The sequence below is a fragment of the Mustela erminea genome, chromosome 12 (assembly GCF_009829155.1).
Source record: "Mustela erminea isolate mMusErm1 chromosome 12, mMusErm1.Pri, whole genome shotgun sequence".
Taxonomy (NCBI): domain Eukaryota; kingdom Metazoa; phylum Chordata; class Mammalia; order Carnivora; family Mustelidae; genus Mustela; species Mustela erminea.
In genome coordinates, this window is record NC_045625.1 from 12,983,385 (window position 1) to 13,110,313 (window position 126,929).

The 126,929-nt window shown below is 44.3% G+C and overlaps 3 protein-coding genes and 1 long non-coding RNA gene across 7 annotated transcripts; 3 read left to right on the plus strand and 1 right to left on the minus strand.

Annotated features, from left to right (window-relative positions):
- Positions 1–671: 671 nt before the first annotated feature.
- On the minus strand, positions 672–1,614 carry LOC116571105. Its single transcript, XR_004277709.1, has 2 exons — positions 1,021–1,614; positions 672–873 (listed from the first exon to the last, which is right to left on the minus strand). It is a non-coding gene; the product is annotated as an uncharacterized LOC116571105 (long non-coding RNA).
- A 909-nt stretch (positions 1,615–2,523) lies between these two features.
- Positions 2,524–55,535, plus strand: LOC116571101 (N-acetyllactosaminide alpha-1,3-galactosyltransferase). Of its 4 annotated transcripts, none has more exons than XM_032308856.1 (11): positions 2,843–2,927; positions 3,762–3,928; positions 14,631–14,929; positions 30,932–31,047; positions 37,503–37,591; positions 41,552–41,587; positions 42,883–42,936; positions 43,392–43,457; positions 44,004–44,096; positions 50,482–50,619; positions 54,581–55,535. In XM_032308856.1, the coding sequence occupies exons 2-11, from the start codon at positions 3,795–3,797 to the stop codon at positions 55,272–55,274; spliced, it is 1,719 nt and encodes a 572-aa protein (XP_032164747.1). In that variant the 5' UTR covers positions 2,843–2,927; positions 3,762–3,794; the 3' UTR covers positions 55,275–55,535. The 4 variants fall into 4 exon arrangements, with proteins under 4 accessions (XP_032164745.1, XP_032164747.1, XP_032164748.1 ...); XM_032308855.1 differs by lacking the exon at positions 2,843–2,927 and adding an exon at positions 3,006–3,358; XM_032308854.1 differs by lacking the exon at positions 14,631–14,929 and having other exon boundaries at positions 2,524–2,927.
- A 12,161-nt stretch (positions 55,536–67,696) lies between these two features.
- On the plus strand, positions 67,697–83,790 carry LOC116571102 (N-acetyllactosaminide alpha-1,3-galactosyltransferase-like). The gene is made up of 6 exons (XM_032308858.1): positions 67,697–68,044; positions 68,965–69,050; positions 70,537–70,569; positions 73,125–73,178; positions 76,921–77,055; positions 82,525–83,790. Exons 2-6 carry the CDS (start codon positions 68,971–68,973, stop codon positions 83,216–83,218), a joined length of 996 nt encoding a protein of 331 aa, XP_032164749.1. The 5' UTR covers positions 67,697–68,044; positions 68,965–68,970; the 3' UTR covers positions 83,219–83,790.
- Positions 83,791–95,454: 11,664 nt separating this feature from the next.
- Positions 95,455–111,822, plus strand: LOC116571104 (N-acetyllactosaminide alpha-1,3-galactosyltransferase-like 1). The gene is given in 7 exon segments (XM_032308860.1): positions 95,455–95,570; positions 97,261–97,327; positions 98,933–98,968; positions 102,918–102,965; positions 110,457–110,593; positions 111,011–111,624; positions 111,626–111,822. Coding segments are annotated over 6 exon segments (909 nt in total). The 5' UTR covers positions 95,455–95,570; positions 97,261–97,307; the 3' UTR covers positions 111,680–111,822.
- The last annotated feature ends 15,107 nt before the right edge of the window (positions 111,823–126,929 follow it).

Consider the following 126,929-nt stretch of genomic DNA (forward strand, 5'->3'; position numbering starts at 1 on the left):
GGGCTGCAAGTAGTAAGGACATTTAGTAATTTCTCTTCTGCCTTTTATGTCCCCCATCAATACCTAGAGAGATGGAGAACAAAGTTGCTTGTCTGTGCCTTGGCTTTCTTCCCTGGAAAATGGGGATGTGATGAGGATGAGCTGATTAAGAGGGTGGGGTTCAGGTATGGCTAGAGTGCTTACAGCAAAGCCCACAAGTGGTCAGCGCTAGCCAATTGCCTACCTGACCCACCCCTCCCCTCCATGAATCCAGTCTCACATTCCTGGGACGTGGCAGCACGTTCCAAGGCCACCAACTTTGATTTTACCTCCCCCAAGATCTAGTCATCTTACGCCATTTTGCATATAAGGCAAATGAAACTCCGAAGAGAAGAATGACTAATCTAAAGACTTAAACCTAGAACTTCCCACCCTAAGCCCAGGGAGTAGAGTTTTCAAGGTGTTTTCCAGCTCAGATATTGTCAGTAGAACTGAGGTTAAATTGTGAGAACTACACGGATCCTCTCAAAGCAAAACAAAACTTCCAGACCCACACTGCTGACTTAAGTTATATTTATCTTATGGTTCCAGAAATAGCGATAAAACTAGATTAAGCATGAGTTCCTCAAGCTCACAGCTCTAGAAATCAACCATAAAGCCCAACAAATCTTCTAAGGAAACAGACACCCAACTGTGAAACCAAGAAAATCCAAATTAACAACATTTAATGAATGCAACTGATGAGGTATGGCTGAAATCCAATGGCTGACATTGGGATTTAACAGTAGCAGAGTAATGTTTTTACATGTTTTATGTTTCCGGTGTCATCGTCTTTTGATTTTGATCTTGATGAGCCATCCCTTGAACCACGGTCAGAGTTACCTTCATTGTTTTCTTAAAAACAAAAACAAAAATCCTCATTTATAATCCAGTTTGATGGGCTGAGCAACTTAAACAATGCGTTCCCCAATGCACTAATGAGAAACGGAAATAATGCATTTAGTGTCTTATTACTTATTGTATATTTATGGTGATACTTACTACTGACTACAAGTGTGTTCACCAAAGACAATAATGGCCCAATTTATGCTCTAGCAAAGGACCCATTGTGCTGATTGCCGGAGAGCTCCTCATTCCTGAGCTGCTGTGTGGGGCTGATGATTTCCTTCTCCCACCATCTCACTCCACTGGACTGTTCGTTGTAGCTTTTGGAGGCCTGGTGCTGGTGAGGTCTGGGGTCCACAGCCAAGAAAGAATTCTTGAGACATCTTTGGTGCAAAAAGGTGGTTTTATTAAAGTGTGGGGACAGAAGCCATGGGCAGAAGGAGCTACTGCCCTGGGATTGTAAGGAGCAACAAGATTATATACTGTGGGGCTGGTGGAAGTCAAGATAATGGAAGTTCCAAAAGGATTTTCAGGTGCCAAAGACTCACAGGCTACCAGAGGCCTTGGATTGTCAAGCTAAGGTTGCTTTTCCCTCTAGCAAGTCATTAACATTAAGACAGTAAGGAGCTTCCTGGAGGAAGGTTATATTCTGCCTGTCTCAAGTATTTGTTAATGGGCAATAGGTTATAAGGACATTTAATTTTATCTGCATTTCCTTCTGCCTTTCTTTCCCACATCAGACCCATCAGGAAATCTCATTCTTCCAAGCTGGAAGACAGGCACCTGGCCCACTGACAGCCTCTGTGTGTCCTCCAAGGATCCAACCAGGCTTCTGTTCCCTTCTGGTTAGCATGAAACAATTAAAATTGTACATTACACCCAGGCTTTGTGCCACTTCCCTGGTGTCAAAGTATAGTTCCAATGCATTAAAATATTTAAGAAGCTGATTTCCCAGTCCTTCAAATTGACGTTCAATGGCAAAGGATCCGAGCAAAAGGAAGTTTTGACCGTTCACCCGCAAAAAACCTGGTGGTGGGCCCCAGAGGGGGAGTAGGACGCCTGTTGTCTTCCTCAAAGCGGGCAAGCTAAGGGAGGGCAGCCGGATGTGCCTACACCAACTGACCAGGAGTAGCCGCCCGTCATACCGGGCGCAGAGGTACAAACTCTCCAATAGATGTTGTTGGGGTGGGGGGGGGTGCTCCTTTTTAAATAATTCCAGTGGAGAACCCCAGGGAGTGTGTAGGGCGTTTGAGAAACTTGGGCGGGAGTCTGTCAAGGCGCGTGGGCAGGACCCGCACCAGATACCCAGTGACCAGCCCCCACTTCCGGAGCTCAGGACTTGGGGGGCTCCGGCAAGAGCCGCGAAGGCTGCAGCCCGCCCGCCTGTCGCTGTCGCCCATCTGCGCTCTTCCTTCCCCAGGAAACAAATGGTGGATCAGACCTCCCAGGCTCTCCGCTTCCCCAGGGTTTGGCGGCGCGCCAGGGCCTCCGAGGCCCCTCCCTGCAGTACGGGGTGACAGACCCCACCCCACTCTCCGAAGCTCCGAGTTCCCCCCTTCCCCCCCGCCACCCCCACCACGTGCAGCCCGAGATGGCAAAGAGGCCCAGCCACCGTCACCAGGGATTTTCTTTTCTTTTTTTGCTGGTTGCAGGCTTTTTTCTGCCTGAGTGAAAATGAAACAGACACCCCCGCCTCCCCGCCCGCAGACACTCACACGCACCCGCACTCACGCACTCGCGCCGCCGGCCTCCCGGCCGCCAGTGTCCGGGGCGGGCCCGGCTCTGCACACACGGCCGCGGGCGGCGCCGGGCGGGGAGCGCCAACGCTGTCGAGCGCTCGCCGGCTCCCGCGCGCGCCCCTGCCCTCCGCCCGCCGCCCGCCGCCCGGGGCCAGCGCCCCGCGGCCCGCCCGCCGGAGCGCAGGCTGCACACCCCGCCCCGGCACGCCCCGCGGGGCTCCGGCAGAGGCGGCGCGGCGACTGTGCGGGCGGCCGAGGGCGCCGCCGGGCCGGGGGCCGAGGCTCCGTGCAGCTCCCCCCGTGCGCCCGGGCTCTGCGGATCAGGTGGGTCCCGCGGGGCGCCGCCCGAGCCCCGGGGCAGCCGGAGCTGGACTCCGGCGGCCCAGGGGCTGCGGGCGTGGCGTGGGGGCGGCGGGGACGAGAAGCGGGCCACCGCTCCGGCCCTGCCCTGTTTCTGCCCTGCCTGTGTCCTCGCTTTTGTTCTTGTCGCTATCACTCTGCCCCAGTCCCTGTCCCCATCCTGTCCCTGTCTGCATCCTGTCCCCGTCATTGCCTCTGCCCAGCCTACAGACTCGCCAGAGGGGCTGCGGGTGGGGTTCTCCCCACGCGGTCCGCGGGATGCGGGCGGGAGAGAGGAGGCTTTGGGGGAGGGCACGGCGGTAGGACCCCCGTCCCTGAGGAATCTGGAAAGGAGTGAGGGGTCTGTCCCCTCCTGTCGGGCGGGACAGAAGATGGCTCTGGCCCAGGACCGGACGGTAAGAGGATGCCCCTGGGAAGAGGGAGCCTGGGAAGGTAGAGCGAGGGGCGGGCGAGCCCCTGAAAGCAAGAGCACAGAGGGGGAGTGGTCCGAGAGGGAGGACCGAGCCAAACAGCCGGCGCTGCGCGGGGAAAGTTTCAAACATTTGTAACTTTGGCAGCAAAAGGGCCTGCTGCGCTGGGTTGAAGGGAGGAGACAGGGTCCCTTCGACTTTACAAACTACCCCGTTGCTGCTAGAAAGGGACACCACCCGCCTTTGAAAATGGCAGAAAAACAGCTAAACAGAATGATTGCACAAACTCTTGAAAGGCATCCAATAAAACAGTAAAGTGGAAAAAATTGTCAGCGCTGGAGGAGAGAAAGCAGGACGAACTGAGATTTCCCAATCTTCCCGCTGGCAGGCGGGAAGCAGGAGGAAGGCGAGGAGGGTGTCAATGCGGCTCCTCCCCGCCCCCTCGCCCAGGAAGGAGAGGAGACCCGGCGGCTGCTTCCGTGGCTTTGCTTGTCGTTTGCGCGCCTTCTGGCTCCTGCACAGGCCTCGTTGTCTCCTCCGTTTACCTGGAAATAGGTACGTCTCAGGAGGCAGGAGATGCCCCGGGGAGCCCGGGCCTCACTGCTTCTTAGCTGGGCGACGCTTGCCCAGGGGCAGCCTCAGTTTCTGCAACTATGAAATGGGGATGCTGTTCTGAGTAAGAAAATGCCAGTGCGGAGGGGCCTGTGTGAGCCGTGCTGGGTGGGGACATGGTTATTCTGTTGCCCTTCTGTGCCTTTGTGGATACACTAAGCAAGGACTTTTATCTTGTTCCAAGTTCTTGCTAGGTTTACCTTACCTACAGCACCAGATGGGGGGCAGGTGCAGATCTCGGTTATTGCTGCAAGTGGCAGATTCTCAATGACTGAAGAAAGCAGAGCTTGAAAAAGTCCCTACGGTTTTTACCTTTTTACCTAGTCCGAGAGATTTCGGGCTGTGCCTCTGGGAGTCTTGAGGTCCTGGCTGCCTAGCACAATAGTCAGGGAGGAGGGCCTCCTGGGCAGGGCTCTGACCCCTCCCTGCCTTCTTTCAGACGAACCAAGTTTCCTTCTAGAAGCCTTTATCTCTTCTATATATTGGGAAACCCCAGGGGCTGTTTTTAGTATCACGTTCTTCAGATCCAGTCTGAGTTGGTCGTGTTGAGTGGAGAAACTGATTCACGAGGTGTGCAAAGTGACTAGTGTGACTAGTGTGACTAGTCTGATGGCCAGACCTTGCCAGGAAACCTGTCCCCCGAGTCCTGGGCCGGGAGCCCCTTTCCCTGGCCCTGGGCAGCCATTCGGCCAGCTGTTAGCACCGGCTCGCTTGGACCCTAACTCCAGGGCCTCAGGTCCATCTCCTGCTCCTGGAAGAATCGCATGGTCTGAGGTTTTGTTTTGTTTTTCCTTACGACTTTTGTGGAACTGCACATGGGACGTGGTTTCACAGGCTGAGATAAAAAAGAAACGCGTTCAGCAGGAGCTGGCCCCATCTGAGCCCAGCCAGACAGGGTGGGGAGTTCAGAGAGGCCAAGGGCCAAGGCCACTCCCCATCATTCAGCTTTTAACTCGAGGCTGGGATTGGACTGCAGCTCTGTCTGACTCTACATCTTGTCCTCTGTACATTATGTTATCTCTCATGATGGATTAAAAAAAATGGCTAATGGACAGATGTCATTAAGATGGGAGCAAGGGTGAGGGGTGGGGAGACGGGCTGAAAAAGGGGGGAGCATTAAGTGGGAGACTGGGCCTTCATACTATAAATGTAATCGTATTTGAAACAGGTGTGTTTTCTGCACTGTAGTTTCTTTTTTAGTTTAGTGGGGTTTTTTTTTTTGTAGATACTTAAAATTATTTTATTTTTCTAATTTTTCACTAAAGGATAATCCACAGATCTTAAGTGTTCGGTTCAAACATGTCTTGGCAGTCGTTTGTGGCCGTGTTGTTGCTACCCAAAATGAAATGTAAATATTTGCATCATCCTAGAAAGTTCCCACGCCAAACTAATTTTCCTTTGTCCTTACAGGCAACTATTTTTCTGATTTTATTACCATTGATTAATTTTGGCTGCTCTTGGCCTTCACGTAAATGGACTCGTACTGTTTATCTCAGGTTTATTTAACTTGACATAGTGGTTTTCAAGGTCATCTGTATTGCTACATATATGAGTATTTGTCCCTTTTTATTCCTGAGTAGTACACATTCCGGATGGGTATACCACAATTGGCTTATGTATTAGGTCTCTTGTTGATGAACATTTTGGGTGATTTCCAGTCGAGCTCTTAATTTCTTGTAGAATCCTTTTGTAGACATTTGTGGGAGTGTTCCCCAGAAATGTATGAGGCTTGTGATTATTCCACACCCTTGATGATGTCTGGTGGTGTCAGTGGTTTGATTTTAGTTATTTTAGGGGCTGGGTGATGGTATCTCATACCTTCTATTTTTACAATGGAATTGTAAAGGTTGTTGGAGGAGACAGCATGAACTGGGGACAGAATATGGACTAAGATAATAGTTTGGAGGCCAGTAGTTGGAATTGTGACCTTAGGAGTGTGGATTTCTGGGCTCAGCTGAGCTCTCCGTGTATCACCTGAGATTTAAGACCTGGTCCTCCTATTCTGTACACGTGGCAAGTTCGTCCATGCTTATGGCTTTAAATGCAGCCTGCAGGACAATCATCTTATCTCCAGTTCACATCTCTGTTTTGGGTCCCTGATTCACATGTTTAACTGCCCGTTGAGCATCTCTTCTTGGAGGTCTCAGCCACACTACAGACTTGACAAGAATGGAATAGCACTCATCATCTCATATTGGCTTTCCATCATGGGTCACTGGATGAATGATGGCACCACTGGGAGAATATATAAAGAGGAATGTTTGGGTCAAGGGCAGGGATAATGTATTTGGCTCCATGCTAAATGGTGCAGAACTGTCTGGGAAGGTAAGGACAGGAAAATGCACTGGGCAGTCAGGAGATAACTGAAATCTGCTGGGTGTAGTTTTGGTGGAATGGAGGGCAGCCAAGCTAGATCGCTGAGACCTGAGAGTGAAAGAAGCAGAGATGGTGAGTACAGGCAGCTCTTGCAAGAAATTTGTTTGAAAAGGCCAGAGGGAGATTGAGCTACAGTTGTCCAAAGACAGTGGGAAGGAAGGGATTTTAGGATGCAAAGGACAAGGGAAATGGAGGCTCAGGGGAAGGACTCAGTCCAGGAGAGGGAAGGTTGGCCGATAGAGCAAGGTGCTAGGGGGAGTAGGAGGGAGCCGGGAGGTTGGTTTGGAAGAAGGATGGATGTCTCCACTTCTGAGGCTGGATGTGAGTGAATGAAGGGGAGAAAGCTTATCAGCTACAGAATTCTCTGTTGACCCTCCACATGCACAACCTTCGTGACGTGGAAGGTTCTTCACCATCTGCTCCCTTCTCATCTCACCTGGCTCGTGTGTATCGGGTAGTTTTTGCTGCAGCTGTGCTGTGTAACAAACAACCCTCCAGTCTTAGCTGACAGCCGCTAAAGTTCATGGTTTGCCTTATGTGACTGCTGCAGAGCAGGAGGCCACGTGGTCTCGTGGCTGTGCTCCCGGTGCCAGCCAGACACATCTGCTCCATGTGTCTTCTCCCTTCAGAACGCAGGCTGAAGGACCTGCCTCGATCCGGTAGGTGTTATTTTTGTGGTTAGAGCTGGAGGAAGAAAGGAAGGGTGGCGTGTCTCATAAAGCCCGTGCTCTGAACGGGCCCAAAGTCAGGAAGACTGATGGATGGATATATAGGCACGAGTAAGGGGGAGGGACAGAGGGACAAGCAGATGCCCCCCTGAGCAGGAAGCCCCACCACGCAGGGCTCCATCCCAGCATCTGAGATCATGACCTGAGCTGATATCAAGAGTCAGATGCTTAACCGACTGAATCACCCAGGTGCCCCATCTGTACCTTTCTTTTTTTTTTTTTTTTGCAACAGCATTTGCTCAGTGTGTCTCTGTGGCACATTTTGGTAGTTCTTGCAATGTTTTCATTATTTCAACAAACTCTTATTATTCCTATATTTGAGTTGCTGCAATCTCATGACATCAACTTGGTTGTTAAAGCAGAGGCAGGATTTGAGAGGACTGACTCCAATTTTAAAAGAAGTTCTAATGTGAACAAAATATTAGCAAACAGCATCTTGTGCTCTAGAGAAATCACTTATGAAAGCAAGAATCATTGATATAGAAAACTTCCCTCTTTTCTTGTTTTAAGAAATTGCTGAGCCACCCCAACCCGCAGCAACCAGTTAACCCTGATCTGTAGCCATCAGCATCAAGGCAAGACCCTCCTCCACCAGCAAAAAAATTCCAAATTGCTGAAAGCCCAGATACTGGCTAGCATTTTTTTTTTTTAAGCAATAAGGAATTTTTAAATTAAGACACGTACGCTGTTCTTTTTTTTTTTTTTTTAAGAAATAATGCTCTTAATAGACTATAGTGTGGCATAAACATAACTTTTATAGGCATGAAAAAAACCACAAAATTCATTCAATTCACTTGGTAGCAGTATTTGCTTTATTGCAGTAGTCAGGAATCGAACCTGCCGTATCTTGGGGGTATGTCTCTAACTCTGCTCTCTGGCAGGGAATGATGCTGGGAACAGCACTCCAGTTAAGCACACATATTTGTTCATAACTCAATACAAGTCTCCATTGATTTTTTTTTTTTTTTTAGTCTCTCAGAACGAGTCCCCATTGCACGGTCTACTCTTTGGGACAGTTGCACTCTCTGCAGGCATGGCAGTGTGCTTTCAAGTCCGTGTAGCTTTGTGCACACGGTCCCTCCGTCTGGCAGTCTCCCTGGAACCAAGTGTCTGACCCCGTCCAGGCAGGCAGTCCTACCTCTTTGTCGTCCTGTACTTCCACGCCGCTGAGCCTGCTTCATTGAGGGGCAGTCCGCTCCCCCAGACCGCTGCTGCCATGGCTCCGTGCTCTCTGCTCCAGGCTCGTGTCCTCTAGTACATCTCGTCACTGGAACCCGGGCCTTGCCAGACACCGAGCCGATTGGGGTTTTGATTTTTCCCAGGCCCCACTCTGCCATCAAGGTATAAGGCCCCTGTTCCTTTATGGGGCAGCCAGGATCTTGCAGGAGCGGCAGCTGCCCTCACAGCCACCCTTCATCCCACCCACCCCCCACCTCCCCTTTGAATTTCTGCTCAGGCCTCAGTTCCTGAAACCTTCTCCTGGCTTTATGGCTCTGGGCTCTCTCCCATGCTGCCCACCCCTGCTTGGAACGCCCTCTTCACTTCCTCGCCAAATCCACCTGCAGACTCCTACTCATGCTTCACCACCCAGCTTGATCATCGTCCTTTCTGGGAAGCCAGTCTCTTCATCCTGCTTTCCAGGAGTCAGGAGCTGCCCTGCCCACCCCCGCCCTTCCCTTGCCTGCCCAGCTACCCTGGGGAACCTGCAGTTACGTTTTGTCACCTGTGGTCAGTCCTTTCTTCCTTGACCGAGAGCTCCCCCGGTGGTGAAGTGTGGCCCCTGTTGGCCCACTGCCTGACTTCCTATTCTTACTGGCCGTCCTCTGGCTCCAGGAGGAGCAGAGCCCCTCACCGCTTGGCGTGGGCTGAAGGTCCTCTCCCAGAAGTTTTATCTTTGCTCCTGGGAGAGGGAGGCTGGCTGAGTTCGTTGGGGAAGCCAAAGTGATGTAGATTGGGTCCATGTACCGAAGGCAAAGGGGTTGTCTTTTTGTGTATTTAACCAAGAATTCTAAAAGTCCTGTCCATTCAAAATAGAGGAAATAAAATTATGTCATGTAAATCGCCAACCAGAGAGCTGACGTGCTCAGCTGTGCTTGTCCCGCCCCAGTGTGGAGGCCACGGACCTCGGCTGCAGGCTGGCGGACCCGGCTGGGGACGTTGCCAGGACACGCGCTCCAGCAGCCACTCTGCTCATTTTTGTTGCCAAACAGAGTTTCATAAGGGAGAGGTGGTGATGGCTGGGGGAGGGTGGAGCTGTGTGCTCCCGGGTTTTGTGCACCGGGGAAAGCCTGCTCCGCTGGTGGTGGGGGGGGGGGGTGCAGCCTGTGTCTTTTCTCTCGAGCCACCAGTGCTTGGCAGGTGGGAACGGCAGGAAAGATGGTGGTTCGCCCACCTGGGCCAGCCCCCACCTCGGAGAGCGAGTGATCTGAGAGGGAGGGGGAGAGCCCAGGGTCTGGAGGGTCTGGGGAAGCGGGGGTGGGGGCAGAGCAAGGTTCCCGGGGGGATGTTGTCAGGAGGACGGAACAGTGCTGAGAGGTTGGGTGGAATGAGCCTGGAAGAGATCAGCTGGCTTCGGGTTGACAGCAAAACCCCGGGGAAAACAGAAAAATAATTATAGAATTATTATTAGCGTTCCCTATGCCAGTCGGCAGTTCGAAGAGTGAAGTCATATTTCCATCTTTCTTGAGGGTCACAAAAGCCCTGTGAGGGCAGCAGATTAGAAATTAGGTCCCCATTTTATGGAGGGAGGGGCGGACCGAGGGATGGGAGTTCTAATGTTTCGGCCAAAATCTCTCAAGAACCCATAGCAGAAGGGAGGCATGAAAGCCTAGTCCCGGCTGCAGACATGGTGTGGCTTGGAGACCCTGGCGGGGTACAGGCAGGGGGAGCGAAGATGGGTCTGAAGGTTCTGGGGTGTTGGGCATAGAGCCATGTGCCTCCCAGGACACGGCTGCTCCCTGGTGCTGCTCAGACAAATCATCCAGAGAGAGTGAAAGGCAGTGTCTGCACGAGGCCGGGAGACAGAGGCCAGGTCTTGGGATGAGTTCTCAATGGAAGTTTTAATTGCATTTGGGCTAGGTGCTCTTGTCTTCAGGAGACTTGCTTTTAAATGTGCACTTAGGGGGGCGCCTGGGTTACTCAGTGGGCTAAAGCCTCTGCCTTTGGCTCAGGTCATGATCCCAGGGTCCTGGGATTGAGCCCCACATCAGGCTCTCTGCTCAGCAGGGAGCCTGCTTCCTCCCCCCCCTCTCTCTGCCTGCCTCTCTGCCTACTTGTGATCTCTCTCTCTCTGTCAAATAAATAAAAAATCTTAAAAAAAGTTTTTAAAATAAATGTGCACTTAGGGGCAGGACGGTGGGAAGAGTCGGGGCTGAACGTGAGCTGATCTGGCCGTCCCCTGTACACAGCACACACGCTGCCAGCGGGAAGAGTGGTTGGGGGCCACAATCCGCCCCCAACTCCGCCAGCAAAATGGCCTGGGGCCGTGATCTAGCAAACTTCTCTGTGAGCAACTCCTGCTGTTAACCAGCAAGTCCAACCACCCTGGGCAATGAACACTCAAAAGTAAAAGCCAAGAAGGAGAAGCAGTCGTGTGCCCAGAGGGAGTCCTCATTTTTGGCCCCTTCTCGCCAGCTGGACACCAGGGACTGTGGTTCTAGGAGATGCACCTGTGCCAGAGACCGTGCTTTGAAATTAGCTATTCGTTCAGCAGCCACTGAACCACCATAAGTTCATTCGCTCAGTTATCCACAGACCCAGAATCTGCTGGGCAGCTGCTGTGTGCTGGGCTAGATGCCTGGGAGGGAGCAGCGATCAGAGACACAGTCCCTGACCACAGGGAGGCTGGGATTCGGCTGGAGAGACAGTCTTTAAAAAGAAAGACTGCACAGCAAGAGTCGTGAAGGAGAAGCGCAGGGTGGGTTTCACAGGGGCCTGCACCTGTCAGGAGAGGTGGTCAGGGAGGGCTTCCTTGAGAAAGTGACCTATAAACCGAGCCCCACAGGAGTTAGAGGGTGAAGAGGAAAGTGTTTCAGGAAGAGGGAAGAGGCCGTAAGAACCAATCATCCTGATATCCTGCTGGCTGTTCCAGAACCCGGACAGCCTTGGTGCCCAGAGGCACCCAGAGAGGGCAGCAAGCCTGGCATGACGGCCCTGCTGCCTGGAGGGATGACTTTGGGGTTGGTAGCGTCTGTGTGCAGAACAGTAGCTGCCCCCCTGTCTCTTCCCTCAGGGAACCGCGAGTCCTCAAGTGGCCTTCCAGCTGTCCCCGAGAGGACTTGCCCGGCTTCTGTGGGGAGGGCAAGACACTTCTCCGAATCAGGGGCAGGGTCTTGGTGCACTGAGTTGACTAAGTCTGTGGTTGCCTCTGCAGTGGTATTTTGTATGGCGACTTCTGTCTTCGTGTGTTAGCCAGAGCTGTGCAGAGGAAGGGCCGGGTAATATTCCTATGCGCAAATTCAACTGAGTGCTTAAGAATTATTTTCTGGGCGTGCAAGTGCTCAGTAAATGTTTGAGGTTAATATACAGAGTAGCACCTGAGAATGTGTACTGGGCAGAGATCACGGTTGGAAGCAACAGCTGGAGATTCTAGATCGCAGAGGCAGACAAGGCATGTGTCGGAAGGATTTCTTTTACCGCTCACAGTATCCCTGGGGAGGACAGAACACCAAGCTGACCAGAAGCAGTAGACGTGGGCCACTAACAACACAGTTAGGGTCCTGCCCAGGAGCTGCTTCTAGCTCTTGCCGCCGCCGGAACTGCTGTAACGTTTCACAGGCTTCCGAACCTTCGTGCACTTCTTTGCGATGTCAAACCCCCTAACTGGTCAGGCCCAGGAGAGGCTCCTTTAATCCGGGGACACCTGGGTGGATGGGAGAGCGTCTGGCCCCTTCTGCTCTGGTGGCCGGAAGTGATTGTTGACACGAGGCTGAGAAGCCACAGAGTCCACCAAAGCCACGAGAGAGTTGGGGCACCCTCAGTGCTCTCGGGACCCTGCAGGCCTAAGGAGAGTCACAGGGCCATAGCTGCAGGAGGGACAAGGCTTCTGGAGAGCTCTCAAAGGGGCAGCCTGGCCTTGGTCACCTTATCAAACATCTGGGCCTCAGCATTCTGTGGTGCAGAGTGGACTGGGGCGGAGTTTAGAGACAAATGTGCCCCGTGGCGTGGTGTTCTTAAATGGGAACCTCCCCTTGTCGTTACACTCAGCGGAAGTAACTTCACTCAGCTGTTACCAGAACAGTTGTGCCCTCAAAGGAAGGAAACCCAACTTAGGAAAATCTAGAAGTCAGAAGTGGACCACAAACTTTCCTACAAACAGATTCTCTGCAGGGTTCCTTTAAATTTTTGCTGCCTCAAGATACTTCCCGTAGGAGTAGGACTTAAGTGACCAAAATTCAATCAACTGCAGGATGAACCCTCAAAAAGTCCCGTTGAAGAGACCAGCTCTTTTGCAGGAACAGACAGATCCATTTAGAGATCCTAGTCTGGCTTCCCTTCCTCACTGGGGAAGCCTTAAAAAAGGAAGAGAAAGTTCAGGCCCCGTGACTGGAGGCACCCCCCCCCCCGCAACCCCCCAATCCCCAGGAGAGTTGGGGCTGCACCACCACACCCTCTGGCCGGAAGAACACAGACTCCCACAGACATAGAACACCCGGGTTAGATCTAGACACGGAGGCAGGCTGGTGAATGTTTCATGACTAGCTCCTGGAGAATTGAAAAAGCCCTGATACATGGTATTTGCCAATTTCCACAAATATTTCCACCGTGACCAGTTTCAAGCCACCAGTTAAGGACTTGGGAGCATACTGTTAGCACTTGCCTCCATGTCTGCATAAGGTTGGTTGGAAATAACCTCAAGGGTATACCATGTAATAAAACAATTAGGAAGTGATGAGTTTTGATGATTACCTTTGTTCATAATACAATCATTTAATTGTAAGGTTACACAATTTAATTTTTAATGATGGCTGTGTTTAACAACTCACTTGCCAAATTCCTGAAAATTTAGCATTTGGCTCTTGCAAGCCAACATGAGCCAAATTCAGCATGCTCCTGGCTTGGGAGGTCCCTGGGGACCACGGAGAAAGGCCAGTGCAAACAGGATTCCCAAACAGCCCTCCCTGCCCCCACGGTCAGTCTCAAACATGTTAACACTTTTTTTTTTCTTTTTTAAAAAATATTTATTTATTTGAGAGAGTGAGCGTGAGGTTGGCGGGGCGGGGCAGAGGGAGAAAGAGAGAGAGGGGATCTCATGCAGGCTCCCTGCTGAGCACGGAGCCCCTGGGGCTCCATCCCAGGTCCCTGAGATCAGGACCTGAGCCGAGATCAAGAGTCGGATGCTTACCTGAGCCCCCCAGGCGCCCCATGTTCACATCTTTTATTTGCTTTATGACTCTTTCCACCACCTGAAATTACATCCTTAATTATTCGTTAATTATAATTATTAGTTTGATTTGCTTACCAACTGGAATGTGAGCTCTGTGGGAACAGAGAACCTGTTTGGTTCCCCGTCATGTCCCCAGTGCTTAGAACAGCACATCTGGGCCGTAGGCCCTCCGTAGTCGTGGATCCGTAGAATGAATGGAAGTAAGCCAAGGAGCCTTTGAGGGTTCAAATCCTGCCTCTGCTATAAAGGGCATTTTTCCTTGAGCTTCTTCCTTTAGCTGCAAAAGAAAAGGGTTTGAGTGGAAACCCCTAAGGTTCTCCGCCACTATTAAAACATCTCTGTCGGGTGCCTGGGTGGCTCAGTGGCTTAAAGCCTCTGCCTTTGGTTCAGGTCATGATCTCAGGGTCCTGGGATCGAACCCCTCATCGGGCTCTCTGCTCAACAGGGAGTCTGCTTCCTCCTCTCTCTTTCTCTCTGCCTGCCTCTCTGCCTACTTGTGATCTCTGTCAAATAAATAAATACAATCTTTAAAAATAAAATAAAATAAAACATGTCTGTCCCTGAGAAAGACACCCCATCCACACAATGCAGACAGTCAAGGGAGATAGTGCAGGGGTTTTGGGAACCGTCGGTTTTATTCTTTCCTCTGCGGACAGCTTTTTTAACCCTAAGTGCCAGGGACTTTCCTTGAGCAGCATGAGTGGTTCCTGCCCAGCCTTCTGGACTGTGCTGAGAGAGCCTGTGCCGTGGCGGCCGAGACTTCAAGGCCAATGGCATTTGCCACTGGGTGAAATGCTCTCGGCTCAGGATGGCGGGTCTGCCTGGGTGAGTTGTTCCAGCAGGATCGGAGCCCAGACTCCACCTTGAACGCAGAACCCACTGAAGCCACACGGGGCAGCTGCAGGGGGCAGGCTGTGACCCTGTGTCTCCTGCACCAGGCTTTAGGGCTTAGGACAGTGTGGAAGAACAGTCAGTCCTTCGTTGTTCCTCTGTTTCTAATCCTCCGTGGATGATACTTTGTTAAAATACAGTAAAATGAGTATTCTGTCAATTTCTTTGCCTCCTCGTGCAGGAGAAAATAGCATCCTTCCGCAGGCTTAGCACTGAGGGCCGCAGCTCTGGGGGACGTCAGCCCAGGCTCCTTTCATTCCCACAGCAGCCGGCGGAAGCAGCCAGTGAGGAAACTGAGGCCGGGCGTGGTTCCGGACCACTCTGTGAGGAGCAGAGGGAGGCAGCGCTGCCCACCCCTCCCATGCCCCTGGAGGGGAGAGACTAGCACTTCTCACAGGAGACAGACAGAGTCCCCTGTTGCCCGCTCCTCGGGGGCTGTGATGACTGAGTCCAACCTCCTCTTCACCTGTGATGTTCAGGACCGAGACGGGAACAGAGCTGACCCCACACCTGGCATCTTCTACTGCATCTCATCGATCTTCCCAAACAGCCATCCTCTCCCGGGTGAGTGGAGGGGGGCCCCAGGACCCTCCCCCGGCTGCTGAATCTGGATGCGCCCACAGACCTTCCTGGGGTAGCAGCTGGCCCCCAAATCCATCTGCTTTGGGGAAGCACGCTAGGACTTTCTGCCGTTGGCCCTACACTTCTCTTTCTGGGATGAGCTTCACTGCACCCGAGATGCCGATTGGCTTTCTCTGAGGCACGGGGCCGGGCGTGACTGGCAGGGCCGGTAGGAGGGTCTGGACAAGGTGAGAAAGGGAAGCGATCCAGAAGCCAGAGTGGTAATGAAACAAACACTCACGCTCCCCGGGCATTTCCTCACCTCAGATGCTGCCCGGGAGCTCTCCGGGAGGCCTGGCTTTTCATCAGCCAGAGAACCACCGCCCAGCTTTGCAAATGAGGAAATTGAGGCACAGAAAGGTGAAGACATTTCCTGGGGCCACATGGCAAAGGAGAGATTTGGGGACCCAGACACAGGCGAGGAGATGGTGCCCTTCATCGTGGCACCGCGCTGCCTTCTGGAATTGAGCCGGGAGCCAGTGCAGCCCCCACATCCAGGCCCGTTACTCAACAGATGGGAAACGCAGGCCGAGAGAGGGGTGGGAGCTTCCCTGTGGTCACATGGGGTGTGGGCCGGAGCCCAGGGGTCTTACCTTCCAGGGTGGGGGTGGCAAGGGAGGTCCAGATGGGCACCAACAGGGTGCCCTGCCCACACTGTTGGAGAAAGGTCTTGGGCATGGAGTCTTGGCTTTAGTAGAAGGTTCAGAAACTCTGTTTCTGCGTTAGTCCAGCCATGCTTGCAAGCAACAAGCTGGGGGTCATTTCCTGTGTCCAAGGTATTGCTCCCAGCAAAAGGCAAGGGGAGGAGGCAGCCTCCTTACTGGAATCACTATTGTCGAGGGTGGGAAGAGCCCAGAAGGTTGGACCTGAATGCGTCATTCTGGAGATGGGGAAAGGGAGGCCCAAGAATTCCAGAACCTGTTCTGCAAACTTGTCCAGTGCGCCGAACTCACAAAGGATGTTGTGTTGGGTTGGTGGGTTGGTTGGTTGAGGGGATAAAATCAGAGAACAGGTGAGCTGGCAGAAAAATAATACGTCCCCTGTCCACCTCCCCTTGTTGTGTAGATGAGAACCTGAGGACAGCGTGGCCATGGGTGGGGACAGGAGGGTGCTTTCTGAAGCTCAGAGCCTCGAGAGGAACTTGTTTTTTGAAACATCGTACAATGAAAACCATTGACTGTCTCCTCGGTGCCGGCTGATTAATGATGAATCTTCCATCTCATGGTGAGGCGTGTGTCCAGATAGAGGGGACAGTGCCCCCAAAGGAGAGGCATACACTGCTGCAAGGGAGATTAAAAATTTAACGGGGAGATGTCCCTTGGGGAGTGACACTGTCATCGAAGCCTAAAGGAAAGGAGGAGGGTGCGCAGGTGTGAGGGGGCAGGGAAAGGGGTCCTGACAGAGCATGTGCAAAGGTCTTGAGGCAGGAAGTGCCTCATTTTACAGATGAGGACGCCAGAGCCCAGAAATTGGCAACTTCCCTAATTTAGTGTCTCAGAATCTTCCTGTTTCCCTCCCTGCCTTTTCTTGAAAACTTTTTCTAAAGAGAGAGGCAAGAGGTAAACAACTAGTGGACGAAGGAGTTAGTGGTGGAGCTAAAAGTACCAGGAACCCCTGCCTCCACCCCCAACCTCATCATGCCGAGAGAGTTTTAAAGAAAACCCTTTTTTTTTTTTTCAAAGATTTTATTTTTTTGTTTGACAGATCACAAGTAGGCAGAGAGGCAGGCAGAGAGAGAGGAGGAAGCAGGCTCCCCACTGAGCAGAGAGCCTGATGTGGGGCTCGATCCCAGGACACTGGGATCATGACCTGAGCTGAAGGCAGAGGCTTTAACCCACTGAGCCACCCAGGTGCCCCTAAAGAAAACCCTTTATCTGGCCATTCCCTAACCATGTGACCTTGAATAGGACAGATAGCCTCTCTGAACCTCTGTTTCTTCATCTGTGAAATGGAACCCACCTTCCAGCTCTGAGGATCTCACATGGACTCCAATGTAAGAGCTTTGTGCCGGCCAGTGTTAGAGCTAGAGCTGGGTGTTGTGGGGGCTGCTGGGCTCCCGTCCCCTGCCTTCCAGGGCTGCCCCTGAACCCTGGGTCTGAAGGAGCCTCTGTTTACCCCACTGCTGTACCATAGTCCTGAAACCCACCGCTCAGCATTAACTACCTTTGGTAACTACCACGCTCCCCCAAGGTGCACATGAATCTTGAACGGTGAACTTCTGAGACAGAAAGGTAGAAGCTTGAGCACCTGCTGTGTGCCCAGCATCTCAGGGACACTGTACATGTAACCCCTGCCACGGCCCTACAAGGTGGGGGCCTTTCTTCCCCTGGGTTGGGTAAGGACTGCCTGAGGTCCCATGGCCAGTGACAAGCCGCTCTGGGGTAGCCGGGGCCTCACCCTGCCCAGAGGGCCCAGGAGTCAGTAAAGGCGGGTGTAGCGGGATAGAGGGCACCTTGGGGGGGAGACCCATCAGCTGCCCTTCCAGCCAGGATCCTTTAAATATTTGGGGGCTGTTGGAGGAAATGGGTTTGCAGTGAACACAGAAGGCGGGGCTCTCCTGGATTTGTAATTCTTTCTGCCCAAGAGTGTTTTCCAGAAGCATAAGGGATAGAAATTGACTGGCGAAGTCGCTTTCCCAACTGGTGTGTGAATGTCCTGAAGAAAACATGGGCTGTCCCCCACTTTTCTGTGGTGTTCTTTCTCTTCAGTGTGTGTTTGAGCTTTCCCAAGCCAGACAGCTTTTGGGGAAGCTCGTTAGAGAATTATATTTTGGTTCTGTTTTTATCTGAAATTTATTTAAATGTAGGTGAGGACAGCTGTCTTAAAAAGGGGAAGCACTCTGCCTGTTGTTCATTTTGACTGAGTGGCTTGCTGTGTTCTTGAGTTGACATCCTTGAACTTGGCTCCTTTTATTAATTAAGTACACAAAGTATTGCTTCCATTTACATAAAAGGCAACAATGCATTTTTGGAAAGTGTCAGAGAACCACCAGATTTATTTAATTAAGTGGATTTTTGTCCAGTTTTGAAAGTCATTTGTTCTCATTGTAGAGCATTTGCAAATGCGGGGAGGTGGAAAGAATAAAGTGATGGCTTTCCCACAGTCTTCACACGATTCACCACCATTACCACGTGAATCTGGTTCTGGCTGGTATTTTTTTTTTTTTTTTAAACCTTGGGGAAATATACATAACGTAAAACTTACCATTATAACACTTTCTGGGTGAACAATTCACTAGCATTAAATACGTGTACATCAGTGTGCAACCGTCACTACCGTCCATCTCTGGAACATTTCCATCCTCGCCAGTGGAAACTCTGTACCCATTAAGCAGTAACTGCCCATTCCCTCTGCGCCCCAACCCTTGGCAACCTTCACTCTACTTTCTGTCTCTGTGAATTCAATGATTCGAGGCACCTCATCTAAGTAGGATCATCCAGTATTTGTCCTTTGGCATCTGGCTTATCTCATTGGGCATAATGTTTTCAAGGTTTATCCCTGTTGAAGCAGGTGTTACAACCTCCTCCCTTTCCAAGGCCGAATCCTATTCCATTGTATGGATAAACCACACTCTGTCTATCCATCCATTCTTCCATGGACATCTGAGCTGTTTCTACCTTTCTGGCTATTGTGAATAATGCTGCTTAGACTTTGGTGCACAAATAGCTCTTCAGGGGGGCACCTGGGTGGCTCAGTCTGTTAAGCCTCTGCTCAGGTCATGATCAGAATCCTGGGATCCTGTCCCATGGATGGGACATGCCTGCTTCCTGCTCAGCAAGGGGTCTGCTTCTCCTCCCTCTGGCCCTCCCCTAGCTTGCGCTTTCTCTCTCAAATAAATATATAAAATCTTTAAACATAAGTAAATAAAAAACCAAAAAACCCCAATTACTCCTTCAAGTCCTTGTTTACAGTTTTTTAGGGGGGTATATACCCACAAATAGGATTGCTGGATCATATGAGAATTCGATGTTTAATTTTTTGAGGACCCGCCATACTTGTCCAGTAATTTTGATATATTAGATCCAGAGTTGAGATCATAGTCTATGTGTATTTTGGTGTCTGGCATTCTCATTTAATTTCCCATTCAAAAACAATGTTTCTTCAAAAACAATGTTTCTTTAAAAGATCGTGTAATATTCCATTGCACTGCTGTCCCCACGTTTCCCCCTCCACTCATTGATTTCTGCTCTGCAGCAAACGATTTTAAAATGCCTAACCCCGGTGAGCAGGCTCGTGCTGTGTCCCTACTTGCCTGAGGAATACGCCACAAAAGTAGGTTGTTGCCTTTAAGGAATTTAAAAATTTCTCCTTGGGGATTCTTGGGTGATCATCCAATTCCGTGGTTTTAAAAGTTCTCTGTAGCCAAGGAAACTTTACGGCAAACAAAATAGCACACGGAAGCACAGCATACGATAACGGACAGAGAAAAGGGGAGATGATCCAAGGAAGGGTGGCCTGGGGGCTCAGAGCCCTGCTCTCTCGGCCTCCCCATCTCCCTCTTGTGGTTCCCGAGGGCCTTTGGGAGATTCTGGGGTTCTCTAGAACACAGTTGGAAAAAATACCAGGGCGACCCAGTGCCTTTATTTTAAAGAAGAGAAGACATTTTGAGCAGGGAAGGGACTTGCCCGAGGACAAGTTCATTTTTGTACTTCATTCAGTCTTCTTTTTTTTTTTTCCAACACATGGCACTTACTGCTTGCATGTTGGAATCACTTAGAGAGCTTGTTAAAAATACAGTTTCCAGGGCACCTGGGTAACTCAGTGGGTTAAAGCCTCTGCCTTCAGCTCAGGTGATGATCTCAGGGTCCTGGGATCAAGCCCCGCATCGGGCTCTCTGCTTTGCAGGGAGCCTGCTTCCTCCTCTCTCTCTGCCTGCCTCTCTGCCTACTTGTGATCTCTGTCTGTCAAATAAATAAATAAAATCTTTAAAAAAAAAAATACAGTTTCCAGGGATTCTTCTGGATTCCAAAGCAGTAGATGTGGGAGAGAGCAGGACTGGACCCTTCGCTCCCCCGTCCACACCGGGGGTGCTCTCATTCTAGCCCCCTGCATTTGCACATGCTTGTCCTTCAACCCATGGATACTCCTCCCCATGCAGTCACCCTTCAGACGCCGGGTTCGAACGGAGCCCCTTCCTCTCTGAAGCCTGGCACACAACCCTGTGCGGTACACCTTCCTCCTTCCTCCTTGACCCCAAAACAGAACTTCCCCACTTGCATTGATTTCTTATCACTGTAGGCAATAGTTCATTTCTTCGAGGCCTGGCTCCTCCACTAGAATGTAAGCTCCTTAGGGAGGCTGTGTATAATTTCTGCATTCTCTACAGCTCCAGGCATACACTGGGTGCTTTGTGATTCTTGATGGGCTGGCATTGAATCTGGTACACACCCCATCTCTGGAGGATAAAAAAAAAAAAAAATCAGATAGCTGCAACATATGGAAGGTCAGATAGCCCATCGGAGCAGTGCCAAGACTGGCACTGGATGTCCTGAGGCTTGGCCCTCGGTACTGGCCACCTGCCAAGGAGGACAGCTATCTGGTCTGGACAGAGAGCACTGGCCCCAGCTGCCTTATCCCTGAGTCCTATAATAGCCCAGATTTTCCAAAATTTAGAGAGCTCTGCCTGCCTGGTGATTCAGCGTGCAGGTTTGGATGCCTGAAATTTGCTTTATGAAACTTCAGCATAGGTAGGATCGGATTTCATCTGAGGCAGTGCACAGATGCTAAGAAGGCAAGGCTAGTGGGGGACGGCCAGCTCGTCGACCCTCGAGGATGCATAGCTGGGGCTGGGGGTCAGCCAGCATTGTATCCAGAGGCAGCTGTCACAAACCCGCCTGGTATTCCAGTTTGTGATCCACCAACTGACGCTTTTCTGATGAGCACACTGGATGCTAAATTTTCTTTTTATTGGGGAAACAAGTGACTTGTTTGTTTCAATGAGGAATTGTTATACATGGGCTCATACTACGGAAATTGAAGTATTTATGGTTGTTTATGGTATTTATGATGTGCAGATGGGCTAAAGGAGCAGTGATTCACTCCCGGCCCTTGCAGGAAGATGGCATAGGGTCCCTTACTCTGCTTGCCCTGTCCTAGCCAGGAGCTCTGGGTTCTGCAGGGTAGGTGGGGGGATCGAATCCTGCTTCTGGAACCCAGGCACGTGCCTCCACCCTGGATTCCTTTGGCATCTGGGGAAGCCCACAGACCCCTGAGAATGTTTTAAAATCTGAAAAATAACAATAAATGAGATTATAGCAGAAAGGACTCAAATTGAACTATCATTATTAAAATACTAAGAGCAGAGGTCGAGTTTCAGCTCAGAATGAGAGGTTTCCGCATCTGCAGAATGGGGGTGATTCGTACGTGTTTCAGAGTTGAGTGAGAACTGAATGAGTGTAAAGTGCTTGGAACACAGCCTGGCATATTGTGTGTTCAATAAAGAGAGCATTTGCTGCTGCTACAGCTACTATTACTAGTTATTGTATAAAGTACTTATTCCTGCTCTTTGGAGCTCACGATATGGCTTGGGAAATGCTATACATATGAAGTAGTAATTAGAAGGAGAAGTTCAGGTGCAGAAGGAAAGCTTGATAAAGGGCCAAGGGGAGCTCCAAGAGAGTGCCATGGCTCCGGCTGAAGGAGTAAAAGTAGTGGCTAAGCTTTTGGGCCCGCCAGGCTCGGATAGTTCTGGCTCCGACCCTTAGCTGTTGGAGCTGGGCAAGCCATATCATCTCTGTGGGCCTCGATTTCCTTCTCTGTAAAGTGGGATAACAGTAGAACCCACTGTGAGCCCTGCCTTCTCGCCTCCTTGATCAGTGAAGGGGACCATGTGGTCAGCCCAGTTCCGACCCCAGGAGGCTTCCAGGGCTGCTTGGCACCCTGGGTCCTTGTCCCTGGTCAGTCTCTCCCTTTCCCCTCCTAGCACTCCTGGTACCTGCTGCTCACCTGCAGGCTCTCAGGGGCAGTCTCTCCTGCTCTTATCAAATGATCTAGCTATTTCAGATAGGGGGAGTCTGTAGACAACAACCCATTCATCTTCCTTATTCTTTTCAAAAAGCAGGTGAATGTTCAGCCATCATTGGGACTTGAGGAGAAGATTTCTCCAGGGCATTGGAGAACTGTTCTCACCTCCTCTGCCTTGTGTGTGGCCATGCAGGGCTCTTAGTGATGAGGAAGGTGAGGTTTTGACAGGGAAGAGGGTAGACCAAGACCTCGAGAGTCGCCTACTCTGTGCAAGATGGGCTGCATATCTGAGTCGGGATGGAGTAGGTTATAGCGAGAAGTAGCCCCTCGAGGCTAGGGACCAGACCCATAGAGGTTTATTTCCTACTCTAACAGATACGGTATCCAGGGTCAGCTGGTGGCTGTGTCCCTCACAGCCTGGGAACCAGGCTGCTAGAACACCTTCTTGAATATACTCCATGGCACAGAGATAAGAGAGGGGGTCTTTCTCTGGCTATTGAATAGCCCACTCTTACCACATTGGGCCGATGAGTCGCAAGTCCCCAGCCACAAGGGGACCAGGAAATGAAATCCTGTAGTGAAGATGGGGAGCTGGAAATATTTGGTGGGACAGCATTAGTGAGACCTGGGCAGTGGGGGGTGGGGGGTGGGGGGTTCCCTTCTGTGCCTAGCTGAGGTAAGCAGCCCAGGTGGTGTAGACAGAGCAGCCTATGGACTTTGCATTGTATGTCCTAGGAAACCACAACCCGATTAAAACCCCAAGGCCACGTCTCAGCCCCAGACAGAAAAACAGAAAGGCACACATGGCTGCCGTCATGTCTGGAGAGAACAGAAGCAGAAACTCAAGTGAAGAATGGACCCGTGAGGAGGGCAGGCAGTACCTCCTCAGAGCTCCAGGCCCTAAGCGTACAACCAAGGCCAAGGCAATAGGGTTGAACTGGGCTTTCACACCACATTCTTCATAACAGACTCATGTGATGTGGCCTCAGTGGAGCTCATATTTACAAAGTTTTGCTCCATTTCTGAGCTGTTTTATGTTTATGCGTGAGGATGTTTTTTTCTGAATTGGTTGCCTCTCTTAGCTTCAGCCCATCCCGTGCTCACCTTTTCCCAGTGACCTTTCTGTCAGAAAGCCCACCGTTGGCATCCCCAAATCATTCAAGAGCAGTGGGGCCACGGGAGAGGAAGAACAATGATGTGGCCATCGCTGGCAGAGGCTTCTGGAGCTTTCTGGGCCACAAATAAGGAAAGTTGGGAAGAAGACGGTTGACGGCGGCCTCCAGCCCCTCCCTGAGCCCTTCGATTTTCTGTGCTGTGGTTTAGAGGCATCTTGTCCTGGAGAGATGCCAGACACCTGGGTAGCAGCCCTGATCTCATGTCATTGCCAGGCGGAGCAGTCATTTCCCTTCCTCAGAGCCTCAGTTTTCTCAGCTACAAAAGGCTCAGGAGACAGGGGGCATGCTTGAGGGTAGAGTGACCTTAGGTAGTAAGGATGTTCCAGCAGCCCCATGGGCAGGTGGCTTGTGAGACTGTGGTCCGATTCTTCCAGAAAGCTGTGGAGCTCAGAGTAAGGGAGTGGCTGCATGTTGGGGGGCTCCTTTGTCTTTCCTGTGTTGGGACATTCACCTCGATCACAGAATGCATTTGGCAGCACAATACTTGGATTCTGGGCTCAGCTTCTCTCCAGAGCTCCATGGGAGTGAGGCCATATTGGCTAATCCTTGTAGACCTAGCAGGCTGAGCAGGGCCAAGTGGACACGAAATCAGTACTTATTTTATAAATGAATAAACAAGGGACTACATCATTCCCTTCCACTTTGACTGAAGCAGTGACCTTCAGACTTCCTATGGGCCAGAAGCAGGTTGGGAGAAACTCTTGGCTCCATCCAAACCCAGCTTCTGGCCCAAGTTGAGTCTCCTTGGGCAAGTCCCCAGATTCCTCTACTGGTGGGAGGAGCAGTACTCACCCTGCCTCATGGGCTAGGGAGGCTCCAGCAGGTGGGAAGATTTGAAAAGGCCCCATCCAAAGGACGGGCTGGTTGTTTTTAGGACCCAGGAACATGGCAGATTCTTTGGGAACACAGAGCAGGGGATGCTATGACTGGAGAGTTCTGGAATAATCATTATTAGGAATTAAGTAGCTGCCACTGAGCACTTGTTCCAACATCAGGCCCTGTGCCACGCACTGTTTGTGTACCCTGTCATTCACCATGGTTGAAGAGAAAGGCGTTGTTACTCTCATTTTACAGAGGAGAGAAACCAAGTCTCGGAAGCTCATGGAATTTGCCCAGGGTCACGCATTTAGTCCATGTCAGGCCTGTCTGACTCCCAGGCGGGCTGCAAGCTCCATGCCATGCTGCGTCCTGGCGCTGGGATGTGGCAGTGATGGCACTTGTCTCTAAGACACTGACAGTTCCTTTTCCCCGAGTACCTACAAGGGGCTGGGAGCTTTACAAATGTTATTGTTCATCCTTTCAACAGCTCAAGGAGTAAGGAATTATTATCCCTACTTTACAGGTGGGTGAACTGAGGCTCACAGAGTGTGGAGTGACTTACTTATCCAGGGTCAGAACAGCAAGAAAGTAAGTGGGACTGGGATTTGAATCCAGGCCTTGTCTCATTCCAAGAAAAGGAGGAGAAAAAGCCATCTCCACTGTGATCTCAACTCAGAGGTGTTTGTTTTGCTTTGTTTCGTTCTATTAACTTACAGCTAGGATTCCTGGAACCTCATCTGTAGAGTTGAGTTCTTGGAAGTCAATTTACTGTCAAGTTATTACAAGAGTCAGTTTATTACAAGAGAGATGGGAAAACCTAGCGGTGGGGGACGAGACCACCTCTGGATTTTCCAGTAAAAAATTTTTTTTAAAGATTTTATTTATTTATTTGAGAGAGAGAGAGAGAGAGGGAGAGTGAGCATGGAAGAGGCGGGGCAGAGAGAACCAGGAGAAGGAGAGGCAGAGGAAGAGGGAGAAACAGGCTCCCCACTGAGCAGGGAGCTGGACAGCAAGACTTGATCCCAAGACCCTGAGATCATGACCTGGGCCAAAGGCAGATGCTTGACCGACTGAGCCAGTCAGGTGCCCCCATTCACCAGTAAATATTTAGGCTTTGAGAACCTTCTAGGCTGCATGGAGGAAGTAGGGAGAGTAGAGAAACTCCCAGCCAAGGCACTAGGGGACAGGTGGAGGGCATCGGTAGAGCAGAAACGCATCTGGAGAGGCTGGGCTTCCACCACCTCTGAGCAGCTGTAGGAAAGTCTATGGATACTGGTGGGGAGGATCCTAAGGGACCCGCAGGTGGTAAACACAAGGATTCTAAACACTGGATTCTAGCTGGAAGGGATCTTGAAGAGGACTTCATTGAACTCTCTTTATATTATGGAACCGTTTCTACATAGAGTGACCCTGTGATTTACCTGCAGATGGGCACACCTTTGAAAGTGAAAGTGGACTGTAGAAGGTTAACCTTTTAACTGCCCCACAACACATGTCAACCGGAACTGTCGGCGGGAACGCCATCTGTATGGTCGCCCTGATTTTATAGGGCCTTTCTTACCGATGACACCGGTAAAGGCAAAGCACAAGTGATAGAAACGGGGACGGTAAAAACGAAGGAACAGGAGACAGACCCCTAGGGAGAGAGGAGTGCTGACTTCTTTCTGCCAGTGGTCGCGCGCACGGCCTGGCTCTGTGCCAAGGCCAGCACGGGTAGCCTGACGGTAGAATCAGGAACTGATACCTGTAAACAGCATTTGGCATTTGTAGGTACACATGTTCCTCTCACCAGATATGGACTTGGAAAAGTGCAGGCAGCAGGTCTGATTCAACCTGTGCATAGCTATGTCCCAGCACAGTCCCCGGTACGGGGGAAATGCCCTCCACATGTGTATTGCTGGAATGAACGCTGGTGGGCATGGCTTTGCTGAAGTGTGAGAGGAAGAGCGTGTTTGCTTGCAGAAGAAATAGTTGGATCTCCGAGGAGCTGTTGGTTTCGGTGGGGAAGGCACGGCTCTGTGGACAGAGAGAGCTTATTGGCTTTGTGATCTTGTCTGTGTTACTTAACCTCTGAGCCCCAGTTCTCTGCCTGGGAAATGGAGAGCATCGTCACTGATCAGAGTAAGGATCAGATGAAATGGCGCATGTAAATGAATGATATGGTAGCCTTTATCCTTACTAATAACATTCTAGGAAGCAGAGATCAGAGATCGGTGACACACTGAAAAGATGTGCTTTAAACCATCAGAAAAGTCTAGAGACGGGACACCTGGGTGGCTTGGTTGGTTCAGTGTCTGCCTTTGGTTCAGGTCATGATCTCAGGGACCTGGGATCGAGCCCCACAGCGGGTTCCCTGCTCAGCGGAGAGTCTGCTTTTCTCTCTCCCTCTCCCCCTCTCCCCTGCTTCTGCTCTCTCTCTCTCTCTTTCTCTCAAACAAATAAATAAAATCTTAAAAAAAAGAGAGAAAAGTCTAGAGATGAAACAGTTCCCCGTCACTAGAAGCCTTCAAGCAGAGGCTATCTGGTATGCATGCTGTCAGTGGTGAACAACTTTTGGGGACAGGCTGGCTAGTGAGACCCTGGGAGCATTGACAGATTACCACTGGCATAAAAGCCAGAGGGACTTGAACTCTTGCGGATGAGAGTGACTTGTTAATTTCTCTCATGTCACCTGGCAGACGTCAACCAGCCAGGGCAACACACAGGGGCAGCGAGGCTGGGACTGGGAGCTGGCCCCTTGAGACGCAGGCTCTGCCGGTGGGAGGGAGAAGAGGACCCGGGCAGGGGCCAGCCTGAAAACCTTCCTTTCTCTCCCGGTGCTATGCTCGCTTGCGGGAGGACCTCCCACCGCAGCTGAGGGAGGAGAAGGCTGCTTGGAACTTGCCTCTCGGCGGTTGTGATCTCAGCCAGACGAAGCCGTGGATTAGGCACACCTGTTGGCTCTGCGCCCCACCCAGAGTGCCTTTCTCCAGCCAAAGGCTGGGGCCTCCCCTTCTGTCTCTGGTGTTGGGAGCCCCATCACAGCCTAGGGCTCTGAAAGCCCCAGCCACCCCTCTGCAGGGGTCTGCAGCCAGGAGTCTGTGGCCGGGTTGGAGGGGGGCCACGGCTCCCCATGGCTGGGATGCAGGCAGAGCAGGAGACCCTAGCCTAAGCTTTTCATCTGCCAGGAGGTGGAGGGTTAGGGGGAGGAGGGGGGGAAGCGTGGGAAACAACCCACACATGCAGGGAGTTGCCTGAAATGGGACGCAGAGCCAGGACCAGAACCACCTCTGGGGTGGCGCTCCTTGCAATTCTCAAGACAGCAGCCACCTTGCCCAGACACATGTGTGTGGCCTTCTCCTCTTGTCCAGCGGCCAGGGGGCCCTGAGGGGGTCCGACGAGAGCTGGGACTCCAGATGTCCCCACCGTTCTCTGCCTGCCGCCCTCCCGTGGCTGTCTTGGCTGCCAGGGTCCTCTCGGGCTGTCGCAATTCCTTTTGTTCCTGGCTTGACCCCCTCCCACCCCCCGCCCCCATGCCCTGCCTCTTAGCAGTGCCCGCCTGGTTTCAGGGCGGTGCCTATTAGGGATGTCCCGCTTTGCCCTCTATGCTGCTGGGTTGAGCACTCACCAGACCTGCCCGCTCTTGCCTGTGTGCCGGCATCTCCCAAACTGCACCCCTCCCGGCCTCAATCTCTCCAGGACACCCTGCTGAGTGGGCTCCAGCAGGTTCTTCGAACCTGAGGCACCTAGGACAGAACTCAGCAGCTCCCCACACTCCCACCCTTCGCACTGCATTCTTCAGAAGCACCAGTACTGGTCCGCTCCGCTGCTGCACCCAGAAACCTGGGCACCAGCCGAGGGCAGAGCTTGCAAAGGCTGCGAGCGGCTGTTTCATCGGACTCCTGGTGCGGACACTGACCTGGGCCCACGCTGGACACCCAAGCGTCCACACCTGCAGTAGCGTGGACTGCACTCGTCTCCGCCTCGCTCCCTCCATCCCACCGCTCACTGCCAGTAGCGCTCGGATCGCAGCCGTCCACTTTTTAGAATAGTTAACATTTACTGAACATGCAGGTGCCAAGCCCTGTGCGACGCATGCGGCACAGAGCATCAGCTGTTGTTTCGCTTTGGTACAAAATGAAAGTTTTGATGAAAATGAAAGTATCTGCCCACAGAGTTGACGTTCTGGTAGAAGCAGAAAGATACTTTGAAGAAAAACAAGGGGGCGACTGGGTGGCTCAGTGGGTTCAGCGTCGGCCTTCAGCTCCGGTCATGATCCTAGGGTCCTGGGGTCGATCCCTGCATCAGGCTCACTGCTCAGTGGGGAGTCTGCTTTGCTTCTCCTTCTCCCTCTGCTTGTGCTCTCTTTCTCTCTGTCAAATAAATAAATAAAATCTTAAAAAAAAGGAAAAGATAAATAAGGAGCCTACAAAAAGAAAGTCATTCTAAATCCAGGAATTTCTCCCCAACGAGGTGACACTTAAGCAAAGCTGAAGGAGCATGTACTTCACGTAACCCGTTTGCTGTGTCACTCCCAGGCGAGAATGTCTTTTGTGACTGCCCTAAACGAACACTGCCAGCTTGCAAACATTTGGTCTATAGGGTTGTCATGGACGCTTAATCCTCATTCCTCTGCAGAGATAATCAGGGTGGGATCTTGACCTTCATTTTTCCCAGCCAGAAGTGGTCTTGGGTGCTGGGCCAGGCCTTCCACACCTGGGCTGCAGTCACCTTGGCCATAACTCTGAGGTCCCGCTATCTTCTGCCTCGAGGTGTGGCCGGTGGACAGCTACCGCATGCTCGCTGCTAGCTCCTAGATCCATGGGCGGCCAGGACCAGATGGGCCCTAGTTACCACGAATAAGGAGATGAAGCACCCCAGCCAGGCCCTGTCTGAGCTCTTCCCTGGGTGGCCTCTGGCCTCCTTCGAGCAGCACAGCTGTATGGCCCGAGGCTCATTTGCTGGGTTTTTTCCTTCTCAATTCCAGGAGTGACCACAAGTGTATGCTCCTTTGTTTTGAGAGTCTGAGCGTGACCATAGATGGGGAAGGAGGAAGACCGTACCAGATCCTTAAGAGCTGAATTTTCTGCCTTCCGGGTTTGCACACTGAGTCAAGCTGCTATTAGCCAGCCTGGAGCCTGTTAACCCCATGGCCTGCAGAGCATCTCATGGAGGCTGCCAAGGGAGAAAGAGCAGCCCCAGACTCACCAGCTGGGGACCTTGAGCAAATCCCGGAGGCTCCAGAGCCTCCTTCTGTTCCGACCACTCTGTTGGTGATTCTGAGGATCACCAGGAGGGGCTGCCTTGTCATCTGAGAAGTGGGGCCTATGAGAAGTGCTTGTGTGTGAAAAGGGGCCAGTTTATCTTAGCCTCCAACCTCTGTGATCTTTCCTGTTTGCATTGACCATGGCTCCAGGTCTCTGGATCGTTGAATGCAGTAGATCATCCCTGGACCCTAGTAGGGAACCCAGTGGTGCTCAGTAAAGGTAAATGGAAAAGGCACATTCATGACAAAGTTTCATGAAGTGGCCACACCTGTATAACCACTACCCAGCCCAAGAAGCAACAGGACCAGCCCCACAGGAACTCCTCTGGGCCCTTTCCGACTCTCAGCCAACCCCGTCCTTAACTTCTAGCACTGCAGGTTGGTTTTGCCTGTTCTTGAACTTTAAATAAATGAATTCACCCAGGACTCCTTTCTCTGGACCTTCTGTGTGTGGGAGTCACCCTGTCAGTCTTAGCAGCTGCAGCTGGCTCGTTCTCATCATGGTGTGCAGAATCGTACTCTAGGACGGGACTGAGCTGCTCTGAGGATGGGCCTTGGGGTCGTTTCCAGTTTTTGCTGTGCTATGAACGTTCCGGTCCCGTGTCTCTTGGTGAGCTTACAGGCTTTTTCTTTTGCATTCAGATCTAGAGCACAATGACTGGGTTGCAAGGCACACCTTTGTTCACAAGCACGTTCTTGGGACTTCCAGACCCTAAACACTGTGGCCAACCAGCTCATGCTCCCAGAACAGGGGGTGTGAAATTTGGTTCAGAACAGCTGTAAGAGGCTGGACTTGACTGGACTCCTGGACTTTGGTCCCCTCTCCCAAGTCTGGGGTTTCCAGAATGTCCTCCCAGGAGGCATGTGGGGCCCCTCAGGAGGGTTGGAATGAAGGCGGGGTTGGGGGGAGCTTGGGGCGGGGACAGGGACGTGGGGGCTCTGAGCTTCATTTCCCTGCCTCAGCCAAAGCACTCTGTGTGCTGTTTTGCATAGCGGTGTTCTGAGAATGACTTCCTGTGGGCTTTTTGTTGTTGTTGTTGTTGTTTTTTAATAAAAGTTTGAGCTGTTTCAGTGTTTGAAAATCCACTGCACTAAGGTCCTTTCCAGCTGGAAAGTTCTATTTTGGGAGCAGGAGGTGGGTGTAGGAAGGGTTAAGCATTATTCAGCCAAAGAGCAGGGTTGGGCCTCAGTGACCTTTTAAAGTTCTTATAGCTTGGTTTTCGATGCGGGAGATCTCATAACATTCTGTAAAAATAGTGTTCAAACGAAACAACTTCCGAAGTTCAAAAGATGTGGAGGAGAGGCTTAACCTTGAGGAACATCTAGGTAGCATTTCGACAAGAGTGTTGAGGACTCTCCCCCTTGTCCACCCACCCCTGCATTTTTTTTTTTTAAACCTCTCCATTGGCTCTTTATTATAGTAGTCACTTGGGGACTTCTGGGCTCAGAACAGTTCCCATTTTTGCCAGGGAGTGGGCAATGTGGGCAGCCTGCAGGTCCCTCTCAAGGTGGTGGCCTTCTATCCTCCAACACTAGGCTTAGTTTGGGCCTGTAGTTTCACGGGGTGAGGGAGGCCCGGCCACTCGTGGGCCCAAAGAGAAACATCTCTGCCTTGGCATGTAGCTCTGAGTCGAGGCCTGATAAACAGCCCATTTCCCGGGGCCAGCAAGGAACAAAGCCCCTGGCTGCTGCGGGATCCGTCTACCCCCCTCTTCCTGAAACAGCTGTTTATTCTTTTGACAGGAGTTGGAAGGCTGCACCTTCCCTTCCTCCCAGCCCTGCCTCCTTCTGCAGAGCGGAGCTCAATAGAACTTTGTTGTTTTGCCTTTTACTCTGCGGGGAGAGAAGCAGACGATGAGGTATGTGAAATGTTGAAATTATTTGCTTCTGCCTTGTTGGGGTCACTGGGGAAGGTGCAAGCAGGCTCCGAGGCATGGACCCACCTGGGGGAGGAAACTTGCTCTCCCCTTGACCTCTTGCTGGTGCCCTCAGCAGTCCCAGAAGAAGACAGAGTCTTCCCTTCCTGCTCTAGAAGCTGGAGCCGTGGGACGCTGGCTCCGGGATTCACTGTAAGCTCTTTATTTTGCTCCCCCAGGGGCTGGCTGGCTGGCTGGCTGGCGAGGCTGCGGCCTATGCTTTTCTCTCTAGGATTCCAAGGGCTGTGCAGAGGCTGGAGGGCCCGGGGCTGGCGTTGTGGGTAGACCCAGAGCCCTCCCACGGCACTGCACACTTCATTTGCCATATTTCTCTTGGGAAAACCCTGGCATGGTGACTCCTGGGCCAGGCAGCAGGGACAGGCTTGCTGGATCCAGGCCTTAAGAGTTCCTGAAGGGGATTCAGGAAAAGGCACCACAAGAGGTACCTCAGGGAACAGGTTGTTCCGTTTGTGGTGGCTGGAGCGACAATTAGTCCTGTGTTTAGTCTGAGACCTGACTCTTCATTTCCTCTGCCTGTGTTTACTCTGAGCCTCATAATGGAAAACATCACTGGAAACAGCTTCTGTAAGCACCCCCCTCCCCAGATTGTTCCATGTTTCTTCCAATGGGGAACATTTCCGTGTAACACCCACCATTGCCGCGGGGTTTTCAGATCAAGGGGCCCCCTCCCCTCCTCACCCCCAGGCAGCCTCCTCTACTGAGAGCGGGGCCTGAGAGACAGAGGGGCTGCTTTTCAGACTCCCCTTCTGGGTGAGCGCAGTGACCTCAGTCTGTGTTAAAGCTGTTTGCTCAGCTAGAAGCCGCTACTCTGACCACGATGAGGGACGAGCGAGGTAGAGCGGGTGAGGAAGGACCCACCGGGCACACGGGAGGAACCTAGAAATGGCAGCGCTGTTCAGCCAGTACTCACCGGCTGGCCCCAGGAGAAGCTGGCCCCTCAGGGAGTCCAGCCTGTGAGTGGCCAGCTCTGGGTCCGTTGTGACCCAAGTGATTATCGTGTGATTATCAAGAGAGACAAGAGGAAAGGATATGTCAGAGAGCCCCAGGTGATCAGTCTTCATGCTTTTTGAGAAAAGAGGATTAAAAGGGTGGACACTGAAGCCTGACTCCCTGGGCCTGAATCGCATCTCTGCCACTTTGTGCTGTGTGACAATGGGCAAGTTACTTAACCTTTCTGAGCCTCCATTTTCCTATCTTTAAAACGGGGATGCTGCTAGAGTGACTTCACAGGGTCGTTGTGAGATGCATCTGAGAGACTACTGGTAAAACTTTTGGCCCAGGGCCTGGCCTAGTTCAGAGGGCAAGCATCCAAGTGTTGAAGGGCCTGAATGAAGCTTATTTCATTTTCCAAGCCTTCTTCAAGAAAAAGAACTCCGAATTGCGAGTACAGTATTAGCATGGAAATGAAGATTAGAATACGAGAAGATATAACATAGCAAATAACACTGACAAATACTTCAAATAGGACTAAATCCAGGAAACGACATCATAATAAAATGATGTGAAAATCATAGAAAGATGATTAGTCTACTTAGCTGCCTAATGCAGCTGTCATAGTCTGCATAGTCTTAGACTACCTCTTTATCTGACAACGATTTTGCAGTATCATTTTTTTTTTAAAGATTTTATTTATTTATCAGAGAGAGAGAGGGAGAGAGCGAGCACAGGCAGACAGAACGGCAGGCAGAGTCAGAGGGAGAAGCAGGCTCCCTGCCGAGCAAGGAGCCCGATGTGGGACTCGATCCCAGGACGCTGGGATCATGACCTGAGCTGAAGGCAGCTGCTTAACCAACTGAGCCACCCAGGCGTCCCATGCAGTATCATTTTTGATTGAGACAAAGAACAAATCCATTTGGCCTCTGGCACGGTTAACCAACATTACTTTTTGTGACTGAGCGTTCAGAAACGTTTCTTAGAGCTTCACAACTTAATGGTGCCACATCTGTACATCTCTTGGCTGTTTCTCCCTCAGAGGACCCAGCTCTTTGACCCTGGAGGGGTTAGGGATGGGGTTCGAGGTGGCTATGAAACCTGGATCACTGTGACCCCTGGGCAGGGCGCAGAGCAGCATCTGGGTAAAGTCCTTCCTCAGGTGGGCAGCTCCTGGGTGCTCAACCAGGTCCACCTGGGGCAGGCTGTTACTGGGACCCAGGTGCGCATGTGGGGAGTGGGATCAGTCACTCGGCCCCACCTGCAGCCCCAGGACAATGCTCAAAGCTGGCACCATCCTCCAGATAGGGGCAGCACTCCTTGCCTCAGGAAACATACAGGCCTTCCTGACCCACTCCCCACCCTGATGATCTGGCCCTGGCTTGCAAGGAGGACTAGCTTCATTAGTTTCTGGTTAAGTCAGCCTCTGTGCTCAGCGCATGCTGGCTGGTCCCCCCACCATTCTGTTGTCACAGCAAAGAATCCCCCTAGGCCATGGCAGCAGGAGCTCCCTGTGTGTCTAAGTGAGCTGCCCTTGTAGACTGAGACTTCTAGCCCCCACCTTCCTGGCCCACCCACCTTGAGCACCAGGTGGGGATGGGGGGCACCATGCTGAGTAGCTGGGTCCTGAACCGGGGGTCCTGAGCCTCAGTCATCTATTGGGGTGGGGGTGGGTTCCCCCCCTGGCTCTTCTGTATGGTACAGCCTCCAAGGACTCAGACTCCTCTCAGATAGTCAGAGCTCTACTTCAGAGCCACAAATGCAGAAACTCTCCCGTGGAATAGCGTCCTTATCATGATGGCTGCATTTGCGGCGTGTTTGCTGATGGCCAGGCACAACGTGCGGCATAGACACCGTCCCCTTCAGTCCTTTCTCAGGAACCCTGGAGGAGGATGTTTAAAGCTCCATTTTTTACATGCAAATAGAGGCTCTGAGTACTTGTTCAAGGCAGGTGTCCAGGAGTGCTGATTCCAGAGTCTTCCCGCTGGCCTAGTTTCCACCTGGAGTGCTGGGTCTAAACATTACCGTGGCAGATGTGGAGGACTCCAGAGGGTTTTGCCCAAGGTCATGCACACCCAGTTGGTTCCTCTGCCCTCCCCTCCCTCCCACCTGCTTTGTTCTGGTTTGCAACACTTGTCACTACCTAACCTGTAGCCTTTCGGAGTCTCTTCGTTGAATGCAATAGTCCAGAAGTGACTTAAGACTAGCAGGGGTCAGCCTCATGGGGAGCGTGCCGCTGGGTTCCCGGGTTTGGGGGAGGAATCAGAGGCAGAGGGGAGGCTCGTTAGCCTGTGGGAAGGTCTGGTTTCCCTCTGCCCGATTCCTGTGCTCCCGAGATAATGGCTTTTCCAGAGTTTCTGAGTGCTTTGTTACTCAGCTGAGACGTTCCCCCCCTGACAAGATGAAGAAAACATGGTCCACCAGAATTCCTTTCAGAGAGGAATTCAGGTTAGAAGGAATACCTTGACTTAGCCCCAGTGGGGTAGAACTCCGGAGATTATCCAAAAGGGGTGTGTGTGTGTGTGTGTGTGTGTGTGTGTGTGTGTGTGTGTTGTTCTGTGTGGGACAGGGTGGGGGTGGGGGTGATAGGGAAGAATTAATTTATGGGCCACATGGAGAAATCCATCTGACACGTCACATGGAAACTGCTGTGAGGGCCACGCTCTACGAGGAGCCCAGGGGCAGCCCGTGTGCGGGGTTGGAAGCATTTTGGGGGAAAAAAATCACAAGTGTGACAAGAGGAGTTGGTGGGGGGATTCGGTGGAACTGGACCTGGTTGAATCTTCCAAAGGGTGGCCCGGAGTCCCATTTCCCCACATGAGACAGGGTGGCAATTTTCAGCCCAGTTCTGTTCTCTACCCCTTAAATGAAGGAATTCAGAAGCAATCCCACATTTCCATCTTGATGGGGAAGAGAGCCAACTACCAATTTTCAGAATTATCCAGTTCTGAAAATTCTGAGACAGAAACCCAAGAGAAGGACTCGTAGACCATATCAACTGCCAAAGGCCTTATTTTGGTCCAGAGAGAAAAATTAAAATGTCTTAGAAGATGAGTGGCTACCTTGCCAAGCCTCCCTTCCCCCGGGGACTTGGATCCCAAATTCCTGGAAGCACAGATATACCCATTTCAAGTGCCTCGCTGAAGGACACAATATTGGCTCCCTGGCGAAGCTTCTGGTTGTAAGTCTCCAGCAAGAGCGATGACTGGCCATGATCAGGTTCAAGCCGTCAGTGAAGTCCAGAAAGGCACGGGCTTCCAGAGTTGCCTCTGATGCTAGCTTCTGGATTCAAACAGCCTGCGCATATTTGGAGAGGCGATAGGGAGGTGTGTCTGATTGGGATGCTGCCCGGGGTTAAGTGTCAGCGATCCTTCTGCACCCCGAGAGTGTGGGTGTTTCTTACACTGGGAAACAGTCAGCATGGGCTCCTCAGCAGGAGGAGCTGGTGGAGCTCTGGTGGGCTGGTGGCAGTGTGGTCACCTCCTCCGCACACGCAGGGTGTTGGTAGCAGGGCCCCTGGCTTGGGCTTGGTCAGTGTAATCCCACTTGCATCCCATGTCCAAGGAGCTCTTCCTCAGGCTATGGCTTGGAACAGATAGAGAAACCTTTAGGGTCCCTCATTAGCATCTATTTGCACTTTGTTGTTTAATAACACAGTCTTACGCTTTCTCTTCACATTTGTTTTGAACTCTTGCTAAGTACCAGGCATGGCCCCTGGTCTCACTGGAGCCTCCCAAAGGCCCATTTTATGAACTGGCATTTTGGGAGAGCACCTCTACAGTGCCAGGCGCAGGGAGAAGCATTTTATGGACTCCGTCTCTTGTCATCACCATTTTCATCCCCATTTTATTTTATTATTTTATTTTTAAATAAGATTTTATTTATTTATTTGACAGCGAGAGAGAGAGAGACAGCGAGAGAGGGAACACAAGCAGGGGGAGTGGGAGAAGGAGAAGCAGGCTTCCTACTGAGCAGGGAGCCCAACACAGGACTCAATCTCGGGACCCTAGGATCATGACTTGAGCCGAAGGCAGAGGCTTAACGACTGAGCCACCCAGGCGCCCTTCATCCCTGTTTTAAAAGATGAGGAAACCAATTCAATTAGAGAGCCACAATCCCTTTACTGAAACTCCAGGGCCAAATATGTTGGCATTCAGAATTTGGGAGGCGTGGATAATATATAACGTATTAGGCAACGCCCTAGTACACGAGTGTCACTTAATAAAATACTTGAATGTTGGTGGAAAGAAACATTTAAAACAGTCTCACTAAGTGGGATAAAGATTATAGAGAACCTTCTGCCAGTTAGGGCCCTGAGGCCAGTGGAATTTAAAAAGACTTTTGGTTGGGGCGCCTGGGTGGCTCAGTGGGTTAAGCCTCTGCCTTCGGCTCAGGTCATGATCCCAGTGTCCTGGGATTGAGCCCCGCATCGGGCTCTCTGCTCAGCAGGGAGCCTGCTTCCCCCCCCCTCTCTCTGTCTGCCTCTCTGCCTACTTGTGATCTCTCTCTCTCTGTCAAATAAATAAATAAAATCTTTAAAAAAAAAAAAAAGACTTTTCGTTCTCAGAGGTTTTTGGAGCTATGCATGAGGACCTGAGGACCTACCCCAAGGTCAGGGCTCCCCAGCTCCATGTGCGTTCGTGCTGGCCCCCAGATCCACATTTCTCTGGGAGTGAAGACATCTCCACATCATGAGAGGTGCCACAGTCCCAATCTAGATCTGTTCGCTCCCAGCTGTAGGACTTTTCTTGTACTTGTTGTCCTTTTGCACCCTGTCTTCATGCCTTGGGAAGCTCTGTCACCTCCCCAGTGAGAGGCCTTCCCTGACCTCTGGAATCAATGTACTTCTAATCTGATATTCCCCACCCAGCACCCTGTCTCTCTTCAACCACAACTTCATGCAGCAGTCAAGACATATTTATGTACCTATTGTGTGCCAATGGATGGATTGATTGATTGCCTGTGGGCATGGTGGGGAAAAGCTAGGTGGGGCTGAGAAGTGGGTGAGCCTAGACTTTAAGGGACCAGGGTCATCCTGAGGATGGGGCATGTGGTCAGTGTATCAAAGGCAGCAGAGAGCCAGGGAAGGGATGATTTCCCACAGTCGAAGTCAGGAGGCAGCTGGAGCCCATGGGAACCATTTATAGCTATGCCCTCACCCGTCCAAGTCCATGGTGGACCTGTGGTCAGAGAGTACACTTTCCCCCTGAGCGCCAGCGTGGCCTTAGGCTCCTTCCCCACTGGGAATTCATTAAGTTAGTCAATTCATTAAGTGAGCCCAATCTGCCATTGCAAGCCTGCTCAATTTAAGGTAGAACACACTTCTTAGCTCTAGTTAAATATTTATAAACATTTCCCCTTAGAGGGTGGAAGCCTTGCTTAGAAACCGTATCTCACCTTGCATTTATTTAATCCATTTCTTCCTTTCTCCTTTTTTGTTTCCCCAGGAGAAAATAATGAATGTCAAAGGAAAAGTGATTCTGTCAATGCTGGTTGTCTCCACTGTGATTGTTGTGTTTTGGGAATATATCCACAGGTAACTGGGGAGTGCGGTGTCCACCTTTGACTTGAATCTCTTAGTTATCAGCCAAGTCACCAGGTTGAAGTTGAAATGGAGATTAACTGAAACAATGAAAGTCAGATTCCACCCTTCCTGTATCCCAAGCCCTGGACTATATTTAAAATCATTAGATCTCCAAGTACCTTGGAGCAAAATTCTCTTCCTTCCTGCTACAATCCGAATGTCCTGATTTTTATAACCTTGCCATTCCGGGTAGGCTATATCCAGAAACAGCAAGGCCATTGTAAACCCAAAATGTGACTTTAGATGATTTGTGCAATGAGCACAATGTGGGAATTACCTTAAGAAATTTCAGACAGGAATTTCATGAGAATTGCACCCTGAATTTTGTAATTTTAAAATATTTTCAGGGCTTAAAGGAGCAACTCAGAGTTGTTGACTTTTGCTACAAAATCCACTCCGAGTGGCGGGTGATTCATTTGTGCCTGGCTGCAATGCTTGGGGGTGTTTTGTTTTGTTAACTTTGGAAAGCAAAATGAATTAAACATTTCTGGGTTTTCACATTCATCCATGGATTTACCCCAAACATACGTGCTTCTGTGCTTTGGGAAAATAAATGGTCTCAGAGGTTCCAGCTGGAGAGATCCCTAACAGAAAGAAGTCTCCGCAAACAGCTACAAATATGCAAGATGCCTTTGACTTCACTGGGATAGCTCCGTCTTGATCCAAAAAGTCCACCATACAGCGATGGGCAGGGAGAGCTGTGTTGGCACGACTACTGCTATTTTCATGGTGGAGTGCTTTAGTAGCCCCCAAGTTAAAGATGACAGTCTGGATTAACCTTTGAATTCTTTTAATTCTAAAATCCTAAAATTTGATGAGCCAGCAGGACCATCTTGGCTACTAAAAAAGGACATGTGCCTTTAAGAACATCAGTAGGAGGGGCGCCTGGGTGGCTCAGTGGGTTAAAGCCTCTGCTTTCCGCTCAGGTCATGATCCCATGATCCCAGGGACCTGGGATTGAGCTCAGCATCTGGCTCTCTACTCAGCAGGGGGCTTGCTTCTCTTCCTCTCTCTCTGCCTGTCTCTCTGCCTACTTGTGATCTCTGTCTGTCAAATAAATAAATAAAATCTTAAAAAAAAAAAGAATATCAGTAGGAGGAGGACTCCCCAGAATATGGAGCTGTTATTCCCCGGAGTACAGCATAGATCTAGCCCCTTGTGGAGCATTACTCTGTTTCATTCTGAATAGCTCGTTTTCATAAAATCAAGACAAGCTAGAGTGTGATCAAGTTCAAGGGGTCTACACCCACAGCTTTCGAATTGAGGGAGCTGGGGATACTTAGTCCTAAGATGAGTGGATTCAGAGTTGAGTGCAGGGAGCCTGGGATCCCTTGGGTACTCGAGGGCAGAGGAGTCTGGAGCTACATTGTCTGGAACTGGTCCTCTGACACCATGTACCACCTCTGTGACCCCAGGTACGTTACTCAGCAACTCTGTTCCTCAGTTTCCTTCTCTTTAAAAATGGGTGATAATAGTACTTGCCTCACAGGCATGTTGTGGGGAGGATTAAATAAGTCATTGTATATAAAACATTTAGGGCAATGCCTGGGACTTAATAAGCGCTCAGTAACTGCTAACTGCCATCATCGTCATCATATCGGCTCCAGAGGGCAGAATAGGACCCGGGGATGTGACAAACAGAAGGAAGAGCTTGAGCAGCTGGAAGACTCCCAGCAGAAGAACAAACATTCCGTGGGGTCCCTGCCCTGAGTCTCGATGCTTGTGCGGATAACCCACTGCCTCTGAGTGCTTGTTTGTTTAAGCTTGCTGTTTTGAGTCTGAGCCAGAGTTGTACTTCCATATTTTGGGCAGCTTGCAAAATTAAAATGTGCGAGCCAAAAGCCCCAGTGTGCATTTTGGCACCAACCTCCCATAAACAGGTTTATTTTGCAGCGCTGGGCACTGGCTGAACAGTAACTAGATCAGGTTCTGGCTGCTCTTTGGGACCAGGGTTTGGCACTCGGACTCTGGGCACATCATCCTCCAGTGTGAGCAGTCTAATGAGGGTCTGCAAGAGGTGTAAATGGTAGCAGATCCTTTGCCACCTTGTGAGTTGGCCTTGTGATGGTTTGGGGGGAGCTGAGGGCCCTAACCTGAGACAGGTGCACAGCACTGAGCTTAAAAAGGATTTTGACAAAACTAAATGGAACACATCAACTGACTGCACTCAAGGGGTTATGGTCAAGATGGAGCAGGAAGACACTAGAAGTAGAGAAAGACTATCAGGATAGAGAAAAGGAACTGGCAGAGTTAAGGAGGCTAAGATTATGTTTGGCTTGGAGGGAGAATCTATTTTTTGCATTGATTTACAACTGTTTATTGAGCACCTACTAGGTGCCGAGCACTATGCTGGGATCGTATCAAGAAAGCACAGAAGAGATGGCATTTGAGCTGTGCCTTGAAGGGTGAACATGTGGGAAATGTCATATATGCATCGTGGGTATCACGGTGACTGTTGAGATGCTGAAAGATTCTGAGAGAGGAGGGTGAGGAGGAGAAGGAGAGGTTAGTCAAGAGAAGTGACAGGGTAGCAAAGCTGAATTTAGAAATTGGTGCCCTGAGTGCCAGGTGGCCACCTGAGAGGTGGGTCCCATCCTCATTCCCCTCCCCCTTCCACCTCTTGTAGCATCTGGAGTTGGATTTTCCAGGTTCAAATACCAGCTCTACTCCTCACTAGCAGTGTGGCTTTGGGCAGATCACCTAATGCTTCTGTGCCTTGGTTTCCACCTCTGTAGAATGAGGAAGAGTAGAACCTACTTGTTGGGTTATTGTGAGGGTTCAGTGAGTTAGTATATGTCAATTGCTTAGACATATGCTGAACAGTGGCTGGCCAAGCATTCACTATTATGAATATTGTCAGAATCAGTAGAGGAACAAGAAATTTTAGTGTGGTGCATGAGTCCTGGGCTCAGAGGAGGAAACCATCGGCAGTGAGAGAGCATGATTTTTTTTCCTACAAGGAGGTGCTGACACCCAACAGGAGGAGAAGGCAGAGGGAGGGGATAAGAGGCTAAGGGGCGTTGGCAGAGTCTGCAACAACTGTGAGTCATTTGTGTTTTTCAGGGACGAGGGTGCTGGGGCCAGGCAGGGGTTGAGTCAAGGGAGGTGCCTGAACTCTTCCTACGAGGCTGTCCTCCCTTTATTCAGAGAGGAAAAGGGGCCAAGCAAAGCTTAGCACTGGGGCACAGCGTCCCTGCGCAGAGCAGTGGAGTAACGCATGTGACAAATTCTGTCACTGTTCCCCTCCAAATGCCTCTCAAGTCAGTGAGCTTCCTCCCCTCCACCTCCTCAGCTACCCTGAGTCATGCTTGGGCAATGGCCATCACTTCTGAACTGGTCACCCACATTCACTCCTACACCCCTGCACTCTGTTTTCTGGCGACCTTCTTCAGTTCATGTAACACCCTGTCCCTCTCTTGCTTAAAACTCTTCAACGGCTAAATCCCCAGTAGGTCCCAGCAAGGTCTGGCCTCTGGCTACTTCTCTTCCACTTCCTTGCACATTTCAATGCCTCCTTTTTCCCCTCAAGTCCTTTGCATGGTTTTCCCTTTGTCTGGAACACTCTTCCTACTTCCCCTTCACCTGGACTCCATTTATTCTTCAGATCCCAGCTAAAACATTCCCCCCTCTTCCAAGAAGCCTTCTGGGTCTTCCTGTTAAGTATTTATAGTTACTTATGCTTTTTTTTGTTGTTGTTAAGGTTTGAGATTTTTCAGTCACCTCTTTCCCACCTCTTGTTCTGAATAACCCTGACGTGACTATAAGTGAAAATTTCCAGTCCCAGTAGAAACTAGGAGTAGTCAAAACCCAGGCTTTCAGCTCAGCCCAGGGCTTCGCTGTTAATGGTTGCAAAATCACTTTTCTCTGAATTAAAAGTAACATGATATGTTTTTATTTCTCATCTGTTTTCAGCCCAGAAGGCTCTTTCTTGTGGATATATCATTCAAAGTAAGTGCTTTGAATTCTACAGGTCTATGGGAGGTCTCCCATGTCTAGTCTGGCACCCCCTACAGTCCATTTTTAGCATGGCAGCGGGCTGGGGGGTGGGGTAGAACCCTGGTCAAGGATTCTGTAGGGGTGGTGGGGGAGGTGAAGAGTGCTTTCCCAGGGATGTGGACTACCCGCCTCCCATTCCCTAGATTTGGCCTTTATCCAGCTGTGACTTGTATTTTGCCCTTGCTTCTCATCAAGGGTTTCTTTAAGTGGTATCACTTGGAGAACATTCCCCCTTGCTGATGAAAAGAATCAGGACGGGTATTCTCCATTATGCTGCCCAGTATATGTTATACAAAGACCTTGTAAGAAATTCCTTTGAGACAAGGGATCAGGAAAAAAAGTCAGGGTCTCCTGACAAACTAATATTATTATTATTATTATTACTGAAGGCAGCGAGAACTACGTAAGCCTTCATTTTTCTATCTTTCGCTTGGTTGCCAGGAGGCTCAGGGTAAAGTCTTGCGCTTAACATCTTGTACTTTCCTCGGCTTTCATTTCTGATATCATTCTTTCCCTGGTGTCAAGTCCTGGCTTTTATGCTCACGTTCTGTGGGATCTTAGCACTTGGCCCAAACCCATGTGGTCAAATTCTCAGCTAGAAGTGAACATAAAGGTGAAAACCTTTATTCTCATGAGTAGCTGGGATGACCAAGATCAAATGAAAACAGCGACCTGGGCGACTAAAGAAATACTTCTCTTTCTGTTCCCTTTTGTTTAAGCTGTATGTGGTCTCCCTGTGGTATGGCAACCACGCCTAAATTATCCATCATCTGAAACACCTCCGGAACGTCCATGGGCTTTAAAACAGGTTTCTTCCTATTATTAGGCCTGTTCCTGCCTCACCGCCTGATTTGTCCAGCCACAGGGCACCGCAGCCCCCGCCTTCCCGCTTTTGCTCTTCCCTCCTCCAGAAAGCCCCCGCCTTGGAGAGACTCTCACAATGAGAGAGGATGGAAATTTCCACGTGTGGGTGGCGAGGGTGGCTTCTGATGACAGACAGCTTCCTGAGGCTGTCCCTGCTGGCCTTGGTAGCAACCTGAACTCTGCTTTAGCAGAAGAGATCGTTCTTGGAAAAATACGCATTTTTATTTTGTGTGTGTGTGTGAAGATTTACAATGCGTTCTAGTAATTTTCAACTTGTGATAAAGCTCTCTGCTATATGTGATTTCATTCACGTTTCAAAGTACCTTCTTGGTAAGTTTATTATCATGATTGTCACCACGGTTATTATATATCTGACTTTTCAGAGGAGAAAACCAAGATTCAGAGAGGGAAAAGGTCCCATCACGGTCGTACTACCGGTAAGTGGGATATCCATGACTCCCATTTACCTATCAGTGCCCCCCCCCACCTTGGACCCCCCCCTTCTCTCCTCTGTCCCTGCCAGGGCCCCCCAGTTGAGCTGAGTGCGGGGGGCTGCCCAAGGGAGGAGAGGTCGGGCAGGGGTGGGTCCATCTTCCCCTGTTTGGCTACAGCAGCTTCACTTTTTTTTTTTTTTTTTAAGTTTTCATTTTAATTCCAGTTCGTTACATACAGTGTTATCTTAGTTTCAGGTGTACAGCAGAGTGATTCAGCACCCCTGTATATCTCCCAGGATAGGGTAGTGTCACTTCTGTCTGTTTTATGAACTGGCAGTTTTGTTTTGTTTTAAGAAATTAAGTGATTTTCTGCCATAAAAGGAGTTTGGAAACCCTCCCCCGACGAGCCCCGTTTGGGACTGCCTCATTTTCTAAAATTGTCATCTTTCTCATCTTAGAAACCCAGAAGTTGGTAACAGCATAAGTCAGAAGCACTGGTGGTTTCCGAGCTGGTTTAACAATGGGTAAGGTGATGGGAGGGCCCTCTCTGTTTGTCCATCTGCCCAATGCTTATAGAGAGTCTGAGGAAATGGCTTCATGGTCGTGACCTTCTCGGTCACTTGTCTTTCTGGCCCTGTTGAAGTCATACAAGGAATCTGTTTCATGGTTGGGACTAGGATAATTAACTTTGGGGGTTTGGTTTAGTTTTTCCATTTAACTTGGGGGTGAATGGGGCTTGGGCTGACGTTTAGGCTGTGGGAAAGATGCTTGAAGCTAATTCAGTTAGCTGTTCATTAGTCCAGCAAGTTCCCTGAAATAATCTGAGGGTCCTGGGTCACTAAACTGGTAACTGTGCAGACCTGGAAGGAAAAAAAGAAAGGTGGTACTGAGCCTTTCCACCAGAAGCATGTGTTTATGCACAAACGTATCGTGTATCTTGAAGCTTTCTCCGGACACCCCCTCGCCACACACATTCTCCACCTGGGAAGGTGTGCTCACGTTCACCAGCTGTCCTGGCACCAAAGATCGGCCTCCCTGCCTCACTGGGCTTGCTTTCCCTTTGTACGTAGGACCCACATTTACCAAGAAGTGGAGGACACAGATGAAGATGGACGAGAGGAAAACAACGGAGAGCTTCAGCTATCAGACTGGTTTAACCCACAGTAAGAAAGGAGGCATCCCCCATCCCCTCCCTGGGTTCAGTAAATCCATGAGCTCCCATCAGAGGTGGCGAGAGGCAAGAGTGCCATTGAGAACATTCCTGGTTGGAGATACAGAGTCTTAGCATCCATCAGACTTTTACCATAGATTAGATGAGAAACTGAGGGTCTGGGTGTTTTGACTCAGATCCTTGAGCAACGACACAGCAATTCTGACAGTGGCTGTCCAAAGGCAGCAGGCGAATCACAGAATAGTGGGGCTGGAGGAGGTCTTGCTGGCCACGGGGTATTGTGGAAATCCGCAGCATCTGGAGTCAGAGCAAGAAAATTCTCTCTTGAGATTCAGCTAACTCATCTGAAAATTGGTGGTGATGATGAAAGATCTCATGACGCTGTGCATGCATTCACTAAGTGAACATACAACAAATGTTTATCAAATACCTATGATATACCGGCTGGTATTTTTCAAATTACCAGTCACAGTCCATTAATGTGTTCAAGAAACTAGTTTAATGGATCAAAATGAGTTTTTTTTTTTAAAGAATTGAAATCAAATAGAAAATCAGGAGGCATCACATGAAGTAGAAGTAAGGCTAAGTATTGTGAGGTTGAATTATTGTTTCTGTATGTATGCATATGTGTTTGGTTGTGATGTGAAATGCATTTCTCACTGTAGGTTGTGGTCAAAAATACTGTGCTAGATGTAGTGTTAGGCACAGGAGATAGGAGAAACCAGCCAATATGGTTATACTTAAGAAGTTCATAGTCTTCGGGGTTGGAGATGTACAGGGAGAATTTGCCAGAATTGGGAAGGAGTTGTGGTCAGTCCAACTTAACACAACGTGGCTGCGGGAGTAAGGAGGCAGGAGCTGTCCAAGATGACCGTGACACCTGAGAGACTGGTGGGCGGTGGTGGTGGTGAGCATGATAGGAGGAAGACAGCCAGGACTAGGAGTGGGGGTAGGGGATGAGCTCTACTAGAGACATTTGGATTCAGGTACGTGCTGGGCATGGGGACTGAGATTCACAGGGTGCCTGTCTTAGTCTGTTCAGGCCTCTATAAACAACAGAAATGTATTTCTCACAGTTCTGGAGGCTGGGAAGTCCAAGATCCAAACCCCGCAGCTTTGGTGATTGGTGTGAGCCCACTTCCAGGGTCACAGACAGTCATCCCCTCTGTCCTCACACGGCGACAGAAGCGGTGAGAGGGCTCTCTGGGAGCTCTTTCCTGAGGGCACCAATCCCACTCTTGAGGCCTCCACCATCATGAACCAAGCACTTCCCAAAGGCCCCACTTCCAGAGGTCATCACACTGGGAATTGGGTTTCAGTGAATTCCAGGGTGGTGGGGGAAACAGTCAGTCTATGGCAGTTCCCATGAACTTAGTGGAAGACATGTGGTAGACATGTGGGCATCCCTGGGACCTGTAGGCCTGGAGGGGGCCACCCAAGTAGAGGGCTAGAGCCACATCCTGTCATATCAACATTTAAAAGTCTGGTGAAGGAAGAGAAGTCTGAGAGGGGGCAGGAAGAGCCGTAGAGAAGGATCAGGAGAGACTATTCCAGTGGGAGGGGTATGAGCTCTGGAAAGACTGGGTTATGTTCTGGCAAGCTCTCTTTTTGTTTGGGGGTAATGTGGAAGGATGGGAATTTTGGCCCCCACGTATGTCATTCAGTAAGCTGGGCAGCAGGGTAGCCATCTGTGAGACACTAAACCCTTACTGGAAATGCAAGAATACGGAAGCAGTGGTGCCTTGTTAAGCCCCTTAGGCATGTGTGTTGGGGAGGGGAGGGACCACCATGAGGCTCAAAGGGCTAGGTGAGCCAGAGATAGTCACCAAGTCCCCTTCTAAGAAGGATGGTGCTCTTCTGCTGTGGCATTTCTGCTCGCTGTGCGGGACCTGGGAGGCAGGGTGAAGGCTGAGTTACCGGAGACAAAGGGAGAGACATATCATGGCCACCAGCTGTGACTCTGCTCTGCCCCATGCATGAGACAGCGTCTCCTCCAAACAGATGGCGAGCAGGTATGTAAGGAATATCAGTTTGAAGAGGCACCAAATTTAAGCCTTCCCAGGGCACCAAAGTATATTTCCTGCCTAAATGAAGGATTAGATGAATGACTGCATGAACAAATAAATATATTTCTATAAGTGTATCCCTTCCTGGAAACGACCTATAACATGTTGCAGCGTATTGTGCACACACTTCCACAGTGAGATCTCTTAGCTTCTGTGACAAAGCATCCTCTGGATTTCCCTCCTACTTCTCCATTCTCCTTTCTCGGTCCCCTCCAGAAGCACCTCTTCTGCTTCTCAGCCATCAGTGGTTGGAGTTTCTGGAGGCTCTCATCCATTCCCATGGCCTTAGACGCCATGGTGTGAGAGTGACTCCCACCTTCCCATCATCAGCCCAAAGGTTCCCTGAGCCCTGACTTGGGTCTGAGTGCGTGCTGGACAGCTCTGCACACACGACTTCCATGACTCAGCTGGATCTCCACGTTCTACCCTCCCTTGTTCTCAGTTCCGATTCACGCCACAGTCCTGCCTATCTCTCCGGTTCATCCTTTTCCTCCACCCATACCATAGTCTCCCTGATGGATGTGTTCTGTTAATCCTGCCTCCAAAACTCTTCCTGCATCATGTCCTTCTCTGTATTCTGCAGCCCTCATTCTTGTTCCTGTCGCCATCCGCTCTTTGCTGGGTCACACTGGCTCCGGCATACTGATGCACACATGGTGTGCACCTCACAGCTTTTCTGACCTGCTTCATGATTCACATTTTATCATATTCATATTTAAAATATTCACTTTGAACACTTCCTCTACCCAACACTTGGGGACCACAAGATACCCATTAGTCAGTATGTAAAATTTAAAAGCTACCCATAGCCTAGGTAGGTGTGTGTTTATCTCATGGGAAGACTCTGGCCATCACGGAGCTGCACACACTGACCCGGTGGGTGTTGTGCTTGGACAAAAGGCATTTGGGCAGCTCTGAGTCTGTCCTGGCACTTTCCGCTCTTTCTAGAGCCCCATCCTTTTGATCTTGCACATCTCTGGCAATTGGCAGTAGCAAACACTAGCTCTGACACATGGGTGGCCTGCCCTGTGTCACTTTTTTCAGGGAGCAGTGGTGTAGATGGTTTTGCTAAGACTCCCTGATGCGCAGGTTCATCTGGGAACTGATCCTCCTCCCTGCCCCCCACTGCCTGTGTTTTCAGGCTGTCACCCGGCTTCTTCATCAGGGTCCAGGACATATTGGAATTGCCAGTGAAATTTAATAATTAACAGCTGGGAAATAGGACATTTTAATTTTTAAGTGAACATTAATTTTTAATATCGCTGCCTTTTTCTTTCCTGCTTGGAAGACTCTCCCCAGCCAAGCGACAAAACTGGATATGGCTTTTTCTAACTCAGTCTCTCTAGAAGATGAGGACTAAGCTGGGGTCCCATTGTATAGCAGGCTGACCACCTATTGGGAGTGTGAGATTCTCAAGGGGTAGGAAGGAGTCTCATTTCTCTGATCTCTGTGCTCAGCAGTGGGGCTGGTGTGGCTAGGAAATGTGTGGTGAGGGACTGCCCCTTCCTATAAGGCTGAAGATGCAGATCTCTTCTGTTTTTCTCTTACCCCTCCTTCCTTTATTTGTAAAATATGGGGGAGGGTGGCACCCACTTTATAAGGTGGGAGTGAGGATTAAATGAGAGATTGAAAGTCAAATACTTGGTCCCCGTGCACATAAGTATTAAATAAGTACAGTTGCTACCTGCCAGCCCCCCACCTTCCTTTTTTAAAAAGAAAAAAAGATTTTATTTACTTACTTACTTACTTAGGGCAAGTGTGAGAGCTAGTGGGGCGAGGGTTGGAGAGAGGGAGAGAGAGAGAATCTCAAGCAGACTCCCTCTTGAGTGAGCCCAAGGCAGGGCTTGATCTCACAACCCTGAGATCGTGACCTTAGCCGAAATGAAAAGCTGGATGCTTAACCGACCGAGCCACCCAGACTCCCCTTTATTCCTTTTTTTTTTTTTTTTTTTTTAAATAATATGACCTGCTTACAACATGTCCAGATTGTAAACAGTTGCAAGACTGTTTACTAAGGACCGCAAAGAATGAGGCAGTGACACAGGGCGGAGTTCAAGTTCAGAAACGTTGGTTATGGATGTGTAAGCCGTGTGTGTGTGTGTGTGTGTGTGCACGCACGTTTGAAATCCTGTCATTCAACAAAGGGGGGGTTTTATGTGACTAAAAGCATCACATAAATTTCTAAAAACATAACAAAACAAAAGCTCATTATTTCTCATTCTGTGCTGATAAAAATGCCAGGGTAGCTAAGGTGAGTGGAAATGATGACAAATGTGGGTTGTAACCCCAGCCTCACCAGCAGAGCTGGTACGTGTCCACATAAGAAGCAATACAGGGTGGCAGCTCAGAGCATAGACTCCAGAGTCAAACCATCTGGGTTCAAAAACTGGCTTTGCCTCTTACTAAGCTCTGTGACATTGGGCAAACTATTTAACCTCTCTGTGCTGCTCACAGATAAAATGGAAATCAGAATAGCACCTCTGAAGGGTGATGCCCTGAACACAGTGCCTGGTCTTACGGGACATGCTTATATGTTAGTTTCCATCAGCGGCAGCCAAGTTAGCAAGTCTTTCTGAGGCTTGGTTTTCTTACTTGTACAAGAGACATAATATGTGGCAGGACAGTTGCCAATGAAAAAGTGTAGTGAAGGTGCCTGGCACAGGTTGGTGCCTTCATGATTGAAGGAAACCAAGAGCGGCTCTTCTCGGAGCAGCCAGCCCACGCAGGGTGTGAAGGCAGAGCCCAGACTCCAGACAAGATAGGGGGGCAGGAGAGCAGCCTCAGAGTGCCCCAACCCCCATCTCTGGGGGTGATTCAGCTGTGCAGGGGGAGAAGGAGGCCTGAATCAGGGCACAGGCTGCAGCCGGAGGGACTGTCATCTCAAGAAGTAGAGAGAAGAGCTTGGTGACTGATGGACAGAAGATGAGAGTCTGCTGAGGCACTTTCCACTCTGGGGCTGGGGCTGGGGTGGGGCTGGGACTAGGGCTGGGACTGGAGCTGGGACTGGGGAGAGTTTGGAGCTGGGCTGAGGGCTGGGGCTGGGGCTGAGGCTGGGGCTGGGATGAGGTTGTGGTTGACCTAGCTTGGCCCAGCCTCACTCTGGAAACCCCAGCGTAGGTGGTGGGATTTGGGCAGTTTTGTGAAAACCCACCCTCCTCCGATGTGTGGGACTAGGGGAAGTTCTCACTGGCTCCATCTATTTGCTGACATGTCCCCAACAGCCTCCCTAGGGCCACATGCACACAGCCGGCCGGGACCCAGTGGGGACCACGAGGACTTTGCCCTCATCACTGGCCTTTCCCCCACTCAGTGGATGAAGTACAAGCAGGTGGTTAGTGGGGACAGGCCCATTCGTGCTGGGGTTTGAATCTGATGACTGTTTCAGTCTCTGCTTCCCAGCAGGGGAAATGCAGCCACTTCCTGAGCAGTTGGGGGTCAGGGCTGAGTCTGCATCACCCCCTCCTGCTGGGCCCCAGCTGCTACACAGCCCTTCCACATCTACCCTCCACAGTTGGTCAGTTTGCTGTCGCTCTTGTGTTGCTTCCTGTGTTTGCATTGGCTTTGCCAAGTCCCTTTTGAGCATTCTAAGTGCAGAAAACATGCCTCCCCTTTGCCCTTTGTGCTCCTAGCAAAGAGACAATGTGGTCTGTGGGGAGGGTCTGTGCCAGAGCCCCATGTTCCAGCCTTGGCCGTTGGGGTAGGCTCTGTTAAGTCCCTGCTTTTCTGGGTGACTTTGTCTCTTTGTGCATAAAACGAAAAATAACAATTAAATTGGAAGCCCTTTTTGGCCCATAAGCAAGGTTTTACCCAGAAAAGGTAAAGGTAGAAAGGTAGATTAAAATAGCTTTCTCTCATTTGGTTCCAAGGTCACGCTCTCATTCTCCCGTCAAGGATTAGGGCCTCCTGAGTCTTGGATGGCACCCATGGGGAAAGAACCCAGAGATGCCACTGGCAGTTTAGGAAGGGCTGGGGAGATAGGGGAAGGGATCCAGAAGGAAGAAGAGAATAGGAAAGCCGCGAAAGGGGACAGAGTGATGGAGATGTACAGGTAAGATTCCCATCAGGGACTTAAAGGCAGCCCTCAAAGGCACCTAGCCAGAGCCTCCTGCTCCTCACGCAGAAGATGCTGCTCCTGCAAAGGTCACACCAGCCCCTGCACAGGTCACACCAGTCGGCTGACTGCCTGGGGTGAAGTCAGGATTCAGGGGCAGTCTCAGCAGATCATAGCTGACCCCAGTGTCCCCTGAGACAGTCTCTGCCCTACCTTAGAAAAGCTGTCCTGACTCATGGGGACCTATATTTTGTCACCAGGAAACGTCCAGAGGTGGTGACGGTGACCGGATGGAAGGCACCGGTCGTGTGGGAAGGCACTTACAACAGCACCGTCCTAGAAAATTATTATGCCAAACAGAAAATTACCGTGGGTTTGACAGTTTTTGCTGTTGGAAGGTAAGTGTCCCTAATAAGATCGACCTCCGCTTTTTCTTGTTTCGTTGTCAGAGTGTTTGTAAGGGGCCCCCTGGCCTCACGGAGCTGTTCCTGCCTTGTCTGAATTCTTAGATAGGAGAATGTTATAATGGGATGGTTTCCATCCCTCCTCTGCTGAGCCCCCCCCCCCCCTCCGCAGAGGGCTGAGAACAAAACAATAGTGAGTTGACTCCTTCCCACCTCAAAGGGAGGGTCTTGGGTTGCAGGTTAAAGTGTTCGTTCCACCCACAGAGCCTAGGGTCTGTAGCACACCCACACATATCATGGCTTTCTCTGGAAATTCCAAAAATGGCAGCTGTTGGCCCAAATGTGTATCATCCATCCTCTTACACTCTCAGACCCATGACCAAGGACAGAAGGACCTGCAGATCCAAGCATGATCCAAGACTGATCCAAGCATGGCAATTCTACATGTCTTCCATGGCGCCTCAGGTTTTCCTTGGCCCCCAGAGATTCAGCTAGCCAGAACCTCCTCTCTAGAGGTTGGGTAGGTTCCTGTTTGGGCTTTCATTTCCTTGTTTAGAATGCCTCTTCCAAAACTACAGTCATTCTTACTTGAAATTAGTAGCCATAATATTAGTTTTCAAATGTTACATTTGAAAACTAATATTATGGCTCTTTTGGAAAGTCTTTGGGTTTTGAGGAGTCAACTCACCATTTTGCTCTTTTGGAAAGTCTTTGGGTTCCACCCCCCCCCCCCCCCCCGCCCGCCACCAAAACGAAAGCAAAAGTTCAATTTTCCTAGTCCCCACCCCCACCATGGGCCTCTCCTGTTCCTTTCCTGAAAACCACATGGAAAGTTGATCCCTAGGCCTCTACAAAGAGTGTTGAAGGCCCAAGTTGATTTGAGCCTCAGATCTACCTGCCGTAGGGCCTAAAGGAGAGCTCTGTGAAGATCTGATGGTTCTCCTGAGACGCCCCCAACCCAGAACCCAGAAATCATCGCTGTAGCCATACTAATCAAGAATGGTGACCTGGTTAGTCACCTGGGTGGCATCTCTAATAGACAAGGGTGACTCTGGAGTTTTGACAATTTCCTCAGAAGAATCTGTAGCATTCTGAGTCAGGAGCCTATACTCAGCTCACCTAATCCCATGGCACTGGGATTATGTTAGGGATTGCTTCGCTCTTGGTGTTCCCCCAAAGAACAGAATACTGCCTATGGCTCCACAACAGCTTTACCATCCAGCTGCAACTCTGCAGAACCAAACTATAAATCACGTATCCTGGGGAAAGCCCTATGCTCTCTGCTCTGAAGCTTGCGAGGACTGTTTGTGTGCTCAGCAGCAATAAATCCTTGTAAGAGTGGATTTGGACTTTTAAGAGGTGTGATGTTTGGTTTGTTTTCAAATAACAATGCAGGAAGCCAACAGCAGTGTTTTAATCCCTAAACAATGTTAAACCTCTAACAGCTCCCTCCCTCATCCTAGGATTGTCTCCCAAGCTTCAGAGCACAATAGATTTTTCTTAAAGTTCCAGAGTGCCCAAGAATTTCTTGGCAACCAGCCATAGAGCCATGTTGAACTCCCTGTTTATATTGCTCAGATACCTTCTTTCCATTTAAATCACCAGGACTGTAAACTCTTGGGCTTCTGGTGGCCAGCCTTAAAAGCACACTTTGTTTTGGTAGTAAAGAAAGGAAATCCGGGCAGTCACCAAAAAGCACAATGAGGTAACAGTTATGATGGCTCACAAAACTTCTTGAGCCAGCGAAAACTTCTTGATGATCAGCAAATTAAATTCAATCCACAGTCACTGAACAAAGCATGAGTCTGGGATCTACATGAGTTGTGTAAAGTCATGTGACTCCTACTTCTTCCTCCTCTCTGTGATCTTCCTGGCTTCACAAGATTGTACAGCTTGGGTTACAGAAGACACCAATATGACGTATTTGGAATGAAGACATACATAGCTAAAATATCTCCACCCACCCATTAGCGTGGCCCAAATCCAAAACACATTGTCAGTACCACATACCAAATGCTGGTGAGGATGTGGAGTAACAAGCACTCTCCTTCATTACTGGTAGGAGTGCAAAATGGTGCAGCCATTTTGGAAGACCATTTGGCAGATTCTTACAAGGGTAAACATAATCTTACCATATAATTCAGCAACTGCACTCCTTGTTACTTAGCCAAAAGAGTTGAAGATGTATATCTACACAAGAAAACTCCCCACAGATGTTTTTACCAGCTTTATTGATAATTGCCGAACTTGGAAACAACCAAGACATCCTTCAGTAGGTGAAAGGATAAATGAACTGTGATATCTAGAATATTATCAGTGGTAAAAAGAAATGTGCTATCTCAGGCCATGCATACTTGGAGGAACCTTAATGCATGTTAACTTAGTGAAAGAAACCAATCTAAAAAGACTGCATACTGTATAATTCCAACTATATGACATTCTATGGAGATAGTGAAAAGATCAGTGATTGCCAGGGATGGGGTAGGGTTAGGGGAGAGGTGCTGATGAACAAGCAGAACACAGGAAGTTTAGGGCATTGAAAATACTCTGTATAATACCATACATAGTGATAGATACATGTCACTATACAGTTGCCCAAATCCATAGAATGTTCAACACCAAGAGTGAATCTTAATGTAAACTATGGGGTGATTATGATAGGTCAGTGAAGATTAGTGGATTGCAAGGCATGTGTCACCCCAATGCTGGATACTGGTAGTGGGTGGGGGGGGGAAGCTGTGGGAAGGGAAGGGGAGCAGTGGGTTCATGGGAATTCTGTGCTCTCAGTTCAGTTTTGCCGTGAACCTAAACATGGTGTGAAAAATAAAATCAATTTTGAAAAACAAGGGAAAAAATAAACTAAGGTTAAATCAGGTTGTTTGCTCTGGTGTTAGGAGGAGTCTTACAGTGGTGGTATCTGAACGGTATATTGGTGTTTGGGGTGATCAGTGGGAGGCTCCTAGGGTGAATATGTAATATAGAAGGATATCTATGCCCTGTAACCCATTCTCTGGGTCCCAGAAGAGGATACGAGAACAGTGATGGTTAGGTATAATATGTCCCCAAAGGACCTAAGGGTCATGTCACTCTTGTATCCAGTAGGACAACAGCAACATTGGGTATAGTTTGAGGGAGAACTAGTGCCCCCTGATGTTGGTCAGAGGGTACAAGCTTCCAGTTACAAGATGAATAAGTTCTGGGGATCTAATCTATATCATGGTGATTATAGTTAATAATCCTGTTATTATGCACTTGAAAGTTGTTAAGAGAGTAGATCTCAGATGTTCTCATCACAAAAAAGAAATAGTAGTTATGTGACATGCTTTAGTGGTAATCATTTTGTAATATGCAAGTGTATCAAATCAATACTTTGTATACCTTAATGTTATACAAGTACCTAATGTTATGTCAAGTACCTCAGTGAAGCTGGGAAAAAAATATCAAATAGTACCCACTTTGCCTGCCCAGTCTGAACCAAGAGATAAATAAGACTAAGGGCTGAGCAAGATAGATGACGTGAAATCATGTTCATTGCAGTTAAGGTGGGTACTGGAGAATGTGGCTTCTGTCTGCAGACCCTTGGCTTCCTGATATTAAATCACTGAATGAGAAAGATCAGGTATCCAGGCTTCCAGATGCAGGGTAGGGCCTGTTCTAGTACTCTCATTTCAAGGCACCAAGCAGTTGAGAACATAGGCTCCAACAGTGAGAGTGGTGGGTACAGGTCAGTCTTCCAACATCAGCAGGTAAGTCACTCCTCCTCCCCAAAGTGGAGCGATTGAATGGTGGAAAGCAGCGAGGAACGTTACCCTAGCAGATGTGGAAAACACATGTCTGGGATAGGGAAGATCATTCCTCCCCTACACTGCCAAACACAGACAAGATCATTGGAAGAGCATGGAGTCTCCTGTGCAGATCCCAGCGGTTACATTTGTCCCATTCTTCTTTATTTCAGATACATTGAGCATTACTTGGAGGAGTTCTTAGTATCTGCCAATAGGTACTTCATGGTTGGCCACAAAGTCATATTTTACATCATGGTGGACGACGTCTCCAGGATGCCCTTGATAGAGCTGGGTCCTCTGCGTTCCTTCAAAGTGTTTGAGATCAAGCCTGAGAAGAGGTGGCAGGACATCAGCATGATGCGTATGAAAACCATTGGGGAGCACATTGTGGCCCACATCCAACATGAAGTGGACTTCCTCTTCTGCATGGACGTGGACCAGGTCTTCCAAGATAGCTTTGGAGTGGAGACGCTCGGCCACTCGGTGGCTCAGCTGCAGGCCTGGTGGTACAAGGCAGACCCCGATGAGTTTACCTACGAGAGGCGGAAGGAGTCTGCAGCCTACATTCCATTCGGCCAAGGGGATTTTTATTACCACGCAGCTATCTTTGGAGGCACACCCATTCAGGTCTTAAACATCACCCAGGAGTGCTTCAAGGGAATCCTCCAGGACAAGAAAAATGACATAGAAGCCGAGTGGCATGATGAAAGCCACCTAAATAAGTATTTCCTTCTCAACAAACCCACTAAAATCTTATCCCCAGAATACTGCTGGGATTATCACATAGGCCTGCCTTCAGATATTAAGACTGTCAAGATATCTTGGCAGACAAAAGAGTATAATTTGGTTAGAAATAATATCTGACTTTAAACTGTGCTGGTAGGCTTCTGAATTTGAGAGAGTATGATTCTGGCAACTTTCTCAGAAGAGTAACACTTAACTTTTAAACAATACTAACAAAACACCAACACTGCAAATACTTACTCTTCTTCCTTGTAACTTTGAACTTCACTGTATGGGAGAATGAACCTATGGTAATCAGGTGTAAATTCCCAGTGATTTCTTATTTATGCTGGGTTTGGGGGAAATAAAAAAAAAAAATTTTTTTTTTTTTACACAGGCAGAGAAAAAGCCAGAAACCCTCTGCACATGCCAGATAACATACTGGGAAAAAAAGGTGCTAAGGAAGTGTTTAGCCACAAGATACAATTGTGAGGGGTCAGCTCCTCAACTTCAGTGTCCTTGCTGAGTTGCTCAGCAGCAGAACCTGAGGAAGGACATAGTCAGTCCCTGCTGGCAATCCTTGGATGGTTTCAGGAGCAGACTGCTTCAGGCCATTGGCTGTCCATGTTCTTCTCCCATAAGGAAAATGTCATTTGGCTCAGCAGCAGAACCTGAGGAAGGACATAGTCAGTCCCTGCTGGCAATCCTTGGATGGTTTCAGGAGCAGACTGCTTCAGGCCATTGGCTGTCCATGTTCTTCTCCCATAAGGAAAATGTCATTTGGCTCAGCAGCAGAACCTGAGGAAGGACATAGTCAGTCCCCGCTGGCAATCCTTGGATGGTTTCAGGAGCAGACTGCTTCAGGCCATTGGCTGTCCATGTTCTTTTCCCATAAGGAAAATGTCATTTGGCTTCTGTACAGAAGATTGGTGGAGAATTCCCAGTGGATAGCATAGTGGTGAAGGTTTGGAATCCCAGGATATGTGAATGAGCCAATGGGGGCTCAGCATGGAGTTTAAACAGACTCATAGTGAGTTTGCCATGAAGTGGCAGAGGGTGGGAAAAGAGGCTGGTCACTGTAGGCCACCTCTGAAGGGCACAGGGCATGGGGCTGGTGCTTAAACACAGCGCGGATCCAGGCGCTGTGTGGGAGGCCCTGCGGGCCATCTCCATCCTCCTCAGACCCACAGCGACGGGTCTGAGGCCATGCGGTGGCCTTGCATGGAGATGCTTCTCTTTTGGCCCAAGTCACATTCAGTCTGCTAGAATCTGCTGCTTGTGTCCTCAGTTCTGTGGCTAGAGCTTTGAAGTAGATGGTGACAGAGTAGGCAAAGGCCCACAGTGGACTAAAGAGGCTGGCAAAGAGTTCAACTTCCCAAACCTGGGCTGCATGACAGCTAGTCATCAACATGCCCGGCCTCCGCCTGCTCGAACCCTCAGGGCCCCCCAGCCCATCATGCCCCAGAGTGGAGGGCTGACATCCGGGAGTAGACCAGATTGGAAAAACCCTCCCATCAAGCAACCTCTTGTTTTCCCCTGCCCCATCTGCACTAAAGCAGTGTAACAACCAGAATAACAACAGTGAATAAAATCTGCTTCATATCAGAAGCAGAGGGGATGGCAGTGGGAGACCCCATCCTTGTGACTGAACAGCCTAACATGCAGTCCCCTTCTCTAAGAGAAGCTCTGAAATCCTACATATTATTTAAAGTTAAGTGATTCAGTGTCAAGGAAGTTGGGAGGCAACATCTACATAGGCAGGAATATTTATAGTTGGCATGTATTCCAGTTTGGGTCATTTTGTTTCCATTTTTAAGTAATGGATTTGAAGAACCACTGCCCTGGCTCCGTGGTGGGCACAGCGGGCTTATGTGATCCAAATAAAACCCACATTTTTTTTTCCTACCATTTCACTGTGCCTCCTACTCTTCAGTCCTTGCCAAAAAAATCTCACAACCCGGCAAAACCAAACCAAATCAACAAAGTCCTGAAGAAGCAGACTTCGTGAAAGAAAATGAAAGCCACATGTCAGGGTGCTGCCTCTCTCCAGGATTCAAGTTTTCCGGGATCCCTTCTGGAGTAGGGACAGTTGAGCATTTATGTTCTACACCAAAGAAATGCCCTATCTTAAAAGATTAGGGGAAGGGAATCTTGATTTCCTTTTGCTTGTTTAAGTTTAAATTTAAACATTAAAAAAAAATAATAAAATTCCTGATTCACAGTTGAATAAATTATTTTCTCAGTAGATTCTGGTCTGGTCATGGATTGTGCACTTCTCCCAAAGATGTTCAGAATCGTCCATGATACAAATTTTACATTCTTAGACTCCAAAAAGTCCCAAGGTCTTTCTAAAAACACATACACTATTAAGAAGATAGGATATGGTTGAGAGTCCCAAACTTTCAAAACAACAAATGCTTATGGAGAGCTTTTCCAAAGTGAGGCATTGAAGTAATTAACTCCCCGTGGAGGAACCAGAAGGAAAAGGCTCGGCCCTGAAGCCTAGGGTGGGACAGGGCAGAGGGAGAAAACAATGTCATAATACATCTGGGGGTTGTTAGTCTTGACCTCTGGGGAATATATATGGCCAAGGGGCTCTGGGAAAAGGCTAGATTTCCAGCAAAGTCAGGGCTGGTGGATTTGTAATAAATAGAAAGATGAAAAGTGACAAGACTGAGGGAGTGAGGTACACTACATTTACAACAGGGCATTGTTCTGTCATTAGAATTATTTTCATTTTATAGATGAGCAAAGTGATGTTCAGAAAGGTTAGCCACCTGGCTAGGAAATAACCAAGTGGCGGCTCAGACCAGAGAAGCCAACAAGGACAGATGTGTCAACACCATACATCTGAAGGACCATGTTTCATATCAAGGAAAAGACAGCTTTATAGAAGGATCTCATAAAGGGGTATTTTTGCCATAAGAGTTAATATTTTAAAAACTCGTTGTCTCCAAGTCTGTTATATTATTTCCCACTTTTTGTACTAAACCTGCCCTAAATGCATTAGTTAAAATGGATCATGTAAAAAAATAAATAAAAGACTATGATCATTTTTATCCTTTCTTCATGCATGCAGGGCTAATTCAAGTCCTGTGGGCACACACTAGCTGTTGTGCCAAGGCAGGTGCCACGGAGGGTACGATTGGGCAGGGCAGGTGGAAGGGACAGCCACACCTCCACCTTCCACTCCACCTCTGATCTGCGGGTCACATGCAGCTGGAAGGGGACACATTTCTTTAAGCCCCGAAGGGCCTTACTTCTCTTGTCCTTCTTGAAATGATGCATCATTGATGTCTCCCAGCCAAAGTCACCTTGTGATTTACCAATAAGGGAATCATAGTTACGGCAATACTTGAAGGTATTTATTAAACGCATTATTTGTTATATGTGCCTTGTGTAAGTGAATAACAGGCACAATAGCATAGTAACGGGTGAAAGGTCATAGAAAGCATGATTGCATCATATATAATGCATAATTTTTAAGGCGAGAAAACAGGGTGGAGTGAGGAACCATTGGCCAAAGCCTCAGATCTTTAAGGGTGCCGACTAGAATTCAGACCCAGGACGATCTGTCTGTACATCCTTTGCTCTTTTCAGAGCTCCTGTCTGCTTCCCTCACTCTTTCACATATGTGCAAGCGTGCACAGATGCGCACACACGCATTTTAGCCACCTTGTTTTTGGAATTTGAGGACACCGGAGGAATCACTACCAAAAGCTCTCAATTCCTTTATTAGGAATTAGGAACTTAGTAGACCAAAAACTCTCAGAATGCAGGTCTAAAGCCATCATCTAGTGCCATGTTGGAGAAGTGGACAAATGAAACGTGAGCAATACGGGGTCCAGGGAAGCATAGAGGAAGGGGGGAGAAGCTGCCTCAGAGGGGCTGACTCTGAGCTTTGAAAGAAGCAGGTGACTGAGGAGTGGAGCTGGAAGGAGATTTCAGAGGGAGGAGCAGATGTAAAGCACAGAGGGCTGCCTTCCCAGAGACCCACACAAATCGTGCTGGGGCCTTGGTACCGGCTGAAATGAGCCGGGAGAGCCTGCGTGGAAAGCAATAAAGACCATGTGAGCACTTTGGCTGGTTGAGGACTCCACATCTGCCTGGCATTTGTGGTTCTCTTTCTCCCCTCCCAGCAATACCTGGGTGCTTTGGTGGAGTCAACGTGATTTCCATGGAAACTGGTGGCATGGTTGGAGCAAGGGATCCAGACTAAGCAAATCAACACTTTCCATCCCCTTGGTGGCAACAATTGATTTGGGGATGGGCAGGTGACCTAAAGTAGTCCACTCAAAGTGAATCTCAGGTCCTTTCAGGAAATGAGGAAGCATGTAGTATTAGGTGCTTGACCACAGGAAGGTCAGCCTTAGGATGGAACTGACAATAGGACAGGAGGAGCAGGGAGGCTGAAGGAAACACAGTCCTTGATGACAAGTCTAAGTTGCTGTCTCCAGCCTTACCTGAAGCCTGCACTGCCTGTGGGCTTTTCAAATGTGTATGTGTTCCATTATTAAGTCAGTTGGACTTAAAACTGAAAAATACCCCATTGAACCCTTCTAGATGTGTTAGCTCCTGAAGGGCAGGTCGACAGTCCTAGCCCCCAACTACATCTCAGAGGTGCTGCTTAACTCATACCTACTTAATGAATGGAGGAAGGAATCATCATATCAACGCCCATCATGCTTAATAAGAAGTGGTTGTTTTTCATTTAAAAATTTTAAGATTTGGTTGTGGACTCTATGTCCTACCACAAAGTGGATGCTTTCGTATCTGGCACCTAGAACATCTCCCCCTGTGTGTAGTACATAACATGAGGACTTAGGAATTGCAGCCTGGGCTTCAGGCTCGAACGTGGGGCCATAACCTACTGTGTTGCACAGGACAGCCCCCGCAATAATGATCTGGCTCAAAATGTCAGTAGTGATGAGGTTGAGAAATGGTGGCGTAACGTTCCTTTGAACTTCATTAAGGAAGAAACACTAGGGAGTCGACATGCAGAATACCCAACTCCTGTCCCCTAGGAACAGTCCCTGATGGGTGTCAAGAGCTTTAAACTCGCCTCTTACACCTATAACATTCACAGCTAAGACAGAAGTATTTCCCTATACTGGACACCAGACGGCAGGGATTTCCAGACGGCACGTCTCCAAAGCAAGTGCAGTACTTAAACACATTCCTCTCTGGGTCTGCTAAAGACCACACATTTGTAGAAATAGATGTGAATAAACGAAAATAGCTATAAATATCTAAAGAATGTGGCTGTAAAAGATCAGCCAAAGTTAGAACATATTTTTAGTGAACTGACTGTAACTGTTCAGAATAAGACATGGTTATGCCAGCTAGGTATTTTAGTTACAAATATTTTTATGCTGGGGTGCCACGGTGGCTCAGTTGGTTGGGTGTCTGATTTAGGCTCAGCCATGATCTTAGTGTCTTGGAGTCAAGCCCTGCATCAGACTCTGTGCTCATCAGGGAGTCTGCTGTCCCTCTCCCTCTGCACCCCTCCCTACCATGCACATGCCTGCCTCTCTCTCAAATAAATAAAATCTTAAAAAAATATATTTTGATTGCAAGGAACAGGCATCCTCCTTGAGCTGTCTAAATCTGAAAGGGAGATTTTTGGGAATCTCTTTTTTGGGAGGGAAGGTTCAACTAAATAAAAGGGAGATTTGATAACCAGACACTAGTATACTGAAGCTGGTTTATTCCCGGCTCCCTGTGCAGTGAGTGACTTTACTGTGATAGTTTGATATGGGCTATACTGAAAATACTGACACCATGGGAATCAGTACACGCTAGAAATCAGGGCTTTTCCCCCCTTCCTTTCTTTTCCATTTTTCTTTTTTAGGACTTGGTGCATAAAAATTTTCCAGGCCATGAGCAAGAGCCAGGGAAGTTCTATCTAAAGGCTTCAACAGCTAAAAATTGTGAACTTTCCCCAGGGGTCTGTCAATATGGCTCAGCCCCAACTATTTCCAGGCTCAGTGTTTCTTCCTTCAAAACTTTTACATTCCTGGAAAAGAAAATGCAAACAGCACAGCATCCACTCCTGCTCCCAGCCGCTGTGCTATGGGGCAGGCTTAACCGGAGGGTTGACTGCACTGCGGGGCAGTTCTCAGAGAAGGACATATCGTGAGCTGGGTAGATGCCTCTCACAGTATTTACCGCACTCCACTTATAACTGTCTAGTCGTCAATCACTTCTTCCCATGTACTTAAAATATTCCCTGCTACCATGATCCAAAAACATGCTACACTACTGTAGCACATCCCCCTCTCCTAAGAGCAGACCACAGAATCCATAGATAACATCAGAAGGCCAAGCTTCTCAGAGTCTACTGTCTCCTTTGGTTCCTTAGAGAACACATCTGACTATTCAGCAATCCGTACAGTAAATGGTAAGCTTAGCTCACACCCAAAACACACTAGAGTCAGTGGTGAAACACAAGGAAAGAAAAGAGGGAAAAAATTATAGTAACCCCTATTTAAAAGAAGGAAACAGGGGCGCCTGGGTGGTTCAGGGGGTTAAAACCTCTGCCTTCGGCCCTGGTCGTGATCCCAGGGTTCTGGGATTGAGACCCACATCAGGCTCTCTGCTCGGTGGGGAGCCCGCTTCCTCCTCTCTTTCTGCCTGCCTCTCTGCCTGCTTGTGATCTCTGTCTGTCAGATAATTGGATAAAATCTTTAAAAAAAAAAGAAGAAGAAGAAGAAGAAGAAGAAGGAAACAATGGTTATTTGCTCAAGAGACATTTCCTTGAGTCTGCTATAAGTATCCCATCAGGGCTAGGTGCAGTCTATCCATCATTTCATTCTACTGTGGATTCTCTGAACTATGTAAGATAGGATTGATCATGTGTCAGGGCAACAGGCCTGCAAGCTGAACCAGCTGGAGAGCTTTCTCTTGTCCAGGATCCCACTGAAGCTTTTATATTATCAGGTAAATGGGATCAACGTGTATGGGGCACTGCCTCCAAAATCCAAAGTGGCCCATAGGACTTATACCTCTCTCTTAGTTGTAGGGGGTATACAGCCCTGGTTCTCAAACTTGGGTGCACCCTAGAACTACCTGGAGAGCTAACATTGATGCCTGGTTCTGACCCCACAGATTCTGATTGAACTGGATGGGCATTAGGACTTCTAAAAGCTTCCCAGCTAGAGAAGGTTCCAGGAACATTGTGGAATTGGAAGCACCAGGCATTTGTCTCCCTGCCTAGACAATGATTGCACTTGCAGAATCTAACAATTTTGGAACTCCGGAGTCTATCAAAGGTGAGAAACTTCCAAGGGAGGGCTTGGATGGTACATTAAGGTTAACTTTGGTTAATTTCAGCACTTAGCACAGAAGCAGCCACCCATTCTCCACTCCAGCCATGTGGCAGGCAGTTGTGCACATGTTCCTGGCATCTTGGGGGACCCAGAAAGAGCAAAAGGGACCCTGTCCTCCGCATATTAGGGATCTGTGCTCCAATCACAAACTGTAGCTTAAGATCACAGAGATGAGTCAGAGGCAGGCGGCTGTAGCTGTTGCTCTTCTGAAATTGTTGCAAGACCCTCCCCCTTCAGCTGAAGAGACCGCCCAGGGATTTAAAGGACAAGCACTCTTTTTCTCTCTTTTCATTTTTCTCTTTTCCTCTTTTGGGAGCCAGAGTGGAAGATTCCATAATGACTACATAAACGGGAAAATTAGTAAGTGATCATGCATGCCCAGGGATAGGCTCAGAAAAGACCTCAGAAGACCTTAAATTTGTATCTTATCCTGATTCTTGGCACAGAGACAGCCTACAACAATCAAAAAAGCAAAAACAATAAATAAAAACAACAACAAAATACAGTTAACCCTGGAGAAAAAAGATAATTGACTTGCAGAGTTATCACAGTATTAGATTTAAATGTCCAGTTTTCAACAACAACAACAACAAATCACAAGGCATACAAAGAAACAGAAAAGTATGGCTCATGCAAAGGAAAAATAAATAAACAGAAAACTATTCCTGAAAAGGTCCTGATGGCAGATGTACTAGACAAAGGCAACTGTCAACAGTGCTCAAAGAACCAAAAGAAGACATGGGTAAAGTCAAGAAAATGATGTATGAACAAAGTGGAAATAACAATCAAAGAGAAAAAACAAAAGAGAAACCAAAAAGAGATTCTGGAGCTGCAAGCTACAATAACTGAAATGAAAAATTCATTAGAGGGAGTCAAAGGCAGATTTGAGCAGGTGAAAGGAAGAGTTAACGACCTGGAAGATACATGACAATAAATATGGAGTTTGAGGAACAGAAAGTAAAAAGACTGAAGAAAAGTGAACAGAGCCTAACAGACATGGGGCACCATCAAGCTGAGCACATACACATTGGGGGCATCACAGAAGGGGAAGAGAAGGAGAATATATGAAGAAATAATGCTGAAGACATCCCAAGCTTGACGAGAGAGATGAATATAAACATCCAAGAAGTTCAACCAGCTCCAGGTAAGAGGAACTGAAGATGCACACTGAGACACATTGTTATCAAACTTCGGAAAAATAAAGATAAAGACAAAGAGAATCTTGAGGACAGCAAGAGAGAAATGACTCATCACATATGAGGGATCCACCATAAGATACTGGCAGATTTCTTGTCAGAAACCTTGAAAGTCAGAAAGGGGTCTTCCAGAGTGAAATGAAAGGACACTAGATAGTAACTCAGAGCAGCATGGAAAAATAAAAGTAAATACATGGGGGCACCTGCATGGCTCAGTGGGTTAAAGCCTCTGCCTTCGGCTCACGGTCATGATCCCAGGGTCCTGGGATCAAGCCCCATATCGGGCTCTCTGCTCAGCAGGGAGCCTGCTTCCTCCTCTCTCTCTGCCTGCCTCTCTGCCTACTTGTGATCTCTCTCTGTCAAATAAATAAATAAAATCTTAAAAAAAAAAAAAAGTAAATACATGGGCAATTACAAAAACTAGTATTGTAACAACGGTTTGTAACTCTAGCTTTTGTTTCCTATGTTACTTAAGAGACTAAAACACTTTTTAATTTACTAGTCTAAAAGCTAGTATTATAACTTCAGTTTGTAACTTCAAATTTTGTTTACTACGTATTTAAAGAGGCTAATGCATTTAAAAGAATTGCTAGTTCATGGTTTTTGGGCATACCATGCAATTTCGTGATATCAGCCACCACAAAGGATGGAGACAGAGGTGTAAAGGAACATAGTTTTGGTATGTTATTGAAGTTAAGATGGTATCAATTCTAATTTAAGTGTTATAATTTCAGTATGTTCACTGTAATCCCCATGATAACCACAAAGAAATGAGCTATAGAATATACACAAAAGGAAATGCAAAAAGAATTTAAGTATTTCACTACAAAGAATAAACTAAACATAAAAGAAGACAGTAATGCAGAAAATGAAAAGCAACAACAATCAAAAAAGGCCCTAAGGCATATAGAAAACAAAAAGCAAAATGACAGAAGTCTCTCCTTACAGTAATTACATAAAGGTTAGATCTTTATTCTTATGGCTAGGATGTCCAAGGTCATGGAAAACACCTACCTAAGTGACTAAATAAATATTTCTTTCTATTCCCTTTTTTTTTTTAAGATTTTATTTATTTATTTGACAGACAGAGAGATCACAAGCAGGCAGAGAGGCAGGAGAGAGGAGGAAGCAGGCTCCCCGCTGAGCAGAGAGCCCGATGTGGGGCTCGATCCCAGGACCCTGAGATCATGACCTGAGCTGAAGTCAGTAGCTTTAACCCACTGAGCCACCCAGACACCCCTCTATTCCTTTTTTTTTTTTTAAAGATTTTATTTATTTGTCAGAGAGAGCGAGCGAGAGCGAGCACAGGCAGACAGAGTGGAAGGCAGAGTCAGAGGGAGAAGCAGGCTCCCTGCGGAGCAAGGAGCCCGATGTGGGACTCGATCCCAGGACGCTGGGATCATGACCTGAGCCGAAGGCAGCTGCTTAACCAACTGAGCCACCCAGGCGTCCCCCGTCTATTCCCTTTTTTAAAAATAATCCTTGTGTTGTTTCCCTATTTACTGTAACCTTACCTTCTTAATAGTAAGCCATCTCAAATACTTCCTGAGGGTAGATGGGCTTTAAAACAGACTTTCAATATTATTATGCCTGTTCATGCCTCACCATCTTATTTGTCCAACCACAGGACACTGCTCCCCCAGGCTTCCCACTCTTTCCCCTCCTCCGGAATGCCCCCAACTTGGGGACACTATCATAATGACACAGTGTGGAAACTTCAGCATGTCGGTGGCTAAGGTGGCTTCTGATTGCAGTTTAAATGTAAATGGATTTTCATTTCCTCTCTTTTTCACATAAGATGATTTACATTGATCTATCTTTCATTTCACTGACATTTTCTTCTATAGTATACCGTCTGTTTATAAGCCCATCCACTAACATCCTTACTTCAAATACAGTACTTTCAAAATTCTAGAATGTCCATTTTTAAACAGCTTTCCTCTGTTCACTTGTTTTGACCAAGTTTTCCATTAAATCCTCAGCCATTTTTATAATAGTTGCTTTAAAGTCCTTGTTTACCACTTTCAGCATCTGACTTACATTGAGGTTTCATTCTCTTCACTATGGGTCACATATTCCTGTTTCTTTGCATGTCTAGGAACTTTTCCAAAATGTATACCTGACATTATAGATAACAGGTAGAGTATGGATTCTATTAGTTTCTCTAAGGAGTGTTGAGTTTTGTTTGGACAGATAGTCAGCTGGGCTGGACTCAAATTCCAAATTCCATTTATCCTGCAGGGGGCATTGGTGGAAATTGCCCAATTTCAGATGTTGTTATTTCCTAGTTTCCCTATGCATGGGCAATTTAGTTGTCATCCAGGTGTTAAGTCAGAGTTTCTGTGCAGATTTTGGGGCACCCCATTCTATGTTTTCCTTTCTGGGATTTTCTATATTACTTTTCAACCTCCTTTACATCTAGCAATTTCATCCTCCGACCCCTCAAGTCTTTCTCTGTGAGTTCTAGCCACACAACTCTGTGAATTGGGAGGTAACTTCAGATGAAAAGTTGTATAAATGTAGATTTTACCATATACACTTACCTCCTTTCAAGGATCAATCTGGTTTTGTTCCATCTCTTTTGTCTTCAAATCATTTTATTTCATTTTTATTTTATTTTCCCTTCCAAGACTTACAATTGTCATCTATGGGAGCACTGGTCTGGTATGATCTATTTTCCTATGACTCAAAACATTCTAATTCTGTATTAATTTAATTTCATTATCCTCCTTCACCACCCCCCATTTTTCTCCTAGGAAGAATGGAGATCAACAGAAAACTTCTAACATTAATATAGATTTTATTTCCTGTATGGATCATATATGGTGTGTATTATTTAGGTCACTGTAAACCACTGGTGATTAGTAATCGCTTGTTTATACATATCTTAATGTTGTCTTTTGATGAGCAAAAGTTTTCTAATTATAATAAAGTATAATTTATCATTTTTTAGTTGTTGTTTTCTGTCACCCTCTAAGGGACCTTTACCTATCCCCAGGCTAGAAAGATATCCTCCTACATTTTTCTCTAAAAGTTTGTGGCTTTAGCTTTTATGCTTACATCTATAATTCATTTTGAATTAACTTTTGGTATGTGTTAGATACACACAACAACATAAGTAAGTTGCAAAACCTTGAGTAAAAAGAAAAAAAAAAGAACACATGCCATACAATTCTACTTACATGAAGTTCTACAGCCAAAACAACTCCACTTTGGTAATGAAAATCAGAACACTGGTTTCCTGGATGGGTGAGGGTAGTGACTCAAAGGGGCACAAGAAAAAAGATACTGGGGTCATGGAGATGACCTGTATCTTAATTAAAGTGGTTTTACACAGACATGTACCTGTGTAAAAAACCCAATGAGCTATACAGTTAAATTGCTTGTGTTTTACTTCATATAAATTGTACTTTAATTAAAAATGTATTATAGGAGCCATGATCTCAGTGTCCTGGGATCGAACCCCGCATCGGGCTCTTTGCTCAGCGGGAGCCTGCTTCTCTCTCTCTCTCTCTGCCTGACTCTCCGCTGACTTGTGATCTCTCTGTCAAATAAATAAATAAAATCTTAAAAAAAAAAAAAAAAAAAGGGCGCCTGGGTGGCTCAGTGGGTTAAGCCGCTGCCTTCGGCTCAGGTCATGATCTCAGGGTCCTGGGATCGAGTCCCGCATCGGGCTCCCTGCTCAGCAGAGAGCCTGCTTCCCTCTCTCTCTCTCTGCCTGCCTCTCTGCCTACTTGTGATCTCTCTCTGTCAAATAAATAAATAAAATCTTTAAAAAAAAAAAATGTATTATAGGAGCACCTGGGTGGCTCAGTGGGTTAAGCCTCTGCCTTCAGCTCAGCTCATGATCTCGGGGTCCTGGGGTCGAGCCCTGCATCAGGCGCTCTGCTCAGCAGGGAGCCTGCTTTCCCCTCTCTCTCTGCCTGCCTCTCTGCCCACTTGTGATCTCTGTCTGTCAAATAAATAAATAAATTCTTTAAAAAAATGTATTATAAAACAAAACCAAAGTAAGCAAAAGAACTTCAATGATCCTACTTTTTTTTCTAAATGAGACAAAATCTACTCCCTTGGTAATGACAAAGAGAAGCTACTGGCATACGAATTATTATGATTGCAAGTATCCAATTCTTCCATCATCAAAAGAGAATCTGATGACATCATCATTCCGAGAAGGTTGAAATCATCAACAGGCAAACTGGGGAGTGCCATAGAACCAAAACCAAGTTATCTGATTCATGATTTTTCAAATGTCTTAGAATGTCCTGCTTGAAAACTGTCTGCCTACGTGAGGTTTTCCACATGTCTTCCCAAACCACCATACCCTAAATGTTAAGTCTCTAAGGAAGAAATTATATAAAAGTCCTATGTGATCTTAGGAAAACAGAAGGTAAGAGTTTGTCCTTAATTTCAATCAGACTGAGCCACCTTCAATTTCATTTCTGCACACAATTTCATAAGTGCATAGCCTGAATATTACAAAGGAGCTTCATAAACTTCCTGGCTAAAATTCCTAGGTCAATGAACAAATAATATAAAAATTATAGGTAAGCCTTTAGCCCATTCTTGGACTCAATTTTATATTCAATTAGTTTTAAGAAAGAGCATCTATTTTATGTTGTTATTGGTTCTATCACCTGTCTTGAAATGACCAACTTCATAATATTAATTCATTAAAAATAAGTTCCTTCATAACTATGTGCTGCTTAGAGTCCAAGTAAGTATTTTCACAATTATCTCTTTTCTCTGACATCCTACCCTGCGAGGTAGGCTGGGAAGTGGCATCTGTATTTTATTTTCTGTAGGAAAAGCCCTGTGTACTCTAGAAATAACAAATGAAGGTTATAAAACCTCTTGCATCGGGGCGCCTAGGTGGCTCAGTGGGTTAAGCTTCTGCCTTCGGCTCGGGTCGTGATCCCAGGGTCCTGGGATTGAGCTCCACATCGGGCTCTCTGCTCAGCAGGAAGCCTGCTTCCTCCCTCTCTCTCTGCCTGCTTCTCTGCCTACTTGTGATCTCTGTCTGTTAAAAATAAATAAATAAAAGCTTAAAAAAAAAAACCTCTTGCATCAAGGTCAGCTTAGACCAGCTAACGTCCCAAAACTTTGGGCAGCTAGCTCCCACAGAAAGTGTCTCCACAGACTCAACTCTATTTTCCTATAGAGAGACATCCAAGGACTGGATGTGCCTCAAACCCTAGCCAATATCTATGAAATCAGCTGGTTTAAGTCATGGAGAATCACAATTCAATACATCTCATTCTGTATACATTGTTCTGTATTTAACCTACTTCTGTTTCTTTTTCCTCTCAGGAAAGGATGAAGTATGGAAGAAAAATAATTCAGTTGTTATTACTTTTATTGTTTCTATGGGCTTTGCACAGATGGTATCATTTCAGGTAATTTTTTAAAAAAATTAATGAATATTTTGGGCACTTGGGTGTCTCAGTTGTTAAATGTCTGCCTTCAGCTCGGGTCATGATCCCAGGGCCCTGGGATCAAGCCCCGAGTCAGGCTCCCTCCTTGGCGGGAGGCCTGCCTCTCTCTCTCCCACTCCCACTGCTTGTGTTCCCTCTCTCACTGTGTTTCTCTCTCTCAAAAAAATAAACAAAATCTTTAAAAATAAATAAATGAAAATTAATGGATATTTTATTCTGGGGTTTGGTAAGGATCTAGTTTGTCAGAAAGATGATAGGCTAACCCCCTGAATAAATCAGCATCCAAATGTATCAATCCAATATATATACCCCAATATACCCCAAAATATCCAAATGGCATTTAAATATATCATCATAAACACGTCCTTCAGCATAAAAATTCTTTGCTTCTAATGTGATCAAAGCTAATATAATTTTTGTAGGCTCATATGTGTGAGGAGAAGCAACGTTAAGCTACCAAGATAGTGACCATGTAATTATTAGTTGGCAAGTGTTAGAGAGACTGTCATTTTTAAATAGGTGGCGCCTTTAAGAAATATCCCTAATATTCGTGACTTCAGGCACTATGTATGGTATCTGCCCTCCATATATTTACACAAGTAGAACGATTTCATGGGTAATTAGCAAATTCCATTGTTTCAATGACATTAAGTTAGCTCTTCTGTCATTTCTAGCTCAAAGAATTAGGTTTCCTTTCTTTAAGATCCAGCATATGAAGTCCTTAACTGCAGTCACTACTGTTTCTCTACAACCAATAATGTACTTGGCACATAGCATGTGTCTTAGTCCATTTGAGTTGCTATAATGGAAATACCACACCCTGGGTGGCTTATCAGCAACAGACATTTATTTCTCACAGTTCTGGAGGCTGAGAGGTCCTCCAAGATCAAGGCACTGGAGGACTTGATGTCCTGGTCCATAGACAGCTGCCTTCTCCCTGTGTCTTCACATGGCGGAAGGGACAAGGGAGTCTTCTGGTATCACTTTTGCAAGGCTACTCATCCCATCCATGGGGGCTCCAACCTCATTACCTAATCATGTCCCAAAGGTCCCTTCTCATAATGCCATCATACTGGGGGTTAGGAATTCAACATACAGATTTGAGGGGACAAAAATATTCTGTCCATAATATTATGTGTTCATTGAATATTTGGCAATATTAGGTAACAAAATGCATGGATTGATGGAATATAACTAGTCATCTTAAATGTGGAAACCCGGGGTGCCTGGGTGGCTCAGTCTGTTAAGCATCTGCCTTTGACTCAAGTCATGATCTCAAGATCCTCCAATCAAGCCCCACACTGGGCTCTCTGCTGAGCTTCTTCTTCTCACTCCTCCTCTGCTCTCTCTCTCTCTCAAATAAATAAATAAAATCTTTTAAAAAATTAAATGTGGAAACACTTTATATAAGTTTAAATGTAATATAATGCTGTTTGTTTATCCTAAGCACAAAGAAACTACAGCAGATATACCAGTGCCGGTAAGTCTTATTTACAAATGCTCTATGACCTCTTCTTTGAGGACAAAACCTGTCGGAGGACAGTGGGGTACCTGCAAGTCCTTGGCTCCTGCAAGCAGGGTAAACCAAAATAACTTTGCAAACATATGTTGGAGATACTCATATAAGGCCAGAGGACTAGGAGTACTAGGAGTGAGAACTGGTTAGGGGAAACGTGTGACGGGAGCCAGAAACCAGCTTCCAGGAATTCTGGGTCTTTTAAAGCTCTGGGAAATATCATCAGAGTAAAGTTTTGGTTAAAATACTTGGGAGATTGTTATTAACCATCGACCACCTACAAAATCATACTATCAGAACATGAGCAGAGAGGAAAACCTCCCTAAAAATTGCACAGGACCCCAAATCATAGTATGTTCTTCAGTTTCTCCCTTGAGTCATGGGAACCCACATAGTGAAGTAAAAGAAACTTTCTGATGCTTGCTGTGTCTAAGAGCTTTATTTCTCTGGTGGTTCTATGGTGCACAATGCTCTCACCAGGACAGTGACTTCATATCTGGGTGAGCTGCTCTGTGCATGAAAATAATACAGTAAGATGGTTTTCATTGGCAGGGTGTTTCCCCTCTATACAGCCATGGCAAACAGGGGGCAGTAACTCTTAACCACCTGAAAACAAGAGGAAAACCCCTAGACAAAGGTGGGAACATGCAGAAGAGGCTGGGAGAAAGAATGATTTAACATGTTTTCTGGTAAAATATACACAATGTAACAAATCTAATAATCACACTATCATTAATATCAGCTCTCCTTAGTATCAGACCTTACACATATGGCCTTAACACACTAATGCTTGGTATCCAAAGGCTTTGCTGTCAATGAGGCAGGTGCCTATGTAGAAGGCCTTCTCTCAGTCACACCCTGGACACTGTGGTATTCACTCATGACATAAAACTCAGCTCCTCAGCTGCCCAATCCCCTCCTGAACTCAGTCCAGGATCAACTCTCCAACAATAGGCTAGCCAGGGTGCCATTAGAGTGTATAGGAAGGAGGAAGTAAGGACTCAGGCCCAAATGTTTGTCTTTCCACCTGCTGTACATCTGGACAAGATAATAAAAGCTCTTTGTGTCTCAGTTTCCTTATCTTGTAAAATGAGGACAATAAAAATGACAACAATACCTATCTCATAGGGGTGGATTAAATTAGATAATACTTAGGAAAGTATTCCATAAGTATTAGCTATTAATGAAGGAAACCTAACTTTATCTAGCAATATCTAGCAATCTCTTAGGTAGGGATATTTAACACAAGACCTAAAGGCTATGTAGGAATTAGCTGGTTTAAGTTGTGGCATGTTTAAGAAAATTTAAGGGGGCAAGTGAGTATGGAAAGTTATCATTGTGGGGCTGGGTAGGAGATGTGGCTGGAACTGTGAAGGGTCAGATCATTCCAAATGTCATGGCCATTTAAGGAATGTAGATGTGATCCTTAGGACAATGGGAAGTCAATGAACCCTATTAAATAGAACAGTGGAGCTTCAGAAACATGACAGTGGAAGTACAGTGGACATATGGAGAATGGGTTGAAAAAGCCAGGGCAAGGACAGGTAGAGAAGGAATCACAGTGTTAATTATGGGGGATGGGAATATGGGGGTTCATTATATTCTTCTCTTTCAGTTTGTGGACCTTTGACATTTTTCATACTACAAAGTCTTGTTGAAAATGTACAAACAGTGAGACCAATTAGAAGGCTACTAACGTAGCCCCGACAAATGATGGTGATCTCAAGTCATGTGGTGACAGAGGATGAAGATAGGGGATGGATTTGAGAGATGTTTTGGAGGTACAGCCAGTAGGGCTTAATGATGGATTTGAGGTCAGGTTTTAGGGAGTGCTCTGAGTGTAGAACATTGCTCATAACTTCTGCTTTGTCAATCTAAGTGATAAGGCAACATATGAAAGGGACCTACTTTGGGGAAGACAGGATGATTTTCACATTAAACATCATCTAGTGGCATCAGTGCAAACTCAAGCAGAAGACTCCAAAACACAATTTGGTGTCTGGGTCTTCAGTTCCTGGCAGTGGTCAAGATGCACAAACAAATCTGAAGCCACAGGAAAATGCCTGCACACATGTCAACTGATCAAATAGAAAGCTGAGGAGAAACCCTTCAAACCAAGACTCCTGAGCAGATAGGATATTTAAGGCCAGAAAGTAGGGTTATATTTTTATTGCAGTAAAAGGCGGTGGGAACCAGTGCTCAAGATAAATTTGGAGGCAAGGTGGCAGCAGACTGAGGGGGCTTTTATGTGATGATGGGTATTTCTCTATCAGTGAGAAGGAGAATGAGCATTGTGAAAACACATAAAGGTTTCTGGGCAGCCTAGAGACTCAAGTCAAGATAAGAAATCATGATTTTCCCTGCCACTTCCATCAAAGTTGATCATTGCTTTTTGTACTGCTGCACACTTATCTTGCACTTTACATGGGATTATAACATAGTCCATGATTTGGAAGACACTCAGTTACCACAAACTCAAATAGATACAGTGTGATTCTTTGCATTATTTCTCCTGATAGGTCTGTGGATACTCAGTCAAAAGAATTAAAGCTATCAGACTGGTTTTCTCCCAGGTAAGAATTCCAAATCAAACACATGTGAGATTGATCCATAGATCATTCAGAAGTTAACAGATGGCAACAATACTACAAATGGCATTCTAACTGTTAGATGGCAGGTGAATCTTTGATTACGTTTTAAAAAAATAAGCAGTGACCAAGATGCATTGGGAATGGATGTTAGGGCCCACATTCTCCATAAATGAGAATGTAGAATGACAGAAAGCCAAAGGCCTTAAAATTATGTCAGGTCAAAGTGTGAAGAGTGTATCTAAGATCTTTTGGTTGATTCTCCTCATTTAACCAAGGAGGGAACCAAAGCCCGAATCAGATAGGTGGGCCATCTGCGCACTTCTCACTTTAATATGGCAGCTTTCCTCTGGCCTCTCTGACTTCCTCTTCTTACTACACCCTCCTGTTTTTCTCCCTGGTGTTGCAGCATTTCTGGACTTATCCTAATTAAAACTTGGCAAGGAGATGTCCAGTTAAGATCATGATTGGATAATGGTCTGTGACTCTCCTCCCGTGATACCTTAACTTTTTTTCAAATCTAATCAGGACACAGAAAGCACCAGAATTATTTTAACTGGGAATTTAATACAAAGAATTGTTAATGAGTATAAAGTTGTTAACTAGGTAACTTGAGCTTAAACTCTTATGCTCTTATACCACAGATGCTGGTATCTCTCAGCTCTTGATAGGCCTCTTGGGACAGGGAATCAGCCTTCTAGGGAAGGGCACCATGAGGCTGGGTTTTTAAGTGTTGGAAAACCTGAAATCTGGATTCAACTGCTGGTCTGGGAAGTAACTGCAGATATGGGGGTGTGGGATTTGAGGGAACAGGAGGTAGGCAAGGAGCTCACTGGAAACAGGAAAGAGTAAGTTCCTTCTTCCTCCAGGCCTGTAATTTTTCCCCAGTGACCTCTGTTAGCAGAGCCGCCCAGGGTGCCCACTGGCAAAGCAGAAATACGGTTTGCAGAGTCCCAGCTCAGGACAATAAAGCTAAGTATAGTGTGGTGGATTCAGTTATGAAAGATGCTAGCTTAGTAACTGGCACAGGATCCCATTAACAAGACAAGTAAGGCATATCCTTGTACTCAGGATGATGATTCAAACCAACAACTGAACAAAGGAGAAAACCATATATTCATTTACACAGATTCCAAATAACCTGCTAATAAAATTCAACTCCCTCTGTTTTTTTCCCCCCCATCGGGGTCTCCTTGCTCAGCAGGGAGCCTGCTTCTCCCTCTATCTGCCTCTCCTTCTGCCTGCTGCTCCCCCTGCTTGGGTGTTCTCTCTCTCTGACAAATAAATAAAATCTTTTTTAAAAAAAAAAGATTTGTCAATTTTGTTGATCTTTTCAAAGAACTAAGTTTTGGCTTCATTAATTCTATCATTTTTTTCTCTTTTTCTAGGTCAGTTGTCTCTGCTTCAGTCTTTATTATTTCTTTCTTCTGCTTGTTTTGGGTTTAGTTTGCTGTTTTTTTCTAGTTCCTTAAGGTAGAAGGTTAGGTTATTATAGGATATCTTTCTTCTTTTTTAATACAGATGTTTACAGCTATATATTTCCTTCTGAGTATTGCTTTTCACTGCATCCTGTAAGTTTTGGTATGTCATATTTTCATTTTTATTCATCTCATTGTATTTTTTAATTCCTTGTTGTGGTTTTTTTTTTCCTTTGGCCCATTGGTTGTTTAAGAGTGTGTTCAATTTCCACATACTTGTGAACTTTCCAAATTTTCTTGTTATTGATTTCATTCCATTGTCAATGAAAAAGATAGCTTGCATGTTTCCAGCAATCTTAAATTTATTGAGATTTGCTTTACGGCTTACCACATAATCACCCTGAAAATGTTCCAAGTGTATTTGAGAAGAATATGTATTCTGTTATTGGTTAAAATGTTCTATGTGTATCTGATTCTTTCTTCTGCCTGTTCAAATCTGCTGCTGAAATCTTATGACAAGTTTGGTGGTTTGTTTTTGTTTTTGTTTTTTAACTATTATACTTCTCAGCTCCAGAGTTTCTATTTGGTTCCCTTTATCATTTCTATCTCTTTATTCGCATTCTCTATTTGTTAAACTGTTGCTTTCAGCTTTCCTTTAGTTCTTTGTCCATAGTTTTCTTTGGTTCTTTCAGCACATTTTAAATAGTTGGTTTAAAGTCTGGTTCTAGTAAGTCCAATGTCTGTGCTTCCCTAGTTTTTGTCAATTCCTGTTTTTGTCAATTTTTTCCCCTATGAATGGACCATACATTCTTGTTTCTTTGCATGCCGCATAATTTTTAGTTGAAAACTAAGCATTTTGTATATTATAATGTGATCACTTTGGAAGTCAGAATCTCTTACCTCCTAGAGCTGTTCTTGCTTACTGTGAATTATAGTTGTTTGTCTTTTTAGTGACTTTTCCAAACTATTTTGAAAGACTGTATTCTTTGTCTTATTTGGTCTGGAGGTCTCTGTTCCTTTGGTTTGTGGTCAGCTAGTGGTTTGACAGAGATATTCTTAAATGACTAGAGCCAGAGTGGTGGTGATGGTGGTGGTTGGAGGGCTCTTAGAGAATAAGAAGAAGATGAAGAGAAGGAGGAAGAGGAGAAGGGGGAAGAAGAAGAAAAGAAAAGAGGAGAAAAAAGAAAAGAAAAGAAGAAGAAGGAAGAAATGAACCCTCTTACGCAGTTCTTGAGGATTGGTTCTGTGTTTGGGTCCTCCTTCAACACAGCCCAGCTATTTACAACTCTACCTTAGCCTTACTTCCTGTTTTTACTGAGTCTAAATATCATCCAGAGGTGAAAGCTTAGGATCTTGAGAGATCTTTTCTGAGCATGTAACCTGCTCTGAACATGTGCATGGATTTCCTAATTCCTCATTATACATAGGATCTTGTCAAAGGCTTTACTTTTCAAAGAACTCTCTTCCAAACTTTTCTTCCCAGGCTTTCAGCACATCTAGTGTTTATTCCAACTGTAATTTCTTGCCTCAGGTGGCAGGGGCTTGTTCCTTTTTAAAACATTTTCAAGGATTGCCCTCCACTTACCCATTTTTCCATTTTGAGAGAGTTCTGAGTTAAGCAAAACAAAGGAAAGCACTAGAAGTCCAGTCCTTTGAGGAACCCTCGGGTCAAAATGGACAAACACAATTCCTTTGGAATTAGATCCATTCTTCTCCTCCAGAAGCAGTTATTCCACTGAGGACATGGTTTGGTGTTTTCAGTACCACTGCCATACTGGCAGGGAGTTGGTATAAGGCTAAATTAAAATCCCACAAAGCTCTCCTTCTCCTATTGTGTTGTCATTCTTTTCTTAATTTAACCTTTGCTTGATTGCTCTAAAACTCTACCTTCCAGTGTTTTGACAAAGTTGTTTCCGATAGTATGCAGTAATAGTAGCCTGGCAGCATTTTAGGATTATGAAACTGGAAAGGTCATTTTTCAAAATATGATCTCTGAAAATAATTAATGTCAAAAAGCCTCAGACCAGGAGATTTCATCCAAATACAGGAGATATTCTTACTTTAGACTTTGGGTGACATTTTATCTGTGTCCTCAAAGATCTTGGAATCGCAGTATAACTAATCTGTAATTACTTTTGTAATGATCTAGTCATTTATGAGAAGCTGTTTCTCTAGTTTATCATAACAATCAGGCTTTGGATTAGGAGTAAGGAAATGCTGCAACCAGATACAGGCTTTATACTTTAGTAACAACTACTGAAGTTTTATCAAAATGTATCTTGTTCATAATTCTTATGTCTTTCTTACAGTGAATCCATGAACCTGACTACCACCAACTGGTCAGCTCCAGTTGTGTGGGATGGCACTTTTGATAAAGAAATATTGGAAAAGTATTATGAGAAACATAAAATTACTGTGGGATTGACTGTATTTGCTGTAGGAAGGTAGGTAATGCCAAATGTCCTTTACATTCAAGTTTTTTATTATAGAAAATGGTAGATAATCAATAATCCCACCTCAAGAATCTAAGAAAAGTGGGACAAAATAAAGACAAAGTAAACAGAATTAAGGAAATAGTAAAGATGAGAACAGAAATCCATGAAACTGAAAACAGAGAAGCCATAGAGAAAAATCAAAGAATCAAAAAGCTTTTTCTTTGAAAAAAATCAGTAAAGTTCACAATCACCCAGGAAGTATGGCAAAGAAAAAAATTTGAAAGAAATTACCAATATTAGGAAAGAAACAGGGTATATCACCTCATACATGGCAGACATCAAAAGAATAATCAGAGAATACTATACACACATACATTTGAAAACTTAGGTGAAATAGACCTTGAAAACACTATCACAACCCACCCAAAATGAAATCGACTGTTTCAATAGCCCTATATCTATTGAGGAAACAGAATTCATAATTTTAAAAACTCCTAACGTCTCCAGGCCCAGATGTTTTCACTGGAAAATTCTACCAAATATTTAAAGAATTAACATCAGTTCTATATAATCTTCGAAAAATCAAAGAGAAAGGAACACTTTCCAATTCATTTTATGAAGCAAGTGCTGCCCTCATATCAAAATCATACCCAAAAAGATACAAAAAAGTATTAAGTTGAACAACTTACATATTACCAATTAAAATTATAAATTTTTATGAGATTAAGAGTCACTTATGGTTTGTCTCCCTCCCAATCCCATCTTGTTTCATTTATTCTTCTCCTACCCACTTAAGCCCCCATGTTGCATCACCACTTCCTCATATCAGGGAGATCATATGATAGTTGTCTTTCTCTGCTTGACTTATTTCGCTAAGCATGATACGCTTTAGTTCCATCCATGTTGTCACAAAACAAACTGAGGGTTGCTGGGGGGAGGGGGTTTGGGAGAAGGGGGTGGGATTATGGACATTGGGGAGGGTATGTGCTTTGGTGAGTGCTGTGAAGTGTGTAAACCTGGTGATTCACAGACCTGTACCCCTGGGGATAAAAATATATGTTTATAAAAAATAAAAATTAATTAAAATAAAAAAAAATTATAAATTTTTATAAAGAAGTTCTCAAACTCAATACCCCAAAAAACCAAATAATCCAGTCAAGAAATGGGCAGAAGACATGAACAAACACTTCTCCAATGAAGACATACAAATGGCTAACAGACACATGAAAAAATGTTCAGCATCACTAGCCGTCAGGGAAATACAAATCAAAACCCCAATGAGATACCACTTTACACCAGTTAGAAGGGCAAAAATTAATAAGATAGGAAACAACAAATGTTGGTGAGGATGTGGAGAAAAGGGAACCCTCTTACACTGTTAGTGGGAATACAAGTTGGTACAGCCATTCTGGAAAACAATATGGAGGCTCCTCAAGATGTTAAGAATAGAGCTACCCTATGACCCAGCAACTGCAACTACTGGGATTTTACCACAAAGATACAGATGTAGTGACAAGAAGGGACACATGCACCCTAATGTTCATAGCAGCAATGTCCACAATAGCCAAACTGTGGAAAGTGTTGAGATGTCCTTCAACAGATGAATGGATAAAGAAGATGTGGTTCATACATACAATGGAATATTACTCAGCCATCGGAAAGGGTGAATATCTATCATTTACATCCACATGGGTGGAACTGGAGGGTATTATGCCAAGTAAAATAAGTTAAACAGAGAAAGTCAATTATCATATGGTTTCACTTCTATATGGAATATAAGAAATAGTGCCGAGGACCATGGGGAAAGGGAGGGAAAGCTGAATGGGAAGAAATCAGAGAGGGAGACAAATCATGAGAAACTGAAGGTTACAGAAGGGAGGGAGATGGGGGATGGGTAATCGGGTGATGGGTATTAAGGAGGGCATGTGTTGTGATGAGCACTTGTGTTATATGCAACTTATGAATCATTGTGTTATATGCAACTTATCAAAAACTAATGATGTTTATTTTGGCTAATTGAACATAATAATAAAATAAATAGAAATAAATAAAATAAAATTTCAAATTTTATCAGCTTTATAGTAACTCATTATTAAATATCGATAGTAACTTATTCTTTTTTTAAATAGACCTATTTTATAAGTTTTTTGTTTTTGTTTTTGTTTTTGTTTGTAATCTCTACACCCAATGTGAAGCTTGAGCTCACAACCCCAAGATCAAGAGTTGCATGCTCTTCTGACTAAGCCAGCCAGGCACCCCTGATGGTAATTTATATTTAAAAAGAAAATAACACAGGGGTTCCTGGGTGGCTCAGTTGGTTAAGTGGCTGCCTTTGGCTCAGGTCATGATCCTGAAATCTGGTATCAAGCCCCACATCAGTCTTCCTGCTCAGTGGGGAGTCTGCTTCTCCCCGTCCCTCTACTCCTCCCAAATTGTGCTCTCTCTCTCTTACTCACTCTCTCTCTTTCAAATAAATAAATAAAATCTTAAAAAAGAAAACAGAAGGAAAGAAGAAGGAAAGGAGGGAAGGAGGAAAGGAGGGAGGGAGGAATCCTTACAGAAGAAGCTCCTGTGCACCTCCTTCCCAGATCTATTCTGATCTGTCTCCAGTGCTGCCCCAGGATCTGTAAGAGGGCACAAGGAGTGACCCCATGCCAGGACAATGCTCCTACTTTCAGGACATAAATGAAGCTTCTTCTTCTCCATTCTTCTTCTATCCCCCCTCCTTCGGTAGAACACAATGAGTCTTAAAGAGTCCTATGCAAATGAAGGGGCACTGAAACCAAATCCTCATTAACCTTATCATAAAAACTCTTTCATGTGTGTTAAAGAACCACTGAGAATCTCAATTATTAATGGCATCAAGTGCCTCTGAAAATAGGAGTATAGGTGGGACTGAAAACAGGATAGATTCAAAGTATCTATATTTGGGCCACCTGAGTGGCTCAGTCATCGGGCATCTGTCTTCAGCTCAGGTCATGATCCCAGAGTCCTGGGATCGAGTCCTGCATCAGGCTCCCTGCTTGGCAGGAGGCCTGCTTCAGCCTCTCCCACTCCCCCTGCTGTTCCCTCTCTCACTGTGTCTCTCTCCATCAAATAAATAAATAAAATCTTTAAAAAAAAAAAAAGTATCTATATGGAGCATTTAGACATGAATATTTGTGACAGGGATGAGCAAATAAGCCAATATAATAAAACATACACACCCAGGCAGAAGTGAAAGACTCTGGCTATGGCTATGACATTGTGGATCTGTAGGGAAAGACTTCCACAATGAGTCTGGAGAAAGGTGATGTCAGAACACCACAATTGTACCTCTATGGTATGTATGTATGGCAAGTGTATACAAACATAATTCCCAAGGAGCTTGAAGACCAAAAGGGAAAACCATAGTGTAGCTTAGTGAAATCAAGGCAAGAAAGGAGTTCTTAATCAAGATACAGAAAATACTAATCATAAAGAAAAGGGTTGATAAATGCGACTGTATTAAAAATGAACTTACCTAAGAAAACATCAGAAAGACCCAAACTGGAGAGAAACTGAGACCGCCTGGAGGAGCCTAAGGAGACATCATGATGAAATGCAATATGTATTCTGGATTGGAGCCTAGAAACTAGAAAGGCCATTTAGGGGGAAAACTGGTGAAATCAAAATAAAATCTGTGGTTTAGTTATAGTATTTAACCACTGATAATTTCCTAGGTTTGACAAATGTACCACGGTTATAGACAACATTAACAGTAGGGGAAGGTGGGTAGAGCACATACGGGAACTCTATAATATGTTTGCCCTGTTTTATAAATCTAAGACCATTCTAAACTATAAAGCTTTTTAAAAATTAAAAAAACAAAGTTTGCCATTATAGTGAGAGTGCCTGACGATAAACTTTTTTTCTTGTAAATGCCTGCCATTAAGCTTTTGATCACTGAGACATCCATGTCAAAGATATCCAATTCAGATAAACCTATTGCCAGTCTTAACGTGGTCACTAGCTAGACAACTAGGTAAAGAGCCAGGCCACCCCTCCCATGAAATTCCCCTTTTAAAGAGAGGCCTGGGTAACCGACAAAACCGACCACTTGAGTGACCCTGCGTTTTCCTTCCTGTGCTTTCATTCTTGCTATTAGGTTTTAAATTGTGAAACCCCAGGCACCCCACCCCCGACCCCAGAAAAGGTGGAACCTCCAAGGTACCCCCTTCTCTCTCCCTACGTAGGACCTCGCTCTGTGATACTGCACTTACCCTGTACCCTCCAGCGCTTGTGAATAATAAATCTCATTTTTTCAAAGTTCTCTGGTAGTTGTTCCTGAGATGCATCTTGCAAGTGTAATAAGAACCACCAGGACTGGTCCAGCCAACATTGGCTCTGTAGGGGAAATGTCTGTGGGGGGTCTTGCCACAAGTAGTAGGGCTGGGGTGAGTCCCAGGCATTCCTGGCAAATAGGATTACTATTAAAGGCAGAGAACAACAAAAACAACCCTATAGTATGTCATACACAAAAATTCATTCACATGGATAACCAACTTAATATGAAAGTTAAAACAATAAAGCAACTAGAGGAAAACATAGGAGCATATTTTCACTACTTTAGGCAGGAAATGATTTCTGAAACATAACACCAAAGCATGAACCATAAAAAATGTGGATAAAGTGTGGATAAATTGTATTTCTTTGCACTTGAGTTGTTAGTTTCCAACTCAGTAGACTATTTTAAGTGATATATTTCATAATTTATCTTGCTTTAATTATTTAGATGTTTTAGATAATCCAAACTAGAAAGTTTTCTCCTGACTCCATCCACTATGTTTCTTAAAACTTAGGTCAATATTCAGAACTTATTTTTAAGGATTATATAAATATTATTTGAGGCTGAGGCGTGTATGATCGCCCATCCTTTTCTTAAGTTACCTCAGATCACATATTGTTCTGATAATTTTCACTGTTTGGAGGGACGAGAAATGAGAAAGTTTTGTTTTCTAATCCTGCAAACTTAGCGTTATATTAAAGAGCATGAGGCAAAACAAGAGAATGCAGATAGCGATAGCTGACTAGGCTACCTGTGACCTTTTCTGCGTAACTGACTCCTCATAAAGCAAGCCGCAGACATCACTCGCTATTCTTGCAATGCCTCAAGACCTTCTTGCCTACAACCTGAAAAGCAAAGTCCCTCTTCTCTGATCACCCTCAAGGCTCTGGCTATCATCTTGCCCTGGGCTCGATGCTGTTTCCTGACCTCACCAAGTTTCATTCCCCTTCATGAGGAAGTCCTCTTCTTTCCTATAATTCGCAGAACCCCGTCAGGGAGAGGAAAAGCAGATGACTTCACTTGCTTTTACACCACTTAACTACAACTCAAGAAGTACTTCTAATATTTGGTTTGCTTACTAGTATGTTTGGACAAGCCAGGATAATTAAAGTAGTACGTGTTTCACCAAAATGTAAGACAATGAACTCAATCATTTCTTATTTGCTTCACAGATACATTGACCACTATTTGAAGAAATTTATGTTCTCTGCAGATAAGTTTTTCATGGTTGGCCATAAAGTCATAATTTATGTCCTGATAGATGACTTCTCCAGAATGCCTTGGATACAGCTGAGTCGCCTCCGTTCGATCAAAGTGTTTAAAATCAAGCGAGAGAAGCGATGGCAAGATATCAGTATGATGCGCATGAAGGCTATCAGTGAACACATTGAAGACCATATCCAATATGAAGTTGACTTTCTCTTCTGCATGGACGTGGATCAAGTTTTCATCAGGAAGTATGGATTGGAGACTCTGGGGCAGTCAGTAGCTCAGCTACATGCTTACTGGTACAAGGAAGACCCTATAGGAGTGCCATATGAAAGAAGTAAGTTATCAGAAGCATATATACCTTTTGGTATGGGAGATTTTTATTACCATGCTGCTGTATTTGGTGGCACGCCCATTCAAGTTCTCAATATTGCCAGGGAGTGCTTAAAAGGAATCATGAACGACAAGAAAAACAGCATTGAAGCAGTTTGGCATGATGAAAGTCACTTAAACAAGTATTTCTTTCTCCACAAACCCACTAAAGTCTTATCACCGGAATATTGCTGGGCTTTTTCTAAAACGGATGTTCCTTTTATTCACAACATCAAACTCTACTGGGCTAAAAAGGATTATAAAAATCTTAGGGTCACAGTGTAATTATATAGCACTTCCTTCAGGTTGCTGAAGTTAAGAGCATCATCATGTCTTATTCCTGAGGAAATTAGCACTTGACAAATTTTAGCACTAAAAAAAAAATTCACTAACAAAAATGGCAAGGCCACCCACACAGTATACTCATACTTTTCCTCATATTCATTTCGGATTATATAAAAGCGGACATAGCAGTTGCAGAATGGACATACTGACATTGGAAGGAGATACAGTGACTTCGAATCCTGTGTGAGTGTTGAGGAAATACTATTTGTTGGACCACATTGAACAAAAGAGAATCTCTCACCAGAAAATCAAACCTGAAATATTTTTGTTGATCCATGCAGATACACACTTCTCATATTGTTCAAGAAAGGGGATTGTCTAGAGGTGTGGATAAGAAGTGAATGAAAGAATAGTACATTCTCTAAGTACAACATTAAAGATGTTAAAGTCATCACCAGATGGACAGATCATTACTTAGGAAACTTTGAGTCATTCAAAAATTTTTTGAATTTTTAGTTTTAAAACTACAAAGTTGTTTGTTATAAAAACTAACTGAAAATAAACAAGATACAGAGAAAATTGAAAGCCCCCCCTTTATTCTCCCTTTGAAAACCTACCCTTCACTAGTCTTTTTATGGGCATTACATACCTACCACATGAATACACACACACACACACACACACACACACACACTCTCACACACTCACATGTTTACATAGTGACAGGTGTTATACATAGTTATACAACTTGATTTATACCACACACATGTGCACATACATGCACGCACACAGATTTTATCACTAGTCAGGGTCCAGTTAGGAAAACAGATACTACTATTGTTGGTATTTTAAAAAGTGGGGATTTAGCGCAGAGAACTAGACATATAAAAGAGGTAATAACAAACCTGAGGAGTATGCAAGAGAGTGGAGCAACCCATAATTTTTTCTTTTAAATGAAGGCAGTAACAGTTCAAAGGCTGATGGAAAAACTGTAGAATGTCCAGAAAGAGCTAGAACCTAGTATGAGTTCCCAGGCATGAGTGGGGACAATAAAGAGAGGAGTCCCAGTCACTGTTAAAGATGTCACCTAAAGCCAAGAGAGAAACATACAGACTTTTCTCCTTCTCTTATCCTGTCTACCTGTTTTCCACTGTCCAGTGCTATCCATTAGTCAGATGCAAGGGCGTCTGGGAGATGTAGGTCGCTGCCATAGTGAGCAAAGCACAGAAAAGATGAGAGGAACCTCACAGGAAACAGACAAATGTCTACCACAGTTTACCCATTTTGTCACAAAGCACCCATACTTCTTCCACCCATGTCTAACTCCCGTAAAACAATTTCATGTTTCTACCTTGCAGAATTTAATCAACTTTTGCATAAACAACCACTTTCTTCCCAAAAGGGTGAAACACAAAGTAACACCCAACATTGTTTCCCTCATCGTGTCCAGGAACCCAAGATGACATGAGATCCTCTCCCTCAGGACTATATGTGGTTCTTCAGTTTGGTGAACTCTGATCTAAATTGTAGAGAAAAGAATAACTAACATTCCTCCTTAAGGAAAAAAAAGCAGGAGGAGAAGGAAAAATAATTAGTTAACATATAAAAAGATATATATATATACACATACACATACTTACATTTATAATATAAATACACATGCCTGCTATAGTCCTCATTTCTGTAGCCAGTTCTTCTTTTTTTTTTTTAAGATTTTATTTATTCATTTGACAGACAGAGATCACAAGTAGGCAGAGAAGCAGGCAGAGAGAAGAGGAAGCAGGCTCCCTGCTGCGCAGACAGCCTGATGCAGGGCTCAATCCCTGGACCCTGGAATCATGACCTGAGCTGAAGGCAGAGGCTTTAACCCACTGAGTCACCCAGGCACCCCACTGTAGCAAGTTCTAAGGTCAAGTTCATATTGATCACTTCTTTCTTCCACCACCAATTTTATGTTCCTTACCCTCTGCAAGAAGCTCAGCTGAATAGGGTTCTTTACTAGTGAGATGACATAAAGCTTTATCCTGTGGGATCTGAGTCCTTAGTGGGTCTTTATTCATTGGATTGCCATGGTTTAAGAGGCTCCCAGGGAACACCTTGAATTCTATCTACAGCCCTCATTCCACTATTGTGTAATAACAACCTGCTGTCATCTTGGTAGCTGTGCTTAGTTCCCTGATCCAGGATAGAGACCCCCTTCTTTGGCTGTTGATTCAGCATGATGAGAAGGCAGAATGGCCAAGGGAAGTCTCAGATCCCAATTCAACGGGACCATCACTTTGTTTCCCTATGCACTAGAACCTCCAAACTCACGGAGCCCAAGATTGCAGAGAAGGAACTGAAAACTGTCCCATAGATTATTTGGTGTAAAAGAAAGCCTCACATCTCTACTTCCAAGTTCCAGGATCCATGCATTCTGGCTTTGAGGAAGACAATATGATATAGGAACCACTATTTTAAGATATATCCCAAACCTTTAGGACAGAACTCCCAACTTCACCAAATGTTGCCTTATAGCTGATATTATAACTGATTCTTCTTTAGGCCATTTCTTAAAGTTAGCTGCTTCTAGGATAGGAGTTCCATGGTAAGACCAGTGAATTCCACGGACAGGAATCTATCATTGCACTTAACTGACAATAAAATCTACATCCTGGTAGAGGCAGTGAATAAAACATTCTGTAAGTCCGTAAGTGGTGGTACTCGCAGAGACACTATGGAAAAGGAAGTTATATCTGTACACAGAATATATTTACTTGGGGACAAATTTCTTCTCCTTCCCTGATGGAAAAGATCCAAAATAACCAATATGCCACCAGTGGCCAGACAGTCCCTCAAAGAAAGGAGTCATCTGATATAGTCAGGGTGGCCTCTGCTGTTGGGTGGTTGCACAGTTAGCCACAGAGAAAGCCAGATCATCACTGATGAGAGGAAAGTCTATCTTACTGAATCACTGGGTAGCCTCCATCCCTGCCCCCAAGGCCACTTTGTACATGCGTCATCTAGGAAGCACTGTGGTGACTACAAAAAGAGGTTGGCTAACATCATAGAAGTTTTTCTCTACTTGATGACTGAGAACCCCCCTCTACTAAGATTGCTCTGTGGTGAGTATTTTCAGGTGACACTCACATCCTTACCCTCTGTACCCATTTCAGAAGCCCATAAAGGACCTCAGACTTTCTTGTCACCAATTTTTTCAATCTGCCTGAGTCCATCTCATAGAAATGAGTTCCAGTGATGATGGATTACAGCTGCATATATCCACGCTTTTAGTTTGTTGGATCAGAAAGCATTAAATTCATGGTGGGTAGGAGAGGTCATATTCGAAGTAAATTTAGAATCCCCTTGTGTTCAGTATTCATTGTCTACCTGGCTATGCAAAATGCTCTATTTAATGCCTGTATCTGCCACTTTAACCTGCTAAGGGGCACAGATCCTTGCTCTGCAGACTGTTTTACATAGAGACTTCTCTTGCCCTGGGTCTCTCTCAAAATGGGCAGGGTACTGGTTTCTCAATTTTTACGTCAGAGTGGCACTCAAGTACAATATACGTTGCCTCCTATATCCAAAAGGTCCCACTGAGCTTTATACACACTCTGATTTGCTGGTAAGTGGTGCAAAGTACAAGAACTTGCCTAGAGCCAATAACCCTACATGTTCCATAGAAATGTCACTGATGTGTTAGGCCCCTGAATTCTTCTTCCACTTCCTGGCATCCATTTGTATTAGCATGACATCTGGGATTCTTGCTCCTTTCTGCTCAAAATGCTCAGCATGGTGCTAACAATGGTAGCCTGTAAGATGTCCAGGTGGTTAGGTGGATTGCATTATGAAAACACTTCATGTAACTCTGAGGTTCACTGATGTCTCTGCCAGGTAAAAGCAAACTGCTTTGGATAATCCATACTAACTGGTATAAGGAAAAACATCTGTCACCTGCAGACCAGATACCAGGGAGTGTGTTCATTTGCCCTTGCAAAGATACACCACCAGGAGAAGTAGCTGTCATTGGGGTCACCACTCGATAAACTTTATGATGATTGCCAGGCATTCTATAAATGTGTCTGTCTTTTATGCTGGCCCAACAAGCAAGGATATTAACAAATCTCAGGGAGGTGTACCTGTTTCAGTAACTTCAGAAATTCAGCTCAATCCAATATTATATTCCATTCATCTTAATCTAATATCATTAGATATTAAACAAGAGTGTGATATGAATTAACAACATGCAGTGTTTGTTTTTATTGGTTCCACTAATCTTTACAATCGTCACAGGGAGATGGTATTATTATATAACTTGATTTACCACTTTAGTAGGAGAGATTTTCCCATTGACTTCAGTTTGATCCTTCTTACCATGTTCGCCCTTACACCATTAGTCAAAGACTAATATAAGTACTCTACCAGTTGCTAAATACATATATTCCAACCATGAAATCAGGAATTCAGGAACCACAGAGTGGCTCTGTTATATGATGGGACCACTGTTAGATAAACTCAGGGGTAGAATTTAATTTATCCCCTATCCTCCATACACCTCTGTTTAGTAGATCACAATGCTATTTATGGCCTCTAGAAATTATCAACTCAGAGCTAGTGTCAATTCTGCATTTTCCTCCAAGGACACAGTTATCGTACTAAATGAAACAGGTCCTTCCTTGAGGTGACATAGACCCCTCTTTAGTCAAAAGACTCCAGATCTATAAACTGGCTTAGCTATGGAAACATAATAAGGTACCATAACTTGTTACTGTGACAATTCAAGTCATGCTTCTGCTCACTAGGACTAGGGTTTCTCCAATAATGGAAATCCCATAATTCTCATTGAAATCTGGGAGTCCATTTCAATATCAGTATCTCCCCACACTGACTCATTTCTCAATGACTTAGTGAAAAAGAGAGTCATCAGAGGCCCCCACCATGTCCAGGAGCATAGCTGGGGGAAGGTGTATGGTGTGAACCCGATAAATTCACTTCAACATTTCTGTCTCCCTAAATGTTTGGATTTCTTCTTCTACATCATGCCAAAAAACTTATGACATCTCAGCCTCATTGGTTGCAGGTTACCACTGAATTCAAATTTTAGTTAATATCCAAGAAAATTCTTAGAACCACTTACAGCTGGCTAGGACAACATATTAAATCCAGAATATCAGGTAAATATACCTGTTTCAACAACTTCAGAACTTCAGCTCAATCCAATATTGTATTTCATTCATCTCAATCCAATATCATTAAAGTCCATTCTCAGATGTGTTTCCCTACTAACACAAATTAGCAAGAGCTTTAAATTCTTTTAGTGTACCTATCCCCTACTGGAGCAGACCTTGATTTCTGACTCTAGGTATTAGGTCTTCAGGCAATGAGAATAGGCATCACCTTATAAATCAACTATCTGGGCGCCTGGGTGGCTCAGTGGGTTAAGCCGCTGCCTTCGGCTCAGGTCATGATCTCAGGGTCTTGGGATCGAGTCCCACATCGGGCTCTCTGCTCAGCAAGGAGCCTGCTTCCCTCTCTCTCTCTCTCTGCGCCAGCCTCTCTACCTACCTGTGATCTCTCTCTGTCAAATAAATAAATAAAATCTTTAAAAATAAATAAATAAATAAATCAGCTATCTTGGGTGAGATCTTTATGGAGTCTTTAAGCAAGAAAAGACTCGTTTTCTCAGAGAGATTAAAAAGGAGGGGTTGTTTCCACTGACAAGGGAAGCTCAGAAGGAGTAGAATTACAAGTTCTCAGATTCATCTGAATCCACCCAAATGCTCTCATTCCAAGTATAGGGTTTCCAGTCTTTCCAAATCCTCTAATTTTAACATGAGGCTTTTAAAAGTTTTTATTTAAATTCCAATTAGTTAACATAGAGAGTAACATTAGTTTTAGGTGTAGAACCTAGTGACTTACGACTTACACATAACACCCACTGCTCATCACAACAAGTGCCCTCCTTAATGCCCATCCCCCATCTAGCCCATTCCCCCAACCACCTCCCTCCAGTAACCCTGTTTGTTCCCTATTGTCAAGAGTCTGTTTCTGGTTTGCCTCTCTCCCCCACCCTTCTCTCTTTTTATCTCCTAAGTTCATCTGTTTTGTTTCTTAAATGCCACATATGAGTGAAATCAGATGGTATTTGTCTTTCTCTGATTGACTTGTATTGCTTAGCGTTTTACTCTCTAGCTCCATCCACAACATGGTAAGATTTCATTTTTTTTTTTAAAGATTTTATTTATATATTTGACAGAAAGAGAGACAGCAAGAGAGGGAATACAAGCATAGGGAGTGGGAGAGGGAGAAGCAGGCTTTCTGCTGAGTAGGGAACCTGATGCAGGGCTCCATCCCAGGACCTTAGGATCATGATCTTATGAAGGCAGACACTTAACCGACTGAGCCAGCCAGGCATCCCGGGTTGTAAGGCAGTTTTCTTTTTAACTTTTTGAGGAACCTCCATACTGTTTTCCACAGTGGCTGTACCAGTTTGCATTCCCACCAACATAAGAGACTTTTAGAAGTTGTATATAAACTTACATTCTAATTATGTATATCACACAATTTGATTTGGGGCCTTATCCTCAGCCATGTATGCCTTATGACTACAAGTACACATGCATATGCATGCACATACACATACACATACACATACACAAATAAACAGGCTCCAAAGGAACCATCTTGGTCTGTGTCCATGCCTCGACCTGAGATTTCCAATTTCTGGAGTTCTCATTTTATTTCTCTAAGTTCTCCAAAACAGTCAGAAGCAGCAATCCCATCTCAAAGACCTTGTACTTATTATGGCCACAATGGTGAGTACAACACCTATATAGTGTCATGAAGTCTTCTCTTCAATATACACTTCCTACCAAGCAATAATAGTGATAAAATAATTTAAATAATTGTGATGTCACTACATGACACAGTAGTAGCCCACAGTAGGGCAGGAAACCAGAATCCCACTTTGAGAGATTATTTCTTAGGGCCTTTGGTGGATAGTTGACAACAGTGAATATTAGTATCCCTCTCTGTATCCATGCCCATTTTACATTGTCCCAGTTGATGTTCTCCAACAACCAGATATGTGAATTCAGACCCAACCTACTAACTAACCCAACCTACTAACCAGTTGTGCTCTCCCAGCTGACATCAGCTAAGCCTACCCCAGAGCAGCAGCAAATGGCCCTAGACCCATAAGCAAAAGTAACACCTCTTTGTTTTCAGCCCTTAAGGTCTGGGTGGGTTGTTATACAGCAAAAATCAATTGATATCAGAGCTCCTAGTCTTAGGAACTATTATCAATAAGAATCCAATCAGGACAATCAGGGTATTTCAAATGAGGGATTTTAATTTGAGAACTGGTTACACAATGATAGAACCGCTAAGGAGCAGATGGGACAGTGAGGAAACTGAGGAGCTGTGACTATCCCGAGACCCAGAGCAGCCCAGAAGGGAGATGGTGGCACTGAAGACAGGAAGCTGGGGCCCATCAGTGGGGCTGGAACCTGCTACAACCGTGAAGGGCAAGGCTATCTGGTGGGAGCTGGAGTCACAAAACAGACTTTAACTTGGGCCTTATGTTTTTTTCTTTAAGCTCCCTAGTGCTGTTAGATACAGCCCCTTCACCTGCCTGTTGGTCCTTGATTTCTTTATGTCCTTCATTTCATTAAGTAAGTTAGCATGTGTGCATAATACAGTGTCTGGCACATAAGTAAGTGTTATAGGAGCCATCATTATCATATGCTTTGCCTTTGAAGAGCCCCTCAGTCAATCAGAGACGATGTAACTGTTTACTACTACATTTCACAGGCTGCCAGAAACCTGTCTCTGAAAACTAATGTGGTTTTTAAAAAAAATTGACTTTAGACCCAAATAAGGTTTGCAAACCAATTCTAAATTCTAGATTCCTCCTATTTCCCCGCATGTATGTTGCCTACAAACCCCCTCTCTGGTACCAAAACTTGAATTTGTCATGGCATTGAATATTGACTCTGATTCATCTAAACAGGGAAAGAATGTATAAATGGCATGTTGGTTAAGAAAACTGAACCCTCAGACCTCAGCAGCCTAACCCCAAAACAAGTTCTCACTCACAAACAAGCAGTGAGGGTTGGAGCCAGGAAGTCTGCTCCATCTTGTCACTGGGGGACCCAGAATGATGGAGGGTCCATTCTCTGTGATAGTTTGTCACAATGTCAGGGGAAGAGACACTGGAGAATGATGTAGGACTCTTCAGTGCCTCAGCCTGGACTTAACACATGACCCTGCCAAGTGCAAAAGGGCTAAAAAGTAGAGCTTTCCTTGGAAAGGAAGGGGAACCAGAGAGTGGTGAGTGGCAGTAATGCTTACTGCATAAGAGTAGGAAGCCATTCACAGTCCTTAGCAAGTAACCACTGAAAAAGAAATAGAAAAGGACAAAGGGAGGAAATACATGATATGATCCTATAACAGGTATAATCTGTTGGAATATCCACCCTGATCCCATCACCTATTATCTCCCAGCTGATCTCCGTACCCTTGAAAACATCTTCCCTAAAATTAGCCCTTGACTCTATTACAGATGATTTCAAATTGAACCCCCTTAATGTTTAAAGTCCTGGGTAGGAGAATCTGATTAGCATGCCAGGTAGTTCAGGTCACGTGCCCACGTTTTAGCTGCAATGGCAGGGAGAGGTAATTTTTGCCTATTTCAGCTTCCACACTGGATGGAAGGATGCTGTTGCTTCTTGAGTTTAAGAGTTCCTGTAAATGAAGGGTTTCTGGGCACATAAAACATAAAAATGTGTATTATGTAGTTTGAATGTTTTACATATTTAAGAATTTTATGTAAACAGAATCACACAGTATGTGCCCTTTTTTGCCTGGCTTCTTTCATAGTATCATCATTATTATTTTTTTAAGATTTTATTTATTTGACAGAGAAAGACACAGGGATACAGGAAACACAAGCAGGGAGAGTGGGAGAGGGAGAAGCAGGCTTCCTGCTGAGCAGGGAGCCCAATGTGGGGCTCAAAGTGGGGCTCAATGTGGGGCTCAATGTGGAGCTAGATGTGGGGCTCGATCCCAGGACCTTGGGATCACAACCTGGGCAGAAGGCAGACGCTTAACAACTGAGCCACCCAGGCACCCCACACAGTATTATTATTTTAAGGTTCCTTATGTTGTGGCACAAATCAGTGCTGAGTACTATTCCATTGCAAGGACGAGCCACAGCCTGTTTATCCATTCACTTGTTGATAAACATTTCTTGTTTCCACCTTTTGGCTATGTGGGAGGAAAGCTACTACAAGCAGTCACAGACAGCTCTCTTTATAGACATATGCTTCTATTTCTCTTGGGTAAATATCTAGGGAGTGGAATTGCTGGACTGTATGGTAAGTGTGTGCTTAAATCATTAAGAAACTACCAAATTCTTTTCCGAAGAAGTTGTAACATCTTACATTCCCACCAACCATATGTAACATTTCTACTTCTCCTATTCTCATCAATGCTTGGTATGGTCAGTTTTCTTAATTTCAGCCATTCTAATAGGTGTGTGGAGGTATATTATTGTGGTTTTAATTTGCATTTGCCTAAAGACTAATATGATTTTTTCACATACTTATTTGCCTTTTGTTTGTGTTTTGTTTTATAAAATGTTCAAACATTTTACCCACTTTTGACTGTATTTCTCCCAATCTGCAGTTTTCTTTTTATTGTCTTAACTGTTTCTTCTCCTATCTTCGCTACTACACATTTTATTATTTTAGATGTTACATTTAGGTCAGTCTTTTATTTTGAGTTAATTTTTATACGTGGTGCAAAGTACTGGTCAGAGTTTGGTTTGTTTTTGTTTTGTTTAAGGGTTTTTTGCATTTGGATATCCAATTACCCTAGGCCCATTTTTAAAAAAGATTTTATTTATTTATTTGGGAGAGAGAGAGAGCATGAAAGTGAGGGAGAGGCAGAGGGAGAGGGAGAAGCAGGCTCCCCACTGAGCCGGAAACCCCATGTGGGGCTCAATCCCAGAACCCTGGGATCATGACCTGAGCCAAAGGCAGATACTTAACTGATGGAGCCAGCCAGGTGCCCTGAGACCCAGTTTTTTTTAAAGAGTATCCTTTCACTAATGAATTGCCTTCTCTTTTTGTCAAAAATCAATTGTCCATAGAGGTACAGATCTATTTCTGGACTTCTGATTCTGTCCCAAAGATCTGTTTGTCTATATTAAAACCATATGGTCTTTTTTTTTTTAAACATATAATGCATTATTTGCTTCAGGGGTACAGATCTGTGAATCATCAGTCTTACACAATTCACAGCACTCACCATAGCACATACCAACATCCATAACCCAGCCACCCTATCCCTCCCCCTGAGCCCCCAGTAACCCACAGTTTCCTGAGATTAAGAGTCTCTTATGAAAACCATATGGTCTTAATAATGGTATCTTTAAATCTAAAATTATGCCAACATAAAAAGTTGATTTAAAAATGCAGAAAAATAGAAATCTAATAGAAAATGAACAAAAGCTATGGACAGTTTACAGAGAAGGAATTACAATGGCTCTTAAACATTCAAGAACACACTCAACATCAACTATAACGAAATAAGTGTAAATTAAAGCTACGCTAAGACAGAATTCAGACACTCAGATTTTCAAATACCCAACTATTTTAACAACACACTTCATATTGATGAGAATGTAAGAAAATGGGTACTTTTACCCATTGATGGTACTAGTTAAACTGGAACAAACCCTATGGAAAACATTGGTAACATTTACTTAAACAAGAAGTGGATATAACCTTTGACCCAACACTAGTTCAGCATATGCTCATAGAGCAGGTTTGCATGTTCAAGTAGAAATGGAAGTGGAAACATTGTGGCATTTCTTATAATGGCAAAGAGAATAAACAACCAAAATGTCTAGCAATAGAGAACTGGTTACATAAATTATGATACATATAATATGTATATATTAAGGTTCACTAGCAAAAGAATTGAGTTAGATACATGAAATGGAATGATCTTCAAAATATACTGATATGTGAGATATTCGAAGTACTGAAGGATGTTTTTAGTATGTGTCATGTGTGTGAAAAGGAGACCTATACACTTAAAAACAGATAAATGGGGGCACCTGGGTGGCTCAGTGGGTTAAACCGCTGCCTTCGGCTCAGGTCCTGATCTCAGGGTCCTGGGATCGAGTCCCGCATCGGGCTCTCTGCTCAGCGGGGAGCCCGCTTCCCTCTCTCTCTCCCTGCCTGCCTCTCCATCTACTTGTGATTTCTCTCTGTCAAATAAATAAATAAAATCTTTAAAAAAAAACAGATAAATGTCCTTATATTTGCAGAATAGTTATGGAATAAATCCCAAGAAACTGTGAGTGGCTGTCACTGGGGATAAGATAATGGAACGAGTTGGTGCTGAAGAAGAAGACAAGCATTATGTAATCTTTTCTCTGTTTGAATTTTCGTGTGTGTGTGTGTGTGTGTGTGTGTGTGTGTGTATCTTTCTTTTTCAATAAGGAAAACCATTTTAAACCTTTAACAAAGGTACATGCTATCTTAAAATACGAGTGATCATCTCAGGAGAGGGTGATTACATTTGATTATCATTTCTTCTTTTTTAAAAAATATTTTATTTATTTATTTGACAGAGAGAGAGAGAGATCACAAGTAGGCAGAGAGGCAGGTGGGTGGAGGGAGGAGCAGGATTCCCACTGAGCAGAGAGCCCGATGCAGGGCTCGACCCCAGGACCCTGAGATCATGACCCGAGCTGAAGGCAGAGGCTCAACCCACTGAGCCACTCAGGTGCCCCTGATTATCATTTCTTGTTTGTGCTTTTATGCACTTGACAAATTTTGTAACATGGAAATGTGTTACTTCTATAATCAGAAAAATAAGTACTTGTAAGACATTCTAAGAAAGAGTAAGAAAGGATTAGATTTACCTGGGATAATTGGACAATGCCTAAAAGAGGATGAAGAGAAAGATGGAGCATGTTTTTTGTAATTCATCTACACATACATACACACATAGCACACCATTCAAAATACATTTCTGTAAGTAAAATAAGTCAACAATAAAGGTAAGAAAGTACAACAAAGGAAACTAAAAGCAAACCATTTTTTAAAATCCTTTTTCAAATATGACAAAATTTTACCATCTGGTAGCAAAGAGAACTTGTGACCACATGTCATTATGACAGTATCATTGTGACTTTCAAATGCTTTCATCATCAAAAGAGTCTGGTGACATCACCACAAGCAAAGGATTCAAACACCAGGACAGTATTTTATAATATCTGGTATTTTTTTATAGATCCAAAAATATAATGATTGAGAAACATACTAGGACTTCCTTTACATCACCAAAACTAAAGGTAAGGCTCTCGAGAAACTGTATGAAAAATGGGGTGATCTGGCAAAATCATAGGTAGGGGTCATCCCCAAACCTTGGCCTTGAAAGTATATTGTACAAAATAGATGACACTTCAACATATTACTGGCCTTTAAGAATAATGTCATTGAGGGCACACTGTCAGAAAATAATCTGACTAGATGGACTCTTACCACATTCATAGGGTATTTCTAATGGTTTTTTTTAAAGATTATTTATTTATTAATTTGAGAGAATTTATTTATTTATTTATTTATTTGAGAACATGAGCACATGTGGAGAAAGGGGCAGAGGGAGAGAGAGAATCCCCAACAAGACTGTTCACTGAGCACAGAGCCCAACACTGCACTCTGTCCCAAGACCCTTGAGATCATGACCTGAGCTGAAATCAAGAGCCAGAAGCTTAACCAGCTGAGCCACCCAGGCACCTCTCTAATGTTTTTGAATTTAAAAGGTACATTCCTGGAACACTAAAATTTTGTCAAATTCAAGCCTTCCCAATCTGGCAGTATCTATAGAAGAACTAACCAACAGAAATACAGTGTAAACCACATTTGTAACTTTAAATATTCTAGGAGCCATACTGAAAAAGGTTAAAAAGAAACAGATAAAATTCATTTAAGTGGTCTATTTTATTTAACTCACCATATCCAAAATTTCATTTCAACATTTCATCAATATATGCAACCATTAATGAGATATCATCCATTATTTTTTCCATAATGAGTCTTCACACTCCACTGTTTGGATTAACAACGTTTCAAGTACTCACTAGTTACTAGTTACTCACTACTCACTAGATACAGATCTAAGCATCTTGCTCATTAAATAAGTGTTCAAAAACTAAATATCAGAGATCTCCATTTTACTCCAACACATACCCAAAAGCAGGACCTGTTCCTGGATAATGCCTATTGAAAACCAATTTATACTGGTCAATAGAAACCCTTTTTCCCCCTTAAACTCTACCCTCAAACTGATGACCCCCAGATCAAGAGTCACTAACTGAGCCAGCAGGGTGCCCCATGGGTAAACAGAAATACTATCTAACACTTGCAACACAAGCTCAGCGCATTGGCTGGAGCCAAATATCCCATTTCAGAGTATAATACCTTCAATTTAGGTTTTTAATCACTGTTTACAAGACTATACTTTTGAGAGAGCTCCTATGTTTTTAGGTTCCTAGTCCTATAGTCTTTGAATAAATTATTAGTCTTAATACCTTCGTGAGGAAGAAAAAAAAACATATATAAAAATCTACTTTGGGGGAAGAACATATTCCAGCACATAAAAACACCTTCATAAGGACCTCATTTTCTTTTCTCAGAAGCACAAGTGAAAATGAGAGAGAGTTTTACTGAACTTCCTTTATGTATGCAGGGGGGACTTTGCTAAAATACAATAGGAATCTCCCAGACAATCTGCAGCAGACCTAAAAATTATTAGTCAGCATTCTGAGACTTTTGTAGGCACTTCATACAAAATAGGTGGTTTCCCTAAGTCAGCCTTCTTCCTAAGCTCAAGCATTCTAGAATCAGAAATCAGACACTTTGGTGGCCAAGTTTCCATACATTGATTCTGTAATTAATTAGTTATTAGAAGATGGCAAGGAAATTGTTTATTACTTTCCAAAAAACTCCTTTCTCTCCCCTACCTTTTTTTTTTCCCCCTAGGGGAGAATGAATTCTAAACGAAAAATGCTTCATTTGCTTTAGTCCTGATGATTATGTATCATTCCCGGTAAATATAAAAGATTGATGAATTACCACCTTTAATGATTGGCAGTTGATCTAAAATGCTGAGTTTTGTGTAAAAAAAAAAGTTAATTGGAGATTTTCTCCTCTTTGAGGAAATAATTAAATTATAGATACATTCTTTCACTTTTCAACATTCAACTAATATTTATTGAATACTTTTTTGGTGCCTGTTCTAGGTGTTGGGAAAACAGTAATAACTCAAAGAAAGTGACTGCTCTTAGGTAGATGTATATTCTAGGTAGAGAAGAGGGACGATAAGCAAAGACATACATAATATAATGTCGGGAGCTGTGTATTTTATATAATAGTGCTAGGAAGAAAGAAGTAAGGCAAGATAATAGAGAATGGAGAATGTTAGGGGTTATTTTAGGTGGATTTCAGCTTAAAGCTATGTCAGTGCTCCACCTGATAGGAATGAGACTCAAAATAATGTGCTGTAGAAACATAGCTGCACTTGGAATCTGTCAACCTGCTAGAATTCTCTCATAGAAAAATGTAAATTCTTCCACCATCCCTGCCTTCCTCTTTATGGTTTCTTTAAATAAGCAATGCTGTTGGGTCCCCAATGTTGGGTCCCCCAATAATGGGTCCATGGTCAAAGGAGCGAGACTGATAGAAAACAAAGATCAAGAAAAGCTTTATTTTGTGCCAATCATCAAGAATCAAACCAACCATCAAACAGACCGGCCAGGGCCGCCCCTTACAGAGAGGGCGACCACCCTCAGTTTCACAGACTAGCTTTTAAGGGCAAGGGCCATGTGGTTAGGCCTCGCCATGCTCAGGTGGCCAATGAAATTGTAACACACAGAGAAAGCTGCACAGTCATGTTAGGTCACACATAAGTGACCAATTGAATTACAATTTACCCTAGTAGATATTTGAACCAGCCTATCACCTTGGTCAGAATTGGTGCCCAAAAGGTGCCCAAAGGGCAGGGCCCATACTCCTTGGTAACTAGGGAGACAGTATGCACGCTTTACTGACTGGTGTCTCCACCTGACTCATCCCTGCATTCGGCCGTTATCTCCACCTGACCTGACCCACCCTTGTATTATGGTTTTCCGCACTTGCTTTTAAGTAAGTTCCCCTGGCGGGGTGAGGCAGGGTCAATTTAAGTTTTACTGCATAAACAACAAAATGGCAGTTCAACCGGGGTGGGGCCGCTCTGGCTCAATAGGCCGTTACAATGCCATGTTACTGACTGCTGTTGGAAAATCAGCTATATTGTGGGAGCTAATGTCTTTTAAAAATTAACCTTATTGGTTTGGTATCATGTTTTACATGTTATTTGCCCTCTTAGGGGGTGTTGTACTCTTAATAGAAAGGACTCCTTGTCACTTGTAATAGTATTATTATAATCATTTTGAAGATAGGGGGCTTAGTCAAAAGGGAAATAAGAGACCATAAGCTCACTGCAGGTCTGGATTCCAGAACTGTAGCATTATTTTGGCCTATGGCAGGTATTTAGTAACTGTTTGGCTAACAATACCAATGAATGGATTTGAGTTCTAGATTTTTTGTTATTCCAACTGTAATAGGCATTTGTTCAAATTGAACACTAAAATATCTTTTTTTCATATATATTAAGAATAAAGAACCACTTACAGAAGATGAATCTCTGCTGGTAAGAATCTTTGTTCTATAAATATTCTAAACTGAGGGCAAAGTGGTTGGAGTCAAGTGAGTTCTAATGATGATGGCAGTCAGAAGGATAAGAAAACTGGACTGAATTCTCTAGAGCAACCACTGAAAAATTTCTTGGGTATCAGTTCAGAAATATTTGATGCACATGTATATATGCCTGTATATGAGTTTGTATGGATATGCATATGTGCACATCTCCAAATTTTGCTCCCTCACCACACACACCTGCTTACACCAGACAGATTTTTCACATTTGCTATAGTTTAAGTATCTCTCTATAGGATGATATTTTTCTGTAGATTGATAGCCCTCTGTGGTCCACCATGTTTTCTACCAATGACCCAGGTAGGACCTGAAAAATTAGTGAAACCAACTCTCAAAAAAATCAACTTCTTTTTTTAAAAGTTCTTCATTTGTCACTATATATTTTTAATTAAGTTAGGCATGGTCAGATTGGATTTTGAAAAAGCACAAGTTTTGAGCAATCCTATATTAAAATATTTTTCGTTAAAAACACCTCTGAAATGTCAAAATGAGGTGCACTTTCAAAGTTATTATTTAATATTTGATTTTGAAATAAAGATTCATAGGAAGTTGCAAAGATAGTAAAGAGGTTACATGTGCCCTCCACTGTTACATCTTACATAATTGTCATGCAATATCAAAACAGGAAATTGATGCTGGGACAGTGTATGTATAGAATTATATAACACTTTCTCATGTGTGTAGATTTGTAGACCGCCACGGCAATGGATACAGAAAACTATTCCATCGCCACAAAGATCTCCTCTGAGCTACCATTTATACTCAACCCTAACCTCCTCTCCTCAACCCTTTCTAACTCCTAGTATCACTAACCTATTTTTATCTTTATAATTTTGCCACTTTGAGAACGCTTTATAAATGGAATCATACAATATAGGATCTATTGAAATGAGCTTTTTTTCCCTTAGGATAATGCTCTTGACATCCAGCCACTTTGTTGTGTATTTCAATAGATCCTCCTTTTTTGTTGCTGTGTAGTATTCCATGAAGTGATGTACCAAAGTTTGTTTAACCATTCACTAACTGGGGGACTTAAAAAAATGTATTTATTTATTTGAGAGAGAGAGACTGCACATGCACAAGTGGGAGCAGTAGAGGGAGAGGGGGAGAGAATCCCAAGTGGACTACTGCCTGCTCAGCACAGAGCCTCAATCTCGCAACCCTGAGACCACCACCCAAAACTAAGTCAAAATTTCAGGTGCTAAACCACCTGCTCCACCCAGGCACCCCTACTGGGGGACAGTTTGGATGACAGTTCTTTTCTTAAAGCACCGAAAAATACTGTTCTACTTCCTTTTGGATCCATAGTTTCTAATAAAAAATCCATTTTCATTCAAGTTATTTTTCCCTTATAAGTGAATCATTTTCTTCAGTCTGTTTTCAAGATTCTTTTCAACTTTAGCTTTCTTTTCATCTTTATGTTTCAGAAATTTGGCTATCATGTGCCTTAGCAAGGTTTCATTTTCCCTTAGGATTATCCTGTTTTGGGGTCATTCAGCTTCTTGAATCTGTATGTTTATCTTTTGCTAAATTGGGGGGGGACATGTTCAGCCATATTTTTAATACTTTTTCAGTACCCTCCTCTCCCTTTCCATTGGGATTCTAATTACATAAGTATTAGATCTTTTGTTTTGGTCCTACATGTCCCTGAAGCTTTTTCTTTCTTTTCTTTTCTTTTCTCTTTTTCTCCCCCACCCCCTCAGTTTTTTCTCTCTGTTGTTCAGGTTAAGTGATTTGTTAATCTGTCTTCAAGTTCACTGACTCTTTCCTCCATTATCTTCATTCTGCTGTTAAGCCTATTTCTTGAGTTTTTATTTCAGTTTTATATATATATTTTAAAGATTTTATTTATTTGACAGAAATCACAAGTAGGCAGAGAGGCAGGCAGAGAGAGAGGGGGAAGCAGGCTCCCTGCTGAGCAGAGAGCCCGATGTGGGGCTTGATCCCAGGACCTGGGATCACGACCTGAGCTGAAGGCAGAGGCTTTAACCCACTGAGCCACCCAGGTGCCCCAGTTTTATATTTTTAAGTTCTAAAATTTCCATTTGGTTCTTCTTTATATCTTCCATATCTTTAAATAAGACTTTTTATTTCTTCTTATTTTTTCTTTTTATTTCTTTATTTCTTTGTGACTTCCTATTTTTTTCATGTTTCAAGCATTTGTAATTGCTCATAGAAGCACTTTATTCCCCCTCTGAAGCACTTTTACAAGGGCTACTTTAAAGTCCTTGTCAGATAATTCTAATATCTGTCATCATGGCATCATGGCACCCTTCCTCATTCAAGGTGAGATCTTCCCAATTCTTGGTATGATGAGTGATTTCTTTTTTAATTGAAACTTGGACAGTTTGGGGTATTACAAGGCTCTGGATCTTATTTAAATCTTATGTTTTCATAGGCATCCTCTAACACTGTTCCAGCTGGGAAACAGGGTGGCACCACCTCATTACTGTCAGTTGAGGGGTGAAATTTTGGTTCTTGACTCTGCCTCACTTAAAATCCAGTGGGGAGGGGCTCCTTATTACTAATGAGCAGGGATGGGAGTTTGGAGTCCCCATGTGGTCTCCACTGACACAACCACAGGAGGACTGACAAAATTGCTGAGCAACGGTGACAGTTTTAACCCCCATTAACCTCTTCTAACTCCATACCAGTGAGGGAGGGAGGAGATCCTTATTATGGTCTGGTGAGGGTAGAAGTCTAAGCTCTCTACTTTGTCTTTGCTGGAGGGATGGATATGGGGCTACAGTTTTTTGGCGGCATTGGGCACAGTGCTTGGGCACAGTGAGTAGTGTCTACAAGTTCTCTGCCTTGCTGGGTTGCCCTTTTCCTGGTCCTTTAGTTATCAGCCTTTCTCAAGGATCTTTTTTTGCCCCCTGTTTGTGCCCATTGTCATCTCTGGGTTGCTGGTTTCTCTGGCACCCAATCTGAGCTATATATGGCAGAAACCCAGGAAACTGATTGCCACGTCGATCCTTGAGTCCCAGTGCACCTACCTGATCTGCTTTCTTCTCTTCATCTTTCAGAGTCTACTTTTTTTTTTTTTTTTTTTTTTTAATATAATGTCCTGGGTTTTTAGCTATACTTAGTGTCAGGAATGGGGAAAATGAGCACTTAGTCCATCTTTCTGGAAGTACTAGTCCCTTAAAATTATTCTTATTTTACAAAATATTCCCAGTTTATGAAAAAGAAGTTCCCCCATAGCCTTGTTAATTAAAATTAAATTAACAACTTAAATTAACAATTTAAGTTAATTATTAAAAAAATAATTAACTTAAAAGTAAAACAAAACCTTAGGTGGATCCCAGCTTTAAACGAAAATCAAAGACAAACATCCAGATCCCTGTTGTAACCCCTTTATTTTAACATGTCATTAAGTATCTGTCAAATAGTAAGCTACTAATACTTGATAAGTGAATTAAATAAATCTGTATTTTTGTCTGAATATGCATTATTTTTCCTGCTCTGTTAATTTAAAAAATATGTCCCCCACTCAAGAACCATACTATTCCTTGCTTTCCCACCTTTGGTCATGACCCCTTCACCTTACACCTCTTTCCTGAACTAGCCCTTATCCTTCCAGACCCAGTTTACATATTTCATCTGCAAATCATTTCCCTTAACCCCACATTTAGGTTGGATGCCCCATTTAAATGCTCCAATGAAGATCTGTTTTTCCCTATTAGTAGTTAACACTCTGTATTGGTATTATCTATTTACTGTTGTCTTTCCAGCTAGTCTATTCGCTTCTGGAAAGCAGGAGCTGATCTAAATGTTCATAGTTGCAGAGCAAGCACCAAACAGTGCCTGCATATTACAAGGACAGAATAATTACTTATTGAATAAGTGGATTACTCTTAACTTGACTTTTTCCTTTGTATCAGGGATCATGAAGCAGAAGAACCTCAGCTCTCAGATTGGTTTAATCCTAAGTAAGAAAAAATATTCTGCACGCCCATCATCATCATCATCATCATCATCATCGTCTCAATTTAAATGGGGGAGATTTTTTTTTCCCCATCATCAAATTGTACCTATACTGGGAGGCTTCTAGGCCTTGGGGTTTTTACTTTCTTTTAATATTTTTATTTTTTTTAACTTTTTTTTAAAGATTTTTTTTTTTTGTTTATTTGACAGATAGGGATAACAAGTAGGCAGAGAGGCAGGCAGAGAGAGAGGGGAGGAAGCAGGCTCCCCGCTGAGCAGAGAGCCTGATGTGGGGCATGATTCCAGGACCCTGAGATCATGACCTGAGCTAAAGGCAGAGGCTTAACCCTCTGAGCTACGCAGGTGCCCCCCTCTTTTGATATTTTTTTAAAAGATTTTATTTATTTATCTGAGAGAGAGAGAGAGAGAGCATGAGAGGAGAGGAGAGGGAGAAGAAGGCTCCCCACTGAGCAGGGAGCCTGACACGTGGCTCTATTCCAGGACACTGGGATTATGACCTGAGCCAAAGGCAGATGTCACCCAGATGCCCCCTTGGAGTTTTTATTTTTAAGGCTTTTATACATAAACCTAGTGTCTGTTTATCAAGAACCAGGCAATTAAAGGTCATAATGAGAAAACTGTTATCTAGTTTAATGCTCCTGGTTTTATAAGGGGAAAGAAAAAAAAGTCTTTTTAGTAGCAGCCTGAAAATGCCATTAAGGACTTCTCTTGATTTTGGCATTATTCGGGGAAAAATCTCATTCCTTATAATGGCCACCAAGTGTTCTATTTTATGGCTGTATACCATAATTTATATAGTCAATTCGCTGTTGGTTTTGAACCATTTGGAGCCTGAGGACTGTTTTAAGTCATGCTTTGTTGAACATCCTTGTACATATATTTTCAGTCCCTCTTGTGTGAACTTAACCATATGATAAATGCATATTGTAGAGTCATTAGTTTAAGAGATGTAGACATTTTACATTTTTATTCAGGTTGCTAAATTGCCTTTTAATAATTATTCCATTTATTTTCTAATTCACAGTGGATAAATGTGAATAATATTTTATTTGTTTTATAAATTTACATTTTATTCTAGTAGTATCAAATATTATTGGCAAAAGCTGCTAGTTAAAATATCTCAATTCAATTCGCACTTCTGTAATTATTATTGAATTTGGACATCTTTTATATGTGTGTTCTTTATTTGTATTTCCTGATCCGTGAATTCTTTTTTTACATTTATGTCTGTTTGTTTTAAAGATTTTATTTATTTATTTGACAGACAGAGATCACAAGTAGGCAGAGAGAGAGGAACGAAAGCAGGCTCCCTACTGAGCAGAGAGCTGGACACGGGGCTCGATCCAAGGAGCCTGAGCTCATGACCTGAGCCAAAGGCAGAGGTCCTAACCCACTGAGCCACCCAGGTGCCCCTCATATTTACGTTTTTAAAATAACCTCGAGTGCACAGAATGAGATAATAGTCTTTGCTTCATGACTCACACTCATCATTAGATTATGCAAGATCCACTGTTTAGTTGCTTATTTTTAATGAAACAAGAAAGTCAACATTCAATAACTTCAACGCCCAGCTCTGCCTTTTCCAGTACCCCCGTTCTGTCTCTTCACCCTCTGCCTTGAAACCACCTCTGTCCTGAATCCTGCATCATCATCCCCTTGCTTTCTCTTTTTTTAATATAAGTTAGATCTTCCCTAGGTGTCCTGGAAGTAGAATATTTTTAAATTTTAGTTTTGGTAACTTTATAAAGAGGATATAATGCTGTGTGTAATCTCCAGGGACTTAGTTCAACCCTTAATATTAGAGTGCTTAGATTCATCCAAACTGCGTATCACTATTATTCATTTTGATGGCTGCGTGATAGTGGACTATAGAAATACACCACAGTGTGTTCATCCATCGGCTTAGTAATGGGCACTTGAACTGTTTCTAGGTTTTTGTTATTATGAACATTAAGAAGTAACACTCTTGTAAGAGGTCTTTTTGAAGAGTTCAAAGTATTTAAAATATGAAAAAAAAATAGAGATAAAATGGCTGCCCAATATCTGTCTCTGGCCTTATCTTCAACTATTGTTTCCCTCCCTCACTCCACTCATGCTGGCTCCTTGCTGTTCTTTGGATGCACCAAACATGCCCTCACCTGGGGATCTTTGCACCTGCTGTTCTTTCTGCATAGCCTATCCATCCTCCAAACAGCCAAATGACTCATTCTTTCACTTCCCTCAGGACTCCACTCAGATGTAATCAGTAAAGCCTTCTCTAATCACTCCATATAAACTGGCATGTCATTCCCTTTCTCCCTTATCCAGATTTATTTTTTTTCATTGCTCTTATCAACATCTGACACACTGTATATTTGCCTGCTTATTCATTTATTATCTGCCTCTCCCATGAGAATGTGCCTAGAAAAAATAAAAGCCCAGCTATAGTATTTTCAATATTTGTAGAGTAAGATTCAATATTTGTAGAGTAAGTAAATACATGAGACCTTTTGTCTAATTGAAATGATAGCACCTCCATAACGATGTAGTAGTAGTGGTGGGAAGCATTGTGTTTTATTATGAAGCATCATATTGGCTTTTAGTTTAAAATGAAATGACCTCTTCAATACTGAGGTATCAGGAAGAAGTTCATTTTCCATTCTTATTAAGTAGAAAAAACTATAAGCTTAAAGTAAATAAATATAAAAAACAAATGTCTCAGAACATCCAAGGAAAGTGTGAAAAATAAGAAAGTTATGAGGATTTTGCCTTAAACATCTGAACATATTCTAACATCATTATGATCAAGTCAACATGGAATGGATCGGAGGAGGAGTAAATCCAGAATTATATCACAATATGTATCAAAGTTGATATATAACAAAAACGGTATTTTAAAAAATCAGTGAGAAATGGAAGAGTTATTTCATAAATTATACTGACACTACTAGCAGACTAAGTATGGGGGGAAATGGGGCCTTACTTCTATGTCATAAAGATAAATTCCTGAGAGATTACAGACTTGACTGTAAAAAATAAAGCAGTAAAAAAATTTGTTAGAAAATCAGTATGACAACATGTAAAGTCTAGGTAAGAAGGAAATCTTAATTCATGCTGGGAAGTTCCTAACTATTTACAAAGGCATATTTTACTATATAAAAAAATTAACATTTATTTGGTTTAAAACCAAAAATTTAGTAGACAGAAAGTCAGAAAAAATTAATTGTAATACAGATAATTACTGAAATACAAGGAACTTTTATAAAAGAGAAAAAATTAACAATTCAGTAGAGAAATATGAAACTTGGGGCATCTGGGTTGCTCAGTCAGTTAAGCATCCGAGCCTTAATTTCAGCTTGGGTCAAGATCTCAGGGTCATGAGCCCCACATTGGGCTCTGTGCTGTTTGTGGAGCCTGCTTGAGATTCTCTCTCTTCCCACCCCACCAATCCCCTGTTGCTCATGTGCATGCTCTCTCTAAAATATATATATATATATATGTATATATATACATATATATATATATATAAATTCCTTCACATTAGAGAAAATTGAGATAGCCAATAAATATACAAAAAGATACTCAAATTCACTAGAAATCACAGAATTGAAAAATGGTGTAATAATGAGCTACTATTTATACCTATCAAACTGAAATCTTTTTAAAGCTACAGTTTTAAAGTATAGAGGAAATGCTGGTGGGAAGGTAAAGTATTACAGCCTTTCAAAAAGTAATTGGGTAACAACCCAATTTTTTAAAATATTTATTTATTTGTTTATTTGTTTGTTTATTTGAGAGAGAGCGTAAGCACTCCCTCCAAAGTGGAGGAAAGGGCAGAGGAAGAGAATCTTCAAGCAGACTCTCCACAGAGCATGGAGCCCTATGCAGGGCTCAATCTCAAGACCCAAGAGATCAGGACCTGACCTAAAACCAAGAGCTGGTTGCTTAACCAACTGTGCCACCCAGGTACCCATGTAACAACTATTAAAAAGGAACATGGGTATACAGGAATCCTACTCCTGGGATTAGCCAGTAAAAATAACAGCAACAATACCTAAGGGCATAAGATTAAGATTTTATAAAGACAGCAATCCCAGAAATAAAATGAAAATCTTTTCGTAAGGAAATGGCTAAACAAACTGTGCACACGTTGGAATATTATGTGGCCATTACAAAGAGTGAATAAGAACTAGTCCAGATAACCTGAAAGGATGTCCACAAAGGTGTGTTGAGTAGAAAGGCAAGCTGCAGAAAAGTATGCATTATCTCATTATTATGAAATAAGCAAGGTTTTAAAGCCTGGATACATGTGTGTATTTAATGTATACGTGCATATTATACACATATTATCAATAGAATTCTATGAATATGGTGGGGGGAAGAAAAGGGTACCAACTAGGCTGCTAGTATGGTAATCTGGCTGGGAAGAAGGGAGGTGGAAGACTGTATACTGTGGAGCAGGAAACATACACCCCGGAAATTCTCTAGTACTACCATGATTCTGTTTGCTCATGGTATATTTATTTATATCTATGACACCACTTCTGCTTCTTACACCTTTTAGACTCCTATTCAGTTTCCTAAAACTAGATATACCACAATATAGCCTGGACTTACAGGAAGAATCCCCGCCCCTCTCCCCAGAACTACTTTTGAACAAATTATACCCTCCCATATTATTGTCATGATCACATCTCGTCAAATCTTATTAATGCCTTTTAGCATTGAAATAATTTCTAATTCATTTTAGCACCTATTCTCTCTCTATTAGGAATGTGGATATCTTAGGCCATATATATGATTTCCCTCCTTCATTATCATACTTCTATGTCAGAACTATGATAGTCTACAGAACTATGACACTTTAGCATTCTCACCTGTGTACCTTCCTTCTGCAAATTTTCATTGTTAGCGATATACTTCATGAGTAGGTCAATTTGTATACTGCCAAATACCACCTGCTCAGCCCTCCTGAGGTATTTTCTAAGCTCTTCAGATACTGAATCTATCAGGGTATGAGAGAAACAGTTCAACTGAGATGAAGTAACTTTAGTGAAAGGGTGGTTGGCAGATATGTGAACAAGGTGAAGAGACCCAGCAAAGGATACAGAGGCATCAAGAGACTTGCAACAGCAAGAAGCTGTGACCATGCTCAGCCTAAAGGGACAAGAGAAGGGATGGTGTTCTTGGAGATTTCCAGGGATTTCTGGAACCAGGAATGGGCTGCCCAACAGAAGTTGTAGTTGCATAAGGACACAGCCACTGTCAAGATCTCGACAGAGCTGGGAGAGAAAGAAAATAGAGAGAAAGAAAATAGACAACCTCCTTTCCTGTCCTCTGATCTTATGCTGGTGCCTCCCACTAGTAGAACTCACAGCAAGCCATACAGCTGGGAACTTTGGGTGATCAGTTGCTCCCAAGGCAGGCCAGGTAGAGAAGGGCTGAGGATGGATAGCGGAACAGTAAATGGAAAATAACTAACATGGGGCGCCTGGGTGGCTCAGTGGGTTAAGCCGCTGCCTTCGGCTCAGGTCATGATCTCAGGGTCCTGGGATCGAGCCCTGCATCAGGCTCTCTGCTCAGCAGGGAGCCTGCTTCCTCCTCTCTCTCTGCCTGCCTCTCTGCCTGCTTGTGATCTCTCTCTGTCAAATAAATAAATAAAATCCTTAAAAAAAAAAAAGAAAAGAAAATAACTAACACAATCCAACCTTTTTGTCACTAAGAATCATTTCTTAATCTCGGAACTAGCACTGAAATTGAGACTTTCCCTGGCTATTCCACTTTCTATCAGGCTAGCTGCCTCTAGACTGTGAGGCGCTGTCAGACCAGAGAACTTTATGGAAGTGGGCCAACCATTATACTACTTTCACCATGAAATAAGTACCTTGGATAGAGGCAATGTTATGTGTGATACAATGGAAATTAACAAGATATTCTGGAAAAAAAAAAGATATTCTGCAAGTCAACAAAGCTGAACTATTTGTAGACAGGAAAAGCAAATCCCTACCCAGAACATAAAACATTCCCCTTGAAGGAAAATCTTATCCCTTTCTTTTATAAAAGTCTGATCTAATCAACCAACCATCTGGCTGGCTGGTCTCCCTGGGAAATGGTGTCATAGTGTGGGCTCCAATTGTCCCCTGTTGACAAGTTCGGTGCTCAGGACTGGACATAGCTTGGTCTTAGCAAAGAGATATCCCATGACATTGAGCCCATGCATAAACTCCACTGGACTCCAAGCCACTTTACACAGAGACACTAAGCCAGCCACGAAGGAAACTGGGCAAGGTTTCTAGTTGCCATCCAGAGGGTAGATCTTCTTGTCTGCCAGACTGTTAAGCAACTCCTTTGCAGAGAATGCCCTCTGGCCAGCATTTACCTTCCAGAGAAGGAGTTCCATACCTGTAGCAGAAATCTAATGACTCTAAGTCTCTCCTACTTCCTCTTTTGTTTTACCAAACAATTTCTTTCCTTTTTTTTTTTTTAGATTTTATTTATTTATTTATTTGACAGATGGAGATCACAAGTAGGCAGAGAGGCAGGCAGAGAGAGAGGAGGAAGCAGGCTTCCTGCTGAGCTGAGACCCCAACGTAGGGCTTGATCTCAGGATCCTGAGATCATGACCTGAGCCAAAGGCAGAGGCTTAACCCACTGAGCCACCCAGGCGCCCCTACCAAACAATTTCTAAACACAAGTTTTTAAACTGACTTCTGCTTTCAGAGACCCTTTTTGTTCTGTTAGCAAATCTTTAATCTGACCTAATGAAGGAGGAGGGATAATCTTCAAACCCTTTCATCTTCTCAAGTAGATATTGATTTGCATCTGTGATGTGCCTAATTGATAAGCATCATCACTGTGATAAGGGCACATGTGGCCAGTATTAAGGTGGAGTTTGAGACTTGTGAATCAAATAGAAGGGCATGACTACAGACTTTAAGTAGGGTTTTAAAATAAATGTATAATAAATAAGTAAATGTGAAAGTTTTAAAAATCCCTATAATAAAATCTTTTGAAGATCTTGAATCTTGACTCTGCCATTTGTTAGCTGTGGAATACTAAATAATTGACTCAAGGGGCACCTGAGTGGCTCAGTGGGTTAAGCCTCTGCCTTCGGCTCAGGTCATGATCCCAGATCCTGGAATCAAGCCCCACATCGGGCTTTCTACTCAGCATGGAGCCTGCTTCCCCCTCTCTCTCTGCCTGCCTCTCTGCCTACTTGTGATCTCTCTCTCTGTGTCAAATAAATAAAAATAAAATCTTAAAAAAAATAATAATTGACTCAATCTGTGCTCATGTTTCCTCATATGAAAAATAGAGATAATGATAGTACTTCTATTATGGGACATTACAAGGATTAAACAAAACCTGTAAAGCACTTAATCACTGTGCCTGGTACATAGTAAGTACTTTATAATCATTAGCTATTATCACTTGGACCAAAACTTCTGTTGTCATGATAAGGTGGTAACTTAATTTGTTTCGTGTTTGTTCAACAGGAAATGTCCTGATGTAAAAACAACAACTGATTGGTTTGCACCAATCCTATGGGAAGGAACTTAAAATAGACAAGTCCTGGAAAAGTACTATAAAAGGCGGAACATTACTGTAGGCTTGGCTGTGTTTGCTACTGGAAAGTAGGTGCTACTAGCATTTATCCTTTTTTATTCTGGAAGAACATGGATAAGCACCCATGAACTCTCTACACAGCCAAAGAATTACTCATAATTAACCCTAATCATGATTTCTGGCTGAACTGCATAATTATTTATAGTGGTTATTTTCTCTAGCTATGGCTGAGTCCTTTACATGACTTAGCAATCTTCTTATTAATATCCACTTAGCTCTCTCCTCCTTTCTTCTCAACCAACTTTAAGGCTCTTCTGAGGCTCCCAAGCTCACTATCTCTTCTTTCATTAACCAACAGAGTTAAGCTCTAGATGCAACTTCTCTGCTCCTACCTACTGGTAGGTCTTAGCAATAATAATACGTGTGTTAAGTGACATGTAATCTCCTGATAAGTTTTCAAAAATTTTTTTTTTCATGTTTCACGGGTTTGTGGATCAGTACCTGCAACAGTTCATCCAGTCTGCTAATAAATACTTCATGAGTGGCTACAATGTTACCTTTTACATCTTGATGGATGACTTCTCCAAACTACCTCCTATAGAGCTAGGTCCCCTTCGAACATTTAAACTATGTATTGTACTCAGACAACATGTGTGGAAAGACCTGAATTACATATACATGAGGAACTTGAATAATTACATCCTAGAACACATCCAACATGAAGCTGACTTTCTCTTCAGTTTGACTGTAAACCAGATCTTCAAGAATGACCTTGGGGTAGAAGCCCTGGGCAAGTCTGTAGAGCAACTCCATTCATGGTGGTATTTTGGACATGACAAAAATTTCCCTTATGAGAGAAGCCCTAACTCAGCAGCTTTCATCCCTTTTGAAAAGGGAGATTTCTATTACCATAGTGCAATTTTTGGTGGCACGCCCTCTGAGGTTTTAGCCTTCACTGAAGAATATAAAAAAGGAGTTCAAAATGATGCTAAAAGTGGATTTAAGAGTGCATATGAATGTTACCTAAACAAATACTTGTTTATCAATAAACCCACTAAGTTGTTATCACCAGAATACAATTGGGATCCAAATTTTAGACACCCCCCCCCGAATTAAACATGTGAATATAGAATGGCAGTCAAAAAGTATTTGATGGTTATATCATTAAATTTATGAGTTAATAAGTAAATCATCAAAATAATTCTTCAATTATAAAACTTTTCAGTATTTTAGAAACTTACAAAAATGTGCAATCTTTCAAAACTGTTTTTCTCATGTCAATTTTGAACCATCTAAATCTACCTAAACTGGATTAAGAATAAATGAATGTTAATTTAATATTAATGCACAGTGATGTTATAATCTACTAGTATAAATAATGTAGAAATATTTTTAGAGGCATAAATTGAAGAAACGCATACAAACTCTAGTTCCGAAAATAAAGATGGATAGAGAGATGATAGACAGATGATAGAAGGATGGACAGATAGATAGAAAGACAGATATACATATACATGTACACAATGTCAAAGGGATCTATGTAAGGGAAAAAATATTCATCGGATAAAAACTTCATCAAATACCCTTTTTTAGTGTTGGGAGATGTATACTTTTTGTAATTAATTTCAATTAGTATTTAATCTATTATCTGATTGAACTTAGGTGAATTAGAGTCATTCTACCAAAAACATATCTTACCTCTATTGTTACAAAGATTCATTCTTCATAATATTCTTTTGCACTCATTCTTTTTTCTTTGGCAGGTGGGCAGAGGGAGAGGGAAATACTGGAAATAATTGTAGACAACTATAAGAGGACTCTGAAAGGTAGAATAAGGAAAGCAAATGGGCTAGGGACCCTAGGGATCTTAGGGACCTTAGGACTTGAGGAATGATATGGAGGGAGTTCCCTGGAATTCCTTTAGTCTCCCATATATCCCACACTGGGCACTGCAGAGGCACACAGCTCAGAACCACCAAAAGGCAAAGCCAGGGGGGAAAAAAAAGGCAAATAAACTCTAGGACCAGCCAGGAAAAAGCCCAGGAAAGAGGCAGCTCATCAGAGACCTAATGGGGTACCCCATCTCAATGCCGTATCTGGCAGCCTGCTCTGCCTACACCGACAGCACCTGCAAAGAGAAGACAGAGAATTCAACCCAGAAGTTCAGTGTCTCTTGGCCCTCACTTAGCAGTAGACAGAGACCCATTCTAGCATCTCTTGGGCCTCTACCCAGTGGCAAGAGATGACCTCCACCGCTACCACCAGAAGCAGAAAGGAGGCCCAGGTATTTGCTTCTCTCCCTCAGGGGCACTGGCAGAGATGGGGAAGAAGCCTTCAGCACTAAATGACCCAGAGAGATGGCCCTGGAAAGCACTCCATCCTCCACCCACCGCCTAGAGCCCAGGAAAGCATCTTCCATGGCCTCAGACAATACCAGCAGTGATTAGGTAGACACAGGGTAGCCCAGACAACAGGCTCAAGGAATCCCTCACTGTCTCAAAGCCTAGCATCTTCCACACTTCCCCTAGCAGGATCTGCCTGGGAAAGAGCTCTTCACCCCTGTGGGCAGCATCAGCCAAGCAAACAGGAGCCCAGATGGTGCCAGGTGAATGAAATGGACCAGAATAGCACTATACAGGCTCTGAATCCTATACTATCACTGGAACCACAGCCCAGAAAAGAAACCCAGGGATGATGCCTCAAACATAAACAGGGTGACCACTGGCTGAAATAAAAAAAGAGGATCCAAGGACTCCAACTCTTACTATTCAAAATTTCCAGGATATAATACAAAAAAAAATCATACCAAGGACAAGAAAAGTCACAACCCAAACAAGAAAAGGCAATCAACGGATGCCAATAAAGAGAGAAATCAGATGCTAGAATTATCTGACAAAGATTAGAACAACCATCATAAAAAACTGCTTCCATGGGCACCTGGCTGGCTCAGTTGGTGGAGCATGTGTCTCTCGATCTCAGGATTGGGAGTTTGAGCCCCACATGGGGCATAGAGACTGCTAAAAACAAAACAAAAAAACCTACTCACTAATTCAACAAGCAACTCCAAATTATCTCAAAACAAATTTAAGAATAGAAAACTTCAGGAAGGGCATCTGGGTGGCTCAGTCGTTAAGTGTCTACCTTTGAGGCAGTCATGATCCTAGGGTCCTGGGATGGAGCCCCATATCCGGCTCCCTTCTTGGTGGGAAGCCTGCTTCTCCCTTTCCCACTCCCCCGGCTTATGTTCCCCTCTCTCACTATCTCTGTCAGAATCTTAAAAAAAAAAAAAAAAGAAGAAAACTTCAGAAAAAAATGTTTTTAACTGAATAATATTTAGCAACAACTATCTGTGGAAGAACACGTGCCATGTACTATCATTTATATATTACTTTAAGGATGCGAAGTAACAGCACATGCTGCTTAAGAATATATATGTACAGGCAAAAATATAGATGTAAATGCAAGGATAATCATATTTGTGATTATGGTCAACCTCTGCGATAGGAAATGTAACCAGAAAGGGATATACAATATATTTCATCTGTACGTGAAATGTTTTGTTTTCTAAGATTGGTTACTGGTACTAAATTGTTCATCATAGGGGCACTCGGGTCATGGTCCCAGGGTCTTGGGATCGAGCCCCACACTGAGCTCCCTGCTTAGCAGGAAGCCTGTTTCTCCTTCTCCCACTCCCCCTGCTTGTATTCCTGCTCTCACTGTCTGTCTCTGTCAAATGAATAAATCTTTAAAAATAAATAAATAAATAATAAAAAAATAAAGTGTTCGTTATAATAGTCTTTACCTTTTTATGTCTTAACTATAATAAAAAAAGACTTTATTGAACAACTCTACTGAGTGATCTCTGTCTCTTGTGGTTCAAAAATTTTCACTTAGGGCCTTAAAGCTTTAGAGCTTAATTTGCTAATTTTTACTTTAACCTTTAAAGTTTTTGGTTTTTTACAAAATCTATTGCCCCTACCAAAGACTGTAAAAAATAAATGTATTTCAAAGGAGAACAAATATTTACATGTGAAATCACTATCTACAATAAAATCTATAATGTGACCATACCTAACAGGAAAGATGGTCAATGTTATAGTTTTTAAATGAGGTAGTGGTTTCTGTGTAAAAAGAGTAATGAAATTGACTAACTACTCTCAAAATTTATTTTTATTTATTTTTTTTAAAGATTTTATTTATTCATTTGACACAGAGAGATCACAAGTAGGCAGAGAGGCAGGCAGAGAGAGAGAGAGGAGGAAGCAGGCTCCCCGCGGAGCAGAGAACCCGATGCGGGACTCGATCCCAGGACCCCGAGATCATTACCTGAGCCGAAGGCAGCGGCTTAACCCACTGAGCCACCCAGGCGCTCTACTCTCAAAATTTAATAAGAAAATGGGGTGCCTGGGTGGCTCAGTGGGTTAAAGTCTCTGCCTTCGGCTCAGGTCATGATCCCGGGGTCCTGGGATCGAGGCCCGCATCGGGCTCTCTGCTTCGCGGGGAGCCTGCTTCCTCCTCTCTCTCTCTGCCTGCCTCTGCCTACTTGTGATTTCTCTCTTTCTGTCGAATAAATAAAATCTTTAAAAAAAATTTTAATAAGAAAAAAAAGAAAGAAAACACAATATCATAAACAGGAGAGATATTGTTACCAATAGCACAGGTACTTCAAATGCAATAAAAAAATACTTTAAACAAAAATTTTCAAAAAGTTTAAATATAGGAAGAAATGGAACTTTTTAAAGAAAAATATAAGATTGCAAATGACACAGGAAGAAATAGAAAAATAAAATATCTTCAAGAAACTGACTCAGAGGAGAAAAACAAGTCTTCCCTCAAAAATTACTAGGTCTTGGGCGCCTGGGTGGCTCAGTGGGTTAAGCCGCTGCCTTCGGCTCAGGTCATGATCTCAGGGTCCTAGGATCGAGTCCCGCATCGGGTTCTCTGCTCCGCGGGGAGCCTGCTTCCTCCTCTCTCTCTCTCTCTGCCTGCCTCTCTGCCTACTTGTGATCTCTCTGTGTCAAATGAATAAATAAAATCTTTTTTAAAAAAATTACTAGGTCTTGGGTGAAATAGGTGAAGGGGATTAAGAGTACACTTACCATGATAAGCACTGAGTAGTATATAGAATTGCCGATCACTATATTGTACACGTGAAACTAATATAACATTGCAGGTTAATTATGTTGGAATTAGCATGTGTTCTCCGGCAAATTCAAAGAAGAAATAATGCCAAAATTATACAAATTCAAGGATGACAGGAAAGGAAAGATGCATCAACTCATTTTCAGAGGCTGGTTAAACTCTGACACCAAAACCTGACTGTGCTCTCAGGCATCCTTTAACCAACAGAGGCAATGAAAGTTAGAGGCCAATCTCGTTCACAAACATAAATATAAAAAATAATAAAGAAAATGTTGGAACCCAAATTGAGAAATTTATTAAAAAGATAATCAGTCATGATCAAGATGGATTTATCCTAGGAATTTAAGGTCAGTTTAACATCTACCACATTAAAAAATTAAAGCCGGGGGGGAAATCACAGTATTTCTAGATGTAAATTAAAAAAAAAATTTTATAAAATTCAACATCCATTCATGATTTTATTTAAAACTTTCCTCCCAAAATATATTGGAATTTTCTTAATCCAATCAAGAATATCTACAGAAAACCAAAGTAAACTTACCATTTGCTCAATGTTGAATATTAGAAGCTTTTCCACTGATAAGAACACTTAAAGATTCGCTGGTATCACTACTTCTGTTCTAGGTTGTGCTAGTGATTCCAACCAGTACATGAAGATCAGGAAAAGTAAATAAAAGGCATAATTATCTACAGATGGTATATTATGTTCATAGAACCCCCAGGAAAGATAAGCCATTAGAATTAATAAGAGCATTTAGCAAAACTGCTAGATGAAGAATCAAAATACCCAAATTAACTGCATTTCCAACTACTAGCTATCAACTGTTTCAAATATTTATTTAAAGATGTCTTTTTACAATAGCATAAAAAATCAAGTATCTAGAAATAAACCTATCAAAAGATATGCAAAAACCTCTAAATCTATTGAAAGTCACTGAAGACTAAAATAAATGGTGAACTGGAAGATTTCACAGGGCTAAACATGCCAATTCACTCAAAAACAATTTATCAGTTCAATTCATTTCTAATTAAAATTCCCAATAGGTTTAGGTTTTTGCTTTTGGTTGTTTTTGTTTGTTTTGTTGTTGTTTTTGTTGTTGTTTGAATTTGATAAATTAAAAGAAATTATTTTAGAGAGAGAGAGAGCACACATGTGCATGAGTGGGGCAGGGGAGTATGGGCAGAGAAAGAGGGAGAGAAGGAATCCCAAGCAGGCTCTACGTTCAGTGCAGAGCCAGACAAAGGGCTCAGCCTACAATCTTGAGATCATGACTGAGCAGAAATCAAGAGTCCATTGCTTAACCAACTGAGCCACCCACATGACCCTAGACAAGCTGATTTAAAACTTTATGGAAATTTTAAGGGCCAAGAATATCCAGAACACTCTTTAAAAAATAAGGTGAGAGTTCTTGCTGTACGAAATATGGACTGATTATAAAGTAAAAAAAAAAAAACACCACACTAATACTGTCACAGAAATTGACAAATCAATGGAACATAACCAAAATATGCAATGACTCATACATAAATGAACACTTCATATATGACAGTAATGGTAATGCATGGTTATAATCTTTTCAGTAAACTGCTGGGAAAACAGAATATTCCTATAAAAAATGAAGTTGTATTCTTTCTCATCATACCAGAAATCAAATCCAGGTGAATTAAAAACCTACAAGTGGCCCCTTCCTTCCTTTTCCTTACTTTCCCAAATAATTTAGTCCCAAAGCCTTGAGGTAGGGCAGAGCAAAGTAGGCATTAACAATTTCTTACCACTTTACTCCTCCTTCATTGTCATCCATCTGGCTCATGTTGTAACCTCTCACTTGGATTATTAAAATAGCATCTAACTGCTCTCGCTGCTTCTGACCTTGCCTTTCAGTCTGTTCTCAACACAGCAGCCCGGGTGATCCTATTACATGGTACACAAGGGGCACTTGTATGCCTCAGTTGGTTAACTGCCTGCTTTCGGCTCAGGTCAAGATCCTGGGGTCTTTTTTTTTTTTTTTTAAGATTTTATTTATTTATTTGACAGAGAGATAGATCACAAGTAGGCAGAGAGGCAGGCAGAGAGAGAGAGGGAGAGACAGGGAAACAGGTTCCCCACTGAGCAGAGAGCTCAATGCGGGCCTCGATCCCAGGACCCTGGGACCATGACCTGAGCTGAAGACAGAGGCTTTAACTCACTGAGCCAACCAGGCGCCCCATGATCCTGGGGTCTTAAGATCAAGCCCCACATCGGGCTCCCTGCTCAGCAGGGTCTGCTTCTCCCTCTCCCTCTACTCCTCCTCCCTATTTGAGTGTGTGCTCTCTCTTTTTCTCTTTCTCTCTAAGAAAAAATAATAAATACACAAGACCATGTCCCTGATCAAAACTCTGTTAGGATTTTCAACCTCTAAATAAATGTGATAGTCCTCACTGTGATTCCAAAGGCTCTTACCTCCTAATGATCTCCCCCTAGTGCAGCCTTTTCCTCTTCACTGTTCCTTGAACTCGGCAAGCTTTTCACTTTGGGGTTTTTGCACTATTACCTCTGCCTGAATGCTCCCTATCTCATTTTTAATCAGAGGCTTCCCTGACCACCTGATTTAAAATTATAGACCCTCTCCCCACAAAACCTTAAATTTAATCCTTCCTTTCTTGATTTATTTCCCCCCCTTCACATGTATAACTATATAGCATAGGTTTCATTTTATTTATGCATTTATCTTTATCCCCTCAAGAATGTAAACTTCCATAAATTCAGGGGTTTTGTCACAGTTTTAATTTCAATACCTAGAAAAGTTATTTGCATATAGAAAGTATTCAGTCAGTATTTGCTGAATGAGAAAAATAACAAATGACTGATGACTTTGGAAACAACAGATTTTAATTCATGGAACTAGGACAAAAGAAGTACATCAAAGCTAACACTAGGTGGCGCAATACTATAAGGAAAGTATCATAATCAACCCAGCCTTTTCTCCTGTGATACTGCTTCCAGAAAAGCCAGGGTCACCAAATTTCCTCTGGCCTCCCCACTCCCCAGCCTGTTGATGTCATGTTTGCAGTAAGAACTTAAAATTCACCGGTGAATGCCCCACCTGCATGAATGTTATTCTGTCCTGCCAAGCACATCAGTTCCTCTATAAGTGCTAGTACAGTACATGCCATTGTATGTTACCAAGTTCCTACTCCCCATCCCTTGCAATACCCCCACCCACCTTCAACTGATGTCACCATTGCACCAAAACCTTCAAGTTTCCAGAGCAGTGGGGTGGTCTGTGGTGAGAAAGAATCTGTCTCCCCTGGGTTACACTCTGATTTTACTTCCAACCTCCTATCTCTCTAGAGCCTACACTGACCCATAGCATCCGTGGGTTAAGAATCGACGTGAATGGCAGCTACCATGGAGGACTAAGAATCACTGTTTCCCTGCACCACAAAAAGTTCTCTTACTGAAAGTTTAAGACTTCTTGACTGGCCACTCCCTAAGGACCGGTTATCCCAGGTGACTGGACTCCGTGCTTCTGCCAAGAAGTTGTTTTCACTAATCTGCCCCACCAGTTCCTACCCAGCCGGGGTAAACTACTTGTCCCAGTTGCCGGGGCATTTCCAGTTTTAGCATAGGAAGTCTCAGGTTCCAGGAAATCCCTCTATCCGGGGCAAACAAGGACAGTTGGCAACCCTACATTAAGCCCAGATCCTTCTGTAGTTCACTTAAACTCAGATCAGAACCGTCACATGGGCGCTACAAATATTACACCGTTCTCTCATTCCACTAGTTATCACCAAGCACGTCATTTCTCTCTCCTTTGTGTCACCTATGTTCATTTTCTCCTCAACATGCTAAAAGTTAGTGGAAAACAGTAACCAAGAAAAGACAGGACAATGGAAGACTCAGAGCCTTCGGGAGGGAGGTTTGGATCGTGTCACCTGGGGTAGGCACTGGCTCAGAGCAAAGGGAAGATGAAATGAGTAGGGGAAGAAGGAAGTTAGAAACGTCAACCACAGGCTTACAACCAGACAGAAAAAAAGACTAATATCTAGGCATTATTTTCTTCTTTGCTTAATGTATGTGCACATGTGTGTCTGTTTATGTGTTTTTGTATATATTAAATAATTTTTTCTTCTCCCTTCCCATGGTGCTTTTAAGAATTAATGGCAGTGGTTAGCTTACAGTTTCATCTTTAGATTACAGAATATTCAAGAGGGACTCCAACTGAACATGAGTAATTGACACCATCCAGACATGAATGTAATGACATTTGGAAACTTTCCTTCTTGGGGTTAAAGGTGAGAATGCCTATTTCTACAAAGGGTAGTTTATCCTGTTAGAGAAATGGCTAGAATTTGGTATTGCTGCACAGGAAGTTGAAATACATGGAGAAAGTTGTGTATGGACATGGAGTAGGCAACATGAGGAGCTGTCCCTGTCATTAAACCATTGCCTCTCAGTCCAAGCGTACTTTCATGCTCTGCTTTGTGATGCCCCGGCTGGGACTATAGGAACTCTGTATCTGCATTGCCACTTGACTTCCTGTTGAATTCTATAAGGCAGAGGACAGGAGAAGGGAAGAACTGCTTTCCAGATAAGTAGTTAGCAATGGTAACATTCAACTTATGGGAAGCACTTCTAGAACCAGGCTCATCATGCCTAATCAAAGATATCAGCAACAGTTAAGCTATGGTGCTTGCTCCGAGGTCTGAGGGCCCCTCCTTTGAGCTTCCTGCTGTCACCCCAGGCCTGGAGTGGTAACTTAATCCGGGAGTTCCCTTCTCTAGGTTAGCTTGGTATCATCTTCTCTGCCTTTTCAGTTCTCCAAAACTGCTTAATCAATTCCCTATATTAAATTCTCTCTGTTGAAATTCTGTGTTTTCTATTGTTCTGAGGTATCCTGACTGATCCAGTCACCCTAAAGGAACGTAACCACCTGCAGTGCTGGCTAGAAACAAAGGAAACATGAAATAAGTGGCAGAGGAGGGAAGTGCTCAATATGGACTATGACTTTTTACAGCGACAAAGACTGCACCACGAATGTGTATTTTTGTTATGTACATATTAACCAATGATTTATACTTTTCCCCCTTCCCCTTTACAGTTTTGTATGGAGTGCGGGTGGGACTTAGTTTACAATTTTGTTCATAGGTCACCAGGCCACAAGTTACCTCTAGACCTGCTAGAGAGGAATGAGGATCACCAGCAGGTCCTGAACTTGAAAAGGATACAATGACTAATGGGACTTTGAGTCTGACTTCCTGTTTGGGGAGAAGGAGTGTCTTTGTTTGTATGATGGGCAGAAGTAGGAAAGTATTAAATGTGAGTAGAAAAGTGAACTGAAATGCTAAGTGGTAAAAGGGATGGGCTCTTTAGACTTGAGCCCACTTGTCCTCAGATTCATGTTTGTCCTTCCACTGCTCTGCAATCTACGGGAGGAGACGCTGGCTGCTTTTAACCGTGGTGCCCAGCCTCACTATCAGCTGGTTTCTGAAAGACTGGAGAACGAGAGTAGGAAGGACAAAGCCAGAACATTTCTCTCCCTCTCCCTTCTACCTCAGGGACTGTAGCTCCGTAGGGGCCCCAGTGCTCACTAGACAGGCCCTTAGAGGTCTGAGGCTCCAGAAGATGAGCCCCAGCCCTGGGACTCAGAAACACAACTTTCTTAATTTTGTCTCTCCAGGTTACAGACAGTGGCTCTTCCACTGTTACTAACCTCTGAGTTGCTTTCTCAGTTACACACTCAGTTCTGTCATCTGGCAGTCATGTCCCTGCATGATATGTTCTCTGTTGTAAATACTAAAGACGATTGCTAGTTTCCTCGTTGTCCCTGACTATTAAGACAGATGCTAGCTGACTATATTATACACTACAAAGTTACGTCGATATTCTGCAATTTTCCCAGTTCTGGGAATTTATCTAACAATATATCCATATACCTACAAAATGAGATTTGTATGAGTTTATTCCATTTGCAAAGCCAACGATATATTGAGAAACAAACACAAGTCATTTTTCGTAAGGGAACTGGTTAAATAAATATTAGGACATCAACAAAACTGTAAAAGAAGAACAAGGAAAACCCTATGAACTAATACAAATTCTTCAATGAAGAGAGCACAGAATGGTTATCTTTTGTGCAAGAAGAAGAAGAATATGTTTGTACTTGCATAAAGAAACCCAAAACTCACACAAAAATACTAAGGAAAGTGGTTACTCACAGTGGGTAAGGCAAAGGAGAGCAAGGCAGAGACAAGAGGGAGTACTCTCAATATTCATGGTGTGTTGTTTGGGCTTTTGAGCCATACAGTCCCATTACCAACAGAAAAAGTAACAAAAACTATAAAAAATGCATGGGAAAAAATGCAACCTAGTCACTAAATGATAAAATCAATATCAAAACACTTTATATAAAATTGTAGGAAAATAAAAGAGGAAAAAACGACTACATACTGTATGATTCCAACTCTAGGACATTCTGGAAAAGACAAAGCTATGAGTGGTCAAGGGATTGGAGGGGGGACGAATAGGCAGAGCACAGAGGATTTTTAGGGCAGTGGAAATACTTACTCTGTATGATATTACATGGTATTACAACAATATATTATATGATGTTATAATGATATATGATGTTATAATGATAGACATATGCTGTCATACACTTGCCCAAACCCATGCGAAGTAGAGCACCAAGAGTGAACCCTGAGGTAAACTATGGACTGTGGGTGATTATGATACATCATAAGAGATTCATCCTTGGTAATTAATTTATTTATTAAAATAAAAATGTACCATTCTCATGAATGGAAGAGCCTATGTCTGTGAGGGGGCAGGGAATATGGGGGAACTCTCTGTACCTTCCTCTCCCTTGTACTGTAAACCTAACACTACTCTAGAAACACGAAAATGAGAGACAAGGGAGAGGAAAAGAAAGGCAGCAAGTAGTCAGAGGGCTCCAGGCCTCATTTATGCTACTGGTCAGGAAGCCAGTGTGGAGATTTTAACTCCCCTTCTCTACCCATTCAAGTTTTGGTTGTCTTTGACAAGCATAAGCCAGGTATGGTTCTTTGCCTGATTAACTAACCCACACTTATTCCTGAGGTATCTGAGTCTGCCTTGTTTTTTGTTAGACTTAATAACTGGTATGTAAAAAGAAGCATTCCCTACCCAGCATAAGCCTGGCTTTATAGCAGTAACCCCAATTTACCTTCGATAATGAGGGCCAATCACACCGACCGACACATCTCTAGCTGTGAACTGAGTTTCTTGACTGAACACAATGTGGGATTTTTGGGTGTTTTTTGTTTGTTTGTTTTTTGTTTTTTGTTTTAGATTTTATTTATTTATTTGACAGAGAGAGAGAGATCACAAGTAGGCAGAGCAGCAGCCAGAGACAGAGAGGAAGCAGGCTCCCTGCTGAGCAGAGAGCCCGATGTGGGGCTCGATCCCAGGACCCTGAGATCATGACCTGAGCTGAAGGTAGAGGCTTTAACCCACTGAGCCACCCAGGTGCCCCTGAACACAATGTTTTATGAAATACAGCAATGACACCCCCCCCCCAAAAAAAAGCATTCAGTGATTCCATGGATTACATTAATGGTAGAATTATAACAAACAGAAATGGCAAATCCAAACAGATTAAATGTCAATTTTGATGATTAAAAAATGTTTCCCCCAAGGCTTCCAGATAAAGATGGCAGATTGAACATAATAATTCAATTTCATTTCCTCTGAAATCCCACTAAAACTACCATAAAGGGATCTTTCAAAGCCCATAAAACTATAAATACAAAGACAAAGGAGATAATAGGAACAAAATCTTGCTAGCTGGAATGTAGAAAAGCACTTGGGATATAGTAGGGAAAAGCCAAGAACTGAATTGATGCATATCACAGAATCTTCCAAGGGCTCAGGAACTGAGTGGACTTTTAGAAGTGGGGGGTAAAGGGGCGCCTGGGTGTCTCAGTGGGTTAAGCATCTGCCTTCGGCTCAGGTCATGGTCTCAGGGTCCTGGGATCGAGCCCCGCATCAGGCTCTCTACTCAGTGGGGAGCCTGCTTCTCCCTCTCTCTCTCTGCCTTCCTCTCTGCCTACTTGTGATCTCTCTCTGTCGAATAAATGACTAAAATCCCTAAAAAAAAAAGAAGAAGAAGAAGTAGTGGGGGATAAAAAGAGATATTAAATAAGCATTGATAGAATGCAGTTTTGAAATACATTCCCCACCAGAGTGTGGGCTGGATTTAGTGACTATCTTCTAAAGAATAGCATAGGGAAAGGGAAACAGTAAGTAGAGAACCCTGAGACACCAACCTAGCCAAAGTGCTCAAAGGTTAACATCACCGTCCTTAGTCATGTTGATTCTGGGCACCCCTGACATGACGCAGCTCATCCCTGTGGTATTTGGTATTTTACCCCCAAAATGCATATTCCCAGTGTAATCATGGCAAACCTAATGGAAGGACAGCCTGCAAAACACCTGACCGTGCCCTTCGAGACTGTCAAGGTCATGAAACAAGGAAAGACCAAACAACAGTCACAGATTGGAGACCAAGGGAACATGATGACCAAAGGCAATCTGATATCCTGCAACAGGAAAAGGACATCATGGAGAAACTGGTGAGATCCAAATAAAGTCTGTGGTTTAGTGAACAGTGTCATCCTCCTCTTAATCATAAGAGACGTTACCATAAGGAGAAGCTTGGGGGAGAATATACAGTAACTCCATAATACCATCACTTTTTTTTTCTTTTTGGTAAATCTAAAATCATTTCAAAATAAAAGGATTTTTAAAAGACAAAAGTGAGAAAACGAGGTAAGAGTTCTCATTCCCAAACAAGACGAAACCAGAGATGGAGACAAACTGTAAGAGACCCTTAATCTCAGGAAACAAACTGAAGGTTGCTGAATGGGAGTGGAGTATCAGGGATGGGGAGGCTAGGGAATGGGCATGGGGGAGGGTATGTGCTATGGTGAGTGCTGTGAATTGGGTAAGACTGATGATTCACAGACTGTACCCCTGAAACAAATAATACATTATATGTTAATAAAGAAATTTTAAAAATAAAAACAGGGGCGCCTGGGTGGCTCAGTGGGTTGAGCCTCTGCCTTCGGCTCGGGTCATGATCTCAGGGTCTGGGGATCGAGTCCCACATTGGGCTCTCTGCTCAGCAGGGAGCCTGCTTCCTCCTCTCTCTCTCTCTCTGCCTGCCTCTCTGCCTGCTTGTGATCTCTCTCTGTCAAATAAATAAAATCTTAAAAAAAATAAAAACAAAATCTTAAATAAATAAATAGATAACTGTTGAAAAAATAAATCCCACATGGCATTGGCTGGTGAATGGGGAGTGACCGAGCAGCTGCAGGAACAAGAACACTACTGGAAAATAGGAGCAGGACCTAAGTGCCTGCATACCAAATGCTAAGACCCAATACCAGCCTTAGACCTGGGCGTCGGGGCCCCACACAGTAGAGGCCCTACAGGTCAAATAGATTGATGAAAGAACCATTAGGTACCATTATCACCCAAGACCCAGCACTCGGTGCCAGCACAGTGCAGTCTAGAACCTTAGATGTTTCATTCTGTGACGCTATCTTCATTTAGGCTTCAGGGAGACGCTTCTCCACTTCTCTTGTGCTTGTCTTCCTTTCTCCTTGAAGTAAAAGGTGACTGTCCCTGAACGCTCTGTAAGTGTGTGGGTTGTGCCTCTGCTGTCAGAGACAGACTTTGCTAGAGAGAGGATGTGTGGAGTAGGAGCACTTTGGTAAAAGAAAATACAAATTAACTAGAGTAACAAATCCTTCCTCTCTGAGAGCATGAATGAAATAGATACTTGCATTTTAAAGGCTCTGAGTATGGAAAATCCACTTTTTTTAAACCTCATTTTAGATTCCACTCAGAGAATTCAGTGATATTCACTAATTAGCATACTGTTCAACACTGTTACACAGAGCAGATGAGCAACATTTTGTAGGATTAAATAATTCATATTATTCTTAAATCTGTATGTCTAGAAGTAATATGTGTGAAGCAAGCTATGCATATTTTACACTGACAGATGGATACTAATTCTAGAATTGTAATTACTTTCACTTTTATAAAGCATTTGATACAATTTAATTAAACTTTCAAAATATATAGTTAAAAATTCCAGCTTTAAATATTTTATTTAAAATTTTTGTGTTTTTTTTACTATCATCAGTCTCTTACCTTTTAGTTTTAATAGGTTATCTTGAATGTTTTATAAGAAAAATACATTAAGTCTACAATGACCCAAGAAAGGTCTAATGTGATGTTATTGTCAAAAAATCAAATTTTATGTGACATTTCAGGGTAATATTTTTGCTGAAATCAAGAAAAAGAAAAATCATAGCAAATAACATAATCATTTATTAGTTTGGCAAGCCTTTACTTTACTATTCAGCCAAACATCACTAACTCTCAGACATATGCAATAAAAATTAAAATTCAGGTGCCTAATAATTCACAGCCTTTCAGTCATATAAAAACCACAGACTGAGATAATTTTCAGTTTTGTTGTGAAGGTATTTATGTCAACTCAAAGGAAGAAAAGAGAGTTTATTTTATAGCTTGATTTGTAACTTTTAAATATTTACACATGTGGTGTGTGGGCCTCCGTTAGCATTTATCCTGGGACACATAAAATTATGCTGAAAAGCAATTTAAATCAGTAACTGGTATAAAGAAAAATAAGAAATTTTTAAATAAGCAATTTTAGGGGCACCTGGGTGGCTCAGTGGGTTAAAGCCTCTGCCTTCAGCTCGGGTCATGGTCTCAAGGTCCTGGGATCGCACCCCATATCGGGCTCTCTGCTCAGCGGGGAGCCTGCTTCCCCGCGCCCCTCTCTGCCTGCCTCTCTGCCTACTTGTGATCTCTGTCTGTGAATGGATAAATAAAACCTTTAAAAATAAATAAATAAATAAGCAATTTTAACCTCAGAAAAAAGCACAAAATAAGAAAAGAGATATGCTTGTAATACATTATATTTGACTATGCATAATATTGGCATAGGTATAGTGTAAATACTGAACATTCACTCAACCAAAAATTATGTTGAGAGGATTGAGTCGGGAAGCAGAGAGGATGGCAGGATGAGAGATAAATCCTCTGCTCTCATAAGGAAAGTCATTACTTAAGATCTAAGATTGCTATTCCCCACTCCCCACAGCAGAAGAGATCCACTGTGACATATGTGTCAACAGAGAACTGGCAAGAAACCTACAGGCACAATGTCAAGTGCAGAACCCAGAACGGCCTACTGTTGCTAGTA

What these genes read in the sequence shown, in the direction of transcription:
- LOC116571101 (XM_032308854.1), top strand. Translation starts at nt 2,539, where the DNA reads ATGAAACAGACACCCCCGCCTCCCCGCCCGCAGACACTCACACGCACC. An exon ending in CTCCGTTTACCTGGAAATAG is followed by an intron (nt 3,929 to 30,931) that starts GTACGTCTCAGG and finishes TTCTTTTGACAG; the next exon opens with GAGTTGGAAGGCTGCACCTT. An exon ending in TTTTGGGAATATATCCACAG is followed by an intron (nt 37,592 to 41,551) that starts GTAACTGGGGAG and finishes ATCTGTTTTCAG; the next exon opens with CCCAGAAGGCTCTTTCTTGT.
- LOC116571102 (XM_032308858.1), top strand. Translation starts at nt 68,971, where the DNA reads ATGAAGTATGGAAGAAAAATAATTCAGTTGTTATTACTTTTATTGTTT. An exon ending in CAGCAGATATACCAGTGCCG is followed by an intron (nt 70,570 to 73,124) that starts GTAAGTCTTATT and finishes TTCTCCTGATAG; the next exon opens with GTCTGTGGATACTCAGTCAA. An exon ending in ACTGTATTTGCTGTAGGAAG is followed by an intron (nt 77,056 to 82,524) that starts GTAGGTAATGCC and finishes TTTGCTTCACAG; the next exon opens with ATACATTGACCACTATTTGA.